At 38.2% G+C, this 135,491-nt stretch overlaps 1 protein-coding gene and 1 non-coding gene across 2 annotated transcripts; one reads left to right on the plus strand and one right to left on the minus strand.

The window, feature by feature from the left end:
• Window positions 1-8,187: 8,187 nt before the first annotated feature.
• On the minus strand, window positions 8,188-89,381 carry SLCO1B3 (solute carrier organic anion transporter family member 1B3). Its single transcript, XM_068971738.1, has 15 exons — window positions 89,340-89,381; window positions 86,440-86,591; window positions 54,956-55,097; window positions 41,566-41,698; window positions 37,143-37,264; window positions 35,905-36,051; window positions 35,612-35,710; window positions 32,395-32,640; window positions 29,169-29,333; window positions 25,164-25,359; window positions 21,258-21,423; window positions 18,644-18,828; window positions 15,724-15,788; window positions 11,247-11,364; window positions 8,188-10,202 (listed from the first exon to the last, which is right to left on the minus strand). The coding sequence occupies exons 2-15, from the start codon at window positions 86,527-86,529 to the stop codon at window positions 10,007-10,009; spliced, it is 2,070 nt and encodes a 689-aa protein (XP_068827839.1). The 5' UTR covers window positions 86,530-86,591; window positions 89,340-89,381; the 3' UTR covers window positions 8,188-10,006.
• LOC138079360 (U6 spliceosomal RNA) lies at window positions 67,562-67,668 on the plus strand. The gene has a single exon (XR_011144844.1). It is a non-coding gene; the product is annotated as a U6 spliceosomal RNA (small nuclear RNA).
• Window positions 89,382-135,491: the final 46,110 nt, after the last annotated feature.

Consider the following 135,491-nt stretch of genomic DNA (forward strand, 5'->3'; position numbering starts at 1 on the left):
CACTGTTCTCCATAGTGGCTGTACTAGTTTGCATTCCCACCAACAGTATAAGAGGGTTCCCTTTTCTCCACACCCTCTCCAGCATTTATTGCTTGTAGAACATAGGCAAAATACTCTCCGACATAAACCACAGCAGGATCCTCTATGACCCACCTCCCAGAATACTGGAAATAAAAGCAAAAATAAACAAATGGGACCTAATTAAAATTAAAAGCTTCTGCACAACAAAGGAAACTATAAGCAAGGTGAAAAGACAGCCTTTGGAATGGGAGAAAATAATAGCAAATAAAGCAACTGGCAAACAACTAATCTCAAAAATATACAAGCAACTCCTGCAGCTCAATTCCAGAAAAATGACCCAATCAAAAAATGGGCCAAAGAACTAAATAGACATTTCTCCAAAGAAGACATACAGATGGCTAACAAACACATGAAAAGATGCTCAACATCGCTCATTATCAGAGAAATGCAAATCAAAACCACAGTGAAGTACCATTTCATGCCAGTCAGAATAGCTGTGATCCAAATGTCTACAAGCATTTTCGTCTCTTTTATATTCTGATTTCTTTTCCGTGCGATCCACTTCCCTGGTGGCTCAGATGGTAAAGTGTCTGTCTACAATGCAGGAGACCTGGGTTTGATCCCTGGGTCAGGAAGGATTCCCTGGAGAAGGAAATGGCAACCTGCTCCAGTACTCTTGCCTAGAAAATCCCATGGACGGAGGAGCCTGGTGCAGGCTACTGTCCATGGGGTCGCAAAGAGTCGGACATGACTGAGCAACTTCACTTTCCCTGTGCATGTAAAATACAATGAAAATGTAATGTTTCACAGAGAACACATCAGCAAAAGCAATATGAAAGGAAGTAAGGCATTTTACAGAAAGGGAGGAAACTGAGTCCTCCAATTGTGAGAGCTTCAAAGGTTCTCCAGTGGCTGTTTATTGAACAATTTATTTTCTATACTTGGTTCTAGAGGGTATGCGTGTTGGTGCATGTATGTGAGGACATGGTAATAAACTAAGTTGTAGGCTGTAAAATTCAAGTTGGTGCCATTTTATCAGGTGAATACATATACTCAGAAAACAATGACAGAATGACAAACAGCACAAAGTAATTTCAAACCCTATGGACATGAGATGAGTCACAAAGTAATCAGAGGTTTTTTTTTTTTTTTTTCAAAAGCTTCTCATCCAGTCTTGAGGGTAATGATGACTTTGGGTTGATAAAAGAAGATTAACACTGTTTTTTGATTTACAGAAGGGTAGAAACAAATGTTAAGAACATCTCTTTTGCTGCTGGCTACAGATACAGAGACTCCAAGCTTTGATCAATGAGATACTGGCAGAGGCATAGATGGGAAGGGATTTCTTTCCAAAATAAGAAGACAAAGCTTCCTGGGAAGACGTTTTGCCCTTTTTCCTTCTTCCTTTGGGAAGTGAGGATGCTAGACTCAGGGAGTGACAAGAAGCACTAGGATGAAAGATGATGACACACGGTGTGGCAGGGAGACAGGAAGAGCCTGGCCACTAGCAGAAGCAGGGCTGAGTTTTATGGATTTTTAAGCTTACCAAATTTGAGAGAAAGGCCTATAAAAATATTCAAAATGGGAACTTCCCTGTGACCCAGTGGCTAAGACTCCATGCTATCGATGCAAGGGGCTCAGGATTTATCCCTGGCCAGGAAACTAGATCCTGCAGTTAAGACCTGGTGCAGCCAAATAAATAAATAAATAAATAAATATTTTTACTAAATTCAAGATGATGAATACAAAATAAAGTTAAAAGTGAATATTTATTTAGCATAGGAATCAAAAAAAGTCATAACAAATTCCATGTGCTATACTTTAAGAGGATCATGACTTAAAAAAAAAATCCCAATGCAAACATTAGAGTTAAATGGGAAATTTAATTTTAATAAAGGTTTCCTGCTGAGTCCCTTGGGCAGCAAGGAGATCAAACCAATCAATGCTAAAATAAATCAACCCTGAATATTCATTGGAAGGACTGATGCTGAAGTTCCAATATTTTGGCCACCTGATGTGAAGAGCTGAGTCATTGGAAAAGACCCTGATACTGGGAAAGATTGAAGGCAGGAGGAGAAGGGGATGATAGAGGATAAGATGATTGGATGGGATCACTGACTCAATGGACATGAATTTGCACAAACTCTGGGAGATGATGAAGAACAGGGAAGTCTGGTGTGCTGCAGTCCATGGGATCACAAAGAGTCAGACACAACTGAACAACTGAACAACAACTTCTAAGGAAGAGAAACTTTTCTCTTCCATGGGGATGGGCAACAAAAACTGTAGCTTGTGGTGCTGGTGAAAACTCCTGTGGCTGGGAAGGGCAGCAGGAAGAAAAGTTCCACTATCTAGGGAAGGACAGGTCACCCCCAAGATCCTGGTTCATCAAGCCTTCCTGTCTCCATAGCCATATCCACATGAGAAAAGAGATAAGCTCCAGGCTAAGAAGGTGGAATTGGTGCCCTGTGGATAGATACTCCAAAACAGCAGGAGTGAGAGAGGAGCTGAGTTCCGGTCAGATAAGAGATCAAAGACCTCATATTCCTCATTCTCAAAGTCAAGGAGACCTTCCTGACTACAAACATACAGAAAGGCTCCTTAGAAGTCAAAGGAGAGGGGGCATCACCTCATAGTGATATCAGCCTACTCATAGGCCTCTCTGCTAGAATTCATCTTGGCTAAGAGATGCGCATGCACACATGGGAGGATCCTATTGTTGTTGACTTCCTTTAGGATTGACTAGTTTGATCTCCTTGGTGTCCAAGGGACTCTCAAAAGTCTTCTCCAGCACCACAGTTCAAAACATCATTTCTTTGGTGCTCAGCTTTCTTTATAGTCCAACTCTCACTTTCATACATGACTACTGGGAAAGCCATAGCTTTGACTCTATGGACCCTGAGATCAACCAAATACAGATTCAGAACCAAGCAAAGCAAGATGATTTGCTGAAGAAAAAACCAGAAGAAATGCCCCATAAAAGGGACTCAATCTACCATGAGGGCTTGACTCTGAGCCTGCCTATGTGCCTGCTATCCACAGGGACTCTTTTTCCTCCTAATAAACAAACACTTTACTTGTTTTACTTCTTTCCATCTCTATGAGGAAATTCATTTCTATGCAGTTGATGGGCCAGAATCTTCTCTCTGGCCACTGGTGTCTGATGTTCTGGTGGTTGGGATTCAGTGCTCTCACTGACTTGGCCTGACCTCAGTCTCGGGCTGGGAACCAAAACCTTGCTTCAAGCTACTGCAGACTGAGGCCACCCGAGATCACACCCATGGCAACAAGGATCCAGTAAAAAGAAGAGTGGGATATATTTGGGTGAGTGGCAAGAGACAGATTTTTCATGGGTAGCATGGCAAATCCACAAAGGTAATAGATCCTAAATAAAGTTTTCCCAGAGGAATTTGAAGCTCTTGGTGCACTGAGGGTAACCACGCGTGTGTGCACGCATGCTCACTCACTCTGTGGAGTCTGACTCTTTTGTGACTCCATGCACTCTAGCCTGCCAGGCTCCTCTGTCTATGAAGTTTTCCAGGCAAGAATACTGGAGTGGGTTGCCATTTTCTACTCTGGGGGAATCTTCCCGATCCAGGGATCGAACCTGTGTCTCCTGCATTGGCAGGTGGATTCTTTACCACTGAGCCACCTGGGAAGTTTCTGAGGGTAACCAGTGCAACAACACACCTCAAACCCAGCCTCACTCTTGATACAGAGCCCACACTAAAGGTCTAGTAGAAGGAAAGATGTGCTCATCTCCAAGTTTGAAAAATACTTACTTCCATGTCAACTGTCGGCTACTACATTTATAGCCTTCAACAAAGAATTAGAAGACATAAAAAGGTAATAAAAAAACACAGAATAGACAAAGACAATCATCAACCCCAAACCTGGATATAAAACAGGTTAGTCAAATTAATAGAATTATTAAAAAAAAAACTTACAAAAAGTGAATGTGACTCAAAAGGACATTTTTACAGAGGGCTTAAATGTATACAATCATTATGGGAGGATCAGTCTTAAACATCACGGTGAATAGACAAAAGTTGTTTAGTGCTTATGATCTCACTTTTCTGTTACTTTTGCTCTTGCTTTCTGAATATCTTCATGTTATCTACTTCCACTCCTTTCAAAAATATATTGCTTAAAAATGATTTAAATTTCATGCCCACTGTGATTGGAATCTCACTCTGGATAAATATACGATCTCTTCCAACTGAACTAGAGATGAAGTCTTAATTCAAAGGGATAATGTTCTAAGGATACAAGTTGAAACAGCCTCAAGTTTAACAGTGGAGATTGGTTGAGACTCAGAGGTGTATCTGGGAGGGGGGGGTTTAGTGATAATTTTAAAATTTTATTGTTGACTTAAAAATGCACAATGTGGGAGCTGTAAGTTAAGTTTTATTTGGGGTAAAATGAGGACTATCACCCAGGAGACAGATTTCGAATAGCTCTGAGAAACTACTTCTAGGAGGCAGAGGGCAAGGTCAATATGCATGTGGTTTTGGTGAAGGGGGAATACATGCAATCAAGCTCATAACTTTTGCAGAAGATTTCTGCTAGTCATGAGGAGTAGGCATCACCATTTAGGATTTTAGAACTTTTCTAGGTAAGAAGAGGTACAAGAACTGGGTTCATAAAATTGGCTCCTGAAAATATCTGACTATCTGAAGCTCTATTATGCCATTTTTCCCAGAGCACAGAATGCCTCATTTCTGCTCTCCACCATGAACTCCTCTTAGAGGGTGTTGAAAGCAGCTGCAGCAGCGTACGATTTAATCCTTGTAGAGACAGATGGCAAGTGCCAATGTTTAGTTGACACCACTTTTCATCTACTTCTGAGGACATTCCCTTTACAAAAGCTTGTAGTCTTATAGACTACAGGTTTAGAGTTGGTGTTGCTGAAACCACACTGTTTATCTAATCATCTCATCAGGTTGGTTCTTTGTTTCCATGTGGTGAGCAAGCCTATTTAGGGTTTCCCAGGTGGTGCTAATGGTAAGGAACCTGCCTGCCAATGAAGAGACATGGGTTCGACCCTTGGGTCGGGAAGATCCCCTGGAGGAGGGTATGGCAATCCACTCCAGTATTCTTGCCTAGAGAATCCCATAGACAGGGGAGCCTGGTGGTCTTCATTCCATAGGGTTGCAGAGTCAGACACGACTGAAGCGACTTAGCACAGTGCACAAGTGCACCTTAGCGAAGGTGCACAAGAGGAAAGTGACAATGATCACTGCCAAATTTGTTGTGATTAATTCTCAATACTTTTTTCGGGGGGTACAGTCTCCACAAAGATGAATATTGAAATTGAGACAAGACTAGCATGGTCCCTATGAATGAGACACATGAACATCTTTATTCTAAATATTTATTACATTGTATATTATCATACATTTGTATTTTTAAGTCTTTAATACATTTGCTAGAATACTGCTTCTGCTTTGTGTTTTGGTTTTTTTAGCCAGAAGTCATGTGGGATCTTAGCTCCCCAATCAGGGATTGAACTCACACCTCCCACCCTCTAGTTTGGAAGTTGAAGTCTTAACCACTTGACCTCAAGAGAATATATTATAATACATTTGTGTGCCTATTCTCCACCTCATTTGTGGGCTTCCAAAGGGCCAAGATTCTGTTTCATAAATGTTTTAAATCTTTTGTGCTTAGCATCAGATGGCAGTCAAAAAATACTTTTTTGACATTTAGAATTTTATCTTTTCATTTAAAAACATTAAAGAAAATCTTCAAAATATCAGAAACCTTCATTACTTATCCAGTGACTTAATGCAGATATTTTTGCATGTTGTTTTTAGTTCTTATTTATAACATTCATATTTAATGTGACTGGCACTTTTGGAGTTCATTCACTCATTCATTCTTTCAAGAATAGTTGATAAAGCACCTATTTGTCAGACACCGACTAGATATTGGGGGCTTCCCTAGTGGCTCAGATGATAAAGAATCTGTCTGCAATACAGGAGACCTGGGTTCGATCCCTGGGTGGTGAAGATCCCTTGCAGAAGGAAATGGCAACCCGCCCCTATGTGGGGTCACAAAGAATTGGACATGACTGAGTAGAGACATTACTTTGCCAACAAAATGTCTGTCTAGTCAAGGCTATGGTTTTTCCTGTGGTCATGTATAGATGTGAGAGTTGGACTGAAGAAAGCTGAGTGCCAAAGAATTGATGCTTTTGAACTGTGGTGTTGGAGAAGACTCTTAAGAGTCCCTTGGTCTGCAAGGAGATCCAATCAGTCCATTCTGAAGGAGATCAGCCCTGGGTGTTCTTTGGAAGGACTGATGCTAAAGCTGAAACTCCAGTATTTTGGCCACCTCATATGAAGAGTTGACTCATTGGAAAAGACTCTGATGCTGGGAGGGATTGAGGGCAGGAGGAGAAGGGGACGACAGAGGATGAGTTGGCTGGATGGCATCACCGATTCGATGGATGTGAGTTTGAGTGAACTCCAGGATTTGGTGATGGAAAGGGAGGCCTGGCGTGCTGCGATTCATGGGGTTGCAAAGAGTCGGACACGACTAAGCGACTGAACTGATCTGAACTGAACTGAGCTACTTTCACTTTCAACTAGATAGAAGAAATAAAATAAATAGATAAAATGAGTTCAGTTTCTACCCTCCTAGAGCTTGTGACTAGTGGGGTACACAGACAGTTATCAAATAACCATAATGAGTATAAAATTACTATTTTGGTAAATGTGATACTGCTACAAATATATTGGAAGTTTTTTTTTAACAAATGAAGTCAGAGACATTGAAGGAACAATGACTGAACTTAGATTTGAAGGCTGAGAAGCAGTTACATGGAAAAAAGAGCATTTCAGGAAAAAACATCATAATCAAAGGCCCCATTTCATTAAGGAGAAAGAAAGTGTGAAGACACAGTGTAAACAAGGAGACCTCAGTCTGGATACTTAAGTCTTTCTTCAGAGCAGGAAGTCATTCTACCACTAAATTTCTGATTAATATTTCTTTTCCCACTCCATTTCTTCCTCAAAAATAGATTCCTTAGGTTGGTGCTTTGTTTGTCCTCTAAATAACTTACCTTTATTTCACAAATTGCTTCTTTATCTTTTTATTCTACATTTTCACTGATTTTTAAAATATCTACTCTTCTTTAGATTCGATTTCCACATGAAGTGAAGTGAAGTCGCTCAGTCATGTCTGACTCTGCGACCCCGTGGACTGCAGCCTACTACGCTCCTCCGTCCATGGGATTTTCCAGGTGAGAGTACTGGAGTGGGTTGCCATTTATAGGTCATTACAAATATTGAGACGAGTTCCCTGTACTATACAATAGGTTCTTACTAGTTATCTATGGTATATAAAGTAGGTGTGTATTTGTCATTCCCAGTCTTCCAGGTCGTCCCTCACCCTCCCATTACCCCTTGGTAACCGTAAGTTGTTCCTATGTCTATGACTCTATTTCTGTCTTATAAAAAGGTTCATTTGTACTTTTTTTTTTTTAAGATTCCACATATAAGTGGTATCATATGATATTTGTCTTTCTCTGTCTGCTTTACTTCACTCAGTGTGAATCTCTAGGTCCATCCATATTGCTGCAAGTGGCATTATTTATTTGTTTCCAAATGTATCTTCTTCATCATGGATTTAGGTTTTGGGCATTGCTTTCTTTCAATTTTGTCCAATGTATAGTTTAACTAGAGTCTTACATGATTTTGCTTCCTTGAAGACTTTTCTTATTATATTCTTATCTCTGTTGATTTTTCCCCCTAGAATCTGTATTTATGTTTAATAAATGCAATTGAATTAAAGATTAATATTTATTCTGGATTCTTGGATTCTGAAGTAGACCGAATAATCTGTTGTATATCTGTTAATGTTCCTTTCCTTCACTGTACATGTCACATATAAACACAAAATTATCTTTTAATTTATATAATTTTATAAAATTTTATAATTTAATCTTGTTAATGTTTTTCTTCCCCTTTAAAGTGCAACCTCCGTGAAGTAGTGTCCTTCTTTGTTTATTTTACAGTTATATCTCAGTTTGCCTAGCAGTTTCTTGACATTCAATAATTGTTGAAGAACTAAATATTCAAGATACTGCCTTTCTTTTCATGCAATGTTTTAAAAAACAGCTCTGTAATTTTCTCTCTTTATTTTTTAATGAGAAAAGGTCCCATTAGACCTGTCATATAGTAACCTTGCCTGTGGGTGATTTTTCCAGATTTCTGCTTTTTTGATTAATGAATCTTTCTTAGGTCTACAGTTTGACAACAGGTTAATATCTATAACTTCCAATGTAATCCTCAGATTCTAGCAAGCATTCATGCGGTGTGTCTTTGGTATACTCAGGGATATCATCTCCTATCATTTGGTTTGGTTTTTGTGTCTCTTTACCAAGAGTTCTATGTAAAATTTTAAAAATAATTTGTTTATTTATTTTTGGTTGTGCTTGGTCTTCGTTGCTGCACAGGCTTTTCTCTGGTTATGGAGAGTGGGGGCTATTCTCTGGGTGAGGTGTGCAGGCTTCTCGTTGCCGTGGCTTCTCTTGTTATGGAGCGTGGGTTCAAGGTGCACAGGCTTCAGTAGTTGTGGCACGTGGGCTCAGTAGTTGCAGCTCCTGGGCTCTAGAGCACAGGCCCAGTTAGTTGTGGCACAGGGGCTTCATTGCTCCACTGCATGTTAAGTCTTCCTGGTCAGGGGTAGAACCTGTGTCTCCACATTAGCAGGCAGATTCTTTACCACTGAGCCACAAGGGGAGCCCTATGTGGACTTTTCAAAAGGGGAGGTCCAGGCTTGTACCACAAGGTTTAGAATCAGAATCTTGGGTGGGTGTATGATTGTGATTTCTTTACTTTATTTTACTTTACAATACTGTATTGGTTTTGCCATACATTGACATGAATCCACCATGGGTGTACATGCGTTCCCAAACATGAACCCCCCTCCCACCTCCCTCCCCATAACATCTCTCTGGGTCATCCCCGTGCACCAGCCCCAAGCTAAAAACATGTTTCACAGGTGATTTTAATGACCTCTTTTTTTCATTTTAGCCTGAGAATAAAAACTACAGCTTTTAGCTTTCATTATAAAAAGCTGTCATCACTAGCAAATGCAGTGTTCAGATATTTGTTCTCATTCACTCCACTTCTTGTCCAACCTGTGGAGGTGTGAAAGATGTCTCTTTATGCGCTAAACACAAACACAAAAAGCCAGGCAATTTTGGGACAGTTGGTAAATGATTCAGTGCAGACTCCATTTCTTATAGAGAGCAGACAAAAAAAGTGAAGACACACCTTTAAATGGGCTTTGCTTTCTCAAGTTAATGTCAGTGTTTCTTAATCTACTTCCATGGACCTGAAGAAAACTTAATACAGCCTGTAATATGCTGACAACTGCAACTTGCAAATTTTTGATTAGCTCTATTTCTTCAGTAGTATTTTAATAAGAGGTTGGAAGAATATGCATCAGGGGTTGTGTGATAGTCAAACAGAATTTCAAATAATAAAGTAATAAGGTCTGAGAAGTATATGACTTAATTCACAAATGACAGATGTCATGCTAGCATAAGCCCTCCATTATAATAGACTTTAGGTTTGAATAAGATGGTCCAGACTGGTTTATTTGTAAGGTATCAGGCTTTTCTCCATGTTTAGACTATTAATTTCTCTCTTCCTTTTTCACCTATACCTATTTTCTAGTCATTGGTTTTATTGTACTACAATCATCTGAACAAATATTTTTTTTCTGTTACATATTAATTATAACTTTCACTTTAAATTTGTATGGATCATGCATTCTAATCTTAACCACAAATGCATAGTCATATGTTAACACTGAGGACTCTCATTTTTTCCCCTTTGGTTTTAGCTCCATCATTAGTACAGAATGTGGAAATTGTCAGGGAAAAGACCAGGAACTACTCAAAAGTAACATCCTACTCAATTAATACAATGTTAGTTGAAAACACAGCAGCAGAAAAAGAATTTTTTCTCCCCTAAATATGTGTTTCATGGTCCACTTTGGCATCATTAATTAATGGTCCTGAGTTTGCTTCATTCACGGCTTTTGTTTCATTTTCTGATGCCTTAATATCTTTCCCTTGGTATTTTTTCTTCATAGCAAAAATCAGTACAACAAATAAAACAAGGGCTGGGAATTTTAAGCCTGTAGTCAAGCCAAAGAAAGTATGTCTGTAAAAAGAGAAAAAAGAATCCATGCATAAAACACTTTACATTGTTGCTCTCCAGTATGCAGAAGACCTTAAAAAATGACGCTTGAAATCTTAGGTAGAAATACTGAAGTAGCGATTCCAGTGATTCTTTTGATAGGAGCAGAAGAAGCCTGTGATTATTTTTAAAGGATGTTAACCACAGAAGCCAAGATTGGTTCAAGATCTGCCCAAGTGCTATCCATAAAGTAAAGGTGTGTTTGGAATGTTTAACTTTCTCAAAGACTGATTAGCTCATGTGTAATGAGAACAGATTTTAAAGGAAATGAAGTGACTGTGAGATAATCAAATTGAATCCATTTAGATTGAACCAGGAGCCTATGTTTACCTTATGGGCTTATGGTCCACAAGATCCTTGTAGTCTACTGAACACTTTTTACAACAACCACATAAAATTACCTAGTGTACATGATCTATTGCTGTGATTTTCAACTGGTTGACCATTAGAATCACCTGAGGAGATTTTAAAACTCTCATCCCCCAGGCCATACCCCCCAGACCAATTAAATCAAAATTGCTGAAGATACGACACATACATTAACATTTTGAGGGGATTCCCTGGTGGTCCAGTGGTTGGGATTCTGTACTTTCACTGCTGAGGGTGTGGGTTCAATCCCTGTTTGGGGAGCTAAGACCCTAGCAAGCTGTGTGGTACAGCCAGAAAAAAAAGAAAAAAGAAAGAAATTAGTACTTTTAAAAGCTCCTCAGGTGATTATAATGAGCAAGAAAAATTGATGACCACTGACCTGGTAGGTTAGGAAGCTCTTGTCTCATAAAGTTGTTAACTAAATGTTGACAAACTTTATGCAAAAGATACTTTGAACAGTTATTAAGTTTAACTGAAAGTGAATGGAATCAATTCTATAACTTTGAACTATTTATAAAGTTTATTAAATGGTGGCTATACTTATTAATACTGTTACTACACTGAAAATGATATCTCATTCTTTAGGAATTAACAGAGTCAAAGGAAAAAAATTAATGAAGCATATTTATGACAACTTACCCATATAACAAGGAATTATATATCCTGCAAGACCCTTGCTTCCCATAGTTGTTGATGGACCACTTCATACAAGCTCTATCAATCAGAGCTCCAAAATATATAGGAGCTGGGATTCCTCCTGTAACATCAGATGAGAAGATGTCAATGGAGGAGAATGTTTTAAAGGAAACAGTGACATTCCACATTGATACATTTTGAATTATGTAGAAGTTGAAAATTTTGGAGGACTCAAAAGACGCTTTCTCCTTGGAAGGAAAGTTACGACCAACCTAGATAGCATATTCAAAAGCAGAGACATTACTTTGCCAACTAAGGTCCGTCTAGTCAAGGCTATGGTTTTTCCTGTGGTCATGTATGGATGTGAGAGTTGGACTGTGAATAAGGCTGAGCGCCAAAGAATTGATGCTTTTGAACTGTGGTGTTGGAGAAGACTCTTGAGAGTCCCTTGGACTGCAAGGAGATCCAACCAGTCCATTCTGAAGGAGATTAGCCCTGGGATTTCTTTGGAAGGAATGATGCTAAAGATGAAGCTCCAGTACTTTGGCCACCTCATGCGAAGAGTTGACTGACTGGAAAAGACTCTGATGCTGGGAGGGATTGGGGGCAGGAGGAGAGGGGGATGACAGAGGATGAGATGGCTGGATGGCATCACCGACTCCATGAACGTGAGTCTGAGTGAACTCCGGGAGTTGGCGATGGACAGGGAGGCCTGGCGTGCTGTGATTAATGGGTTTGCAAAGAGTCGGACACGACTGAGCGACTGAACTGAACTGAACTGAACTGATCTGTTGATTTGGTCTAACTCTACTTAAGAATCAAGATTATGGGGACTTTCCTGGTGCTCCAGTGGTTAGGACTTTGCCTTCCAATGCAAGGTGTGAGGGTTTGATCCCTAATCAGGGAGCTAAGATTTCACAGGCATTGTGGTCAAAAATTAAAACACAAAGTAGGAGAGATATTGTAACAAATTCAATAAAAACTTACAAAAAAAGCATAGCTATTTTTTAAAAAAGATTCAAAATTATTAGGAATCTCCAAAGCTCAAATCACATACAATAGCAAAGGCATCCTTTATCTACCTTTACCATGCCAACACACATAGGGAAAAAATGAGATTACATGTCTTTACATTGTTCTTCTTATAATACCAATTAACTTAAGCCTGGTTGGCAAAAAGCAGAAAACTGTCAGTAAAACACAGAAGTTATGTTGGTCATATGTAATTTTTTTCTTAGGCAAGGACAGCTGAAATAGAAAGAGTAGAGATATAACTTCACAGGGAAAGTAAAAAACTCTTTGCTCAAATGCAAAGACAGAAGATTTTTCAACTCAATTTTTAAGCAAAAGTTAAGGTGAATGCCAGGTTTTACCAGTGGGTCAATGGTAAAGAATGCACCTGCCAGTGCAGGAGATGCAGTTTCAATCCCTGGGTCTAGAAGATCCCCTGGAGAAGGACATGGCAACCCACCCTAGTATTCTTGCCTGGGAAATCCCATGGACAGAGGAGCCTGGCAGGCTACAGTCCAATGGGGTCACAAAAAGAGTTGGATATGACTTAGCAATTAAATAATAAACAACAGCGAGTCTCCTGGTTGTGCTTATTGCTTGCCTTAGGGCTCCACTCCCATCATCTTGGAGTCATTAGAACCCACAATCATGCATTTTCCCCTCTATTAATTGTGTTCATTTTTAATACCTCTTGAAGCAGCCTGGGCTGTCCAAGTTATAGACTCTGGTGCTGAATTTTGTTTCTGTTAATGTTCTGATCATAATGATGTCAAAGTCTTCAGTGGTCTGTCACCTAACCTAGTTTTTACCTGTAGTGTATGGTCTTGCAGTTTTCAAGGCTTTTCAGGAACACTTCTGTTGTCTTATAACAAAGTGCCCATCTGCTCTTGTTGTTATTGTTTAGTCACTAAACATGTCTGACTCTTTTGCAACCCCATGGACTGTACTCTGCCAGGCTCCTCTGTCCAGGGATTTCCCAGGCAAGAATACTGGAGTGGGTTGCCAATTCCTTCTCCAGGGGATCTTTCCAACCCAGGGACTGAATCCATGTCTCCTGCTTGGCAGGCAGATCTTTACCACTGAGCCACTTGTGAAGTCCATCTACTCTTACTGCTATTTTAATAATCTCTGAGATTGACCCCTAGTTCTAAGCATTGGTAATGTGACCAAAATTTTAGAGATATGCTGATTTTCAACTTCTATATTATTACATAAAATGATAGTGATTCATAGTTTACACTTTTGGAAATTCCATTTACTTATGAAGTGAAGTGAAATGAATGTCACTCAGTCGTGTCTGACTCTCTGCAACCTCATGGACTATAGAGTCCATGGAATTCTCCAGGCCAGAATGCTGGAGTGGGGAGCCTCTCCCTTCTCCAGGGGATCTTTCCAATCCAGGATCAAACCCAGGTCTCCTGCAATGCAGGCAGATTCTTTATCGACTGAGCCACAAGGGAAGCACATTTACTTATAGTCAGTCGCAATTTGAGACTTAAAATGAGAAACCTCAGAATGTCAAGAAACTGGTGTCCGAGACAAATATACCTGATGAAAATTGGTACCGAGAAACCAGGATTAGGAATTCTCAGGTTTTCACAAATCAAAGCCACCCTTTAATAAAGTAAAAATAAAAATTAAAAACAAACAAACAAACAAAACCACCCTTTGTAAAATGAAAAATCAATTCAGTTCAGTCATGTCCGATTCTTTGTGATCCTATGGACTGCAGCATGCCAGGCCTGCCTGTCCATCGCCAGCTCCCAGAGTTTACTCAAACTAATGTCCATTGAGTCAGTGATGCCATCCAATCATCTCATCCTCTGTCGTCCCCTTCTCCTCCTGCCTTCAATCTTTCCCAGCATCAGGGTCTTTTCCAATGAGCCAATTCTTCACATCAGGTGGCCAAAGTATTGGAATTTCAGCTTCATCATCAGTCCTTCCAATGAATATTCAGGACTGATTTCCTTTAGGATGGACTGGTTGGATCTCCTTGCAGTCCAAGGGACTCTCAAGAGGCTTCTCTAACACCACAGTTCAAAAGCATCAATTCTTCAGCACTCAGCTTTCTTTATAGTCCAACTCTCACATCCATACATGACTACTGGAAAAACCATGGCCTTGACTAAATGGAAATTTGTTGGCAAAGTAATATCTCTGCTTTTAAACATGCTGTCTAGGTTGGTCATAACTTTTCCTCCAAGGAGTAAGCATCTTTTAATTTCATGGCTGCAGTCACCATCTGCAGTAATTTTGGAGCCCAAGAAAATAAAGTCTGTCACTGTTTCCACTATTTCCCCATCTATTTGCCATGAAGTGATGGGACCAGATCCCATGATCTTAGTTTTCTGAATGTTGAGTTTTAAGCCAACTTTTTCACTCTCCTCTTTGATTTTCATCAAGAGCTTCTTTAGTTCTTCTTCGCTTTCTGCCATAAGGGTGGTGTCATCTGCATATCTGAGGTTATTGATATTTCCCCCTGCAGTCTTGATTCCATCTTGTGTTTCATCCAGCCCAGTGTTTCTCATGATGTACTCTACATATAAGTTAAATAAGCAGGGTGACGATATACAGCCTTGATATAGTCCTTTTCCTATTTGGAACCAGTCTGTTGTTCCATGTCCAATTCTAACTGTTGCTTCCTGACCTGCATACAGGTTTCTCAAGAGGCAGGTAAGGTGATCTGGTATTCCCATCTCTTTAAGAAAAATATATGCCAACAATTTATTTCCCCAATTTAATAAAGTCGCAAAATCTTTCAGTGTCTGATGCATACCCTGGAGTTGTTTTACAGATATCATAACTCCTCCCAAAGGGAAAAGCAGAATCTTGGAGTTGGTTTTGGGACATGCCTTCTGCCTTCTCCCCAGATTGCTGGTTTTTTTGATTAAAGCAACTTTCCTTTCTATCAACACTTGCCTCTGGAGTTTTGACTGGAGTATTGACTTTTGAGCAGGCAGCAGCCAAACCTGAGTTCAGTTAACATCCATTCCCTTTTGCATTTTAAATTTCTAATAAAGGTTAGCTGCTTCTGCTTTACAGAACTAGTCAGTGGGACTGTGAAAGTCTGCATTTGTTGTTTGGCACAATCTGTGGGCCTTTGGAGCTGTTTTGAGCATTAAACCCCTCAGTGTATAGGGACAGCCCTCCACTCTGCATATGGGAAGAAATATCCCTCCATCTTAAGTTAAAAATCTTTGGAGACCACTGATTCTTGTTTTAGAAGGGATATAATAGAAGTGCAATGATGCCTTATTCTTACAGATTGATTTTACATAGAATTGACAATCAGATTTTCTTTTAGGTCATTTAGTTTTCCTTTATCTCATTATTTTTCATTTACCACAAAGATACAAATAATTTTTACTTATACCTTAAAAAAACTTTCTTACAATTAGAAATCAATTACATTTTAGTCTTTGACATGAAAAATTGTATCTGGAATTTATCATCTACATATTTATCATACCTAGTGTTCGAATAGTTAGTGAATGGAAACCCATGGCAAGTGATTTCAGTTCAGGTTCAACATTTCTGAAATAAGATAAAGGCAAAGAAACATTAAACATCCCTAAAATACCAAACTGAGTTAATATTAAAGCATTTTTCAGTGTTTTTCTTTATGATTGAATAAAAACCTTGAAGCGAAGCATTGACATTATTTAAAGTTATGTTTTCAGTTGTCTTAGAAGGCAAACATCTGAATGATATTAATAGTTATTATTACTTTACTTATTCACTGTGTTACAAGTTCAAGACAGTTTTACAAACATTTTCATGTTTTATCTTCAGGAAATTCTGAGAGAGTGGTTGAAATAGAATTATGATATCTATGAAGACAATAATTTCATGTAATCTATTTAGTTGACATAGGCCATATGAGAAAGCAAATATGTTTATGCAGGTTTTTAGACCGAGTAGAATTCTTTTTTGTACCTTCTTCATATCATTGCTGTTAACAGAAAAGTTAACTAATATGTTTCATAGACAACAAATATAACCAGGAAGATCAAAAAAGTTATCTATATTCTAGTGTCTAGTGTATTTAAATGTCATTTTAAAGGTAGTTAAGTACATGTTTATCCTCTCTTAAAAATTAACTCAGTCTAGCATTTAGAAAGTTCTTTCCACAATTCCATTTTTCTATGTTCAGTTAGTCAATGACATGACCATCTCTGATATGGTGAGCAATTAAGGCTCAAAAATTCTGTTTTTACCAAAATATTGATTTAACTGATACAAAGTCTTATTTTTTTCTTGGTTTGAATGACTGTATTCATTCAGAGATAAGCTTTGTCATTCAACAAACCTTTGTCAAGTGCCTCCTATGAGATTCTATGCTAGTCTTTGTTCTTGATAATAAAGAGATAAATCATGTTTCATAGTAAATAGATAACTTTGTTATTGTTTAGCCAATAAGTCATGTCCGACACTTTGCAACTCCCTTGATTGTAGCCCACCAGACTTCTCTGACTTGAGATTTCCCAGGCAAGAAGACTGGAGTGGGTTACCATTTCCTTCAGCAGCGGATTTTCCGGACCCAGGGACTGAACCTATATCTCCTGCATTGGCAGGTAGGTTCTTTACCACTGAGCCACCAGTGAAGTCCAACTAGATGCCTTTGGTAAGTCATTTAGCCTCTCTTAGCCCTAGTCTCCTTATTTTTTTAGTAGACTTATCTTGTATGTTATGAGGATCCAATATAGTGAGCTAGCCTTCCAATCCTCCATGTTCTTTACACAAAATTGTCTGTTAAGTCTTTTAGGAGTGCTACTGTTGAGTGAGATTCTCAAAAATATCCAAGAAAGCTTATAAAAATAAACAATATAAAAATTAAATGAAGCACAGCATAATAAAAATTTAACACAGCAGAGTTATTTATTAAAAGAGAAAATGAATTGAAAGGGGTTTTTGTCTGCTTTTTCAGAAGACAGGGACACTTCCAACTAGCTGAACTGAGGACTCACAACAATATACTTGAGGGCAGTGAAGCCATGCTAGCACGTAGAGGATCTAATGTTATTCAAGGAGGTGGTTTCTTCCCTGAGGACACAAGCATGAGGGAACCAGCAGTGACAGTTAACTAGTGCATTTAGCTGTCTCTCTTGCATACCAGAATTTTTAAAAAGGGCTTTTGGAAAGAGAGAGAATGCAGTTTGTTCTTGGTTGAACTCTCTGTAACAAGTGCCTGAAGTGTTACTTTTCATTGCTGTTAGTTTCTTAAAGGGTGCTTTTGGCATGCATGCCAGATGCAATCGAGGCAAAACTGAGATATTTGTTATCAACTTGTATTTTTACCCAAGGAATGGGATAGTGGGCAGGAGAATTGAGGGGACTTGGAGATTGAGATAGTATCTTCCTGCAAGGGGGCATGAAATCTTAGACAGCTCTGTGGAAATGATAGATTTACGTGTTACAGTGACACACACACACACACACAATAATGATCACAGACATTCCTACATTCTCATGCACACACACTCACAGACCCCCATGCTCACACTTACACGCATGTTCTCATGCATAAACACATCATTGTCATGTAAAATATTGTTCACTGCAGTGTGCGTCCTACATCAATCTGTATGGGAACAGGTACTTTATGTATTTTATTCACCATGGATTATTCCTCATCAAATGTGGTTTAAATATTTGCCTGATCAATGAAGAAAGGAATAAATTCTGCTCATATATGTTTCTTTTCTCTATGAGGGTATTGGAGAGACTAGGTCAAAAGCCATTCTTTTGGCTGGGATTAAAAACTGGAATCTCATAGACTGTTTATATTAGTTTGTCTGCCTGGTTCCCACATTTTTAAAAATGAAATAAATAGGTGATTCACTCTGATAAGCATCTTAAAATTAGAAGTTCTTTTAGAATCACAACAGGATTCTTCCACATTGAGGCAGTTGTCAATCAGTCTCTGTCTTACAATTCTTATTAAGAGAAGAAATTTTGTAGTGGAGATCAAATTTTGTAGATTTTGTAGTGGAAGAATCCAAGGCAAAATTATTAATAACCATGGCAGTGAACTAGCACAGTAATTCTAAGAAAATACACTCAGAAAATTTAAATGTAACAAAATCTGAATTTGATTTCCAAATATATTATGGAAAAATATTTACATTATTAGGTATGTTTATTGGCTAATATACATAAGTGAAGTTGCTCAGTCATCTCCAACTCTTTGCGACCCTGTGGACTGTAACCCACCAGGCTCTTCTGTCCAAGGGATTCTCCAGGCAAGAACACTGGAGTGGGTTGCCATTTCCTTCTCCAGGGGATCCTCCCGACCCAGGGATCGAACCCGGGTCTCCTGCATTGCAGACAGAAGTTTTACCCTCTGAGCCACCAGGGAAGCCAAACCCCCTTTAAGAAGTCATACTCACTTAAAAGTCAGCATGATATTTGAGGTGCTTCCTAATGTAGCAGAAAAAAGTGTAAGTATTTGCACTACTATGTAAATATAAAATTTTCTTCTACAGTCATCACTTTTCGGGCATTCACCCAACTTCATCGAGTTATTTTTGCTCTGGAAACCATTCTCTTCCACACAACTACAGTTATGAAACACCTAAAAAATAGTTTTTGAAATATTACAGAATATATTTGCAAAATATGCCTGGGCTATAAATATATTCCTTTATATTTAAAGACATCTCACTCATTTAAGCTAAAATATTTACAGTTTTAAAGAAAACATCCTAACAATGTTAAGTATTGAAAGGCATAATAGTTTTCTGGATTCCTTTATAGATAAAAAGATATTTTATTAATTTTCAATCATCCTTAAATTAAAAATTAGGAAAGAGTATAAAAAAGTAATGTCTAGAACTCTGTAAATAATTTTCTTATTAATATGAAAGTTTAGAATATTTCTCTACTACTCACTTTTATTTTCTATAGCACACTTAACTTACTCTCTTTAGCAATTTCTATGATGTGGGACGATCCCTGGGTAGGAACTGTCTAGGGAATCCAGAAAATATGGTAGTTTGGGAGGAGCCAAACCCAGGACTAAGTCCACCCACCAGAACGTAGCAGAGGTCAAGGCAAAAGGAACCAGGCAGAGACGCTAGAATTATGCTTTGGCCAGCAAACACACTGTTCAATTGCATAGTGACAGATTATAGGATAAATAATGCCATTACCCAAGAGGTTCAGCACAGCAAAATACCCTAAAAGTTAGGGCTCAGCAGGAGAAAATTTAGGAACAAATGATTTTAGAGACTTACTTTAGCAGGCAATTTATGTGGCTAGATGGCTTTAATAAATTCTTTTCTGAGTCTAAGCTAAACCAACGTTTAAGGGAAGTTTGAACCCGTTAATGCCAAAGACAAAATACTGAGGGAGGAACTGAGGAAGAATTTGAATCCATACTTATTTGATGACCGAGTTTTACCTTTTTACTAAGTATAGTATGGAGAAGCTGTTTATATAGCAAGCCCATTGGTCAATAAAACCAAACTTAGGTACAAAGAACATTGTTTTGAATGATTAAGAAGGGATGAAGTATTACTAAGAATTTGGCAAAAGACCCTCCCCAGTGGTCCCCAAATGATAAAATCATTGCTAGTTTTAAGATGTGTTCATAGTAGACAGAGCTCTCTTTAGGATTCTAACATCATGTCGCTTCCAGCCCTTCACGCATGGACATGGTGGAACAATATATTAAAAGGGGGCACTCTATAGCCATAAATATGAGATGTGTTTTTTTTTTAACGTATAGTCTTTGGGGAATTTCTGTGCAAATTTATGTTTCAGCTTCAAAGAACCTAGGTTCTTCAAAGTTCTTGGTGCCATTCATTTATGCAATTAGCATAACTATGAGCAAGAAAAATGATGGAAAAAGTTTGAAAAGCAAAGACAAAAGGATGTGATAGAGAGCAATGATCATATTGGATGATATTGCAAACACTGGTGATAGGAAAAAAGGCCCAGGAAATGAGATATTCAATGGATTGGAAGTGGAATGGATAACACCATGGATGAGGCCCAGCTGTTGGAAGTTACCTAGAGGATTGGGAAGAACTCATAATTTGCATGGAAGGGGATATTTTTAGTGAAGAAGGCAGTGGCATTCCTATGGGAGATGTTAGCAATAGGTAAGCAGAATATTGTTACCTTGGATAAGAGAAGTGCCAATTTTGAAAAAAAATCAAAATTAAAAGTCAAAAATTGGACAGTCAAGTGAGTTGCTGCTGCTGCTAAGTCACTTCAGTTGTGTCTGACTCTGTGCAACCCCATAAACGGTAGCCCACCAGGCTCCCCTGTCCCTGGGTTTCTCCAAGCAAGAACACTGGAGTGGGTTGCCATTTCCTTCTCCAATGCATGAAAGTGAAAAGTGAAAGTGAAGTCGCTCAGTCGTGTCCGACTCTTAGCGACCCCATGGACTGCAGCCCACCAGGCTCCTCCGCCCATGGGATTTTCCAGGCAAGAGTACTAGAGTGGGGTGCCATTGCCTTCTCCGCCCAGGGAAACTAGTAGAGGGACAACACCACCTCACCACACTTTAATTTCTTGGGAAGTCAAAGGATATTGAGCTTAGAGATAAGCTCTCTAGAATCCATACGCAAGACTGCACATAAATGGCTGTTCATCTAGCTTGACAAGGGATTGGCTCAAGACTTCCGCTTAGCATCTGAAGGGTCAAGTACCTCCAACCTAATGGAAATCATATCGTTTAGTCAAATGAAGTGCTTCTTAAAGATCTAAGTGTTCTTAAATTTCAAAAGGCCATAGTCTTATAAGAAGAAAAAGTGGGAGTAGTCTCCTGAGAATTCAAGCCAAGAAAAACCTGTTGTGTCTCAGGCAGGATTTTATGTGACGTTTTGTTTACATATTACAGCCACCACAATGACAAGCAATAAGGGGAATCTTTTTCTATCTCTTTACTGGGGACCTTAGTTGTAAAAACATCTGGCACGTCATTATCAAAGTTTAGTAAGTTCCATCAAATCAGCAGCTTTGATTAAGGAGAAGAAAGTAAAAACTAATACTCACAATAGACTTTTTGCTGCCGGTTGAAGATGTGCATCCTGCTAAACAAGGTGATATGTAAGTTATTCCATTGCTCCCACAGAGTGGTTCCCATTGAGTTGGGTCACAATTGCAGTCTGAGTTGCAATAAGAAAGTGGTACATTTACATGCGATGCCACTGGAATATTTCTGGAAATATATGATAGACATTATTAGAGGGAGGAAAGAGAAAGAAGGGGAAAGAGGAAAGAAAGATGAGGAGGAGAAAAAGAGAAGGAAAGGCAAAGGATGAGAGAGGAAGAGGAGAGGAGGAGTAATGGAAAGTGTTGTCTTTAAATTAGAGAAATTTTGCTTTTGCTTTTCCGAAATGACAAAGTTTATTTTTGGTGCTTATTAACTTTCTCACCTTTTATTGCTACCCAGACACTATTTATTATGTAGAAAAAGTAAAACATGAAAAAGAGACCAAAGAGGGTAGGTCTTTACAAGGCTATTAAAAATTTACTTTAAAAAATCACTTCGTTTTTCTGAAAATGATTCTGTTCAGTAGTGTCACGGCATTAGGCTAAGTTTCTTTGCAGCTCACTGTAAAGTCCCATGAATCTGTGAATGTTACTCAACTACTTTGAATTTTAAAATCTAGACTTTAACTACAGAAGAAAATAATTCAACATGGACAAAGGAGAATACCTAAGGATCAATTTTTTAAAATCAAGAGCAATATAATCAATTGAGAGACACTAGAAAAGCTTCATAAGAAACTACAGCAAATTTTATAATAATTTACTGTAAAACATAGTTGTGTTTATGAAATATAATCTTATGGCTATATTTATAAAACAAACTATTTGCACAGCTAATTTTCTGACTACAGATTTAAAAAAAAAATCTTGTTTTTGGTAAAAATCTTGGTAAATTATCTTTGAGTGAGAAAATAATTTTCACAAAGGAAGAAAAAGGTAGACTCAGAAATTCTGTAATCGATAATTTTACTAAAAGCATCTAATGTCTAATCCTGCTTGGAGACACATAACAGATGGGGAGTAATTTAGCATAATGATTAATAACCCAGTCCAGACATTTCAATTAGACAGTCCTGCATTCCCATTAGGTCTGCCACCTCATAACAATGTGACTTCACTTTCTAAAATCAGTTTTGCATTTGTAGGTCATAATCGTTATCGAAATTTGTTTTGGAAAAGTATTAGTTTAGCTGTTCTCAAACTTTCTGTTCTCAGCAGTGTTTTCACTCTTGAAAAGTATTGAGGATCCTAAAGGTTTTTTCTTCAAGTGGGTTCTCTTTAGTGATATATATATATATATATCACATATATATACACTACTAGAGATTAATAGCAGTAAAAAATTAATACACGAGAATGCACAAGTGCATACATCCTTAGCCATCAGACTGATATTATTGTTGCATATCTTGTAACCTTAGAAAATATCACTATACATTCACTGGAAACTCTGTTCAGCACTCTGTAATATCCTAAATGGGAAAATAATTTTGAAAAGAATAAATACATGTATATGTATAGCTGAATCACTTTGCTGTACACCTGAAACTAACACAACATTGTTGATCAAGTATACTCCAATATAAGATTAAAAAAAAAGAAAATATCACTAGATACTCATGAGAAAAATGGAAAAGGAAAACACTATCTTGTATTAGTATAAAAATAGTTTAGAATTTGTTAGCCCTCTGATAAAGTCTATAGGTTCTCAGACCACATTCTGAGAACCTCTGCACTAAGTCATACTTTAAAAATTTACCCCAATGACTAATATTTCATAAATGCTGCACATATACATTCTGTTAATACTCATCACTAGAGGATGAGTTTCATGAGGGCACTGATATATCCTGTAAATCTTGATCTTTAAGGAGGCACTTAGTGCAATTTTACTGAATTAAAAGTCACATAGAAGCCTGGCTGCCTTCTTTGACTAGACAGCACTGTTATTGTACAGTTTTCAGGGAACTGACTTTAGGTTAAAACCTATATACTTGTGATATGTGAAGTAGCATCATCTGGAGTCACTGATTGTTTTCAAACAAGTCAAAGTTTCTCCAGGTCTCAACTAGAAAAGGAAGAGGATATAGGAGGGTTAAGGTGAGGTGAAGTCACTCAGTCGTGTCTGACTCTTTGCGACCCCGTGGGCTGTAACCTACTAGGCTTCTCCATCCATGGGATTCTCCAGGCAAGAATATTGGATTGGATTGCCATTTCCTTCTCCAGGGGATCTTCTCGACCCAGGGATCGAACCCGGGTCTCCCGCATTGGAGGCAGACGCTTTAACCTCTGAGAGGGTTGGGTTGTGTAATCTCCAGGGTTCTTTTCCCCCTAAAGTTCAATGTTCTAGGTACTCTGTATTTTGATTTACCAGAGTGAGTGATAATTGATAGGAATATTTCAACAACAAAGAGGATGAGGACAGAGTGGGGAGATAATTCAAGATTAAGTTGGCAAGCCTCTAAGAATAAGATGATGTTAAGTGAATGTGGGAAGATTCAACAGGTTCAAATGGACACCTTATAAGATTCAGAGTTTAAAAGCTCAAAGCCAACAATAAGCAGTGCTAAGAACCCTGGTTACTAAACTATGATCCAGGGATCTTTGCTTGTTACTTGATGTGAACTTTCCTAAACCAAAATTGTTGGTTATATTCATGAGATGACAATACATCTTCATAGAATCAGAAAATACATTGGTAGGGGCCAGAGGTTTGGGGTGGAGGGCATGGGGAAAGGCAATGGGGAACTAGTGTTTAATGGGGACAGCGTTTCAGTTTAGGAAGGTTAAAAATTCAGGAGATGGATTTTGGTGAGATTTGTACAGCAAGATGAATGTACTTAGTAGGCACTGAACTGTACAGCTAAATATGGTTAAAATAATGTGTTTTACACTATGTGATGTTTACCACAATAAACAAACAAAGAAAGCTGCACAGGAAGCTTGCCCTTGATTTGGGGTAGAGATCATAGTCCTGGTGGCTCAGATGGTAAAGAATCTACCTTCAAGTCACGAGACCCAGGTTTGATCCCTGGGTGGGAAGAGCCCTTGGAGAATGGAATGGCAATCCACTCCAGTATTCTTGCCTGGAGAATTCCATGGACAGAGGAGCTTGGTGGGTTAGAGTTCATGGGGTCACAAAGAGTTGGACACAACTAACATTTTCACTTTTCACTGTAGTACTAGCAATGCTGCACAATGTGTGATAATAATGAAAATTAGAAGTTTTCTAGGCCTAATATACTATTATATGTATAGAATATCAATTCTAGTGCTAATAAGGATAATACCAGAAAACATAATGGGTTCGCAGAAGAGGAGAACTCGGAACAATATAAGAGTTTTCTTATAAAGATAATTGTTAAACATCAAAATTAACTGCAGATAAAGATTGTTCAGTCACTTTTGGAAAATGTCATTTATGTTTCTCTCATGAGTCATCCAAGACCGTAGTGGTTAGGACAAAGAGTTTTGGAGTCAAAATTTTCAGATTTGAGTCAGAATCATATAATCTGTGTGTCTCTCTTAAGTTTTGCTCTTCTTATCTATAAAATATTGACAAAAGTACGTATCATTCATTGTAAACACCCCATAAGTAATAACTATTTCTATTACAGACTATGTAGATTTTCTTTTATGTATCTATTTGTTTAAAGAATTTTATTTTATATTGGAGTACAATTGATTAACAATGATTTGCTAGTTATAATTTTTCTTTAAGGAGGCAAAAAATGGATCTTAAGAAATGAATCTTTTGAGATCTTAAGAAATGTTTTAAGAATTTATGAGTTGACGGTCCTCTCAGCTTAAAGTTTAGTAAAGATTGGTATCTGCCTTGCTTTTCTTACATTCTCTTACATTAAATAGCCTACATGTTGTGCAATTGATATATTGATATATACAAACCCATCATAGGTCAGAGTTAGTCCGGCGACTGATTTGTTTTCACAGATTAGTGCAAAATTTAATAGATGAAATAGGAAGGACATCAAATGGGTACAAAGTGAAAATTTGGCAATTCCAACCAAGGTAAACTTGAACTTTTTAACAATAAATCCTCCTGTAAACATTCCAGCTGCCAAAGATGGTATGGTTATGAATCCTAGAAGAGAAAAAAAATGTAATTATGTAATTATATAAATATGGTTATGCTGAATGTCTTTATGTGTGAAATGCTATCTATTAACCAAATTAATCCAATCTTATTATTTCTTAAACAGAAGACTGACAGTCTAGGATGAAGGTAGAGGACTAGTGTACCATGTGGAAGAGACAAAAATAACTTCTCCCTGCCGATGCTAAAGGTTTAGCTTCCCAGTAGCAAAAGTCAGGAACTGAGAATATCTGTATATCTGAACATATTGTTTCTATAACGTACTTTTTGTTCTCTCCCTGGAAAACTACAACAAAGTATCATCTTCCTGACTCTGAGACTTTTTATCCTATCACATAAATACTATATATTTCTTTAAAATAAGGATTTCCTATCCTTAAAAACTTACTATAAATTTCCCAGTGCTTTAGATTTGAATACTTAATTTCTCTTCTTTATTCATCTAAACACACATATGCCCTGAGGTGATAAACAGGCCTGTATGTGGTGTCACGAATAATTGATTCCCCTTATAACTTTCATTTCATAGTCCTGCAAGATTTGTTAAAGATGAAGATTCTTTTAACAAAAAAAATTAGGCTGAGAACCTTATTAAGAGTTAAATTTATAGTTTTAAGTTCTCCAAAATCATTGCAGATGGTGACTGCAGCCATGAAATTAAAAGACACTTAGTCCTTGGAAGGAAAGTTATGACCAACCTAGACAGTATATTAAAAAGCAGAGACATTACTTTGCCAACAAAGGTCTGTCTAGTTAAGGCTATGGTTTTTCTAGTGGTCATGTATGGATGTGAGAGTTGGACTATGAAGAAAGCTGAATGCTGAAGAATTGATGCTTTTAAACTGTGGTGTTGGAGAAGACTTTTGAGAGTCCCTCGGACAGCAAGGAGATCCAACCAGTCCATCCTAAAGGAGATCAGTCCTGGGTGTTCATTGGAAGGACTGATGCTGAGGCTGAAACTCCAATACTTTGGCCAGCTGATGCAAAGAACTGACTCATTTGAAAAGACCCTGATGCTGGGAAAGATTGAGGGCAGGAGGAGAAGCGGATGACAGAGAATGAGATGATTGGATGGCATCACTGACTCGATGGACATGAGTTTGGGTGAACTCTGAGAGTTGGTGATGGACAGGGAGACCTGGCATGCTGCAGTTCATGGAGTCACAAAGAGTCGGACACGACCGAGTGACTGAAGTGAACTGAACTGAACTGAATTGAAGTTCAATAAGAACATTGTACACAATTATTATTTTCTTGTTTACTTATGACTTGTTTATATACCTCTTGATAAATATAACTTTGCTGTTGCTACTAAGTCGCTTCAGTTGTGTCCGACTCTGCGAAATCCCATAGACAGCAGCCCACCAGGCTCCCCTATCCCTGGGATTCTTCAGGCAAGAACACTGGAGTGGGTTGCCATTACCTTCTCCAAAATATAGCTTTAACTTATAAAATATTAAGTTTCTACAAATATCTGGGCTCTATACTGGGCATTCTACTGCTCTTCAGAATCTTATATTGGGGGTGTTGCTGTTTTAGTCACTAAGTCATGTCCTACTCTTACAGCCCCGTGAACTGTAGCTCACCAGGCTCCTCTGGGATTTTCCAAGCAAGAATGAAGGCATGAATTGCCATTTCCTTCTCCAGGGGATCTTCCTGAACCAGGGATTGAACCTGTGTCTCCTGCATTGGCAAGTGGATTCTTTGTTGCTGAGACACCAGCAAAGACTATATTGTGGGTAGGGAAAGAATAATATGAGGAAACCTTTCCTTCATAAACAAGCCTTCATATATCATTGGAAATAGATACTGTAGCTCCCCATGCCACAAAAAACCTCTCTAAAATATGATAATTTTGTTTTGAATTATGTAGATATCAACGATGTGTTTACATTTATTTTTCTCTTGGAAACAACAGTGCCCTATTTTCTATAAGTATTTGGATCCTAATTCAAAGTTAATGAATGATGGGAGTATAACAGTCACATTAGGAAAGGATTTGCCTCACGATCTCAGCACTAGATTGTAAGATCCAGTTATACAGATATTGTAGCTACATGGATATTCACATTCACATGTAACTTTTCCTTCAGGAATTCACTTCCTCCAAAATTACTTGAAGGCTTCCCTGGTGGCTCAGTGGTAAAGCATCCACCTGCCAGTGTAGGAGACAGAGGCTCAATCCCTGGCCCAGGGAAATTCCACATGCCATGGAACAACTACGATTGCCAACATCTGCTGGATCATGGAAAAAGGAAGAGTTTCAGAAAAACATCTTCTTCTGCTTTATTGACTATGCCAAAGCCTTTGACAGTGTGGATCACAAAAGACTGTGGAAAATTCTGAAAGAGATGGGAATACCAGACCACCTGACCTGCCTCTTGAGAAACCTGTATGCAGATCAGGAAGGAACAGTTAGAACTGGACATGGAACAACAGACTGGTTCCAAATAGGAAAAGGAGTACGTCAAGGCTGTGTATTGTCACCCTGCTTATTTAACTTATACGCAGAGTACATCATGAGAAAGGCTGGGCTGAAAGAAGTACAAGCTGGAATCAAGATTGCCGGGAGAAATAGCAATAACCTCAGATATGAAGATGACACCACTGTTATGGAAGAAAGTGAAGAGGAACTAAAAAGCCTCTTGATAAAAGTGAAAGAGGAGAGTGAAAAAGTTGGCTTAAAGCTCAACATTCAGAAAACAAAGATCATGGCATCTGGTCCCATCACTTCATGGGAAATAGATGCGGAAACAGTGGAAACAGTGTCAGACTTTATTATTTTGAGCTCCAAAATCACTGCAGATGGTGATTGCAGTCATGAAATTAAAAGACTCTTACTCCTTGGAAGAAAAGTTATGATCAACCTAAAAGCAGAGACATTACTTTGCCAACAAATGTCCATCTAGTCAAGGCTACCGTTTTCCCTGTGGTCATGCATGGATGTGAGAGTTGGACTGTGAAGAAAGCTGAGAGCTGAAGAATTGATGCTTTTGAACTGCGGTGTTGGAGAAGACTCTGGAGAGTCCCTTGGACTGCAAGGAGATCCAACCAGTCCATTCTAAAGGAGATCAGTCCTGGGTGTTCATTGGAAGGACTGACACTAAAGCTGAAACTCCAAAACTTTGGCCACCTCATGTGAAGAGTTGACTCGTTGGAAAAGACTCTGATGCTGGGAGGGATTGGGGGCAGGAGGAGAAGGGGACGACAGAGGATGAGACAGCTGGATGGCATCACCAACTTGATGGACGTGAGTTTGAGCAAACTCCGGGAGTTGGTAATCGACGGGGAGGCCTGACGTGCTGAGATTCATGGGGTCGCAAAGCGTCAGACATGACTGAGTGACTGAACTGAACTGACCCCACAACAATTGAGCCTGTGCTCTGGAGCCCAGGAACCACAGCTACTGAGCCTGTCTGCTGCCTCTACTGAAGCCTGCACTCCACAGAGCCTGTGCTCCACAAGAGACGTCACCACAATGAGAAGCCCACACACTGCAGTGAAGAGTAGCCCCTGCTCACCACAACTAGAGAAAGTCCTTGCAACAGTGAATAAATAAATTGGCTGTCCTTGCAAAGCCAATAAATAAAGGAATAATATTATAAAAAATAACATGAGATGCAACTTCAAAGGCAGAACAATGGTAATATCACAAAATGGATGGATATGATAAAATTTGAAAAAAAGAAAACTATGTTTAATAAAACAAGAAATTGCCTTCACAACAAAATATAACTTGGAACTCATTTACTCGGTAGTTTGTCGTTTATACAGCAAACATAAACAACGGGTCTTACCAAGCAAAATGCTCGTCTCAGATGCTGAATTGCCATACTGCTGCTCTACGTATTTGAACACATAAGTAACAGAACCAATGTGGCTGCTGGCTTGTAGCAGTGTCGAAAATAATATTAAAACATACAAGGGATTGGTAAGGATGCTTTTCAAGGACTGGAGGAAACCTATAAAAACATCAAAAGAAAGAAAATATAATGCAGCTTAAATATACATAAATATCTTAATCTGGTAAATATAATTTTTATGACTTAAAATTCCATAAATATATAGCACAAAAAGTCAGAGTACTCTGCAATTCTACTGCCAGCAGTTTTCTTAAAATATATTACTTCCATTCTTTCCTTATGTACATTCATATTTTTATGAATAAACTAAATAAAATGAACTATCTATTTTGTTCATTTTATTCCCAAATGGGATTAAGCATACATGCTGTTTGTTGTAGCAAGTTGCTTATTCACTTCATATTTGACTAATAGCACTCTACCATACAACTGCATACATGTTAGTTCATTTATTCATTTATTTAACAAATGTTTGGGTTTTGATTGGGTACCAGGTAATATGCTAGGCACTGAAGGAACAAAAGCTAATGAAATGTCTCATTTATTAGCATTTAATAATATAATGATTCTATTAATAAAATAATTAGTAAGTAGAAATTTACCTTAAAAATTGTATGAACCCAAAGCTCACAAAAATAGAATACTAAGGTTCAAAATGTAAGTTTAATTTAGTACCAGGACTCAAAACTCTTTTTCTGGTATATAGTTTCTACCATAAAATACTGCCTCAATAATTCTGGCAGTATTAGCAATCACCTTTATTAAAGGGATATTGTGTCTCAAATGGCCTTTTGACAACAGTAGGCAAAAACCCCATGCCTATAGACAGGAGTGTAACAAATCCATAATTTCTATAGCAAGAATTATGTGATTTCAGTCGATGATCACCAGGTTAACCAGCTGTAATGGGAGGTAAAGTGAAAAGAACTACTTAGGAAAACAGTGGGAAATATCAAAGTCTAGCAAGACTGAACGAGATATCATTCTGGAGGGATGGATGGCATGAGCTTTGAAAGATCTTGTGCCGTAGAACTCTAAAGGTTTCCATCAAGCATGGTCAGAATCAAACCTTCTATCCAATGGTAATTAAGAAATAGCTTCATCTGCTTATGACAATAAGAAAAAAGATTAGGGCAAAGGACTTAGAAGAGGGAAGAAGAAGATGTATGGAAATATATAGCAGGAATAAATAATATTTAAAATTATTAGGTCAAAATGCTAAACTTTGCTCATGGGACTCCCCCATCAGGAAGAACCATTGACTTGTGAGGCATTCTATGTGAGTTGTGATATTTGATCAAAAGAAATAAGACATATAGGTTCTCCAAATCATTGAATTTTTGAGGTGACTGAGAACTTGGACATCAATTGTACTTCTACATAATCATGATCCATTATGTAACCTCAATAACTTGATCAATAAATAACACAAGTGACATTAAGCTGATTATTTCAGAAAGAAATTGCTCCATTTTTGGTTGATTCTCCATGTTTACAAATTGTTTCTTTAATGAACTGAAAGCTTTATTTCTTTCTAATCAATTAGTCTTATTTCTGTTCAAATTAGGTATATAATTTTTCTGACTAAAACTTCTTAGTTATTTCACCTGTTCCTAGTAGCGCATATGAAGGACATCTTTGCTATCTCATATTGGTCAGTATCTTGCAAACACAGTTGATAATACAGATGATGTTAACAATTGTTCTAATTTTGTATTTTCATTATCCTCTCCATTCTTTCTGGGCTTACAGTCAACCACGTTCTTTACAGGTTTAAATAATCAACTACTTTTAATGGGTTTAATCTGCTGCAGTATGAAAATAGCATAAATTGGATGAAAATTCAATGGGATGCTATTTTTATTGTGCATATTAATTTCAAAAACCTCTTCAGTGGTGTGCTGGTAAATGTTTAGCAATGGATTCTTGGGAGCACAGTGCCTGATTTGAGTATTTCCCAATTTTGGTAGTAAGTGGTGGTAACTTCTCCCACTTGGCCAATTTCAAGTTACCAATGTAGTCGAAAAATTAAATCTCTCATGAGCCCATACAAGTAACACCACTGCTTTCAGATTAGAGCGATGGGGAGGAGAAAGTAACAATAAAAGGAGCAGGTGGAAGAACTAATGAGAGGGAGCACTTGGGCTCCACCAACCTCTAATGTCACTTCAGCTTTAAGTTGAAAGGTTGCCAAGGGCTCAGGTGTTGCTCTGCTTTGACTCTTCCTGCTCCACCATCGCTGTGTGATCTGAAAACTGCACTGTTAGCATCTCATTGTTTCAATCATCTTGCTCTGACTGCTGCTGGATCAATAACAGATTAGTGCTCCTAAATTGTTCTCTATTAGTCTTTGGCAGCTTATGTTGGAAAGGAAAGTCACTATCCTCTACTATGGAGGATTCTTCTTTATTTGACTGACTCCAATCCTCTTTGCTACTACTCGTTTCTACTTCATTTTTGAATATTTAGGTAAGCAATGTTTTCTATATAAGTACCAAGAAGACAATCTTATTCTAATTATCTAGAAAGAAACTTGATCTAATTTCCTTCTGCATACTCCATGTCTCCACCTAAGTATAAAGTTGCCCAATTTATAGGCACTCAGAATTCCTTATATAGGCACTATATGGCTGTTGCCTATATTCTTGTTACAACCTCACTGTATTCAAATACTTGAAAAACAGAGGCAATATTCTATTATCAGGGCATAATATGATTCCTGGTACCATTTGTGAAGCAAAAGAAAGGAAGGAAGGGAGGGAAATAAAGAAGGAAAAAAAAGGAAAAGAGAGAAAGGAAGGAAGGAAGCGAGAGAGAAAGCAAGAAAGAAAAAGAGAGTCCTTTTAACTCATAATTTGTACTATATAATTTGGAAATGACTACATACTTTTTGGTTTACTAATAATAGATAGTTTTTTAACCTTTCTGGTTTCTCCTTGCTAAAGACCACAGCCTAATCCTCTTCTCTACAGAGCTGATATGTGTTCAGAAAATATTATGAAGTTTCTTAGTAGGAATCTTAGAAGACTAATCCAGCCAAATTTAGTACAGAAGAACATTCACTTTAGATGGTTTGAGTGTGACATTATTTTTGAATATTTACCTCTCTCTTTCACTGGGATTAACAACTCCAAACTGACTATAAATGTGAAATACTTACCAGTTATAGTGTCAGCAACATTTTGCCCAGTCTTGGTCAAACTAGCCATTTGACTCTTTTCTTCATTTTTCATAGGCAAAGATATTGAGGATGCTGAAGCTTTTTTTTCCTTATTTGGTTTATCCAAAGTTTTGGGCAAGAAAAAGAATGGTATAGCAGAAATAATGGATATTAGTCCAGCTGCAAGGAAACCAAGCCACCAGGCACCAACCCAACGAGAGTCCTTAGGAGTTATTCTGATAGTGCCTAGAATAAAGAATTAGAAAAAGCCAGTCAAAAATCATTTTGAAGTGCAAGAATTTCTGGGAAATATTGGTAATAATTGCTGTACTTCATAGATGGAGAAAGTAAATGATGTTTCATCCATTCTGAGACAATGTTTTCTTTTTTTCACACATTTTCAATTTTGAAATAAGGATAAGTCTAACGTTTAAAGACATCTTACAATTGCTGTTGTTATCAGTCACGACACTGTTGTCATTGATGGAGACTGTGTGAACTTGGTGGTTTTGTGTTGACATGACTGAACATCTGTCCTTATGGAACAATTAAAGCCTGCAAACTATTTAAGGGCCAACTTTGGAATTCCTTGGTGGCTCAGTGGAAAGAATCCAACTGCCAGTGGAGGAGACACAAGAGATGGCAGGTTCCATTCCTGGGTTGGGAAGATCCCCTGGAGTAGAAAATGGCAGCCCACTCCAGTATTCCTACCTAGAAAATTTCATGGACACAGGAACTTGGTGGGCTGAAGTTTATGGGATCACAGAGTTGGACATGACTGAGCATCACAACGATAGCAATATGGAAGCAATATGTCTGAAAACTTATATTGGCATCATCTTCTGAGGTCAAGAAATCACCAGCAATGAAACTTACAGCAGTCTGCAAGAAAGTCCCAGAGCTAATAGTAAGGTTCCCGCCCCGCTACTAGAACCTGCATTTCCAACTCTTTGACAGCACAGAGGATGATAATAGTGAAGATATATACATACTGAAACTCCGAGTTCAAAATCTGAACTCAAAATTTTAGGGAAAATTTAACCATTTTATTTCAATAATATTTTCCCTTAAAGCTGTGTGAGTGATATGCATGTGCTATATTTGTGTGTGTCAGGCACTCAGCTGTGCCTGACTCTTTGTGACCCCATGGACTGTAGCCTGCCAGGCTGCTCTGTCCATGGAATTTTTCAGGCAACAATATCAGAGTGGGTTGCCTTCTCCAGGGGATCTTCCTGACCCAAAGATCAAACTAAAGAGACCCAAGGGTCTCTTGCATAGCCGGCAGATTCTTTACCTTCTGAGCACCAGGGAGGTCCATGTGCTATATCGAAACAAGTATAAATGAACTGTTTCAGTGAGTATAAAGTAAAAATTCTAATAAGGAAGTACCACACACACACAAACACACCCTAGAAATCTGAAGCACAGGAATGGTGGTGTTACTCTTTGATCTATAAGAAAAACTCTTTAACATGAGAAAACATTGAATTGATATAGAGAAGTAAATTATTCATTCTATTTATTGAAGCGGTTTTAAACTATACATAGATCTGAGGTTAAAATTGATTTGCATGTTCATATTATTTCATAATCAGCAACTCTGGTATACTTTAGAAATGATTGGTAAAATCAGAGACTCCATCTATATGCCAAGTACTTATTCATCATCTGTCAGAAATGTCCCTTTGGTAACATTTTTTTTTGTGTGCTCTATCCCTGGCCTACACAAAAGAACTAGAGATCATAACCTGTCTAGACATAGCCTTCTGAAGTGTTCTCCTTGGCTCACACACTATCATAAAAATTGGAAGATTCTACATGAAAGTCTGGATTTCTAGATTTTCTTAAAAACCAATCAGTAGATTTTGTCAATGCTGGATCCTGATTTCTGCATGAAAAGGATAGGTTGAGCCTGAGTAATAAATTCATTTTCAAGTGTGTTCAGAGGGTAGTTCACCACCACCAGTTCTCACAAGTTTAACCATCGTACTTAACATTCTTTATTCACTTGTTATCTTGCTGGCTCCTTTGGCATTGGAGCTCGCCAATGTGCACTTCATATTGTGTTTACATCACACCCATGACTGACTAAGAGAAGATGTAACGAAGTCTTGACATTCAGTGGTAGAAATGGGATTACCATGTATCTAAAACACTATGCGTAGTAATTTCTGACTATAGAGAAGAGGTTACAAAACTATAATTCCAAAGATTTTAATAACCATTTATTCCTAGGTTCCTGGTGGTAAAAACAATGATGAACCTGGAAGTGAATGAATAGAAACATAGAATATGATTCACACATCCAAAATCGAAGACATAACATATTCCATCAGGTCCACATTTTAGTTTTATATTAAAATACTTGCAAGACTGTGGTTATAATTGGACTGCTGTGAAGTCTACTCTGTGTAGCCCTGGTGCAAATCTGATTTGGAAATCTGATTTGCTTATTTCCAAATGCTGATTACTTATTATATGTCAATGCAGACACTATATTATTATGTTCTAAAAGAGATGGCATATTGGTGTATGAATATTTGTGGCTCATTGTGATAAAGACTACAGTAAAGACCTGCTCTTGGTGATTAACAGGGGTGTTTAACTTTTGGTGCCAGTAGAACATGGTGAAGTAAGGCTTCTCTGAAGAGGAGCCACATTTTAGAAGAGACTTTAAACTATGTAGATAGAGAGGGTTTTCTATGAAATGCAGGTAAGTGATATCAGAAAGCCTACTGAGAGACCAGCAATTAATTTGCAATGTGTTGGATGAAGTCATCTTAAGTTTCTTAAATTTTCTTATTTTGTGCTTAGCTGTAAAAGCCTGATTTAGATAGCTATGTGTGTGCTTAACTGTGTCAGACTCTGTGGCCCCATGGACTGTAGGTCCCCAGGCTCCTCTGTCTATGGAGTTTTCCAGGCAAGAACACTGGAGTGGGTTGCCATTTCTTACTCCAAGGGATCTTCTTGACCCAAGGATTGAACTAGCATCTCTTACATCTCCTGCACTGGCAGGCAGATTCCTTACTACTGGCACCACTTGATGTTGACAGGAGATGTATTTTATTTTTATTATAGATATTAACACATTTCCTGTTTGTAACTTTTGATGATTAGTCTACAAAAAGCCACTGAAAGAATGAATTCACTTATTTGGAAGAATGCTGTCATGTACTTCAAAAGCATTATCATGTCACCTTGTTCTGAGAGTACTTACTCAGATCCACGTATCCAATATCCACATACATTTTAGAAAACTGAGATACCAGTACAAAGCCAATGATTGGACCAATCATTGTTACTGCAAGCAAATTACCTAAAAACATTATAAAACATTTTTATTAAATGCCAATAATACATGGTTCTTATTAAATTTTTAAAAGTAATACTACTTAACATATTTATCCAAATAACTTTTACATTAACTGAAAGAATGAGTTGAGGAGCAGTGTTATTGCAAGTTACACCCAGGGAAAGTAACCATAAAATCTACTATTTTCTGTACATTACCTAAATACAAAGAAGAATGTCCTTCTTCAGCAAAATCATCGATGTAAGAAATCCCCAAGGGGCCAATAGGGGTTTCCCCAATTCCACGAAGCATATTACCCATGAGAACATATATCCACATATATGACCCAGAATCCTTTTCCCAACCTACATAGACAAGAAGATGCTTTATTTTAGACATTAATCTTAGCATTCCTATTAAAAACTCAACTAACGTAACTCTTTAATTATTCCATTTAAAGTGTTTTGTTCTTTTCTAATTATTAGAATGATTTATAGCCACATTACGGAATTTGACAATATAGAGAAACACAAAGAAAACAAGTAAAATGATCTGTAATCCCATCACACAGAGAGCCACTTCTGATGTTTGCTTATATCTTTCACATTTTTAGTGAACACAAAAATATGCATAATATTCTTCATATTCTTATAGCAGGATTTTAATGACTGCATCATAGTGCACTGAGTAAGTTTCATCATTTCCTTAATCAATCTCTTTCCTTGTTTGTTGTTTTTAGCTGCCGAGTCATGTCTGAGTCTTTTGCAACCCCATGGACTGTAGCCCACTAGGCTCTACTGTCATGGGATTTCCCAGGCAAGAGTAGTGGAGTGCCATGAGATGCCATGATTATAATGATAAATAAATCCTTCTGTATATTCCTGATTATTTCCTTTAAGATAAAGCAATAAAAGTACAATTGCTGATTTAAGCAGATATGCATATTTTTGCCCTTTACCATCTTAAAAATTAACCTCCATTAATTTATACACTCTCTATAATACATAAAATGTGGCTTTCCCCTCTACCTCATTTCTTTTTATTTTTAATCTTTTCCTATCTAATAGGTAGCAAAATCTTTAACTAGTACTATAATAAAAGCGATTTGTGTTTTAGTAGGTAAATAATCTTTAATTTGTGTAATAATTTGCATTTTTCATAAAGAGTAAAATTACACTTAAATATATTCATGCCACATCCTCTTCTTTTACATTAGTTGCCTATTTTCTTTGCCAATTTCATATCAAAATATTTCTTTTTTCTTATTGCTTCTAAAAGCTTTTTATATATTAACAGTGAATTTTGTCTTACATACATGAAAATATTTTCCCTGTTGTTTTTAAATAAACTTTGCTAATAGATAATATAATAGTTTTTTATAGATGTAATATAATTGTTAAATTTTAGAATATTTATTTGTGACAGTAATATTCAATAGTGTGAGTTCAATTCTTACCTTTTTCCACTACCTCCAATGATGTTCTATTGGGTAACAAACTTTGGTTAATCGAACAAGTTGGTAAATTTGACGTTGAATTATCTGATGGATTAAAAGTGGTGTCTTTAGAATACCTGTAACTGTAAGAACATCATTATATTTACTGAATAGTTTTACTTTTCCCAGAAATGCAGAGGAATTTCCCCCTTTAACTGTACCATTCTCTTCTTCAAATTATCAGGATACTCTTTATCAGTTTCCCAGCCTATATGTTAGGAGAAATGATAGGTAAAAGTAAAATAGAATTGTTCGCTAAGACATATCATGCAATACTCCCCAGGCAAGGTGGATTATCACATTACTGTCATCCTAAGAATTCTTATATTCTGGTCAATGCATGAAATATCTTGGTTTCAAGTTTTAAAAAAAATTGCTAAGTGCATTTATTCATCCCTTTGAATTATCTTCAAAGATGGTTACAATCTAAACTTTCAAATTTAATTTACAATCATACTGATTCACCTGCATTTTCTATCAATAATTTACCTGAATTTCTTTCATGGACACACACACACACACAGAGTCATATGCCTGACTCCTCAAAACTTAGTTTAAAAAGTTCTAGTCTATTTCAATTTGATAAGGAAGAACTTAATTAGAACAACAGAGATGGGCCTACTTTTGGACTCTGAGGGAGAGGGAGAGGGTGGGATGATTTGGGAGAATGGCATCAAAACATATATACTATCATGTAGAAATGAAGCGCCAGTCTATGTTCGATACAGGATACAGGATGCTTGGGGCTGGTGCACAGGGATGATGCAGAGAGATGATATGGGGTGGGAGGTGGGAGGGGGATTCAGGATTGGGAGCTCGTATACACCCGTGGCAGATCCATGCCAATGTATGGCGAAACCAATACAGTATTGTAAAGTAAACTAAAGTAAAATAAATTTAAAAAAATACATGAATGGATGTAAAGGTATTGTGCTTAGTAAAATAAGTCAGGCAGAGAAAGACAAAGATTGTATGTTTTCACTTATATGTGGAACCTAAAAAAATAAAGAGAACATATATAACAAAGCAGAAACAGACTCAAAGATACAGAGAACAAATTAACGGTTACAAGTGGGAAGAGGATTGGGGGAAGAGAGAGTAAATAGGTTAAAGGGATTAGAGGTACAAACAACTAGGTACAAAAGAAATAAGATATTAAGATGTGATGTACAGCGCAGGGAATATAGCCAGCATTTTATAACTATAAGTGGAGTATAATCTATAAAATAATAAATCTCCATGTTATGCACCTATTACTATTATAATTCATCCATTATACTTCAATAAACAACACAAATTAAAAATACTGAGGTACCCTGTGAGTTCCAAGGGCAACCTACTGTATGCCAGGCATTATGCGCAACTCCAAATCACTAGAAATAAAACACACAACTTTTGTTATCAAAATATCTTACATCCTCTAAGATAAACTTATATGATGAAAGATACAAAAATGTTAATATGTCAGGTCCTGAGTTGTTGTAAAGGAAAGAGAGATGATCAACTTTGCTTGGATATTCAGAAGGGTGTGGATTAGAGAAAACTTCAGATAGAAAGGAGTTTAACAAGTAGACAAAGAAGGAAAAACACTCAAAGCTGTAGAAACACTATGAACAAAAGTATGACCTATTATGGCACATGTGGAAAACTCCAGACCTATAATGCGGTCCTCAACCATGGGAAGCCATGTAAAATGAAACTGGGAAGACAGTCAAGGTCAAATCAATGAGTTATCTGTATATGCAAATGAACCTAGATATTAATTTTTAGGCAAGGAGACTTTCAATACTTTGACTATACCAACAGTGAGAAATATATTTTGCATCACAATCACAATACATACATATCCACACACACACACACACACACACACACACACACACACATTTATAAAACCAAAAAGAAAGTTTGACAGAATAACTGTTTTCTTCTATTCTGTTCTATTCTATTCTATACTATCATATTAAAAAAAATTGTCATTCTCAATAATCTGAATTGATTTATTGATTGACAAGTTTTTCAGGATCTGAATTTTGAAAAACACTGTTCTAGGATATTGGGAGTTTTAAGTAGGAGTAAAATAATAAGATTTTTGTTTTTAAGATGAACACCATAGTACTTGCTTGCTGGTCCAGTGGTTAAGACTCCAAGCTCTCAATGCAGGGGGCCTGGGTTTGATCTTTGGTCAAGGAACTGGATTTCACATATTGCAACTAAAGATCCTGCATACTGCAATGAATATTAAAGATCCCATGTGCTGCAATAAGACACACTGCAGCCAAATAAATAATTTTTTAAAATAAAAATTACAAACAGTAAAATGAATACTGTAGTATAGAATGTGAGTTACAATGAAGTTGGGATGGGATGCAGAAAGTCCAGGCCAGAGATGATGGGAAAGAAAAAAGGGACAACTTTGACATATAGGAGGTAGAAAAAGCAAGATTTGGTGACCACTGTCATGTGTACTGAAACAAAGAATAAGTCTAAGATGAGATCCTTGACTTTGGTTTGAATCTCTCTGTGGATAAATGAATCACTGCTGAAAGAGTGAATGTGAAAAATCTGAGCTGGTTTTGGCACAGAGATAAATTCAGTTCTGAATATATGGGTGGAAAATGTTTGTAGGATGTTAGGCTGGAGATACCCATGAGGTGATTGATTATATAACTCGAGTATAAGATAAACTCACTGTACAGTGATAGTTGCATTTAAGGCATGTACTCGACAGAAATCATGTAGAGTGTAAAGTGTAGAAGATTGGTAAGGGAACTTAGGCAAGACTGACCCTGTGGCATCAGAAGCAGAAGGAAAGGGTGGGTATGATAGAAAAGCCAAAAGGAGGAAACAAGTCAAGAGGGAATAAGATGATGGAAATAAGGAACAGTACCAGGAAGAAGAAAGACCTTATGAAAATCAAATATAGTAATTAATTAATAACAAAAAAACGTGGTTGTTGGCTTTGATAATGAGTAAGGTATTTATATCTTTAGCAGAAACTGCTCATTGGCTCTCAGTATCCATTATTCTCCCCTTTCTATGGTAACAGAATCTAGGATCTTTAGCTGGGAAATATATGCCTGAAATAAAGTCTATTTTTTCCCGAGAACTTTATATCTAGATGTGAACTGTAACAAAGTTCTGGCCAGCTTGAAGCCAGTAGAAGTGTTATGCTTCTGAAGATATTCCTTAAGCCTCAGCCTGTGTGAGTTCTGTTTCTTCTTCTTCCCTTCTTCTGTCCTGTTGTAAGGAACAACATCGCCACAACTTAACACCATGAAGCCAAGGCCAGTCAAAGCCTAGGTTGCTACATTAACTTTTTATGTAAAAAATAAGCTCCTATCTTATTTAAGCCATCACTATTTTTGTTTTTTTTGTCATCAGTATCTGACTCTAATTAAAACTACACAGAGACTTAGGTAGAAGACTGAGATGGTAGTGGGAAAATCCATACTGCAGTGAGTTGAGTGGGGAAGTTGTGAGAAGCTTTTGGCAGGAAAGAGATCTCTGCAGGAGGTCCCTTTGTCTCTTCACTTTAGCAAAACTACATTGTAACTAACTTTTAATCAGGCACCCCGTGTGCTCCTCAGTCTCTAGCCAAAGCACACCTTTCAAATGATTTGATCACACAATATCTTACCTAAACTGCCTATTCCTTCCGCAGATCAAAGAAGTAAAAATGAAGAAGTAATTAGTCAATCAATCAATTAAGTAATCATCTATTAAGTAATTAATAGATGACCAGATCTCTTTCCTAGCTTTCCCTTCAGTGAACAAACTGTGTGAACAATGTAGCGTCTAAAGAAAGATCACAAGAGGTTGACAAGCCTGCCCACTGTGGGGCATGGTAACAACTTTGACACTCTGTCTCAATCATTAACAGATCTCTCCTGTTTTCCCTTCAAAAACTTTTATGGCTAAACAGAATCATGGGAATTGATTTTGGGGGGATAGGAGTCCACCTTCTCCCCCAGATTGTTGACATTCTGATTAAAAGCAAAGTTTCCTTTCTACCGACAATCGTCTCTCAGGTATTAATTTTTGAGTGGTGAGCAGTTGGACCTGAGGTCAGTAAATAAAGTCTTATTAAACAGTATCAAAATCTTGTAGGCAAAGACATAAAATATATGTTATAGTAAAAAGTTACAAAAAGCTTGTTTATTTTCTATGAAACTGCATCTGATTTATTGCTATTCCTATTTCAATATCAATGAGAGCCACGGTAGATAAAACAATGAGTTAATTATTATATAGAAAATATAATCCATTTTTATACATGCTTAGTGGACATTCTTCTTAAGGGGAATACTTATTTAAACATAAAAAATAAAATTCTATGATTAATTTACAAGGAAATTATCATTGATAGCATAGAGCCACTTACTATCCCATGAAGAAATGTGGTAAAGCAGTCAAAATACTTCCAGTTCCCATAACAATGCAACCAATTCCAATTAGCTTCGGTCTGTGTAATTTGGCTCCAAAGTAACTCACAAATACAATCACAAGCAAATTTCCTACAAAGAGAACAAAAATTTTTTTTTTATGATTCATTATAGCAAACAGTAACTGAGTCCACATTTGTGTCCAAGAGAATAGAAAGCCCAGAATGGATACAAATAAAGCATAAGACATAGTATGTGTATGCTAAGTTGCTTCCCTCGTGTTGGTCTGTTTGCGATGCTATGAATTGTAGCCCATCAGGCTCTTGTCTCAATGGGATTCTCCAGGCAAGAATATTGGAGTGGGTTGCCATGCCCTCTTCCAGGGATCAAACCTGCATTTCTTAGGTCTCCTACATTGCCAGGTGAATTCTTTACTACTAGCACCACCTGGGAAGCCCATAAGATGCGGTACCTTTCCTCAAAGATCTGGTAATCTAATTAGGATAATACTCATTTACCTTAGGCCGCTCACTATACAGTTGTATGGTATTAATAATAAATAGACTTGACTTTAGATAAGAGTGAAAGGACTTGAATTACTTGGTGATATGAGTGAAGCAAAATTTTATGAAGAATTTGGAGTTGAGTCGGTTGTATTGGAATGGAGAAAAATGGACAAACTTACTTGAGGAAAGATATTTACTCAGTGCATTTTTCATTCACTTTTAGCATTCTTTAAATTCCTATTAAGTACCTTCCATGGTCCTAGAAGCCAGAAGTATAAGAAAAGAATAAACACTGTATGCTATCTGTTCTAAAAGAATGTACATACCATTGACAAGAGTAGATAAATGAACAGAGGGTTCAGTCCCTGGTTGAGGAATTGGGATCTCACATAGATCATGGCATGGCCAAAGGAAAAGAGCATACTTGTAAAAAATGTATGTAATTTATACAACAGACATAAATTTTGAGTCCTTTCAAATCATTAAAAAGTGGGGAAAAAAGGAAAATGGGCAAAGGCTTTCAGCAACCGGTTCATAAAATAAGAGAAATAATTCAATTCCTCAATAGTTCAATTGCTCAGTAATTATATAAAATCTTATGAGTATTGGAAAAATAAAAATCAAAATGAAGACAACAAAGCAATATACTCAATGTTCTTAAAAAACAAACAAACAAACAATTTTAACCCCCAGTTCTATATCTTGTTAAACAGTCTGCCCATTTTCCTTTTCCCCCACTTTTTAATGGTTTGAAGGGACTCAAAGTTTATGTCTGTTTTATAGACTTCATATTTTTTTTACAAGTATGCTCTTTTTCTTTGGCCATGCCGTACTCTGTCAGGGGACGTTCAACTTTAAGGGATTCAGTATGTCGTTTTCTTCCTTTGTGTGCCGTTTCTCAAGGACTCTCTTTTCCTTCTCAGTTCCTGGATAACAGGAATGAGCAGAGCTGCACGCAGTTCTCAGGACTGAGATCATGGGAAAGAGCACCTGCTTGGATTCCCTTCAGTGACTCCCTTCAGTGACCTTTTAGGACTATCCATTTTGTCACAACTGGTGGAATTTAATTCATTTTAATGGCTGAGTAATCATTTTATTGCAGATATATAAGCATGTGTTTCTGCAAATAAAGTACCCTTGTTGTTTCACTCGAGACTTGTGTCCCCTGCGTCCTTTTTCTCGTCGACTCCAGTCCTCAGGTCTACAAAGACCATGACAATTGGTGCCTGAACAGGGACCTGGTGAACACCCTTGGCAAGCAGACGGAATGACTGTTAGGACCTACGGAGGTTGGTAATTGAGGGCTTATGGGACAAACGGCTGGAAAGCCCCACCACTTTCCTACTTTACTTCAACATTTATTTAAGGTTCAAGGACTTTTGGTTTCACATCAACAGATAGAGGCTTGTCTCCAAACAGTGGTTGTATATAATCCCTGGTTCCCTGATGAAGACAGTTTCAATTTAAAAATTTGGAGCTGGGTTTAAAAAAAATGTTGAATGAGCCACAAGACTGGGAGAAAATATTCCAATAGATTTCTGGCCCTTGTCAGCCCTCATTAAAAGTCATGATCTTACCATTTCAAGACAATTCTAGCCCACCTGATATTCGTCAACAAGCAGAATGCTCACTATACGACTATAAATTAGATGATGAGGCGACAAAAGGCCCAATTAGAACAACATAAAATGTTTCAGAACTTTCCCACCAACCCTGTTCCGACTGTCCCAAGCGCTCCTCCTCTTGTAACAGGCATGAAACAGAAGCTCCCCTCGATTTGAGGACAAGATGAATCTGATGATGATTCTTCTGTTGCTCTCTTTGACACTAAAGTCAACAATGCTTTTTGTGATGACAATGATAAGCCCCTAACACACACTCATATTTATGAAAACAGACGATCTGCTCATTCTCCTTCACGATGAAGACTTTCTGATTTACTGGCTTTGCAATCTCGAGTCTATGAGGCTGATGATCTTTTTGCCTTTCCTGTGTTAAAAAATGTTAATGCTAAAAGACAACTAATACCTCAATATGAAGACATTGATTTTTCTCACATGCAACAAATGAAAAAGGCTGTAACTATATACGGCTCTCATTTGCTTTTTACTAAAAAACTTCTAAATGCTATGACATCTTCTATTAAAATTTTTATTCCTTATGATTGACAAATTTTGATAAAAGCTTTTCTTAAACCTAAAAAATATCTTCAATAGATAATGTGGTTTCATGATGTGGCCCGAGATTGTGTCAGTTCTAATGCTCAAGCTGGCACTCCCCCAAACCAAATTACTTTAAAAATGTTAACTGGTATGGGACAATTTGATCTGGTGGAAGCTCAGATACTATGCCCTCCTTTGTTATGTGAACAATCGAAAGAAGTTGCCCTTAAAGCTTGAGATCAAATTACTCCTCAAAGAGAACCTAAAGGTAGCTGCACAAAGATATTACAAGGGCCTAATGAAGCCTATGCTGATTTTTTAGCTAGACTGAGAGTTGCTGTCTCCCAGAGGTGTCGAAGAGGAAGCCAAAGTGCAAATAGAAAAGCTGCTTACTTACATATGAAAATGCAAATCAGAAATGTCAGAGAGCCATCACTCCAATTCATGAGACCAGAAATGTAATTGATTATTTAAAGGCTTATTGCAACTTAGGATCAAAAACTCAAAAAATGCAAATGTTAGCTGAAACAATGACTGCTACCTTTAAAAAGAAAAATGAAAGGTGTTTTGCTTGTGGGGATAAGAGCCATTTAAAAAAGGATTGCCCTAAAACACACACACACACACACACACACACACACACACACACACACACACACACACACAATTAAAACTATTAAAAAACCTCGAGGAGTCTGCCCTCGTCGTCATAAGGAGGTACATTGGGCTTAAAAATGGTGATCTAAATACGATATTGAAAAAAAAATCCTATTTCAAAAAACTCAAAGAAGGGGACTCCCCGGGTCCCCATCAACAAAAACCAGGGACAAACTCCATCTTTTCTCTCAAACCCTCAACATCTGACAGTGCTACCATCAATATACCAGCCCTAAACGATTTTCTTCTTTTTCCTCAAGCAGTCCCTTCTAGAATACCTACCGGACTTTATGGATCCCTACCCCCACAAAACTTCAGCCTTATATGGGGCCAAAGTAGTCTGATTTCTAAAGAAATTACTGTTCAACCTGAAATAATTGATTCAGATTATAAGGAAAAAAAATTAAATTATGATGTCATCTCAGATACTGTGACAATTCAAAAAGGGGGACAAAATTGCCCAATTACTTCTTTTACCTTACATTTCTATTAACTCCTCTAATGATATAGGGACAGATGGATTTGGTAATACAGATAAAAAGCAATCCTTATGGACATCAGTTCAGTTCAGTTCAGTTCAGTCACTCAGTCATGTCCGACTCTGCGACACCATGAATTGCAGCACACCAGGCCTCCCTGTCCATCACCAACTCCCGGAGTTCACTCAGACTCACATCCATCGAGTCCATGATGCCATCCAGTCATCTCATCCTCTGTTGTCCCCTTCTCCTCCTGCCCCCAATCTCTCCCAGCATCAGAGTCTTTTCCAATGAGTCAACTCTTCGCATGAGGTGGCCAAAATACTGGAGCTTCAGCTTTAGCATCAATCCTTCCAAAGAAATCCCAGGGCTGATCTCCTTTAGAATGGACTGGTTGGATCTCCTTGCCGTCCAAGGGACCCTCAGGAGTCTTCTCCAACACCACAGTACAAAAGCATCAATTCTTCAGTGGTCAGCCTTCTTCACAGTCCAACTCTCACATCCATACATTACCACAGGAAAAACCATAGCCTTGACTAGATGGACCGTAGTTGGCAAAGTGATGTCTCTGCTTTAAAATATACTATACAGGTTGGTCATAACTTTTCTTCCAAGGAGTAAGCGTCTTTTAATTTCATAGCTGCAATCACCATCTGCAGTGATTTTGGAGCCCAAAAAATTAAAGTCTGATACTGTTTCCGCATCTATTTCCCATGAAGTGATGGGACCGGATGCCATGATCTTCATTTTCTGAATGTTGAGCTTTAAGCTGACTTTTTCACTCTCCTCTTTCACTTTCATCAAGAGGCTTTTTAGCTCCTCTTCACTTTCTGCCATAAGGGTGGTGTCATCTGCGTATCTGAGATTATTGATATTTCTCCCAGCAATCTTGATTCCAGCTTGTGTTTCTTCCAGTCCAACGTTTCTCATGATGTACTCTGCATATAAGTTAAATAAGCAGGGTGACAATATACAGCCTTGACATACTCCTTTTCCTATTTGGAACCAGTCTGTTGTTCCATGTCCAGTTCTAACTGTTGCTTCCTGACCTGCATACAGGTTTCTCAAAAGGCAGGTCAGGTGGTCTGTTATTCCCATCTCTTTCAGAATTTTCCACAGTTTATTGTGATCCACACAGTCAAAGGCTTTGGCATAGTCAATAAAGCAGAAATAGATATTTTTCTGGAACTCTCTTGCTTTTTCCATGATCCAGCGGATGTTGGCAATTTGGTCTCTGGTTCCTCTGCCTTTTCTAAAACCAGCTTGAACATCAGGGAGTTCATGGTTTACGTATTGCTGAAGTCTGGCTTGGAGAATTTTGAGCATTACTATGCATGACCAAATATAAATATCAAAATTAATGACAAAATATTTTCTGGTCTTCTTGATACTGGATCCAATATTACCATTATTTCCAAACATTTATGGCCTAAATCTTGGCCTATACAGAGAATTTCTTGCCAAATTGCAGGAGTTCTCAAACCAAAGTACAAGAGGTTTATCAAAGTGTCCAAATATATCCATGTGAGGGACCAGAAGGCCAGCCTACAACATTAAAACCTTATGTGATAGATGCACCCCTTAATTTAATAGAAAGAGATTTACTCATACAATGACAAACTCAAATATATGTTCCACATTTCCCCTAGGAGCCACTGCTCATTTAACAAACAATACAATTATTAAAATAACTTAGAAAAATGACGAGCCTATTTAGACAGAGCAATGGCCCTTTACAAAAGAGAAATTAGAGGCACAGAAGAACTGTATAAAAAAGATCTTCACAACCTGGATAATCACGATGGTGTGATCACTCATCTAGAGCCAGACATCTTGGAATGTGAAGTCAAGTGGGCCTTAGAAAGCATCACTATGAACAAAGCTAGTGGAGGTGATGGAATTCCAGTTGAGCTATTTCAAATCCTGAAAAATGATGCTGCGAAAGTGCTGTACTCAATATGCCAGCACATTTGGAAAACTCAGCAGTGGCCACAGGACTGGAAAATGTCAGTTTTCATTCCAACCCCAAAGAAAGGCAATGCCAAAGAATGCTCAAACTACCTCAAAATTGCACTCATCTCACACGCTAGTAAAGTAATGCTCAAAATTCTCCAAGTCAGGCTTTAGCAATACGTGAACCATGAACTTCCAGATGTTCAAGCTGGTTTTAGAAAAGGCAGAGGAACCAGAGATCAAATTGCCAACATCCGCTGGATCATGGAAAAAGCAAGAGAGTTCCAGAAAAATATCTATTTCTGCTTTATTGACTATGCCAAAGCCTTTGACTGTGTGGACCACAATAAACTGTGGAAAATTCTGAAAGAGATGGGAATACCAGACCACCTGACCTGCCTCTTGAGAAATCTGTATGCAGATCAGGAAGCAATAGTTAGAACTGGACATGGAACAACAGACTGGTTCCAAATAGGAAAAGGAGTATGTCAAGGCTGTATATTGTCACCCTGCTTATCTAACTTATATGCAGAGTACATCATGAGAAACGCTGGACTGGAAGAAACACAAGCTGGAATCAAGATTGCTGGGAGATATATCAATAACCTCAGATATGCAGATGACACCACCCTTATGGCAGAAAGTGAAGAGGAACTAAAAAGCCTCTTGATGAAAGTGAAAGAGGAGAGTGAAAAAGTCAGCTTAAAGCTCAACATTCAGAAAATGAAGATCATGGCATCCGGTCCCATCACTTCATGGGAAATAGATGCGGAAACAGTGGAAACAGTATCAGACTTTAATTTTTTGGGCTCCAAAATCACTGCAGATGGTGACTGCAGCCATGAAATTGAAAGACGCTTACTCCTTGAAAGGAAAGTTATGACCAACCTGTATAGTATATTTTAAAGCAGAGACATTACTTTGCCGACTAAGGTCCGTCTAGTCAAGGCTATGGTTTTTCCTGTGGTAATGTATGGATGTGAGAGTTGGACTGTGAAGAAGGCTGACCACTGAAGAATTGATGCTTTTGAACTGTGGTGTTGGAGAAGACTCTTGAGGGTCCCTTGGACTTCAAGGAGATCCAACCAGTCCATTCTGAAGGAGATCAGCCCTGGGATTTCTTTGGAAGGAATGATGCTAAAGCTGAAGCTCCAGTACTTTGGCCACCTCATGCAAAGTGTTGACTCATTGGAAAAGACTCTGATGCTGGGAGAGATTGGGGGCAGGAGGAGAAGGGGACAACAGAGGATGAGATGTCTGGATGGCATCACTGACTCGATGGACGTGAGTCTGAGTGAACTCCGGAAGTTGGTGATGGACAGGGAGGCTTGGAGTGCTGCGATTCATGGGATCGCAAAGAGTCAGACACGACTGAGCAAGTGAACTGAACTGAACTGAAGAAACTTATAGATACACAATTGAAATCAAAGCATATTGATAAATCTTGTTCCCCTTGGAATTCTCCCACAATGTGTCAATATTATGTAAGCAAAGCCCTTAAACCTATGAGAAAACAATTTCCTAACTGTCTTGTTATTCATTATATAGATGATATATTGTTTTCAGCTCCATTTGTTTTAGAAACTCAACAGATGTTTGACATAACTCAACAATGCTTAAAAGCTTCTGGATTAATCATTGCCCCTAAAAAGATTCAAACATCTACATCTTACTATTAGTTAAGATTTGTTGTTAATAGACAATGTATTACTCTCCAACTAACACAGATTCATATTAATAAATTATCAACCTTGAATGATTTTCAAAAACTTTTAGGCTGTATAAATTGGATTAAACCCCCTTTAGACATTGCAAATTATCAACTGACTAATTTATTTAACACTTTAAAAAGAGATCCCAATTTAAATAGCCCTAATTCACTTTCACAAGAGATACAAGAAGAACTCTATTTAATATAAAATAAATTGCAAAAGCAATTTCTTACTTGCATTAGACTTGATTTACCTCTAGAGTTATTTATACTCTCCTCTCTCCATTCTCCCACAGGACTTCTTACCCAACAAAAATACCCAATAGAATGGATTTATACCCATGTTAGAGGGACAAGGTCACTTACACCCTATCTTGATTTGATTATTCTAATCATTATCAATGAAAAAAATAGAGCTAGGACTCTAATTGGCTCCAATCCTCATAAAATTGTAGTACCTATTAATAAATCTCAATTGGAGAACACATTACAAACTTCTACCAACTTCCAAATAGCCTTTCTGAAATATTTTGGCAAGTTTTCATTTCATTATCCTTCCAACAAACTTTAAAATTTCTTCAAAAATACCGAATTTATTATCTCTCACATTGCCACATCACAACCTATACCTCAAACTGATGTTTTCTATATAGATGGGACTAAACACACCAAAACCTCATTCTGGTCTCTCAAAAAATATAAAGTCTTTTGTACTAAATTTCACTCTGCTCAACAAAACGAATTATATGCTCTCATTCAGGTTGTTCACCTACATTCTTATCCTATTAGTATAGTTTCTAACTCCTTATATTCAGTTTTTGTATTAAAAAAAATAAAAACTTCTACCATAAATTCTAATCAACCTATTATCCAACAGCTTTTTCTTAATCTACAATCTATTATTAAAAACCACACTTCCCCCATTTATATTACCCATATTCGAACACATTCTTGTCTTCCTGGCCCGATGGCTCATGACAATAAATAAACTGATAAGCTTGTCTCTTTTGCTACTCCTGAAGAGCAACGTGCTCTATTACACAATAATGCTGGCTCATTACATCAAATTTGGACAATTCCATACCGATATGCTAAAAATAATCATTAATAATTGCTCTACTTGTAGGCCCCTACATCTTTGACCCATTGCACAAGATCTCAATCCTTGAGGATTACAACCCAATAAACTATGACAAATGGATGTAACTCATTGCCCTGAACTTTCTCCCTCTTCCTTCTTACATGTCTCACTTGATACAAATTCTTCGTTTATATGGGCCACACTTCTCCAAACTACATGATATGTTATAACCCACCTTTTAGCTCAGTTTACAGTAGTGAGAACACCTAGTTCTATAAAAACAGACACTGGCCCTGCCTGTATTTCTAGACAATTCAAACAATTTTTACATTCATTCTCTATTAAACATATTACAGACATTCCTTATAATTCACAAACACAGGACATAATTAAATGAGCACATCATACACTGAAACTACAGATAAAAAAATTTAAAAGGGGGGAATACACAGGAACACTTCTATCTTCCTTATCCAGAGCAGACTTTACTAGATTCCAACGCAATATATTCTTTAATCCTATAACTATTGTTAATACAGCTTTATTTGTTTTAAATTTTTTAAACTTACTGCAAGGAGATATTTTGACAAAAGCAGAAAAATATTTCGAGGCATTGAAGGATACCTCCCTTCCTCTGCCCATTTGGTATCAAGACAGGTTGACTAAACAATGAAAATCTGGAAAATTAATATCACAGGGGAAAGGGTATGCTTGTATTTCTCCAGATGTATCCAACGAAATCAGTTGGCTCCCTCTTTGGAAGATCTGCCCTAGGGGAGCCACCGGTGTTCAAGATAGAGAAGAAATGGCAAAACCCCCAGGAGGAGGAAATTCCAGTACAAGCCATGGTGGCTTTAAAAATTTTCCAAGAAACGCTGCACTCGACGTCATCAACCTTATGATCTCCATACTTGGGGACAGATAAAAACCCTTCAATCAAGATGAAAATCTGGTTTCTCAACAGGGAATGCCTTGGAATCCTGAAAATATTTTTGTTGCTATGCTTGCTTTGCTTGCTTTTGCATCCCCCGCTCAGGCTGACTTGATTAATCCCACTTATTGGGCTTATATACCTAATCCCCCTTTATTGCAGGTTGTAAAATGGACAGATATAGGATTGATCATATCCACTAATGACTCAGTACATATGCCTCCTCCTTGGAGCTTGGAGGGGCCCTCTCATCCTGAGGAAGAAGGAAGACTAATTAACATTTCTCTAGGCTATGAAATCCTTCCTTTATGCATGGGCCCAGCAGAATTATGTATTAATGTTAATCGACAAATGTGGTCTTTCCTCCTGCCTCCAAAAAAGAACTTCCACAAATTGCTTGGACTGTTCACTGCAATGTCCTTTCATGAGAACCATGTCAATACTACCAAAACTCTAGGAAAAGGACAAAAATTGGAATGTAAGGGGTTTACCTATAAGGACTTTAAATATACTCCTGTTTATTGGGATAGATGTTAAGCTAAACCAGGGAAATTAATGTTTATGGCTAATTACACCATTGTTGATTGGGGACCCCACGGTATGTGACTATCTAACTGCTCAGATGATATTAACAGTACTATGTGTGATTATGTTACTCAAGTAACATGGAAGATTACCAACAGTTCAATGGAACACTTCCATGACAAAGAACTCTTTGGCTGGCTTGATGGCGGAATGGCACCTCCTTGTCCTCAAATCATCCTCAACAAACGGATTGGGCCTAAACAATGGGACATCGGTAAACTTGCTGCAAGTACTGAAAAACTTGGAACTTGGACTGGATATTTCACAGGGACCAATCATAGTCATAGTAACTATTCCTTCCATTATAATCATTCATATTTTATACAAGCTTGTGCTCCCTTTCCTTTTGTTATAACCATAGGAAACTTACAATTTAGTAAGACTTTACGTTCTGTGACTTGTATAGATTATAAATTGTATGCTTGTCTTAATTCCTCTATTTTTCTAAAAAACGAATCCCTTTGGATTCTTTGATCTCGACATAGTCTGTGGTTGCCAGTAGATCTCCAACGACCCTGGAAAGAGGGTCCCATGGCAGGACTTGCCTCCTGGTTATTCACTAAATCACTCTGATGATCTAAGCGAATCACTGGATGGTAAATTCTCAGCATTTTGGGGTTATTAGCCATTTGCACCACTGCTGCTGTTGCAGATATTGCTTTACAAACTTCAATTCAAACACAAAACTTCATTCAAAATTGGAATAAAGATGCTCATACTATATGGGTCACTCAGGTTCAGATAGATGAAAAAGTTCAAGATAAATATCAGGAATTAGAAACAGCCATCCACTGGGTTGGAGATCAATTAATAGATTTACAAAAACAAGTATTATTAAATTGTGATTGTAATTCTACTCAATTTTGTATCACTCCTGTTCGGTTCAACAATAGTGCTTACAATTGGGAACAAATCAAATTTCATTTACAAGATATACATAATAATGCTTCCTGCAATGTACAATTATTGCAAAAGGAAATCTTTGAAACCTTCTCTAAGAGTCTACTCTCTTCCAACAATTTGAAAACCTTAGCTAAACAGCTAGCTGATCAATTATCTGGGCTAGACCCTCAAAGATGGTTTCAAAACATTACACATAGTATTGGATCTGGAACTATAGTGCTGACAATTATCCTGGTGATTATATTTGTAGTATACTGATGCTTTTCAACTAAAATTGTTCAAACTAAACAAACTCAATTGGTCAGGGCTGTTTTCACAAAAGTAGCTAGAGTCACCCCCAATTATGAAAAAATAAAAAAGGGGGAATTGTCAGGGGACACTCAACTTTAAGGGATCCAATATTTTGGTTTTTTCCTTTGTGTGGTGTTTCTTAAGGACTCTCTGTTTCTTATCAGTTCCTGGATAACAGGAACAAGCAGAGATGCACGCAGCAGTTCTCAGGCCTGAGATCATGGTAAAGAGCATCTGCTTGGATTCCCTTCAGTGACTCCCTTCAGTGATCTTTTAGGTCCATTTTGTCACAACTGGTGGAATTTAATTCATTTTAATGACTGAGTAATCATTTTATTGCAGATATATAAGCATGCATTTCTGCAAATACAGTACCCTTGTTTCACTTGAGACTTGTGTCCCCTGCGTCCTTCTTCTTTTCAACTCCAGTCCCCAGGTCCTGTTGTACAAAGACCGTGACAATGCTCCATGTGGGATCGCAATTCCTCAACCAGGGATTGAACCCTCTGTTCATTTATCTCTTTTGTCAGTGGTATGTACGTTCTTTTAGAGCAGATACCATACAGTGTTTATTCTTTTCTTATACTTCTGGCTTCTAGGACCATGAAAGGTACTTAATAAGAATTTAAAGAATGCTACTTCATGGGAAATAGATGGAGAAACAGTGTATACAGTGTCAGACTTTATTTTTTTTTGGGCTCTAAAATCACTGTAGATGGTGATTGCAGCCATGAAATTAAAGGATGCTTACTCCTTGGAAGGAAAGTTATGACCAACCTAGATAGTATATTCGAAAGCAGAGGCATTACTTTGCCAACTAAGGTCCGTCTAGTCAACGCTATGGTTTTCCCAGTGGTCATGTATGGATGTGAGAGTTGGACTGTGAAGAAAGCTGAGTGCCGAAGAATTGATGCTTTTGAACTGTGGTGTTGGAGAAGACTCTTGAGAGTCCCTTGGACTGCAAGGTGATCCAAACAGTCCATCCTAAAGGAGATTAGTCCTGGGTGTTCATTGGAAGGACTGATGCTGAAAGTCCAATACTTTGGCCACCTCATGTGGAGGGTTGACTCACTGAAAAAGATTCTGATGCTGGGGGGGATTGGGGGCAGGAGGAGAAGGGGCGACAGAGGATGAGATGACTGGATGGCATCACCGACTTGATGGACATGAGTTTGAGTGAACTGTGGGAGTTGGTGATGGACAGGGAGGCCTGGTATGCTGTGATTTATGGGGTCGCAAAGAGTCGGACACAACTGAGGGACTGAAGTGAACTGAACTGAAAGGTGAATGAAAAATGCATTGAGTAAATATCTTTCCTGAAGTGTTTTTGTCTTACAGCTAAATAGCTGTAGGAAAAACAGCTAAAGATTTCAACATTCACAGATAGTACGTTGTGTCCTAGGAATGTATTTAAACAGCTTTGAAACTGCAGGGGGACATGTGTTTGTGAACCTGGAATTGGGATATGATGGCTCAGATAGTAAAGAATCAGTCTGCAATGCAAGACACCTGGGTTTGATCCCTGGGTTGCAAAGATCCCCCTGGAGAAGGGAATGACTACCCACTCCAGTAATTTTGGAGAACTCCAGGGACAGAGGCACCTAGTGGGCTAAAGTCCATGGAGTCACAAAGAGTCAGACACAACTGACTAACACTTTTACTTTTTTCAAACAGTAGAACCTGACAAACATTGCTTCAAAACTGTTCCTTCCTCCCTAAATTATCAGAATCATAGTCCTCTCTCCAACCTTTTTTTGCACTAGTGAATCTTGAGAAAAGGAAGGTTAAAACCCTGCAAAATATTAGTTCACAGACCGTGAGCGTGTGTAAATCAGAGCTGTTTAACCTCTATGCTTTTGACATTTTGGACTAGGTAATTCTTTGTTTTAGAGCTGCCTTGGGCATTGCGGGATGTTTGAAGGCATCTCTGGCCTCCACCACTAGATGCCAGTACCATTCCCTAACCCTCGGTGATGACAACTGAAATGTCTGCAGATACTACCAAATTGCCATGGCAGGGGAGTGGGGATCCTTACCTCTGGTTAAGGATCAGTAGTGGAGAGCATATATGAACAGTTTTCACTCCTGCAATTCTGATTACTAAATAATCAAAATGCATATAAAACTTACCAATTTCAAAGCTTCCATCAATTAAGCCAACAGTAGAAGATGATATGTCAAATCTCCTTTCTATTTGAGTGATGGAACTTTTCATAATGATTGCACCCAGTGCCTTAGAAATAAAGCTGAGTGACAGGGCTGCCAAAAACATCTAAGGAAAAGCAGGAAAGGGAAAAATGATTAATCATAAGGTCCCATAGTGCTTACATATATATACAGAATTTGAAACGCTCTCTTCTTAGTATTGTATGTGTGTGCATGTGTGTGTTAAAAGAATACTCACTTTCTTCTATTTCAATTGGTACTTCTTAGTCCTTTTAACATTAACATAACTATATCCGTAAAGCATCATTTTCTAACTTGATTACAGCTTCAGATTATTAGAGTAGGACAAAGTTGAATTTTTCTTTAAGTTAATGTCATTAGTTGATTTCTCAGTTCAGTTCAGTCGCTAAGCCGTGTCCAACTCTTTGCGACCCCATGAACCGCAGCACGCCAGGCCTCCCTGGCCATCACCATCTCCCGGAGTTCACTCAGACTCACGTCCATCGAGTCCGTGATGCCATCCAGCCATCTCATCCTCTGTCATCCCCTTATCCTCCTGCCCTCAATCTTTCAGTGCATCAGGATCTTTTCAAGTGAGTCAGCTCTTCACATCAGGTGGCCAAAGTATCAGAGTTTCAGCTTAAACATCAGTCCTTTCAATGAATATTCAGGACTGATTTCATTTAGGATAGACTGTTTGGATCACCTTGCAGTCCAAGGGACTCTCAAGAGTCTGCTCCAACACCACAGTTCAAAAGCATCAATTCTTCAGTGCTCAGCTTTCTTCACAGCCCAGCTCTCACATCCATACATGACTACTGGAAAAACCATAGCCTTGACTAGATGGACCTTTGTTGACAAAGTAATGCCTCTGCTTTTTAAGATGCTATCTAGGTTGGTCATAACTTTCCTTCCAAGCAGTAAGCATCTTTTAATTTCATGGCTGCAATCACCACCTGCAGTGATTTTGGAGTCCCCCAAAATAAAGTCACCCACTGTTTCCCCGTCTATTTGCCATGAAGTGATGGGATTAGATGCCATGATCTTAGTTTTCTGACTGTTGAACTTTAAGCCAACTTTTTCACTCTCTTCTTTCACTTTTCGTTAAGAGACTCTTTAGTTTTTCTTCACTTTCTGCCATAAGGGTGGTGTCATCTGCATATGTGAGGTTATTGATATTTCTCCCGGCAATCTTGATTCTAGCTTGTGCTTCTTCCAGCCCAGCATTTCTCATGATCTACTCTGCATATAAGTTAAATAAGCAGGGTGACAATAAACAGCCTTGACGTATTCTTTTTCCTATTTGGAACTATTCTGTTGTTCCATGTCCAGTTCTAACTGTTGCTTCCTGACCTGCATACAGATTTCTCAAGAGGCAGGTCAGGTGGTCTGGTATTCCCATATCTTTCAGAATTTTCCACAGTTTATTGTGATCCACACAGTCAAAGGCTTTGGCATAGCCAATAAAGCAGAAATAGATGTTTCTCTGGAACTCTCTTGTTTTTTTTGATGATCCAGCAGATGTTGGCAATTTGATCTCTGATTCCTGGGCCTTTTTTCAAACCAGCTTGAACATCTAGAAGTTCATGGTTCACATATTGCTGAAGCCTGGCTTGGAGAATTTTGAGCATTACTTTACTAGCATGTGAGATGAGTGCAATTGTGCGGTAGTTTGAGTATTCTTTGGCGTTGCCTTTCTTTGGGATTGGAATGAAAACTGACCTTTTCTAATCCTGTGGCCACTGCTGAGTTTTCCAAACTTGGTGGCATATTGAGTGCAGCATTTTCACAGCATCATCTTTTAGGATTTGAAGTAGCTCAACAGAAATTCCATCATCTCCACTAACTTTGTTCATAGTAATGCTTCCCGAAGGCCCACTTGACTTCACATTCCAGGATGTCTGGCTCTAGGTGAGTGTGAGTGATCACACCATCATGATTATCTGGGTCATGAAGATATTTTTTGTACAGTTCTTCTGTGTATTCTTGCCACCTCTTCTTAATATCTTCTGCTTCTGTTAGGTCCATACCATTTCTGTCTTTTATTGAGCCCATCTTTCCATCAAATGTTCCTTGGTATCTCTAATTTTCTTGGAGAGATCTGTAGTCTTTCCCATTGTATTATTTTCCTCTATTTCTTTGCACTGATTACTAAGAAAGGCTTTCTTATCTCTCCTTGCTATTCTTTGGAATTCTGCATTCAAATGGGTATATCTTTCCTTTTCTCCTTTGCTTTTTGCCTCTTTTCTTTTCACAGTTATTTGTAAAGCCTAAGAAGCTAGATAATGTTATGAGATGGCCATGAGGACAAACTGTTCTTTAGCCCCAAGTGAATAGCAAAGGTCAACAGTGAGGGGAGTAACTAGACATTTTCAAAAGTCATTTCTAGGAAGCCAGCTGAAAATATTTTTCATTCATAAAACCTCACTAATATTGGAGCAAACCAAATTAACATCAAGACAACAAAGCAATATAGTCAGTATTTTTAGAAAACAGGACTTTTAACCCCACTGGTTATTGATGTTTTATTCTCAATTTGATTAAAAAAAAATTATGGACTCATATTTTTTATGGTCCACATTTATATCCATTAGCAAATTCCTCTTACATCTAGTATTAAAATATCATCCTGTTATCAGCTGCCTGTTAGTGTCTCCACAAAATCCATATGTTGAGACTCTAATCCCTAGTGATGATATTTCAAGATGGGGTGTTGGGGTGATACAAGTTTTCCCCACTATTCAAAAGCAAAGCATTCCTCTGAAATTTTCGTAAGCCAAAATGGGAAATAATCTATTTCCTTAGGACACACCTTGTTAACATGCACAAAACAAATCTAGATAAAGCACACATGCTTGCAAACACAGTTCAAACATACGGCAGCTTCATGCTGAAATGCTAAGTGTAGTTTTCAGGGAAGGAGATTAGAGATGCTGCTGGCATTATTCAAGGTGACCAAGGCTAAATGCTACTTTTGCTTTTCACCATTCCTTGTAAAAGCAAAACTTCTGTTTGAATTTCTTTCAGTTAGCACAAACAGGTGCTAATGAAGGTCTTTCATAAACATAAATGATGTGAAGCGAACTTTTGAAAAGTGGTATACCTATAATTAAGGGCTTCCCTGGTGGCTCAGAGGTTAAAGCATCTGCCTGGAATGAGGGAGACCCAGGTTCGATCCCTGGGTTGGGAAGACCCCCTGGAGAAGGAAATGGCAACCCACTCCAGTACTCTTGCCTGGAGAATCCCATGGAGGGAGGAGCCTGGTAGGCCACCGTCCATGGGGTCGCAAAGAGTCGGACACAACTGAACGACTTCACTTCACTTCTCTTCATACCTATAATTGAGCCATGAGAGTGGAGCCCTCATGATAGGATATGTTTCTCTCTCTGCCATGTGAGGACACAGCAAGAAGATAACCATCTGAAAACAAGAAGATGGTTCCCGACAGAACCCAATCATGCTGGTACCCTGATCGCAGATGCCTAGCCTCCAGAACTGTGAGAAATAAAATTTCTGCTTTTTAAAACATCTAGTCTATGGTATTCTGTTATAGCAGCCCAAGCTGATTAAGACAGCTCCTTCTCATTGCCTCCTACTCTGCAAAGTGGTGGGCAACATCATGTCTAGAATGGAGCACTGCAGCAGCCTCCTAGAAGACCTTTCTGCTTCTTTCTTTTCTTTCTTTTTTACCATTTCATTTATTTTTTAATTGGAGTATGTTCGTTGCTCAATTGTGTCCAACTCTTTGTGACTCCATGGACTGTAGCACGCCAGGCTCTTCTGTCCATTACCTTCTCCAGTGGATCTTCGTGACCCAGAAATTGAACCTGAGTCCCCTGTGTTGCAGACAGATTCTTTATAGTCTGAGCCACTAGACTATAATTTCTTTATAAAGTTGCTTTGGTTTCTGCTATCAGTCAGTTCAGTTCAGTTCAGTCGCTCAGTCGTGTCCGACTCTTTGCGATACAATGATGTTAATCAGCTATATGTATATGTGTACTTCATATATATATATAAAATATATAAAACCTCCTTCTTGAGGATCCCTTCTCTCTTCCATCCCACTCTTTCAGGTCATCACAGAGCAGTGCTGAGCTCGCTGTGCTACATACAGCAGCTTCCCACTAGCTATTTGTTTTACACTTGGTAGTGTATATATGTCAGTGCTACTCTCTAATTCATCTCACCCTCTTCTTCCCCTGCTGTGTCCGCAAGTCCGATCTCTATGTCTACGTCTCCATTCCTGTCCTGCATATAGGTCAATCAGTACCATTTTTCTAGATTCCATCTATATGCATTAATATACAATATTTGTTTTTCTGACTTCACTTTGGGTAACAGGCTCTAGGTTCATCCACATCACTATAAATGACCAAATTTCACTCATTTTTATGGTTGAGTAATATTCCAGTGTTTATAGGTACCATATCTTTATCCATGTAGACCTTTCTGCTTCCGCTCTTGTTTGCCTACTATTTCTTCTCAACACATTAGGTAGGAAGATTCTTTCAAAATGAAAAGCAGATCAGGCCAGCATTCTCTGTTTTTCCATCTCACTCATAGTAATATCTCATCTTCACAAAGTCCTCTAAAGTTTGGAATAATCTCTCCTCTCCCCTGCTCTCTTTTACTTTCAAATCTCATCTTCTGTAGCTTCAGTCCTTGCTTATTCCCCTACAGAAACCCTAGCCTTCTTGGTGTTTTTGGTGTATGTACCTCAAGCCTTTCATGTTTATTATACTGTCTCAGGTTCTTTGTTTTTGATTTTCTGTCTGCAGGGAAAGCTTTCATGTAGAATCATAGAATGTTCATATGATACAGCAATCCTACTTCTGGGTATACAGCCAAAAGACTTAAAAGAAGAATCTTGAAGAGGTATTTGTGCATCCATGTTTATTGCAGCATTATTCAAAATATCCAGGAGTTAGAAGGAATGCAAATGTCCATCGACAAATGAAGGGATGAGGAAAATGTGGCACATACATGTAATGGAATATTATGCAGCCTTCAGTTCAGTTCAGTTCAGTTCAGTTGCTCAGTCACATACAACTCTTTGCGACCCCATGAATTGCAGCACACCAGGCCTCTCTGTTCATCACCAACTCCCAGAATTCACTCAAACTCACGTCCATCGAGTCAGTGATGCCATCCAACCATCGCATCCTCTGTTGTACCCTGTTCCTCCTGCCCTCAATCTTTCCCAACATCAGGGTCTTTTCCAATGAGTCAACTCTTTGCATGAGGTGGCCAAAGTATTGGAGTTTCAGCTTTAGTATCAGTCCTTCCAATGAACACCCAGGACTGATCTCCTTTATGATGGACTGGTTGGATCTCTTTGCAATCTAAGGGACGCTCGAGAGTCTTCTCCAACACCACAGTTCAAAAACATCAGTTCTTCCATGCTCAGCTTTCTTTATAGTCCAACTATCACACCCATACATGACTACTGGAAAAACCAGAGTCTTGATGAGATGGATCTTTGTTGGCAAAGTAATGTCTCTGCTTTACAATATGCTAGGTTGGTCATAACTCTCCTTCCAAGGAGTAAGAGTCTTTTAATTTCATGGCTGCAGTCACCATCTGCAGTGATTTTGGAGCCCCCTCCAAAAAAAAGTCTGACATGGCTTCCACTGTTTCCCCATCTATTTGCCTTGAAGTAATGGGACCAGATGCCATGATCTTAGTTTTCTGAATGTTGAACTTTAAGTCAACTTTTTCACTCTCTTCTTTCACTTTCGTCAAGAGGCTCTTTAGTTTTTCTTCACTTTCTGCCATAAGGGTGGTATCATCTGCATATGTGAGGTTATTGATATTTCTCCCGGCAATCTTGATTCCAGCTTGGGCTTCTTCCAGCCCAGTGTTTCTCATGATGTACTCTGCATAGAAGTTAAATAAGCAGGGTGAAAATATGCAACCTTGATGTACTTCTTCTCCTATTTGGAACCAGTCTGTTGTTCCATGTCCAGTTCTAACTGTTGCTTCCTGATCTGCATACAGGTTTCTCAAGAGGCAGGTCAGGTGGTCTGGTATTCCCATCTCTTTCAGAATTTTCCACAGTTTATTGTGATCCACACAGTCAAAGGCTTTGACATAGGTAATAAAGCAGAAATAGATGTTTTTGTGGAACTCTCTTCCTTTTTCAATGATCCAGTGAATGTTGGCAATTTGATCTCTGGTTCCTCTGCTTTTTCTAAAACCAGCTTGAACATCTGGAAGTTCACAGTTCACATATTGCTGAAGCCTGGCTTGGAGAATTTTGAGCATTATTTTGCTAACGTGTGAGATGGGTGCAGTTGTGTGGTAGTTTGAGCATTCTTTGGTATTGGAGTGAAAACTGACCTTTTCGAGTCTTATAGCCACCAATGAGGTTTTCCAAATTTGCTGGCATATTGAGTGCAGCACTTTCACAGCGTCATCTTTTAGGATATGAAATAGTTCAACTGGAATTTCATCACCTCCACTAGCTTTGTTCATAGTGATGCTTCCCTAAGGCCCACTTGACTTCACATTCCAGGATTCTGGCTCTAAGTGAGTGATCACACCACTATGATTATCTGGGTTATGAAGATCTTTTTTGTAGAGTTCTTCTGTGTATTCTTGCCACCTCTTCTTAATATCTTCTGCTTCTATTAGGTCCATATCATTTCTGTCTTTTATTGAGCCCATCTTTGTATGAAATGTTCCCTTGGTATCTCTAATTTTCTTGAAGAGATCTCTAGTCTTTCCCGTTGTATTATTTTCCTCTATTTATTTGCACTGATCACTGAGGAAGGCTTTCTTATCTCTCCTTGCTATTCTTTGGAACTCCACATTCATATGGGTATATCTTTCTTTTTCTTATTTGCTTTTCGCTTCTCTTCTTTTCTTTTCTCTTTTTTTGCTACAAGGAAGGAAATCCTATCACATGCTGCAACATGGCTGAGCCTCAAAGACATGCTAAGTGAAGTCAGCCAGTCATAAAGGAACAAATACTGTATGATTTCACTCGTGTAAAGTATTTAAAGTAACCAAAATCATAAATGCAAAATATGGGTCCCCAAAACCAGGTGAAGACAACAGAATGTTAGTGTTTAGTAAGTATTTCAGTGTTGCAAGATGAAAAAATCTAGAGATTTGTTGTAAACAACACAAAGATACTTAACACCACTGAGCTGTACCTTTAAAAATTGGTTAAGACAATAAATTTATCATCATATGTTTTTAAAACTATAAAAAGTGTATTTTCCCATTTAAAAAATGTGGGTAGCTTTCTGCTGAGAGAAGTAACATGTACTACTGGATATATTCAAACTGTCACTGTGGCTGACAGATAGAGGCACATTACTACATAGATTCATTTTTCCCCCCTGTAACTTCTCTTCACTTTTGTCATCCCCTGATATATGAAATTTTATACAGATGTAGAACTTCCTGGTGAGCATTTCCTCCTCCATTCCTCTCCCCTACCCTTTACTAATTTTAAAGTTCTGTTCTTTTTATAAATATATATAACTATAAGTAAATAAATCTTATAGATATGTATATGTACATATACACAGTTATGTGTGTGTACCTGTGTGTGTGTGTGTGTGTATGTACAGTCAAGGGTGAATTTTTTAATTTATTGAGTTTGTTGCCTCTTTTCAAGAGTGGTGAAGTAGATAAAATATCTGGTGATTCTTGCCTGCCTGCTTTGTTTTGCATATGGAAGCTCCCTTTCCATGTCTTTGGATATTCAGTCCTTGTGAAGCCTTTCTGGGATGAAGAGGCAGCAGTCTTTGGCAGCAGGGTGGCTCAGTGGTAAAGAATCAGCCTGTAAATGCAGGAGACCCAGGTTTGATTCCTGGGTCAAAAAGATCTCCCCGAGAAAGAAATGGCAACCTGTTCCAGCATTGAATGGACAGAGAAGCCTGGCGGACTACAGTCCACAGGGTCGCAAAAGAGTCAGGCATGTTGTAGTGACTGAAACAACAAATCAATAGTTCATCTGCATGTTGGCCTTCACTTCTCCATGGGTGTCAGCAGCCGCTAGAGACACTGTTCAGCTCCATATGCCCAGGCATCCACCTACACTCACTTTTCCTGCTCAGGATAGTTGCCTCTGCAGCTTGCTGCTTGGACTAAGTTGGGGTGGGAGGGTAATTTGACAATCAGATGAAAGTTAAACAAGGAAAGAGGCATGTTTTCTCTGACTGAATGAGTGGAACACACTATACAGATGCCTGCTGCTTGTCTCTGGGACCTGTCTTGATCCCATGATCACTGGCTTTTGCGTTTGAAGCACCCTTGGAGTCACGTCCATATTTTTTCAGCTCTCTTCTCCTGCACTTATATTAGAATGTGATTTCTTTCTTTAGCCTAATTCTTTTTCCTTCTTAGTTTTTCAAAAACTCTTATAGTTTCTGATTTACACAATGTATCTCTTCTTGTTTTCTAGCACATCCACAAGTTGCTTTTAAAATCTTTTACATTTTTATTAAAATTGAAGGGAGGAGGACATGGCTTCAGCCTTATTATTCACAGTGTGCTGTATTGAACTGAAAGTCAAGTTATACCTTTCCTTCTCTAATAAATAGAAAAAAAAATGTTATCAGGCTTTTTATCAAACTCAGATGCCTGACACATTATGAGTATGTACTCCATAAACGGTTTTTGGTTGTTGAATAAATTGTATGGTATACAGTTTACATGCAGTGAAACCTCTCATATTTTAGATTTTCAGCTTTTAGATGGAGATAATTACAATAAAATTATTATGAAGATTAATTAAAATAATATACATAAAATTTTTAGCATGTAATAAGCATTGATAAATGTCTGATTTTATTATCACTGTGAGCTGTCATCACTCAGCTTTTGGCTGTAAATTCATTCAGTTAAAAATAGAACTCTGATCATTTAGCCAAACACATTTTTTGTCAGGCACTATTTGAGTTGCTGCAGAATCAGTAATGAGCACACTGACAAAATGATTTATTGATTATTAAAGAAATACTGAGGCAAACTCTTATCTAAGTCCTGATCATCAAAGCTCTAATTGGTACAATCAAAGAGAAGGGGTTTTAGAAAGTAACAGGACATTATCTCATTAAAGCAGATATAAGTGTGACCAGAAGTAAAACTTGTTCTATATAAGAGCAGCTTTCTAAAAGTTCTGAAAAAGGTTTTGCAATGTGCTTATTTTCAATCTTAAAAGGAAGATTAGCTCAAAACAAGAGATTCATAAAAATCAAAATTTGCATGATATAATTCTAAATTGGTTTTACAAAGAAGAAAATAATAACAGGTGCAAACACACGGGCTACAACAGGATTCTTCATAAACTGGATTTTAGAAGGATATGGAATGAGTTACTATAGATAGATTTATAAATGTGCTTTCTCTTATTCTAACTATAACCTGAGCCGTGAGCATTTTAGCCATGTTCTTAATGTGGGGCTGAAGTTCAGAGAAAGAACGGTATGGTGACATTCTTAGAACATAAATAATTACATAACAAAAAAACTAATTTCTTCAATGAAAAATATTAAAAGACTGATGCCATGAGGATAGAGAATTTAAGATTGAGAGATTTCAGAACAGAAATACAAATATTCACAATTATCAAATACATTTTAAAATATCACAGGCAGAAAGACACAACTAGTACTGAGATAAAAGGTAAAGTCAGCATTTACCTGAAATAAAGAATGCTCAAACTACAGCACAATTGCACTCATCTCACATGCCAGTAAAGTAATGCTCAAAATTCTCCAAGCCAGGCTTCAGCAATATGTGAACCATGAACTTCAGATGTTCAAGCTGGTTTTAGAAAAAGCAGAGGAATCAGAGATCAAATTGCCAACATACTGTGGATCATGGAAAAAGCAAGAGAGTTCCAGAAAAACATCTATTTCTGCTTTATTGACTATGCCAAAGCCTTTGACTGTGTGGATCACAATAAACTGTGGAAAATTCTGAGATAGATGGAAATATCAGACCACCTGACCTACCTCTTGAGAAACCTGTATGCAGGTCAGGAAGCAACAGTTAGAACTGGACATGGAACAACAGACTGGTTCCAAATAGGAAAAGGAGTATGTCAAGGCTGTATATTGTCACCCTGCTTATTTAACTTATATGCAGAGTACATCATGAGAAACACTGGGCTGGAGGAAGCACAAGCTGGAATCAAGATTGCTGGGAGAAATATCAATAATCTCAGATATGCAGATGACACCACCCTTATGGCAGAAAGTGAAGAGGAACTAAAAAGCCTCTTGATGAAAGTGAAAGAGGAGAATGAAAAAGTTGACTTAAAGCTCAACATTCAGAAAATGAAGATCATGGCATCCGGTCCCATCACTTCATGGGAAATAGATGGCAAAACGGTGGAAACAGTGTCAGACTTTATTTTTTGGGGCTCCAAAATCACTGCAGATGGTGATTGCAGCCATGAAATTAAAAGACTCTTACTCCTTGGAAGGAAGTTATGATCAACCTAGATAGCATATTGTAAAGCAGAGACATTACTTTGCCAACAAAGGTCTGTCTAGTCAAGGCTATGGTTTTTCCATTGGTCATGTATGGATGTGAGAGTTGGACTGTGAAGAAAGCTGAGCGCTGAAAATTGATGCGTTTGAACTGTGGTATTGGAGAAGACTCTTTTTAAAAATTTTTTAAAATAGAAATTTATTTATTTTAATTGGAGGCTAATTACTTTACAATATTGTATTGGTTTTGCCATACATCTGCATGAATCTTGAGAGTCCCTTGGACTGCAAGGAGATCCAACAAGTCCATTCTAAAGGAGATCAGTCCTGGGTATTCTTTGGAAGGACTGATGCTAAAGCTGAAACTGCAATACTTTGGCCACCTCATGAGAAGAGTTGACTGACTGGAAAAGACTCTGATTCTGGGAGGGATTGGGGGCAGGAGGAGAAGGGGACGACAGAGGATGAGATGGCTAGATGGTATCACCGACTTGATGGACATGAGTTTGGGTGAACTCCGGGAGTTGGTGATGGACAGGGAGGCCTGGTGTGCTGCAATTCATGGGGTTGCAAAGAGTTGGACACGACCGAGCGACTGAACTGAACTGAAGTGGCAGGACAGTCCTTTGTTTATTATGGCAAAAGCTCTAGAATTAAGGTCAGCGGCAGTTCCAAGTTTCCACATTGCCATGTGTACAGCCATAATCAACAACATAAACTCATTTGAACCTCAATTCATTTACTCAGCAAACATTTGTTGAGAAACTACAGTATGGTAATTAACTCCACTAAGCCTTGGAGTTGGAAAAAGACACAGGATAAGAGGGGAAGTAAAAACAATTAAGACATAATAATTGCCCCCAAAGAATTAACGTATTCCTCACCCAATAGACAAATAATGCCAGTATAATAATGTAATGAGTACTGCAATTGCTATACATGTATAAATTTATGAGTATACAGGACTGTAGTTAATTCTATCTGCAAGGATCAATGTTCCTATAAATGTGGTAACATTTGAAAGAATTCTTTAGGGAGTAAAAGAAGCTTAGAAACTGAAAAAGAAATAAACATTTTAAACAAAGCAAGAAACTCACAGAAAGCCCAGAGTAGTGGAAGAACACAGATCGTTTGCAAAACAAAAAGAATATCTGTGGGTGAAATATAAGGATAGAAATACGTCAACCGCTGGGAGATCAATCTGCATTTTTAAATGTGACCTAAGGAAATTAAATTTTAGAGGGCTAGTTCTGTAGTCATGAGGAAGATGAATTTATGGCAAAGAAATTAGTTCAGAAGCTGATTTCAGAAAGAAAGATGAACAGAGATGGGAAGAGGGGAACAGAAGGCTACAGACATGCTTGGGAGAAGTTTAAGAGGAGAACTAATAAAATGTGGAAATAACAGAATATAAGTATTCTAATTTTGTCTTATAGTTTGCTTCATTTTATGTAGTAATACTATTACTTGGGATGAGAAAAAGAGAAATCTTAGGGAAGACAATGAAACCATCTCTTCACAAAAAATTGAGATGTCTAAAAATAAACTTCTACCTGATAGACCCACAGGTAAGGCAGGTTTGGTGCTCAAGAGAGAGTTTTGTACGGACACAGTTTTGAGATTTACCAGTGGATAACTGTACAGTTAAATCCATATTCAGGCTTGTTACATTAACAACTTATTCCTGCTCCACAACTTTTCCATAACTCTCTCTTTTTTTTTTATTCCTCAATAAAGCCAAGATGTGTTTCCATTTCCATGAATCAAATCTTATTTTTCGCATTATTCTTCTTAAGTACCCTCAGCAGGCTGAGGGTGATTTTTAAACATTTAGTTCTCCAATGTAGCTGAATAAGTTCCCACTGGACTGATCCTGCAAAGTCTGAGGGGAAAACAAAAAAACACCCCCAAACATGGGAGAGCCAAAAAAGCTGTCAGATTCTGGAGAGGAGTTGACACTTATAAGGAGACACCTAAGATTAGTTTCTTTTTCTTATAGGCTTTAAGGTGAGGCCATAGTTAGCATTATTCAGAAAAGTCAAAATTCTTTCAAAAAACATCCCAGTACTTTTGACCTGAAGAATGAGAAAAAAGAGTTTAGATTAAAATTTAGGGAAGAGTGTTTGCTTTGGGAGCACATATGCTAAATTTGGAACAATACAGAGAAGATAAGTATGGTCCCTGTGCAAGGATGACATGCAGGTGTGTGAAGGGTTCCATATTTTTTATGATACTTCTCAAAGTCTATGAAATATATTAAAGTGTGGATAGACAAGAGGAAATGAACATTTTGCCTGCAATTAAAAAAAAGCCTGTAGGTCATCAGTGTAATGTTCTGATCAAAATGTATATGCAGGGGCTTCCCTGGTAGCTCAGTGGTAAAAGAATCTGCCTGCTAATGCAGGAGACACAGACTTGATCCTCTATGCAGGAAGATCCCACACGCTTTACAACAACTAAGTCCATGTGCCGTAACTACTGAGCTCATGATTTCGAGCTTAGGAGCCACGACTACTGAGCCCAAGCGGAGCAACTACTGAAGCCCGCGTGCCCCAGAGCCCGTGCTACACAACAAGAGAAGCTACTGTAATGAGGAGCCCATGAACACAACTAGAGAGTAGCCTCCACTCACTGCAACTAGAGAAAAACCCCTGCAGCAATGAAGACCCAGCATATAAACATAAATTTTAGAGATGTATATGTATACACATATGATTGGAATTGTATTATCTTAAACTCTCAATTTTTTATCCAAATACACCCTTGCATCAGAGGAGCCAAAGCACTTGGATCAGAAAACCTGCTTGTATTTTTGCAATAAATATTGGTCTAATCTGAAAAATAAATTCAGGGGAGAATCTCATAAAGGAGAGATCCAGAGAATGGGGGCCTTAAATTCTATATGTAAACACTCCAAATATTTGACCTCTGAACAATTTAAGCTAGTCAGCTAAGGATAAGGTAATTGAACTGAGATTTGAACTATTTCCTAAGAGATAGACATTGCAATTTCAGGTCAACAAACTTAATTGCCTTGTAACACAAACAAAAAATATCAACAGACCTTGGAAGAATATAACAATGTCCAAAATTACCAACACATGAAGAGCCAGGAAAATGTAGCCAATTCTCAAGAAAATTAACAATGAACCAAGTCCAGCACTTAGATTATGTTAGTAACTAACACATACGTTAGTATTGCTGGACAAGAATTTTAAAGCAACTAATCTCACTGGGCACTCTGATGTAGAGGAAAGTATCTCAGAATGAAGGAAAAGAAGCAGAACATTTCACACACCAAAAAAACTGAAAAGAAGCTATAAAAATGAGAAAAATGCACTATCCAAAATAATATGCATAATAAAGATGCTAATTTATACCACATCTTCTGAATAGATGTATATGTACTCTCTTTGTAATCTGTGCTTTCTTATGACATAGATATTAGTATACATCCAAATTTTCTTAAACAGAAACTGTAAAGAGTCAATATATCCTTTGAAAAATGTTTAATAGCAGAGATAAAGATGAAGGTTTGCATCTGACACCCTACAGAAAACTTAGTTTCTCCTCATTCACTAGATATTTCTTTTTCCAATTAATGCAGGAAGGACATGAAAACAATTTATGTTTTATTTATTATTTATTTATTTATTCCAGATAAAATAATAATATTTATATAATATAATAATATAATAATTATTTATTATTATCTGGAAGCTAATATTTGCTAGGATGTGTTCCAGGTATTCTACAAGTATTATTTATAATGCTCACAAAATCCTTGCCTGTCATGCATTTCTGTCTTCAGAATAAGAATAATAAACTTTAGACATGCAAAGTTATTTAACCAGAGGAGTAAAGCTAAAAATGTAGCAGTACTGTAATTGAAATGCAAGTATTTCACACATGAAAAGCAAAACAGTTCTTGGATCTGATATACTCACACACTTTTCCTTCATCTCTTTATCATCCTAAATCACATCCTTGTTATCTCTCATTTGGCTTATTTTTTTTCTTAATGATATAGATTCTGACAGGTGTAAGGTGATATATCTCCTTATGGTTTTGATTTGCATTGCCCAAATAATTAATGATGTTGAACATCTTTCAGTGTACCTTTCTGTATCTATGTATATATGGCCTTTCAAAGGCCATCATATGTCTTCTTTGGAAAAATGCATTTTGGCTCCTCTGCCTATTTTTTTTTTTTAATGAGATTGGTTGTATTGTTGTTGTTGTCTGTGAGTTTTAAAATATATTTTGGATATTAACCCCTTATCTGACATATGCTTTGCAAATATCTTCTCTCATTCGGTAGGTTGCCTTTTCTTTTCTTTCTTTCTTTCTTTTTTTTTTTTTGATGATGGTGTCTTTTACTGTGCAGAAGATCTTTTGTTTGTTTATTTTTGCTTTTGCTTCCCTTGTCTGAGAAGACATATCCAGAAAGTACTGCTAAGACCAATGCCAAAGAGTACATTGCCTATCTTTTCTTCTAGTTTTATGATTTCAGTTCTTACATTTAATTCTGATCCATTTTGAATTGCTTTTTAAAGCTGTCTGCTCCTGGATGTCTGTTTTTGGGACTTTCTTGATTACTATTTTAATCTCTTCACTAATGATCAGTCTGTTCACAATTAATATTTCTCCACAATTCAGTCACGGAAGGTTGCATGATTCTAAGAATTTATCCATATCTTTTCTAGATTGTCCAATTTGTTAGCAAATAGCTGTTCATAACATTCTCTCATAATTCTTTTTACTTCTGGGGTATCTGTTATTATTTCTCCTCTTCAGTTCTGAGTTTATGTCTTCCCTCCTTTTTCTGTAGTGAGTTAAGCTAAAGACTTGTCAATTTGTTTATCTTTTCAAAAAACAAGCATTTAGATTCATTAGTCTCTTCTATTGTCTTTTCTGGTCCGATTCATTTATTTCAGCTCTGATATTTATTATTTCATTCCTTCTACTGACTTTGGGCTTCATTTGGTTTTCATTTTCTAGTTCCTTTAGATGTGAGATTATATATGTATATATCTATATATATCTCTCTAGATATATATATCTTATTTGTTAAAATAGACCTCTATTGCTAAAAACTTCTCTCTTGATACAGCTTTTGTTGCATCCCATAAAGTTTAGTATGTTATATTTTTATTTTCATCTGTCTGAATTTTTTTCCTTTGAGGTATTCATTGAAGTTGTTCAGTAGCATATTGTTTACTCTCCAATATTTGTGATTTATCCAGCTTTGGTTTATAGTTTCATGCTATTGTAATTGGGAAAAAAATGTTTTATATGATTGCAGTCTTCTTAAATTTAGCGTTTTGTATCCCAACATGTGGTTCATCCTTGCGACTGTTCCATGTGCTCTTGATAAGAATGTGTATTCTGCTTCATTTTGGTGGAATGTTCCAAACAAATCTGTCAAATTCCCTGGCCTAATGTTCCATTTAAGACTGCTGTTTCTTTGTTGGTATTTTGTCTGGATGATGAATCCATTGATGTAAGCAGGGTGTTAAAGTCTCATTATTTTTGTGTTGCCCTCAAATTCTCTCTAAGTCTTTTTATAATTGCTTTTATATTTTGTTGCTCCTATTGTAAGTGCATATGTATTCATCACTATTATGTCTCCTTTATGAGTTGTCTCCTTTATCATTGTATAATGCCTATCTTAGTGTCTTGTTATTTTATTTAGCTTGAAATTCATGTTGTCTGATATGTGTATGGCTACACTTGCTTTTTCTATCTGCTATTTGCTTGAAGTATCATCTTTTATCCATTCATTTTAAGCCCATGTTTGTCTTTAGAGCTGAGATGAGTCTCCTGGAAGGAGCATATTGTTGGGATTTATTTTTAAATCCATCCAGACTATCTTAGACTACTGCCTCCTGAGAAATCTATATGCAGGTCAAGAAGCAACAGTTAAAACTGGACATGGAACAACAGACTGTTTCCAAATAGGGAAAGGAGTAAATCAAGGCTGTATATTGTCACCCTGCTTATTTAACTTATATGCAAAATACATCATGTAAAATATCGGGCTGGATGAAGCACAAGCTGGAATCAAGATTGCCAGGAGAAATATCAATAACCTCAGATATGCAGATGACACCACCCTTATGGCGGAAAATGAAGAGAAACTAAAGAGCCTCTTGATGAAAGTGAAAGAGGAGAGTGAAAAAGCTGGCTTAAAACTCAACATTAAAAAAACTAAGACCATGGCATCTGGTCCCATCACTTCATGGCAAATAGATGAGGAAACAATGAAAACAGTGACAGCCTATTTTCTTGGGCTCCAAAATCACTACAGATGGTGACTGTAGCCATGAAATTAAAAGACGCTTGCTGCTCGAAAGAAAAGCTATGACCAACCTAGTCAGCATATTGAAAAGCAGAGACATTACTTTGCTGACAAAGATCCATCTAGTCACAGCTATAATTTTCCCAGTAGTCATGTATGGACATGAGAGTTGGACTGTAAAGAAAGCTGAGCGCTGAAGAATTGATGCTTTTGAACTCTGGTGTTGGAGAAGACTCTTGAGAGTCCCTTGGACTGCCAGGAGATCCAACCAGTCAATCCTAAAGGAAATCAATCTTGAATATTCATTGGAAGGACTGATGATGAAGCTCCAATACTTTGGCCATCTGATGCGAAGAGCGGACTCATTAGAAAAGACCCTGATGCTGGGAAAGATTGAAGGCAGGAGGAGAATGCATGGAAGGGGATGAGACAGTTGGATGGCATCACTGACTCAATGGGCATGAGTTTGAAGAAGCTCCAGGAGATGGTGAAGGACAGGGAAGCCTGGCATGCCACAGTCCTTGAGGTCACAAAGAGTCGGACACGGTTGAGTGACCGAACAACTGACAACAAAGCCTCCCTGTGTTTTGTTGCATTGGTGAATTCAACCCATTTACCTTTAGGTGATTATAGATAAATGAGGACTCAGTACTGTCTGTTTGTCTTTTGTTTTCTGATTTGTCTATATCTCCATTTTTTTCTGTTTGTGTTTCTGTCAATCATTTTAGTTTGGTAGGTTTTTTTTTTTTTTAATCAGGTTTTTCTGTTTCTTCTTTTTTATGTTTTATGTCTCTGCTCTAGACTTATGTTTCATGGTTACCGTGAGCTTCATATAAAATATCTCATAGATAACATAATCCTTTTCTGCTGATAGCACCTTATCTTCATTTGCTTATATAAGTCCCATCTTTTCAACTTTTATATTTCTGTTATCTCAAATTATCCCTTTTTATGTTGTGAGTTTGTTACCAATTTAAGGAGCTATGGTCATTTGTATTACTTTTTTTCTTTAACCTTTATTCTATAATGAGGTGTTTAAAATTCTCTTCTGATATGTAGTTGCAATTTTCAGACTCTATTTATCACCTTATTCAGTGTTATGTACCTTTGACTTTTTGTTTTTGGTAAAAGACTTTTTCTTTCTCGTAAAAGAGTTTCAGTGTTTCTCATAAGGCAGGTCTAGTGTTGATGAAGTCCTTCAACCCTAGTTTGTCTTGAAAACTCTTAATTTCTCCATATCTGAATGATAACTTTCTAGAAGTTATCATTAGCTAGATAGGATATTTTTGGCTGACAGGCTTTCTTCATTTTGAAAATATCATTTCACTCTCTCCTGGCCTGTAACTTCTGTAATTTAAGAAACCTTCTTTCCTTTGTAGGTTGCCATCTAGTCTTTCTTAATTGCCTTTAAAAGTCTTTTTGTCACTGACTTTTGATAGTTTTAATATAATGTGTCTTAGAGAACATCTTTTAATGTTGAGATAGTTAGGTATTCTCTTAGCTTCATAGAGAATGAATATTTTTCATTGCATTTCCAATTTCTGCCCCATGTTTGGTGAGTTCTCAGCTGTTATTTCTTTAAATAAGCTCTGTTCCCTTTTCCCTCTCTTCTTCTGGGATACCCATCATGCTAATATTTCCTTTCATAAAAGAGTCAGATATTTCTCAAAGAATTTCCTCCTTTTGTTATGTCTTAATTATCTCACCTCTTTTATCTATATCATTTCTAGATTTTCACCTTTGAGCTTGCTAATTCTCTCTCATATTGTCTGCTCTATTTTTAGTGCTTACTAATGCATTTTTCATCTTGTTTATTGAGTTTTGAATTGCCTGCCCACCCCTCTCTCTCTTTTTATTTTTTTTGTTAAGAATTTTGCTCTTTTTTAGTAAAGTGTCCCTTCTGTTCATTAATTTTATTCCTGAGCTTATTGAATTGCCTTTCTGAGTTTTCTTGTAACTCATTCAGTTTCTTCATGACAGCTATTTTGGATTCTCTTTCAGTTAGATCACTATACTCCATCACTTTAAGAAAATTGTCACCTTCTTGTGACTCAGATTCTTGATGCCTTGCTGCTGTCAGTGTCACCACGTAGGTCACTGGAATGGCAGGATCTCCTTCACCACAAAGACTTCTTCACCACAGAGAGAGGGAAAGCATAGACTGGAAAGTAGGTTTACAAGTGCCTCGGCTGTGTTCAGAGTTATCAGATTCACGGGTGCACCTATTGTGAGTGGGAGGTGTGGCTCAGAGTTGTAGGCACCTCCCAGGCTAGAGAAAATCATCACAGACCTTATTGCCATTCCTGCCCAATTTCCTATGGATTTGAGCATTGCTGTGCCTGAGAGGCTGGAGCTATGTGCACTGTTTCCCCTGATGCAATTAGATTCTCTGAGGCTGTTGGCTCAGCAGCTATAAATGGGGGTCTGGGACAATAGGAACTGCTTCTGCTATCCCCTAGTTCCACCTCTTCTATGTATTCCAGTCCACTCAACTTTGGATGCACAGATGCATGGATTCTCTGGCATCCTGGTGTGTTGTGCAGAGTCAGCTTTGCTAGGCTGTGGGTGTTCTACTGGTTACAGATTTAAGGGGATGGAAAAAGGGAGACTCTGACTTTACCATGATTTTGATGTCACCCAATTAGTCTTACTGTCAGAATATTTGTAATCTAAAATTGGGCTTCCCCAATGGCTCAGGGGTAAAGAATCTGGCTGCAATGTGGGAGAAATAGGAGATGCAGGTTTGATCCCTGGGTCAGCAACTCCCCTAGAGGAGGAAATGGCAACTTGCTCCAGTATTCTTGCCTGGAGATTCCCATGGACAAAGGAGTCTGGTGGGCTTCGGTCCAAGGGTTGTGAAGAGTCGGACACAACTGAACAAATGAGTACACACATAATCTCAAATCACTGTGCTATTTGTATTATTGAGACAAGTCTATCGTTTTCTTCTCATCTTTAAATTGTATAATTTCTTAGAAGAATTCCTAGCTAGAATGCTTTGTGAATGGCATTATTATTAGATCTCAATTTCCATAAGGTTTAGTCTAATTTTTAAATGAATCTTGGACCTCAAGGAGATCAAACCAGTCAATCCTAAAGGAAATCAGTCTTGAATATTCATTGGAAGGATGCTGAAGCTGAAGCTCCATTACTTTGGCCACTTGACGCTGAAGGATGAAGATGCTGAAGCTGAAGCTCCATTACTTTGGCCACTTGATGCAAAGAACTGACTTATTAGAAAAGACCCTGAGGCTCAGAAAGATTGAAGGCAGGAGGAGAAGGGGATGACAGAAGACGAGATGATTGGATGGCATCACTGGCTCAATGGACATGAGTTTGAGCAAGCTTCAGGTGTTGGTAATGGACAGGGAAGCCTGGGGTGCTGCAATCCATGGGGTCACAGAGTCAGATGCAACTGTGCGACTGAACTGACCTGAAGTATTATTGATTAAATATGCTACTTCCAAACAAGACTGGAATACAATTTATTGGTATGTTTCAGAAAAAATAAGTTCTTGATATACTGTATCTCTTTGTTTTAACACTGACTTTATTTTGTATATGGACTTTATATCTCATAATTCCCTCTTCTTTCTTCTAATATCCCCTACCCACTACTTTGTTTCCTTCTTAGCAATGATAGAAAATTATTCATGGATTACCTGGTATGCATGTGATGAAAGAAAAAAGAATGTATTTTGCAATCAGAAGATCTAGATCCAGTTGTCTTGTTTTTAATTTCCTAACCCAACAAAGATGAAAAAATTACACAGTTCACTGAACTTCAGTTTCCTAATCCATTAAAAGGTAATACAAAATAGTTAGCTTATTTATTTTATAGGGTCATTGTAAGGTTCAAAGGAAATTATGTTCATGAGCTCATGGATGTGTTTGTGAATATTTGTCAATGCACCAAATATATGTAATTTGAAAGGCCACTGTAGATTTATCTTTTTTTCTTTTTATTAATATGACTTGTTTTTAAAACTTTGCTCCATTCACACTCTGCAAATATATATATATATTTTTTTTTTTCTTTGCACTAGTGGAAGAAGAGTGTTAAATCCCAAAGCCATTCCTACCACTTCTGTAAGACATATTATAACCAAGTTAGAATCATGTATATTATAGAGTGAAAAATATTATAAAGTGCTTATCTAATACCTGGGCTTCCCTCATAGCTCAGTTGGTAGAGAATCTGCCTGCAGTACAGGAGACCCCAGTTTGATTTCTGGGTCGGGAAGATCTGCTGGAGAAGGGATAGACTACCCACTCCAGTATTCTTGGGCTTCCCTTGTGGCTCAGCTGGTAAAGCATCTGCCTGCAGTGCGGGAGACCTGGGTTGGGAAGATCCCCTGGAGGAGTGAAAGGCCAGTATTCTGGCCTGCAGAATTCCATGGACTATAGTCCATGGGGTCACAAAGTGTCGGACACAACTGAGTGACTTTCACTTCACTATCTAATACTTAGCCCAAAGATTTAATTTTTATTAAATATTAAGCTTATGTTTTAATAACTATTTTGATGTCTTTCTAATGTGTTTGATGTCTCTGATTTTGATCTATTTGACTGAATTTTTCTTTATGTAATTTTAATAATTGCAAAAATCACTTAAAATTTTTTTGATATTTGATATATTTCTTCTCTTTTCTATTATGTACTAATTAGGCAATTGTATTGCCTTAAAATTCACTTTGGAAAACTATCTTGTGTTTAATTCCTTTCTATTTTTTTTAAACAGATTTTATCATTGTAAATTTCTTTTTTGTCCATACATTTTGATTTGATTAATTTCAGCCAAATTCTATGCGTTCATTGTCATAATCCAGAGTTTTTGGTAATATACTGGTTGTTGCCTAAGTGATTTGTTTCAGCTCTGCTTACCAATGTTAAAGAGCTTTATGAAAATTTGAACTTCTTTTGGCATAAGCTATTTCCTTAATTATTTAAATACATATGAATGCTGGGAGGAAAAAGTGATAAATAACTTAAGAATATCTCTGTAATGTGCCACACTAAGGCACTGTATGAAAAATTATAGATGGAGGTTCATGACATCATACAGGAGACAGTGATCAAGATCATCCCCAAGGAAAAAAATATGCAAAAAAGGCAAAATGGTTGCCTGAGGAGGCCTTACAAACAGCTGAGAAAAGAGAAGCAAGAGGCAAAGGAGAAAAGAAAAGATATACTCATTTGAATACAGGGTTCCAAAGAATAGCAAAGAGAGATAAGAAAGCCTTCCTCAGTGATCAATACAAAGAAATAGAGGAAAACAATAGAAAGGGAAAGACTAGAGATCACTTCAAGAAAATTAGGGATACCAAGGGAACACTTCATGCAAAGATGGGCTCAATAGAGGACAGAAATGTTATAGACCTAAGAGATTAAGAAGAGGTGGAAAGAATACACAAAAGAACTATACAAAAAGGATCTTCACGACCCAGATAACCACGATGGTGTGATCACTCACCTAGAGACAGACATCCTGGAATGTGAAGTTAAGTGGGCCTTAGGAAGAATCACTATGAACAAAGCAAGTGGAGGTGATGGAATTCCAATTAGGCTATTACAAATCCTAAAAGATGATGCTGTGAAAGTGCTGCACTCAATATGCCAGCAAATTTGGAAAACAGTGGTAGCCACAGGACTGGGAAAGCTCAGTTTTCATTCCATTCCCAAAAAAGGCAATGCCAAAGAATGCTCAAACTACCACACAACTGCACTCATCTCACATGCTATCAAAGTAATGCTCAAAATTCTCCAAGTCAGGCTTCAACAGTACGTGAACTGTGAAATTCCAGATGTTCAAGCTGCTTTTAGAAAAGGCGGAGGAACCAGAGATCAAATTGCCAACATCTGTTGGATCATCAAAAAAGCTAGAAAGTTCCAGAAAAGCATTTACTTCTGCTTTATTGACTACCCCAAAGCCTTTGACTGTGTGGGTAATACCAAACAGTGGAAAATTCTTCAAGAGATGGGAATACCAGACCACCTTACCTGCCTCCTGAGACATCTGTATGCAGGTAAGGAAGCAACAGTTAGAACTGGACATGGACCAACAAGCTGGTTCCAAATAGGGAAAAGAGTACATCAAGGCTGTATATTGTTACCCTGACTAATTTATATGCAGAGTATATCATGAAAAATGCCAGCCTGAATTAAGCACAAGCTGGAATCAAGATTGCCAGGAGAAATATCAATAACCTCAGATATGCAGATGACACCACTCTTATGGCAGAAAGTGAACAAGAACTAAAGAGCCTCTTGATGAAATTGAAAGAGGAGAGTGAAAAAGTTGGCTTAAAACTCAATATTCAGAAAACTAGGATCACAGCATCTGGTTCCATCACTTCATGGCAAATAGACGGGGAAACAATAGAAACAATGACAGACTTTACTTTCGTGGGCTCCAAAATCACTACAGATTGTGACTGCAGCTATGAAATTAAAAGACACTTGCTCCTTGGAAGAAAAGCTATGACCAAACTATACAACATATTAAAAAGCAAAGACATTATCCTGCTGACAAAGGTCCATCTAGTCAAGGCTATGGTTTTTCCAATAGTCATGTATGGATGTGAGAGTTGGACTATAAAGAAAGCTGAGTACCAAAGAACAGATGCTTTTGAACTGTGGTGTTGGAGAAGACTCTTGAGAGTCCCTTGTACTGCCAGGAGATCCAATCAGTCATCCTCAAGGAAATCAGTTCTGAATATTCATTGGAAGGATTGATGCTGAAGCTGAAACTTCAATACTTTGGCCACCTGATGTGAAAAACTGAAACCTTGGAAAAGACTCTGATGCTGGGAAAGAATGAAGGCAGAAGGAGAAGGGTACTCCAGAGGATGAGATGGTTGGACGGCATCACTGACTCAATGGACATGAATTTGAGCAAGCTTTGGGAGTTGGTGATGGACAGGGAAGCCTGGTGTGCTGCAGTCCATGGGGTCATGAAGAGTTGGACATGACTAAGTGACTGAACTGAACTGAAGGCACGGTATAATTAAAATAAAAAGAAAGACAAGAATCAAGAGGAGAGAAACTTGTCATAGAAAGAGGAACCCCCAGAAGACTAAGAGCAAGTTTTTCATCATAGGTCAGGAGAAATGGAATGATATGTTAACAGAACTCAGAAAAAAGCCAAAACAAACCATATCATCCAAGAATACTATACTGAGCAAAAGAAACCTTCCAAATGAAAGAGAGGTAAAAACTCTCCCAGACAAACCGAAGCTGAAGGAGATCATCAACACCAGACATCCCTTATAGGAAACACTAAAGGGAGACCTTCAAGTTGAAATAAAAGAATACTAGGCAGCAACATGATAGCAGCAGAAAGCAGGAAACTTGTTAGTAAGGCAGACATAGAGACAAAAACAGAATACTGTGTCACTATAATAGTAGTGGGCAAGCCAGTTTTGATTCTAGTGTAAAAGATTAATGACAATAATATTTAAAAATAATTATACAAATATTTTAAAAGTTAGTATATACAGATGTAAAATGTGATAATAGTAATGTAAAGTATATGAAACCGGAGAATTTAATATGTAGAGCTTTTCTGCTATCAAATTTGTTGTTATCAGCTTTATAACCGTCATAATTATAGATATGGAACCATAAAAGACCCTAATTTGCCAAAGCAGTCTTGAGGAAAAAAGATCAAAGCTGAATGTGTCACTCTCCCAGATTTTAGACAACTGTACAAAGATATAGTAACCAAAACAACCTGGTATTGCCACAAAAAACAGATATACACATCAACAGAACAGAATAGAGAGCCTGGGGAAAAACCTCACATACCTATGGTCAATTAATCTACAGTAAAGGATGTAAGAATATACAGTGGAAAAAAGACAAATCTCTCAACAAGTGGTGTTGGAAAAAATGTACACTTACATGTAAGACGAAATGCGTACATTTCCTCACATTGAATGTATGTGTGTATATATATAACTCAATATGGATATATAGATATATATACACACAACTCAATAAGGAATAAAGAGGTGAATAAAGACCTGAAACCATAAGACATCTAGCAGAGAACATAGGCAGAACACTGTTTAACATAAATTGCAATAATTTTTCTGGATCTGTCTCCTAAGCTAAAAAAATTCAAGCAAAAATAAACCAATGCGATCTAATTAAATCTAAGTCTTTGCACATCAAAAGAAACCATGGATAAAAAGAAAAGGTAGTCTATAGGATTTGAAAATAATATGACTGGCAAGGTGTTAATACCCAAAATACGTAAATAGCCCATACAACTCAATATTAAAAAAATAATAGTTAAATAATTGGCAGAAGATCTGAATAGACATTGTCCAAAGAAGACATACAAATGGCCAACAGACACACGCGCAGATACTCATCATCACTAACAGTTAAATGCACATCAAACAACAAGTGTAAGATATAACCTCGCAGTTGTCAGAATGGCTATCATCAAAACAACTACAAATAATAAGTGTTGGTGATGACGTAGAGAAAAGAGAGCACTTGTACGCTGTTGATGGGAATGTAAATTGGTGCAGACACTTACAGTATGGAGGTTCCTAAAAAAAACTAAAAATAGAACTAATATATGATCCAGCAATTCCACTCCTGAGTATATATCTAGAAAAATCAAAGACACTAATTAAAAAAGATATATGCACCCCAATGTTTATAGTAGGACTATTACTCAACTATAAAAAAGAATGAAAATCTCCCATTTATAGTGATGTGAATGGACCTAGAAATATGATTTGATAAAAACAAATATTGTATGATATCACTTACATGTGGCATCTAAAAATTAATACAAACAAAGGCTTTTTCTGTATAGCAAAACAGAAAAAGACACAGATATAGAAAACGAACTAGTGGTTTCCAGTGGTGAAGGGGAAAAGAGGAAGGACACAATTAGGGGTATGAAATTAGGAGATACCAGCTGCTCAAATAGATAAGCACTAAGTCTTCCCTGATGGCTCAGATGATATAGAATTTGACCTTATTTCAATCCCTGGGTCAGGAAGATCCCCTGGAGAAGGGAATGGTGACCCACTCCAGTATTCTTGCCTGGAGAATTCCATGGACAGAGGAGCCTGGTGGGCTACAGTCCATGGGATTGCAAAGAGTCAGACATGACTGAGTAACTAAACACTTTCACTTTCAAGGATATAAGATATAGTACAGGGAATTATATCCATTATCTTGTAATAAGTTCTAGCGTAGTATAGTCTGTCAAAATACTAAGTTTCTATGCTATACACCTGAAACTAATATAATATTGTGAGTCAGCTACACTTCAATTAAAAAACTAAAAATTAAAAAGAAGTAAGACTCAACTATTCCCTATGTATAAGACTCTCAGTTTCTCACTTTAGAACTAAAGACACACAAAGACTGAAAGTGAAGTGACAGGAAAAGATTTTCCATGACATAGGTAACCAAAAGTGGCTGTACTTACTTCAGACAAAATAGATTTTAAGTAAAAATGTCACAAGAGACAAAAGAAGACATTAATATTAAAAATGAAAGAGTCAATTGACCAGGAAGATTTAATAAATATCTCTATCTTTCTATCCCCAACATCAGAGTACCTAAATATATAAACACTGAATGGAGAAATAAACAGTAATACAATAATAGTAGAAATTTGAATACCTCATTTTAAATAGTAAGTAGAAATAATAAAGCAATGGATAACTTGAAGAACATTATAGACCAAATTGACCTAAAAGATATACACAAAACATCCCACCCAACACTAGCAAAATACATATTGCTTTCAAGTGTACACATATCTTTGCATGTTTCACCACAAAATAAATTGTAACAAATCTAAGAAGATTGATCTCATCCCAAGTATCTTTTCTATCCACAATGGAATGAAACTAAAAATCAATAGCAGGGTAAAAACTGGAGAATTCACAAATACATGAAAATTTGCAACACCCTTTTAAACGACAGTAGATCAAAGAATGCTAAAAAGAATTTAGAAAATATCTCAAGACAAGCAAAACTGAAATCACAACATACCAAAACATATGGGATGTACATATACAGTACTAAGAAGGAATTTCATAGTGATTAGTGCCTATATATAAAAGGAAGGAAAGTCTCAAATCAGCCACCCAGCTTTACATTTCAGTGTGCTGGAGGGACAGTGGCTTCATTCTCACATGCACAACAACGTGATGACAACCTGGCCAAAGCACGTATAGTTGCCTGCATGGTCTGATGCAGCATATTTGGAGAGGAGTTTTGAGTTAGCAAGATGGCCTTGTGTATAAAGCATGTTAATTGCTGTCCAATAATAAAGCTCAGAGAAGCAATAAAAATAAAGGTAGCTAGCTACTGATAGTACTATACACCAGATATTGTTTTACTGTTGCCCTTCCATTAGTGGATTTATTTCTTAGCATAATTCCGTCACTCAGATGCTATTATTTCCCTTTCACAGATGAAAAATCTTAGATACAGAGAGGGTAAATGACTTCCTCCAAGGAAAGAATTATATTTACAGGTTTTGGAGATGAGGACTTGGGCATCTTTGCATGCCATTTCTCTGTCTAACTATGAATATATTAGGTAACATGGTAAGGGGATATTAAGTTTGCAAATGGAGTTGAGGTTGCTAATCAGATGACCTTGAAGAGATTGTCATATGCTGTCTTTGTTAACTCAGTGTAATCCCAAGCATCCTTTAAGCATGGATGAGAGAGCAGAAAATTCAACAACAATGTGATGCAATGTAACAAATATTTGATTGACCATCACTAGCTTTGAATATGGAAGAGAGTTATTAGTCAAGAACTTTGGACAGTTTCTAGAAACTGGAAAAGACAAGGAAATAAACTTTTCTCTAGAGTCTCCAGAAAAGAACACAACCCTACCAAATCCTTGGTTTTAGCCCAGTGAGAACTATTTCAGACTTCTTGACTTTAGAATGGTATAATTATTACACAGCTGTAATAAATTTGTGTTGTTTTATTCCATTAAGGACATAGATACGCACACACACCTATACATATGTGTACATTTGCATGTCAGTGTCAAGTGGCGATAAATGCTATGGAAAATCAGTTTGGTTGAAGAGTTATGGATAGGAACTGCTATCCATATATATGGGTGATATATGGTGTGTGTATATATATATATATTTTTTTTTTCACCACCGTTTATATGGGGTGGTCAGGGATGAGGTAATATTTAAACAGAGATTTGAGTGAGATGAAAGTGCAAGATATGGGAGTAGAACATTTCAGATGAGGAAACAGTAAGTACAAGTTTCTCCAAGTCAGAATTGCACTGTGCATCTTGAGAAATAGCAATAGGACAGAGGCAATGAGCCAGAGGAAAGCTGTGGGATAGTGATTCTGTTGGTGGATAAAAATGGGATAGTTATCCTAATGATTTCTGGAAAAGGAATAAGAATGAAGGTGGACTGAGACAACTTTTACCTTTGCCCTGTTATTTATATTTTTTGATGATGATGCATTACTTTTATATTTTTAAAGAATTTTCATTATAACACAGCAGTACAAGAAATCTGAAGCACAGAAACAAGTATAAAGATGAGCAGTGTACTGGCAGGGTTTTCATAACTTACTTGGTTCTGCTCAAAAATTGAGGGAAAGGGGTAAGAAAGAATCAAACCATGCTGTTGTTATTCAAGATTATTTGCTATCTATTTGCACTTTTACACATTCTACATGCGGAATCTATATACACTCCTCAGAAACAACATGTACATTTGTATGTGTGTGGGGACATATGTTTGCTTGAAGCTGAATTGTTTGGTATGAAGGGGAATATTTGGAAGTATAGAAATAAAAAGATTATTTATAAATCCATGCTTACCAGAACATCTTGAAGATACTAATATTATGGAAACTCACTTATACATTAGCAACATGGAGTACAGTTGAGATCATGGGATTTCAGGCTGCCTGAGTTCAGACCTTGGGTCCACCACTTACCAGCTTAGGGACCTACAGAAGGTCATTTAACCTCCTAAATTTTTTTTTTTTCCATCTGAAAAGGGAGATAATAGCACATGACTGACTGAATTGTGATAATTAATACACCCACTAGTAGAACTAAAAGAGGCTTCCCTGGTGGCTCCATGATAACAAATCCACTTGCAATGCAGGAAATGCTGGTTCAGTCCCTGGGTTGGGAAGATCCCCTGGAGGAGGGCGTGGCAACGCACTCCAATATTCTTGCCTGGAGAGTTCCATGGATAGAGGAACCTGGCAGTCTACAGTCACAAAGAGTCTAGGGTCACATAGAGTCAGATACAATTGAAGCAACTGAGTACACAGGCACGCAGAACTGAAACACTAGAAGAGGGCTTCCCCGGTGGTACAGTGGATAAGAATCCTGCCAGTGCAGGGCTCACAGTTTCCGTCCCTGGTCTGGGAATGTTCCACATGCCATGCAGCAACTAAGCCCATGCACCACAACTGCTGAAGCCCATACACCTAGAGCTCTGCAACAAGGGGAGCCACCACATTGAGAAGCTCCATTGGCCATAACTAGAGAAAGCCTGCACAGCCAGCGTTCGGTTCAGTTCAGTCGCTCAGTGGTGTCTGACTCTTTGCAGCCCCAAGGACTGCAGCACACCAGGCCTCCCTATCCATCACCAACTCCCAGAGTTTACTCAAACTCATGTCCATTGAGTTGGTGATGCTATCCAATCATCTCATCCTCTGTCGTCCCCTTTTCCCACCATCAATCTTTCCCAGCATCAGGGTCTTTTCCAATGAGTCAGTTCTTCGCATCAGGTGGCCAAAGTGTTGGAGCTTCAGCTTCAGCATCAGTCCTCCCAGTGAATATTCAGACTGATTTCCTTTAGGATGGACTGGTTGGATCATTACACATTCAGTGTAACCAAAATAAAAACAAAAAATAAAACACTGGAATAGTGTCTTGCATAACAGTAAGTGCTCAATATACTATTATTGTGATTGTTTCTCTGTTCTTTATTATTGGACTGCAATTAACATACTTTATACACACTGATGACTTGCTAACTTGAAACTTTTCTACAAATATGCTTCAAGAGACTACACAGGCAACTTTATTTGCTTTAGCTAGTTTGTCGTCATCTTGAATACATGTGCAAATGAAATCACTATAACTGCCCATGTTTAAAAGCAAAATAATCCAGCACATCATACTGACATCAACAGACAGTAGACCTGTTCCAAATGCATTAGCCAGTAGCTTCTCCTGGTGACTGCTTCCTGGCTTAAATATTACTTAAATATTTCATCAGAATAGACTTTACCAGTAATCTCTGAAAAACAAACAGACCTTATGTTCCCTGGACAAAGTTAAAAAAGACCTTATATAACACGATTGCAATTGAGTTTAATCTTTATTCAGCTAGACAAAACTATAAATTTCAGGAAAACATTTTAAATAATGATCAGCGTCAGCTCTGGTTGAGTTTTTGATTTCTTCTAGTCTTCTCTGCATGTGTGTGTGCTCAGTCATGTCTGACTCTGCGACACTTGGACCATAGCCTACTAGGCTCCTCTCTCATGTGATTCTCTAGACAGGAATACTGGAGTGGGTTGCCATGCTCTCCTCCAGAGGATCTTCCTGACCCAGGGATCAAACCCTCATCTCTTATTATGTCTCCTACATTGGCAGGCAGGTTCTGTATTACCACTAGCATCACCTGGGAATCCCTATGGGGGTTTAAGGCTTTAATACCATATATAAAGTAGATAACCAACAGGAATTTGCTGTATGGCTCAGGAAACTCAAACAGGGGCTCTGTATCAACCTAGAGGGGTGGGGGGGGGGAGGGAGATGGGAGGGAGGTTCAAAAGGGAGGGGATATGTATACCTGTGGCTGATTCATTTGAAGTTTGACAGAAAACAACAAAATTCTGTAAGGCAATTATTTTTCACTAAAAAAAATAAATTAAAAAAAGGCTTTGATTCAAGAGTTTTCCATTTACAGTCTAGATGGCTTCATGCAAACTTCTCAATTTCCATTTGTCTTAGTTCTCTTAATACTGTGCTCAAGGATTGCTTTTCCCTGTCTGTGAAAATCCCAATACAGCCTATATCATTCAGTGTTTCATGGTTTTATGACAGAAGCAAGAGACAGGATTACCACTTTTAACCGTTGCATACGGAAAAATTAACTGACTATCCCAAGTCATCAACTAGGCTTTGGGGCCAGGTCTTTTAGTTATAACAGATCTCTTTTCCATCAGACTATATTATTTAAATTAATAGAACAAAAATGCTATTTTCTTTTTTAAAAATTAAATAGGTCAAGACCACAAAGTGATTCACATGACTGATAAATCTTCTCTGTCAATAGGTCAAATGCAAGATTTTTTAAAAAAACATATTATCCATTATACAAAGATTACTTTTATTTGAATCATAATTTTTGTAAGTACCTTTTGTTCCATCAAGAATGAAGAGAGGATACCAAAATCTTTCTAAATTTTCAACATTAATAAATTCTAAGCCAAAAATGTCACCAAAGAAATACTTTTTCTGATTGAAAGACTGACGTATACCAAGATAAGTATCATTCTATATTTTAATGTATGCTTCTTTCAAAAACTCCAATTTGAAATATAAATGTTCTTTTAAAAAGACTGGCTGCCTTTTCCTGAAATAAAAATTACCCCTTTACTTATTTTAGTTTGAAAATATAAAACTTATTCCACCTTGAATCCATTGCAGCAGTTTCTAGTTTTCCTTTTCTCAGAAGGTTGTGCCTCTGCCGTCTTATCTGAATGATGATTTTGGTCCATCATTGAACTGCATATATCATGCGAATGTTTCCAGTTGTTGTTGATGTTTAGTTCAAAATGATCACCTTTTGAGAGAGAAAAAGTAGGTTTTATTTCACATTAACAATTCAGAAATGAGAAAAACCTCAAGGTCAACATCCATCAATCAATAATTCCACAAATATTCATGTAGGATTTATTATGTCCTGATGAGGCAGAAATTGCTAGACAGTCTAAGACTCTGAGACCTTGGTTCTTTTTAATTTCTTTTTTTTTTTTCTCTTCCCAAGTAAGCATCTCACTCTTTCTTCCAATTACCACGCATCAGAGGAATACCTCCCTAGTCTGGAGGGTCATAAAACATTCAGACCAAGGATAAGACAATCATTACCTGCTGTCCAGTTTATTAAGGGGGAAAAAAAAACCCCAAAACTTCAAGAAGACCATTAGCTCTTAAACATACCTTTGGTTCCTAAATAATGGTCTGGGGTCTTAAGAAGGGGTTGAGGGATGGCATCACAATGTCTAGAGAAATTGAGAAATGGGGGATCCAAAAAAGCTATAAAAATGACAATCTGGACTTTGCGATAGTCAAACTGATTGGTCAAAAATGATGTATATTAAAGTCACCAGCCAACCAAAGATATACAGTTTGATACTAGTAAAGATATAAAACTGCTGTAATCCCTGCCTTCTGGGGGCTCTTCACCCTCTCTCAGTGTCTATGCTGTGAGCTTTGTATCTCTACCCTTTAAGATAAACTTTGCCTGTTTGAGTGTTTGCAAGTTTGCAGATTTCATTCTTCAGCTCCATGAACAGAGCTCGGGTTTCACGTTTCACTGAGCACTGAAACACAAAATGAAGGGGAAACACACACACACACACACACACACACTCACACACACACATTTCTAGTTTTAGTGAGATTATAATTTAGGAAGATAAATTTATAGAGGGAAACTTGAATTAACAAATAAGGTAACAGAGTCACACACTAGATTAGATTAAATAAATTATTAGCAACATCTATTAGAAATAAAATCTGGGGATTTTCCTAATGGTACAGTGGATAGGAATCTGCCTGCCACTGCAGAGGACATGGGATCGATCCCTGGTCCAGGAAGAGGAACTAAGCCCACACCACAGCTAATTGAGCCTGTATGTTCTAGAGCCCTCCAGCTGCAACTACTGAGCCCCTAGGAAGAGTAGTCCCTACTTACCACAACTAGAGAAAATCTGTTCACAGCGCAACCAAATAAATAAATAAATATTTTTTTAAAAGAGAAAGAAAATTTTGTTACATTTTCTGCATATCAACATTACAAGATCTAGAAAGACAAACGTTTAATTCATCTTTGCGTACTCAGTTGTGTCCGACTCTTCACAATCCTGTAGACTGTAGCCCACCAGGCTCCTCTGTCCGTGGAATTGTCTGTGAAGAATACTGGAGTGGGTTGCCATTTCCTTCTCCAGGGGATCTTCCCAATCTGGGAATCAAACCCGCATCTCTTTGCCTCTTCTGCACTGGCAGGCAGACTCTTTACCACTGAGCCACCTGAGAAGCCCTTAATTCATCTTTATGTCTTTACAAAGTGTCAAACACTGCCTTCCACATAGTAGACAGCCAAAATGAGCAGAAAAAACAATGTTATGAATTATAATTAGAATGCCCTAAAAAGGTTTCATAGAGAAAATACCCCTGAACCAAGCTCAAAAAGCAGGTAGAGTTTGGACTTGTTAAAAAGAGCTTAGTGTACTCTAAGCACCTCTCAAAGAGGTGCTTAGGTCATGCCTGACCTCACCATAACCACAATTCCACTTTATTTTAATTAATTAAACAGAATCATTCCTTTTCTTTGTATTTCTACTACTTTCCCAGACAGACTACTTGTTGTCACCTCTCTCCTACATATAGGGAAAAATATCCAGATAAGAAGTTGGAAAAGTAGGCACTTTTACCTTATTTCTGGAAAAAGATTAAATTGTAATAACTCACTACAAATTAATTAAAAGAGTGGACTATCAATTCAGAGTTGACTCTAAACATCATGACATTTTAGCCTGACCTGTACTGGTGGTACTGAGAGGGGGGAGCGGGGGGAAGGGAAAACAGCATTCACTAACTTCTTAGATCTTTTACAAGTCTGTAAATAACTTAATAATTTTTAATTAAATAACCTTAACAATAATTATTAGGCTAGCCATCTTCCTGAATTGGAGAAGGAACTGATATTTTTGAGTCCATAGTTTGCTCCAGGAACTGGGCTGAGCGGAATTTTTTCTCATTGAATCAGAGATAAAAGAATCTTGAAGACCTATTTCCTCCCCCTGAGTCAAACTTGACTTGAAACAAGTAATATCGAGGTGGGTAAGTAGTTTTGAGACACATCTCATTTCTCAATGCTTGCCAGCTAACACTTCAACCCACATTATCCAGTTGGAATCAAAGAAATTAAGAGCAAGTTTAATAATTTTATGTAGTCAGTGATAATAATTGCCTTGGAGCATATTTTGAGAAGATAACTGGGGGTTCATTTTTTCAGACTTGAAGTTCCACTTGGATAGAAAGTAATAGGAATGGGATTTCAGACTTTATTGTTAAATTATCAATATCTGATTTCCCGTCTTTTATTTTCAAAAACACAAGCCTGAGGCTCAGCTACCTCTAGAAGATAGGTTTTAAGGGCTTAGACTATAAGCATGTAGAAGACACACAGCATAAAATGTGTAATATTTATCATGTCCATAAAAACAATTTTTATCCTTGAAAATTGTGGAAGTTTCTCACATAAGAGAAACACTGAAGTTTGAGAATTTCAAAGGTTCTTTCTTACCTGGACTTAGGATCCCACAGCAACAACCACAGGTCTATCCCTTTATCTGTTGTCAGAGTCTCTTGCTAAATAGTTAGCTGGGTTATTTCTTTTTTCAGTCCAATGATGATTAACTATCTTATTAGGTCATTGTCCTAGGCAAATAGAAGAAAACTGACCACTTATTATAAGAATCTCCACTACACACTTATATTTTAAAAACTGTGTTAATAATATCTCAGAACTTACAAAATATTTGTATATAAAAGTTCAAAAATTAAGCTTTATTTCTGAGAATAATTTATATTTTCTTAGTTTGCATATTTTTCTTTAAAAATACAAATACAACAGATTATTAAAACTCTTCCATATAAAGAAGACTACAAGGCAATTTTTAAAACTTGTCTATAGATTGCTTTAATATTCAAAGGATCAAATACACTATTTTGTTTGATTCTTTTTGTTGTGAAGTTGCTCAGTTGTGTCCGACTATCTGCAGCCTCATGGACTGTAGCCTGCCAGGCTCCTCTGTTCATGGAATTCTCCAGGCAAGACTACTGGAGTGGGTTGCCACTCCCTTCTCCAGGGTATGTTCCTGACGTATGTATCAAACTCAGGTTTCCTGCACTGTAGGCAGATTCTTTACCAACTGAGCCTCCAGGAAGCCCCCTTTTGTTTGGTACTTGGGTGCAATTCTAACATGATGTGTCTGGATACCAGATGTCCCATATGGAATAGTAAAAGTGCCAATTTATTACAAGATAGATTTTCTAAACAACAAAAATTTTTAAAGATGATGGAAGTCAAGACTACTTTGCATGATAGATTTCTTATATCAATGTCTGCAGAAAGATAGATCACGTGATTTCTATTAACCTGGTTTTTAGAGAAGGGGAGAGCTTGATCCAGTTGCGAGTTTTCTTGAGGAGGTATGACGTTTCATGCTCTCATGATTTCATTCACTCACTCAAACACTTTTGAATCGCTATTATACCTCTTTACCCCAGTCATTGGACTCTGTTCTGGAGGTGTACAGAAGTTAAGTAAAAGTGAAAGTGTTAGTCACTCAATTGTGTCCAACTCTTTGAGACTTCATAGGCTCCTCTGTCCATGGAATTTCCCAGGCAAGAATACTGAAGTGGTTATCCATTCCCTTCTCCAGGGGATCTTCCTAATCTAGGGATCAGACCCAGGTCTCCTTCACACATAATGATGTCAGTGTCTTAAAAAAATTGTCACAGTCTAAAAGTTGAGTGTTAGGCTTTATTTGGTGGGAATTTTTAGGACTTCAAACATGAGACGGTGACTGTAGCCATGAAATTAAAAGACATTTGCTCCTTGGAAGAAAAGCGGTGACAAACCTAGACAGCATATTAAAAAGCAGAACATCACTTTGCTGACAAAGGTCCATTTAGTCAAAGCTATTATTTTTCCAGTAGTCATGTATGAATGTGAGAGCTGTACCATAAAGAAGGTTGAGTGCTGAAGAACTGATGCTTCCAAACTGTGGTGGTGGAGAAGACTCTTGAGAGTTCCTTGGACTGCAAGAAGATCAAACTTGTCAGCCTTGAATAGTCATGGGAAGGACTGAAGGTCCAATACTTTGGCCACCTGATACAGATAGCAGATTCATTGGAAAAGACCCTGATGCTGTGAAAGACTGAGGGCAAGAGGAGAAGGGGCGACAGAGGATGAGATGGTTGGATGGCTTCACTGACTCAGTGGACATGAGTTTGAGCAAACTCTGGGAGACAGTGAAGGTCAGAGAACCCTGGAGTGCTTTAGTTTATGGTGTCACAGAGAGTTGGGCATGACTTAGCTTCTGAACAACAACAACAAGCCCAGGAGACAGCACCTCAAATAACCCTGAGAGAATTGCTCTGAGGAGGCAGAGGGAGGAGTCAGGTTATAGAGAGGTTTGCAAGAAAGGGCAGGTAGTCTGAACATCAAAAGATTATTGATAATAAAGGAAAAGCAGATATCTCAAGGAATTTAGCGCTTTTCTGTGTGTGGGAAGATACAAGAGTTTGGGCTCACTGAAATCATTCCTTTCATATGCATCTCAGCTATCTGGGGCCAGTATCTGGCTTTTTCCATCCCTCCCCCCAGCTCCTCAGTGCTCACCTTAGGGAGTGACTAATGGCTGCCTGATAGCAGGTATTGTTCTTCCTGGGCACCCTTGGGGTTCAGAAATTCACATTTGGAGTGCCAGATTCATGGATGGCTGTGAAATCCCTACTTGTTGATATGACAGAAATACTCTATTTCTTATAAGTAAGATTAGTATCTTTCTTCTATCACATGAATAAATAATGTATATTATATATGTTTTATACATGTATGTTATTTATTATGCAGCATACTTAATATCATATATGTATAGAGATATGTGCATATATATATATAGCTATTATATAGAGATAGCAACTTGAATGTATACATATATACATAGGTATGCGCATACACATGTGAATATATATATGCACATACTTATGTTGTAATGTGAAGATGCATATGTGAAAATAATGTTATCCCTTATCACTTTTGCAGGGTAATCTTTGATACTGCTGCAACAATATTTATTTAAGCCCTGTATCTCAGTTATTTGATCGATTAGTTCTATCCTGGCTTATTCTTGGAACTGTTGGAACCACGGGAAGAACAAGTGCAGAGGGGAAAGGTTTAGGAAATCTCTATTTTCTCAATTAAAGGTACCTGAGAAAAGAAGATCTGGGGCTGAGAAGATTAGGGTTCAGCCTCCCAAATATTCCTCAGCAGAGTCAACATCTATAGCAGTCTCGTCCCCACACCCAGGAGATTCTGATTCAGTTGACCAAAGATTACTATTTCTTAATAAGCACTTAAGTGACCTTTTGTGTGACACCCGATTTTGAGAACCAGTGTAGCAGAGCTGGAGGAATTGATTTTGTGTGCTTCCCTTTCATTCAGAGTCGTGATACAGTTTAGATGTTCCTATGCTAATGATTTTCTCTCTAAATTTCTATTCTACTCTAGTCGCACCACCTTGTTTTGAGACACCGTAGAAGGAATGAAGGTAAAACAGTACAAGTTAACTAGACCCTTTCTAATCTAATCCAATCTCTGGTGAAATTCTGGAGTGTTTCCAGAGATCAAAGAACATTTGCTCTTTTTCTTGTGTGACTGTTTAAGCACTTAGACCGTTTTATTTGTGTGGCTTGTGGAAGAATAAAAGTGGTCAGAGGAAAGACATTGCAACAGTTCTTTCAAGATCAATGCTATGCTAACCTCCATAGGTCAATAGAATTGCAAAATTTCCTAAAAATAACCTTATTGATATTTACTACAGACGTAATCACCCCAGTTCTGATATGTTATGGTCTTTGAAATCTGATAGACTTTGATGCCAATGTGTCTCTGCCACTTGCTAGCAGTATGAACTCAAGTAGGTTATCTAAACTTTTCTGAGCAATAATACCACATCTACAAAGTAGGAAGACAATACTTGGATTAAGGGTTAAATAATATACATAAAGTGCTTTGCACAGTACTTGACAAATTATTGATTCAATACTTAAGATTCATTGTACTACATTAGTGTATTATAAATATTTAAAGCAATTGATTCATATGAAATGAATAAAAGTAAAATCTCTAAGACACACACCCAGCAGTCTTTTTTTTTTTTTTTCATTTTTCCAGAAGCTTTTTATTTCCAAAGTGCTCAGATGTGTCCACAGGGATTACTGAGTGGGGAGCCTTCAGGCTCAAAGCCAACATGCAGTTGCTTACTCCAAACTTCTCTTGGCAATGGTCAAGAGGTTGTTCTGTAACACATTATAAATCAATTATACTCCAATAAAAGTTAATTTTAAAAAAGAGGTGGGGACTTCTTTGGCAGTCCAGTGGCTAGGGCTCTGTTCTCCCAATGCAGGGGGCATAGGTTTGATCCCTTGTCAGGGAACTAAGATTGGGCATGCTGCCCCAAATTCTGAAAGCTTTTCAGCATGACCAAAAAAAAAAGGAAAATAGTGGAAAAAATATTTTAGAAAAAAGTGGGAAGCACTAGGAGGCTGCAGACTCCTGGACAGAACTCACATCTTTCTACCCACGAAAGTCCTGGCATCATCATGATTGATATTACTTGTGGCCATCTTCTCTCGTGTTGATCACCACCATGGGAAGCAAGCGATTCCCTGATCATGCTTGTCAGCGCCATTCTAATTTCCATATGGCTCTGCATGCTCCTGTATTTTGACCCTGATCTCCTGTCTCTCTCTCAGTCCTGAAATGAGATCTTTCTCTTGAGATTTTTTTGGAACTTATGAGTAATCGCAAGTATGATTCCCTTTACTTTCAGCTTCTTTCTTGACACATTTTGCCTCACATTCTTGCTCTCACTTAAACTTGGCCTTTCCCTGAAGACACTGCCTCTCTGGCTGCTGTGATCAATGCTAGATGCATTGTTGTCTATTTTATACCACATAGGAAGCACTGGTTTCCAATTTGCCTTACTTTGCTTTTTTTTTTTTTAAAGGAATTTTTGGATGTGGACTATTTTAAAATTCTTTATTGGATTTGTTACAATATTGCCTTTGTTTTATATTTTCATTTTTTGGTGGGGCTGTGAGGCATGTGGGATCTTATCTCTCCAATGAGGGATTGAACCTACACCCCCTGTATTGGAAGGTGAAGTCTTAACCACTGGACTTTGCGGGAAGGCCCTCCTTTCTGTTTTTAAACCTTCTCCTTTCTGAACCCACTGTTATGAATCTCATATTTAAAGACCATCACTTCTTCATGGTGGAATCATCCACTAGACCTTGAGTCGCTCCTACCTCTTCCATGAGTTTCAGCTCTTGGTTCAAAGCCAATCTCTCAAAGTATCCCTGCTGTCATAATTATTGGTAATGTCAATGGTTGTCAGGGAATGTTTAACAGTAGGATTCCTGTGTGCTGTTTCCTATCTCTCTTGAGCCCTCTGTTCCTTATCAGTTCCTGATAGGAGCAAGCAGAGTGGCAAGCCACTCCCAGGACTGAGATTTAAAAAAAATGGGATTTTTGCATAGGATTTCCTTCATTAGCTTTTCCATATGGTGAAAGGGATTATTTATAACCCTCTTGATATAGATTGCCTTTTGGCCTTATGGCCTCTATTGCTCCTCGTTTCCTTGGTAACTTGTAAAGTCTGGTCTTTTGATCTTTATCTGAAGAAGCTACCTTGTAATATGGTATATATTACTCACACAGAATTCAATAAAGCACCCTTGTTCCACCAGAGACTTGAGTCCCTGTGTCCTTCCTTCTCTCTCTCTATTTTTTTTTTTTCTTTCTTTCACTTTCTTATTGTCGACTCTGGACCACCAGATTCCAGTCCATTAAAGGACCCCAACAAATGGTCATGAAGAGAATCCTTCTAATCCTTCCACTTCGCAGTTTTTCAACTTTCTCTTCTCTAATGGTCTTTCTTCTATCCACCCCAATGGACATATCCTAGGCTTTGTCACATCAAAACGGCAACTTCTGCCTACTGCCAGCTACAAGGACTGGATCTCCTCTATCTATGTTGCCAGCTCACAAACTGTAGCACTCTGGATGCAACAATGCTTTCTAATGACCAGGACCTATCTCACTATTGATGGATTCTACCAGAGATTTCACTGTGCCTTATTTCATGTCACCATTTCCCTCCATATCTGGGTTAAATTTAATAGTCACGGTAATCACTTTCATCCATATATCTTCAAGTTATTTATGATCTTGGTATCATTTTAACTGCTTGACAAAACCACAACCTTGATTAAATACAACTCTCAGACAACTCTGTCCATTCATCCATGTTGCTGAACATGACTAAAGGAAAATTCTCAACCATGTTGGATTTAAATTTATAATCATGAAATTCAAGGGGCATCTTTCTTGGGCTTAGGTATTATGCTACCTTTTCCCAATCCACATTTTGCCTTCTCAGTAACTATTTTGTGCTTTCATCTCTCTTCAAAACTCTAACACATCCTTTCCTATCTCCACCTTCAAATGATGATGATTTCACTAACAAAAATGAAGAACAACTTGGGAGTTGGTGATGGACAGGGAAACCAGGCGTGCTGCAGTCCAGGGGGTTGCAAACAAACAGTCGGACACAACTGAGTGACTAAACTGATTGAATGAAGAACAAGATTTCCCAGATCTCCTTTCAATGCATCTATTAACCTGTAGCATCAGTACCACATATTCTGTCTTGATGAACTCTCTATGCTCTAGCTAAGACCAACCTCCACTTGTCCACTTGTGCTTCCTCTGGTGTTTTCAAGGATACCAATTTTTCCTTTCTAAGAATTTTTTCCTTCAGCATATATACACGCCATCACTTTTTCATCTTCAAAAATCCCTCTTTTGATCCCATTCCCCTTCCAGGTATCACTTTATTTTTGTGCTATTATAACATTTAAAAAAACTTCTCAAAAGCTTATCTATAATCACTGTCTTTTATTCCTTCCCTGACATTCTCCCTTGAGTACACTTGCATCATGTTTTTACCCCCAAATCTTCACTCAATTATTCTTGCCTAAGTTATAAATTACCTAAATGCTACATGTAATGGTCTTCAGCTGACTAGACCTATTAGCAGCATTTTTTTCAGAGCTGATTATTTCCTTCTCCTGAAATTATTTTCAGGATACTATCTTTTGTGATTTTCCTCTTAACTTACTAGCTACTGACTCTTTTTATTTACTGACTCTTTTATATACTTTGGCTTCTTAAAGTATTTCAGGGGACCTCCCTGGTAATCAAGTGGTTAACTTTGCCTTCCAATGTGGTGGGGAGCAGGTTCAATTCCTGGTCAGAGATCTAGGATTCCACATGCCTTGGGGGCAAAAAACCAAAACGTAAAAAAGAGCAGTATTGTACTAAATTCTATAAAGACCTTAATCGTCCACATGAAAAACTTTTTAAAAAAACAATTGAAGTGCCTCAGGATTTAACTGTTCTATTTCAGTGCTCTCATTTTTCTCATGTCTTTAATGGTATCTCAGTTCAGTTCAGACACTCAGCCGTGTCCGACTCTTTGTGACCCCATGAACTGCAGCATGGCAGGACTCCCTGTCCATTACCAACTCCCGGAGTTTACCCAAGCTCATGTCCATCGAGTTGGTGATGCTATGCAGCCATCTCATCCTCTCTTGTCCCCTTATCCTCCTGCCCCAATTCCTCCCAGCACCAGAGTCTTTTCCAATGAGTCAACTCTTCCCATGAGGTGGCCAAAAAATTGGAGTTTCACCTTCAGCATCAGTCCTTCCAATGAACACTCAGGACTGGTTGGATCTCCGTGCAGTCCAAGGGACTCTCAATAGTCTCCAACACCACAGTTCAAAAGCATCAATTCTTTGGCGCTCAGCTTTCTTCACAGTCCAGCTTTCACATCCATACACGACCACTGGAAAAACCATAGCCTTGACTAACTGAATCTTTGTTGGCAAAGTAATATCTCTGCTTTTTAATATGCTATCTAGGTTGGTCATAACTTTCCTTCCAAGGAGTAAGCATCTTTTAATTTCATGGCTGCAGTCACCATCTGCAGTGATTTTGAGTTCAGTTCAGTTCGGTTCAGTTTAGTCACTCACTCATGTACGACTCTTTGCGACCCGATGAATCGCAGCATGCCAGGCCTCCCTGTCCATCACCAACTCCCGGAATTCACTCAGACTCATGTCCATCGAGTCAATGATGCCATCCAACCATCTCATCCTCTGCCGTCCCCTTCTCCTCCTGCCCCCAATCCCTCCCAGCATCAGAGTCTTTTCCAATGAGTCAACACTTCGCATGAGGTGGCCAAAGTACTGGAGTTTCAGCTTTAGCATCATTCCTTCCAAAGAAATCCCAGGGTTGATCTCCTTCAGAATGGACTGGTTGGATCTCCTTGCAGTCCAAGGGACTCTCAAGAGTCTCCTTCAACACCATAGTTCAAAATCATCAATTCTTCGGCACTCAGCCTTCTTCCCAGTTCAACTCTCACATCCATACATGACCAATGGAAAAACCATAGCCTTGATTAGAAGGACCTTAGTTGGCAAAGTAATGTCTCTGCTTTTGAATATGCTATTTAGGTTGGTCATAACTTTTCTTCCAAGGAGTAAGCGTCTTTTAATTTCATGGCTGAAATCACCATCTGCAGTGATTTTGGAGCCCCCCAAAATAAAGTCTAACACTGTTTCCACTGTTTCCCCGTCTATTTCCCATGAAGTGATGGGACTGGATGCCATGATCTTCGTTTTCTGAATGTTGAGCTTTAAGCCAACAGTTCACTCTCCTCTTTCACTTTCATCAAGAGGCTTTTTAGCTCCTCTTCACTTTCTGCCATAAGGGTGGTGTCATCTGCATATCTGAGGTTATTGATATTTCTTCTGGCAATCTTGATTCCAGCTTGTGCTTCCTCCAGCCCAGCATTTCTCATGATGTACTCTGCATATAAGTTAAATAAGCATGGTGACAACATACAGCCTTGACAGACTCCTTTTCCTATTTGGAACCAGTCTGTTGTTCCATGTCCAGTTCTAACTGCTGCTTCCTGGCCTGCATATAGGTTTCTCAAGAGGCAGGTCAGGTGGTCTGTTATTCCCATCTCTTTCAGAATTTTCTACAGTTTATAGTGATCCACACAGTCAAAGGCTTTGGCATAGTCAATAAAGCAGAGATAGATGTTTCTCTGGAACTCTCTTGTTTTTTTTGATGATCCAGCAGATGTTGGCAATTTGATCTCTGGTTCCTCTGCCTTTCCTAAAACCAGCTTGAACATCTGGAAGTTCATGGTTCATGTATTGCTGAAGCCTGGCTTCAAGAATTTTGAGCATTACTTTACTAGTGTGTGAGATGAGTGCAATTGTGCGGTAGTTCGAGCATTCCTCGGCATTGTCTTTCTTTGGGATTGGAATGAAAACTGACCTTTTCCCGTCTTGTAGTCATTGCTGAGTTTTCCAAATTTGCTGGCATATTGAGTACAGCACTTTCGCAGCATCATTTTTCAGGATTTGAAATAGCTCAACTGGAATTCCATCACCTCCACTAGCTTTGTTCGTAGTGATGCTTTCTAAGGCCCACTTGACTTCACATTCCAGGATGTCTGGTATGTTGCTAATTACCAACTTTTCATCTCTGATCAAGACTTCACTTCTGAGCTGTAGATATTTCCATTGCCTGCTCACCATCCCTTTTTAGCTGTCATAGACATCTTACATTTAGCATTTTCCAAGTTGTTCTCATCATTTTCCATTCCCAAACCTCATCTCCAGTATTATTCCCAATTCCAGGTGGCTCAGTGGTAAAGAATCCACCTGCCAATGCGGGAGATGCAGGGGACACAAGTTCAATCCCTGAGTCAGGAAGATTCCCCTGGAGAAAGAAATGGAAACTCACTCCATTATTCTTATCTGGAGAATCCCATGGACAAATGAGGGTGGTGGGCTATAGTCCATAGCATCGCTGAGTGACTGAGCACACACTCATCTTTCTAGTTGCACACACACACATCCTGGAATCATTCTTGACTCCTCTCTGACACCATATCAGGCTCTAATTTAAAAATATATCCTGAATCTGACTTTTTTTTTTTTTTTGTTACCATCAGCAGTTATCACTTTGGTCCTGAACCAACACCCTTTAACTTTTATCAAAAAGTTACCTTCTTTACACTCATCCTCCTCCCCACTCTTACCCAACCTCACTTCCCAGGGTAAACTTTAATACACAGCCTGAACCCTCATGCCAAAACAGGTCATCTTATGACACTGCTGTACTGAAATCCTCCAATGGCTTCTTACCTTACTCAGCATAAAAATCCGAAGACTAGCCTCAAGGCTGTATAAGATAGAGATCCTACACCCAGGATCTTTGTACTTGCTGTTGCCGGGAGCCAGCGTGAGGAACTCCGCTCTTGGCAAAGGTCATGAGGAAGGAGGCTCGGCATACGCAAAGGCAGGATTGAGCCTCAGGAAACCCCCTGTTCCTGAGCATTTACCCCCAAAACCAGAGTCTGTTTTATGCTCTCACCTGTACCTCTGACTTTACAGGGGGCTCTCCCCCATCACCATTTCTCTCGGAGAAGGAGTTAACTTGCAGCTCCAGTTAATAAAAATTCCTGGGCGTGACAAGAGTGTTCCAACTTATAAATTCCTCTGAAGTTTCTCTAGCCTGCCTGAGTGGGTTCTCCGGTCACATGTGATTGTTCACAGCCTCCCAACCATGAGAGGCATGAGATGCTTTAAAACTTTCTAAATACAGACTCTTTTGTAAAGTTAGAAAATTATTAGTATACTATAGTATAGTGGGTTGATTAGGAATTATATTGGTGAAGGGTTTTTCATTTATTGTGCCAATAATTACAGCTAATTCCATGCCCTGGGTGTGATAAGGGTGTCTCAGGTCAAACCTCTCTGCTGACAGACTAGCTTGTGTGACAACCTCTCAACCATAAACAGCACAGAGAGTTTGGAGTATTTAAAAAGTCTTAATTAGCATAGGGCTTTTCTCATTGTTGAGTCAATGATTGCCGCCAGGCCTCCATATCCTTAGGCACCTGGGAATATATTAATCAATGTATTTGGAATATAGAAAAGGAAATATAGTAGTTTAAGATGATAGCAATACTAGACTTTTTGAGTTAATGAATTTTCTCTTTTGTTATAGATCACTGTACTTTGTTATAAATCACTGTGTCCTTGCTGTGCAAAAATGTAAGTTTATCACTATCTTAAGACTAAATAGATCTTAAGGGGAACATTGGTGAAGGGTTTTCATTTGTTGGGCTGATGTTTGCTGCTAAATCTCCATATTCCCTGCCCTTATAATGAATATAACTAGCATATAAGAGAAATAAGTATTAACCTTTAAGATTAATCATGTTAAACTTTAGGCTAAGTAAGTTCCTTTCTTGATTGTAACCCGCTACACCCTCACCCTATAGGAATGCAACTTTATCTGCTACCTTCAGAGGGTGGCGCCTGGTTTAAGAAAAAACACCCTTGGAAAAAATAAGTTTTTTGGTTATCAGAAAAGAAAGGATCATAAAATGTCAGCAGGCCTCATGGCCATAAGATGATGTAAAACCCATAAGACCTTTGTGTAATTTTATATGAAGCACCTGATTGTGACAAGCGTCAGGTCTGCTGACCCCCGCGTGACTCTGTATTCATCTCGTGTGTAACAAAAGGTATATAAACAAACCTAAACAATAAAGAAATCGGATCAGTTTCTGGAAAGACTGATTCCCCTGTGTCGTTTTCTTCCCTTCTGGCTGAATTCCCATCTGGTACGTGGGTACTCACCAAGCCTACTAATTTTACCTGGGCTTCTAAGATCGGACCAGGGAGGCCTCAGTGCCTCCTCTCCTTCAGGAGAACGGAAAGACGCCTGTGGCCTACGTAGGTGGTGATTGGTATTCCATGTAAACCAAGTTATTCAGCCTCTTTCCTCCACTAATTTTCCTACTACACTATCCATTTCTAATCTCTCTATATATCTTTAATTAAATAAGTTTTTTCCTAGGATGCCTACTCCGTCTCCCCTTTGAATTGCCCTGGATCCACCGGGGCTGGACCCCAGCATGCTGTTGCTTTTGTCTAGAATGTTCTTCTCCAGATATCTGCCTCATCATCTTTCATCATCATCATCATGTTTCAATACCCATCTGAATGATACTTTCTCAGTGAAGTGTTCTCTGAAAATTATTTTAAATATTATCCCCTCTGACCTCAATATAGCACCTCACTAATTTATTTTCTCTTATAATTCATCGTATTATGAATTTTAGTCTTTAGAGGTCTTAAGTCTAGGATACATATTCTCTTGGAGAAATGAGAAGGCTTTTGAAAGGTTATGTAAGCATAGATAATGTTTTAGAGAAAAATTAACAGCTTTACTGAAGGATATTGGATACACAGTATACTGTTTGCTCAGTCGTGTCTGACTCTTTGCGATCCCGTGGACTGTAGCCCACCAGGCTCCTCTGTCCATAAAATTTTCCTGGCAAAATACTGGAATGGCTTGCTATTTCTTCCCCCAGGGGATCTTCCAACCCCAGGATCGAACTTGAGTTTGTTTTGTCTCCTGCATTGGCAGGTGGCTTCTTTATGATTGCACCACCCAGGAAGCCCACATAGTACACTATACATTTGCAAATATAATTTAATATTTTGACATATGTTTTCAATGATGAGACCAAAATAATGAACATAAAGTCACTCCCAGAAATTTTCTTCTACCTCCTCTAGTATTTCCAAGCCTAGACCAAGCCACTGATGCTCCTCCAGCTCTACGGATTAATTTATATTTTATAGAATTTTATACTAATGTAGTCAAATTGTATGTACTGCTTTTTGACTGACTTCTTTCATTCAGCAAAATTATTGTGAAATTCAACCATGTTATGTATATCAGTAGTCTCATTCTTTTCAATGCTAATTGGTAGTCTAATATATGGGTATGTCACAATTTGTCTACTCACCTGGTTATAAAAATTTGAGTTGTTTTCAGTTTTTGGCTAGTACAAATTAAAGTCTTATGAATATTCATTTACATGCATTATTGTGTACATATGCTTTCATTTCTCCTAAAAAATACCTAGCTGTGGAATGCCTGGCTCATATGGAAGATTTGTGCTTAAGGTTTTAAGAAATTGTTAAACTGCTTTCTAACACAGTTGTATCATTTCACATTCCCATCAGCACTGTATAAGAGTTTCAGTTCCTCAATATCCTCACTCATGTTGGTATGAACAGTCTTTTTAATTTTAGTCCTTTTAGTAGATGTGTAGTGGCATCTAATAGTGGTTTTAATTTACATTTCCCTAAAATTAAAAGACACTTACTCCTTGGAAGAAAATTTATGACCAACCTAGATAGTATATTCAAAAGCAGAGACATTACTTTGCCAACTAAGGTCCGTCTCGTCAAGGCTATGGTTTTTCCTGTGGTCATGTATGGATGTGAGAGTTGGACTATGAAGAAGGCTGAGCGCCGAAGAATTGATGCTTTTGAACTGTGGTGTTGGAGAAGACTCTTGAGAGTCCCTTGGACTGCAAGGAGATCCAACCAGTCCATTCTGAAGATCAACCCTGGGATTTCTTTGAAAGGAATGATGCTAAAGCTGAAACTGCAGTACTTTGGCCACCTCATACGAAGAGTTGACTCATTGGAAAAGACTCTGATTCTGGGAGTGATTGGGGGCAGGAGGAGAAGGGGACAGAGGATGAGATGGCTGGATGGCATCACTGACTCGATGGACGTGAGTCTGAGTGAACTCTGGGAGTTGGTGATGGACAGGGAGGCCTGGCATGCTGCGATTCATGAGGTCACAAAGAGTCAGACATGACTGAGCGACTGAAGTGAACTGAATATTAAATGATGCTGAATGTCTTATCATGTATTTACTTCCTGTCCATCTCCCTAAATATATTTTCACTTTTTCTTTTACTTTTGTAAAATGTCTGCTCAAATCTTTCACCCAGTTTTGACTGGCGTGTTTGTCCTCTTATCATTGAATTGTAAGAGTTCTTTACATGTTTTCAAAGAAGGCCTTTCTTGGAAAATTGTTTGCAAAGACTTACAAGAGCAAAAATTTAAAATTTGATAGAGTCCAATTTATTTTTTCTTTTCAGTTTGTGCTTTTGTGGTCTACATGAGAAATCTTTACCAAAATCAAGGCCAATGAAATTGTCTCATTTTGTTCTAGAGATTTTATATTTTTAGCATTACATTTATGTCTACATTCCATTTTGCATTAATTTTAGTATAAGGTGTGAGGCAAGGGTTAAGATTAATTAATTTGTCTATTATTATCTAATTTATTTAGCATTGTTTGTTAAAAAGATTATTTTCTCCTATTGACTTAGAATGCTTGCAAAATATCAGTTAAATATAAATATGTTGGTCTAGATCCAGACTCTTTATTCTATTCCACTAATTAATATGTCTATCTACACAGCAATGACATAGTATCTTATTTACTGTAGCTTCATAATAAGTCCTGAAATGAAATAGTTTAAATCTTCCCACTTTGTTCTTCTTCAACAGTGTTGTGGTTATTCTAGGTCCTTGGCAGGTCCATATGAAATTTTTAATCTGCTTGTCAATTTCTGAAAAAACAGCCTCTGCTGGAATTTTGGGATTGCAGTCATGCTACAGATCAGTTTTGGTATAAGTGGTATCTTAACAATATTGAGTCATACAATTCATGAACATGGTACATCTCTCCTTTGTTTAAATTTTGTTTAATTTCTGCTCAGATTGTAGTTTTCAGTGTATTGGTCTGTCATGTTTGGTCAAAATTGTTAAGCATTTCATATTTATACTATTTTTGTTTTATTTTAATTTCAATTTCTGACTCTTCAGTACCAGTATATAGAAATAAAATTGATTTCTGTATATTGGAATTGTATCCTGCAACCCTATACAACTCATTTTATAGTTCTAGTGGATTTTTAAAAAAAATATGTTTCTTAGGATTTTAAATATAGGTTACCATTGGAAAAGACTCTGATGCTGGGAGGGATTGGGGGCAGGAGGAGAAGGGGATAACAGAGGATGAGATGGCTGGATGGCATCACTGATGCGATGGATGGGAGTCTGAGTGAACTCCGGAAGTTGGTGATTGACAGGGAGGCCTTGTGTGCTGCGATCCACGGGGTCACAGAGTCGGGCACGACTGAGTGACTGAACTGAACCATGGTCTGTGCAAATAAAGACAATTGTACTTCTTTTTTCCTTTCCAATTTGATCCTTTTCCTCCTCTTCCTTAGTGTACTGATTAGGACTTCCAGTCCCCTCTCTAGGCTAATCTATCACAAAATAAAAGTGGCGAGAGCAAGCATCCTTGCTTTGTTCCCGACATTATGGGATAGTGTTTTTCACAATTAAGTATGATTCTAGCGTAGGTTTGGTGTAGATGTTGGTTTAAAAAGTTTTCTGTTATTTCTATTTTTTCTGAATTAAATCATTAATAAATGGCTTAACATTCAATCAAGGTAATTCACTGCATCAGTAGGCTAAAGAGAAAAAAAAAAGCTCTTAAACATATATTATTTCAAAAGATGCAGAAAAAGCATTTGATGAAATTCTTCACTCATTTATGATAAAAAATCTTAGCAAACTATGACTAGAATTTTCTTAAGATAACATAGGGCATCTACCAGAATACCTACCTACTTCCTTACTCTTTTATTGGTACTGATGGATAGGGAGAAAATAGGGGATCCAACAAATTGGAAGTTCAATGAGTTAGGAGAAAAAAATACCTGAGAGAATTTGAGGGAATAAGATGAAGGTAAAATGTGGAAATCTAAATATATCATTTTAGAGCATTTCCAGATGATGACAAATACCAAAAAATGGCTACAGGATGGGTTTACTGAAGTGGAATAGAGGTGTGCATTTTCTCACTGACCAAAAAAGTATAGAAAGTCTACTTAAAACAACACGGATATCATTTTTACCTATTATATTGGCAAAAATCTGAAAGATCGAATGTAACCAATATTGATGAAGATGTGGGAAAACAGGTATTTGCCCACATTCCAGCTGAAGTGCAAATCATATACTGCCCTTTTGGAAAGCAAACTGTCAGTATTTATTAAAATTTTAAATGTTTAAAAACAAAAGAAATTCTACTCAAGGCTGTGTTGTGCCTTCAAAGTAGCACTGAACAAATTTCCTTCTGTGATGATGAAAATGTTCATAAGTGGATTCTCAAAAGCAGCAGCATTAGCTACACATGGCTATTTAGCACTTCAAAGATGACTAGTGAGAACAAGACACTGAATTTTTAATTTTATTTAATTCAGATTTAAATCGCCACATATATCTAGTAGCTACTTTATTGGATAGCATAATTTCAGGGTGTCAGTCTGTATCCTTTTGGAGCAGAGTAAGAATGACCTTTTCCTGAGAATATCACAAAATCTCACTTAAAACATTACCTTTAACTTAATTCTTTCCAAGGATTGAACTGTCAAATCATAAGGCTATTAAGAAACAGAAGATACGCAATACTCTATTACTTCTATTTCCATGTATGATTTACCTCTTTCTCCTCTTTTCTCTCCTTCTCATATCCTGCTATCTCAAGATTAAGGATCAAGCACAATATCAGATATTGTAATCATTCAATACATGACAGCTATTATGATAGTCTTTTTCTATTTATAAACAATACTATAATGAACATCTTTAATGTAAATATTTGAATATGTCTATGATTATTTCTATAGGGTACAATCTTACTACCAAAATTACTGATTCAGAGAGTGTAAGCTTTTAAAAACTCACTTTTCAAATTGCTTTCCAGATAGATTCTATCAATAGTGCACCTCTCATTTCATATCCATCAGTCATATATAGTTTCAGTCTTAGAGTATAGATGCTAAATGGAAACTCACTGTTTTTTCATTTTGCATTTTCTGATCGTGGACCATATTTATGCTAATTCCATAGGATCTTATAATCAAGTCCTCTAACGTATTTTATATGACACAGATATTACTTCCTTTGTCTCTTTTTAGTTTACTCCAGCTTAAACTCAGAAAAATATTTTTTCATTCTCAAATGGCAAAAAAGTGTCCTTTTGAACTCCACCAGTGTAGCATTTCGTTCACTGTAATAGGAATCCTAGTCATAAAATAAACATTTTTTTTTTCTGGAAATTCTAACTTTTCTAGATAATTCTCAGTTTGTTTGCTCTCCTGCAATATATTGTAAAAAAGACCAGGCACAATTCCCAACCGTGTCTCTGCAACGACAGGATTCTCCTATTCTTAACTCCTGCTAATCCTGAAATTCCAGTTATGACCTGACTTCCTTGAATCATCTTGTCCATTTCCTTCAGGCCTCTCTAAGTATGTTGTGTTCCATGGACTTCCTGGTGGCTTCCAACGTCCTCTTAGATATTTGTAGCCGTCTAACAATATTCATAACACAACACGCTGAAATATTTAATCAATCACTCCAGAAGCTTGTACTAGAGACAACTGGTAGGTTTTGGAGTAAGAAGCGCTAGGTAGATAGGAGCTGACATGGCTACAAGTCAGAAGCAAATACAAAAATCCAATTGGAAATTACCTGTGCAGTACTGATGTTTGTGAAATTCTCCCGCCAGTAGGTGGAAGCAGACTTCTGTCTGTAAAAAGTGATCCTATGACCAACTCTCATATCTGAGCCGTTGTTTACCACTTTGCAGTAAAAGCAGCTTTCCTTCTCCAAGAATCTGCCCTTTCTTGGGTAATATTTATGCAGTCAGTAGTCCTTATTCAAAGGAGATTAGGAGCCTTCATGAATTTAACCCATGCCTAGTATAATAAAATATTTTCCCATGCAAGTTCAGGTTAGGCAAAGCAAACATAACAAAAGAGTAAAATTTCATCTGTTGTTGTTGTTTAGCTGCTCAATCGTGTCTGACTGTTTAGCAACCCCATGGGTCTTCTGTTCATGGGATTTCCCAGACAATAACACTGGAGTGGGTTGCCATTTCCATCTCCAGGGGATCTTCCTGACCCAGGGGTCCTGCACTGGCAGGCGAATTCTTTATCACTGAGCCACCTGGGAAGCCCCACATATCATCTGAGTAGGTTTTAAATGCTAATAAATTGATCATGGGACATCCAAAATAAATTCTGTTCTTACCTCGTTCTCCTAAGAAGACAATGCTTCTTGGCTTATCCTCAGGAAGGGAGGATTGGACTCAAAAGGGCAAATCCACAGAGAAGGAAGTAAGTGGGAGGGCAAACATGATTTAGTAATGGGGATAATGTGACCCGAGCTCCATGAGGGCAAGGATGTATCTACAATGTCAGCTTCAAAGGCTAACAAGTTCCAAATACCTAGTGGACACACATGAAATATTTGTTAGTAAAGTGGTGAATGACTATAGAGAAGTTTGTACGGTGTCTCTTCTTAGGATTTGTTATCCCAGCAGAATCCCTTGTTAAATGTATGTAATGCATGAAAGAACATTGAAGGCCATTGGAGAATGATGACGTGGGAGGCTGAAGAATAGTCCTGAAAGATGTCTACACCCTAATCCCTCACCACTGGGAGTATTAGTTTACATGACAAAAGATGTTTTATTAGTGTAATTAAGGATCTTAACATGAGGAAGGCATTCTGAAAATCCAGATGGGTCCTAAATGTAGTCAAAAGTGTCCCTTAAGAGGCAGATAGGGCTTCCCTGGTGCTCGGGTGGTTAAGAATCCACCTGCCAATGCAGGGCACAGGGGTTCAAGCCCTAGCCCGGGAACATTCCACATGCCATGGGGTAACTAAGCCTGTGGACCACAACTACGGAAGCCCACAGGCCCTATGCCCATGATCTGTAATAAGAGAAGCCGCCACAGTGAGAAAGCCCGTGCATCACAACTAGAGAGTAGCCCCTGCTTGCCATAAGTAGAGAAAGCCCTTTCACAGCAATGAAGACCCCATCAGGCAAAAATAAGTCAATGAATAAATAAAATTAAAGAAAAAATAAGAGGCAGGTAGAGGAAATTTGAACATGGAGGAAGAGACCGTGTGTCAAGGAATCCAAGAGGCCACTACAACTTGAAAAGGCAGGAAACAGGTTCTATCCTCTCAGAGATTCCAGAAGAAACCAGCCCAACTGACACTTTGACATCAGCACAGTGAAACTGGTTTCAGACTTGTGACTTCAGAGCCGTAGGGGAAAATGTTTGAGTGTGTTAAGACACTAAGTTTGTGATACTTTGTATTGTAATAATGGGAAATAATACAGGTGGTAGCTGCCTTTTTCACCCCTCATTTCTCCTTCTCTATGGGCTTCCAAGTTGCATATAACCAATAGAATATGACATTAAAGCCATCTAGTCAACATTATCTATCCTAGGAGGAAAGTTAGGCACTGAGATAGGCAATGGGACTCTGAAATTGGAGTCCCAGCCAGGCCAGTCTCAGGGTAAAGGAATAGAGTCCTTCAACACAGAACTCAATTTTAGAACATCATTACAAATATATTAGTGATTCAAAGTCAGGAAAGTCGACTTCATTTCCATATTTTGAGAAATATAGGCTTGAGCTGACCTCTATTTGTGTCATCTATATATCTTAGGAATTTTTCATCAGTCTTAGGATTGTGGAAATTTGCTGAATGCTAGTCCCTTGGACTGCAAGGAGATCCAACCAGTCCATTCTGAAGGAGATCAACCCTGGAATTTCTTTGGAAGGAATGATGCTAAAGCTGAAGCTCCAGTACTTTGGCCACCTCATGCGAAGAGTTGACTCATTGGAAAAGACTGTGATGCTGGGAGGGGTTGGGGGCAGGAGGAGAAGGGGACGACTGAGGATGAGATGGCTGGATGGCATCACGGACTCGATGGACGTGAGTCTGAGTGAACTCCGGGAGATGGTGCTGGACAGGGAGGCCTGTGTGCTGCAATTCACGGGGTCGCAGAGAGTCAGACATGACTGAGCGACTGAACCGAACTGAACTGAGAGCCTGAGTACAACACACTAGTGCTGAAGACTCAGCTCATTCAATTGACACAAGTTTATTGAGTGATAGTAACATGCTGAGAGGTGGGCATCTACACAAACAAATATGTTCACGTCCTCAGGAAGCTCCCAGACTGATTGTAAATAAAATGAATGACCTAAGGGTGTGCTGCTCCCTAAGTAATACGCTACTTGGCCTGTGGTCAAGCTATCAAATCCTTAAATTTCTTTGAATAAGTTCAAGAATCAGTAAAATGTTCAAACTAGATGTTAGGAGATTAAGAAAAGCAGGGGCTGGAGTTGGTTTTATGGTAATAGCTTATTGCTAATTATTTTCTTTTCAAAAATTTTTTATTTTATATTGGAGTATAGCCAATTAACAATATTGAGATAGTTTCAGGTGGACAGTAAAGGGGCTCAGCCATTCATATACATGCATCCATTCTCCCCTAAACTCCCATCCAGGTGCCACATAACATGGAGTAGAGTTCCCTGTGTTATACACTAGGTCCCTGTTGGTTATCCATTCTAAATATGATCATTAGTTCTTGTTCCTCTAAATCAATGGTGGGAAAATTACACACTGAGGACCAAAAATAACTGCTTGAAGCTTTTCTCAGAAAAAAATGCTTCATTGAAACATAGCCATGCTCATTCATTTATGTATTGTCTTCAGCTGCACTCATGCTACAGTTCAGTTCAGTTCAGTCCCTCAGTCTTGTCCGACTCTTTGAGACCTCATGGACTGCAGCAAGCTAGGCCTCCCTGTCCATCACCAACTCCCAGAGTTTACTCAAACTCATGCCCATTGAGTCAGTGATGCCATCCAACCATCTCATCCTCTGTTGTCCCCTTCTCCTCCTGCCCTCAGTCTTTCCCAGCATCAGGGTCTTTTCAAATGAGTTAGCTCTTTGCATCAGGTGGCCAAAGTATTGGAGTTTTGGCTTCAATTCATGCTACAATGGGCAGCATTAAGGGCAGAGTTAAGTGGTTGTAACAGAGATCATATGGCTTATCGTGAATGTATAGTCTGTCCCCTTTTGGGAAAAAGTTTGCTAATATCTGCCTTTGTAAATTTCATCCCTTTCTAGCTATTAGTCTTACTCTCTATGTCAGGCTTCATATCAAAACCTATGATGAACAAAGACCTATAATATCAATTATTTGATGACTAGAATCAGAGTGGAGCCTGAATCTTCTCTCTCACTGGCCTATATTCCACTTTCTTAGTTAATTTTTCTACAGACTCCCTCTTTCCCAGGTTAATAACACTAAAATCTATCTTATTCTTCCATGACCCCATATAATAACAAGCACATAAGTCTTTTCCATATAGGTCTTCCCAAACTTGCAAAAACCACACATACACTGGTAACATCAGGGTAATTTCCTCACAGGCAAATTAAGTTTGAGATATCTGTGATTGATTAAAAATGTGTCCAACAGACAGCTCTAGATAAGAAATGTCACTTTTAGGAGACACGGTAGAAAAATAATTTTGAATACAAAAGAAATCACTTAGGGGAGGGTGCAAGCATGAGTCTAAAAAACATAAGCTCAGAAGAAATAGAAATGAAGAAGGGGGCTTCCCTGGTGGTCCAGTGCTTAAGATTTCACCTTCAATGCAGGAAATGTGGGTTTGCTGTTCAGGGAACTAGGAGGCTTCCCAAGTGACACAGTGGTAAAGAATCTGCATGCCAGTGCAGGAGATGCAAGAGAGGTGGTTTCAATCCCTGCATCAGGAAGATCCCCCGGAGGAGGAAACTGCAACCCACTCCAGTATCTGTGCCTGGAAAATTCCATGGACAGAGGAGCCTGGTGGGTTCCTCTACAGTCCATAGGGCCTCGAAGAGTTGGACACAACTTAGCGACTAAACAACAGCAAAGTACAGATGTGGCACTTAGTCAACTCACAGGTGATCTTGACCCAGATTTAGAATGGCAAAAATGCTATTTCAGAATGACAGTAAACTATACACTTTCAAAATGGCCAGGTTTCTGGCAGGCTTTTTTAAAAATATGTATTTCTTAATAAGTCAAAAACAGATGCATTTGTTCACCTCCTGAATACTTTTCTGTCTTGGAATTGGAATCTTTCACTACTTTGGATTTTACTTATGAAGCATGGAGTATGTTCCAATCACATTGGCCTTAGGCATGAAATAAATCAATGCCTGGATTTTTAAAATATGGGTTTAATCCAAGCCAGACCTGGCCTAAAGCACTGTATAATCTAAGAATTGGTTGTACTGATGTTGGAGACTGAATGTTAGAAAATGCGTCTATTAAAGGGTCTTATGTGTAGATGCACCTAAGTAACCTCAGTTGTAAAGTCTAGCTAATTGTAAATAATACCTTAATAAAGCCTTTCTGTAAAGAGTAACTCCTGGAAAACTTTGGGTAAAAAGTTTGTTAGCTTCCAGTATGTGACATCTATTTACAAACTTTTCATGGGCAAATTCATTATTTTTTAATGAAGAAGACATCTTCTACATCTCTAGATTTTTCTCTGTTGTCTTTCCTATTTATTTCAAATCTGGGATGTTTTATTCATTCAGTCACTGGGTGCTCTGTTCTATGTTCTTTATAGTGGAGAATAACAACTATTCTTTGACACTTTATGGAGCTTGAAGACAATAAATAAATGAGCAAGAGGATCTATATTAAGGAATGATAACTACCATAAGGAGAAACAAGTAAGGTTAAGAGTGTACAGAGAGCCCCAAGAATACTGGAGTATTTAGCTTATCCCTTCTCCAGATCATCTTCTGGATCCAGGAATTGAACCAGGGTCTCCTGCATTGCAGGCAGATTCTTTACCATCTGAGCTATCAGGGAAGCCCAGAGAGGGCCAGCACATGCTGTTTTCGAGAAGGTGGCCAGGAAAGGCCTTCAAAAAGCTAATATACTGGAAGAAAGGAGTGAAGGATCAAGTCCTAGGGGGCACTTCCCTGGATTCCAGTGGTTAAGAATCTGCCTGCCATTGCAAGGGACATGGGGTAAATCCCTGGTCCAAGAAGATTTTATGGGCTTCAGGACAACAAAGCCCGTGCACCACAACTTCTGAGCCCATGTTCTGTAGCAAAAGAAGCCACTGCAATGAGAAATCCATGCACCACAACTAGAGAGCAGCCCTTGCTCATTGTAACTAGAGAAACCCTGTGGGCAAGCCACAAAGACACAGTGCAGCCAATATATATATATATATATATATATTTTTTTTTTTTTGAAGTCTTACAGGGCAAAATATTGCAGGCAGAGAACTCAGGAATGTTGCAGGAAGTACAAACACCCATGACTTAGCGGCTGCTTGATTTTTGGCCCAACAGAGAGGGCGACTGAGTGGAACAGAATGAGTGTGGGTAGAATGAGAGGAAATGATATTTGAAAGACAGCTATGTTTGCTGATGGAAAGCCATGAAAACATTAAATCTATCTAATCAACAATTATATGCTATATTGGGTTTCCCAGGTGGCTCAGTTAAGAATTTGCCAGAGACCCGGGTTCTGTCTCTGAATGTGGAAGTTCCCTTGGAGAAAGGCATGGCAACCCACTCCAGTATTCTTGTCTGGAGAATCCCATAGACAGAGGAGCCTAGGGGGTTATAGTCCATGGAGTCACAAAGAGTTGGACAAGACTGAGTGATTAACACACACACGCACACGATATATTAGTGTGAGTGTTTTATATACAAAGTTATCTGAGTTTCTCAGTTTTTAATTCCAGGCTTGTCTACCTCAAATTTCAAAGTCTTTGATTTTCAGCTCAGATTGATTAATAGCAGGTCTGGGTGAGAGATCACTGGATGTCAGGCATCCAGTCAACAAGCTCAGCACAGCCAGTAAGTAACTGGATGTGTTTGGACTATGAGACCTTTCACCTGGGGACTCTGACTTTCCTGTCTGCTCACTGAACAGTTTCCAAGATGACCTCCAATGCTGCGTGCTGATATTCAGTTTGCCATGGCTGTAGGTTCTCTGTGTTTATTAGCAGGCCCTACTGCTGTTATGGGGTTCTTTGCAAGGTGTGTGCTAGTCGCTAAGTTGGGTCTGATCTTTTCCACCCCATGGACTGTAGCCCCCCAGGCTTTTCTGTCCATGGGGTTTTCCAGGCCAGAATGCTGGAGTGGATTGCCATTTCCTCCTCCAGGGGATCTTCTTAACACAGGGATCAAACCTATGTCTCCTGCATCTACTGTACTGCAGGCAGATTCTTTACTCCTGAGCCACTGGGGAAGCCCTATTCTAGACTAGTCTTAATTCGTTCTTGCCAAATTCTTCCTGCAGTGAATTCAATAAAAATATGGAAATTCTATGAAGAATTAGGTAAGGAAGGTGTGATTTTATTAAGCCTTTTCTCAATTCCTAAAGGAAGTTTATTTTTCCTATATCACCAGCTCATTCATTTATTCAACATTTAGTTTGTAGCATGTATCTGGTAATGTACAAGATAGAAGAGTTTCTACCGCTAGTCCGTACTGGACCACTATCAGGTACTTTGGCAGTGCTGTGAGGCTGAGGTCCAGGGAAAGCTGACTAGAGGGGACTGAACTAAACTGTCACAGAGGAGGAATTAGCCAGGTCCTTGCTAAGGACATGATGCTGCTCGTCTGTGGGGCTGGTTAGAATTGTAGAATCTCAGGCCTCACCCCAGAACCACTGAATCATCTGCTATTCAAACAAGATCTCCAGGTGATTCACAGACACATAACAAAGTTTGAGGAGCCCTGAGGTGGGTGAAAAGGTGAAAAAAGAGAAAGTGTTTTTTAGGCAAAGAAAGTAGTAGGTCTGAACAGCACATTTAGGAAATTTTATTTGGTACAAGGGACCAGAGGATCTAGTCAAGAATTTGATTCAGGGGTTTTGTGGGATATGGAATGAGGAGGTCATCATGGATCAGAACTTGAAAGGTCATGTTTTACCAGGATGATTGATGTTTCCCCAAAATGCTGGAAAGCTACTGGTTGATTTTGAATAGCAGATTTAAATCATAAACACATGTAAAATTTAGATGTATGATATACATAAATATCATTGAGTTTCCCATCAGACAAGAAGTATCAGCTTTGAAAAGGAGTCAAAATAACACTCTTTCCTAGATTCTTTGATCACTTCCCAAGATATACCAAGAGAATCAATTGAGCAAACTAAACTAGTAGTGGACTTTGGTAAAGAATACCAGTTACAAAATTAACATGATGCGCCTAATAGCTTTGCTAAATCTGGTACATATAAAATATAATAAAAGATCTTAAGTAATCTGGAGCAGCAGCTGCATGGTGCTCGAGCAGCTGTGAGGAGATAACCCATGTCCAGGGGCAAAGCAGAAGCCCCAGCAAGGTGGTAGGAGGGACAAAATCAGGTTTAGAATCAAACCCCATACACCCCAGAGATGCTCAGAGGGCTCAAACAAACCTTGTGCATACCCAGGACCCAGAGCCCCACAGAGACTGAGACAGAACTGAGTTTGAGTGTCTCCTGTGGAGGTGCAGGTCAGCAGTGGCCTGCCACAGGGGCAGGGGCTCTGGGTGCAGCAGACTTGGGTATAGCATAAGCCCTCTTGAAGGAGGCCACCATTAACCTCACCATAGAGCCACTAGAACTTACACTGGACTGAGAAACTGACACTTGGAGGGCACAAACGGAAACTTGTGTGCATCAGGATCCAGGAGAAAGGAGCAGTGACCCCACAAGAGACTGACCCAGACTTGCCTGTGAGTGTCCAGGAGTCTCTGGCAGAGGCGTAGGTTGGCGGTGGCCTGCTGCAGGGTTGGGGGCACTGAGTGTAGCCGTGCTTTCATGGGATCTTTTGAAGGAGGTCACCATTATCTTCATTACCTCCACCATAGTTTGGCCACAGGTAAATAACAGGGAGGGAGCACAGTCCCAGCCATCAACAGAAAATTGGATTAAAGATTTACTGAGCATGGCCCAGCCCATCAGAACAAGACCCAATTTCCACCTCAGTCAGTCTCTCCCATCAGAAAGCTTCCATAAATCTCTTATCCTTCGCCATTAGAGGGCAGACAGACTGCAAACCACAATCACAGAAAGCTAGCAATCTGATCACATGGACCACAGCCTCATCTAACTCAATGAAACCACGAGCCAAGCCGTGTAGGGCCACCCAAGATGAACAGGTCATGGTGGAGAGTTCTGACAAAACATGGTCCACTGGAGAAGGAAATGACAAACCATTTCAGTAGTCTTGCCTTGAGAACCCCATGAACAGTATGAAAAGTCAAAAAGATAGGACACTGAAAGATGAACCCCCAGGTTGGTAGATGCCCAATATGCTACTGGAGACCAGTGGAGAAATAACTCCAGAAAGAATGAAGGAACAGAGCCATGCAAAAACAACTCAGTTGTGGATGTGAATGGTGTTGGAAGTAAAGTCTGATGCTGTAAAGAGCAATATTGCATAGGAACCTGGAAGGTTAGGTCCATGAATCTAGGTAAACTGGAAGTGGTCAAACAAGAGATGGCAAGAATGAACGTCAATATTTTAGGAATCAGCAAACTAAAATGGACTGGAATGGGTGTATTTAACTCAGAACCATTATATCTACTACTGTGGGCAAGAATACCTTAGAAGAAATGGAGTAGCCATCACAGTCAACAAGAGTCCGAAATGCAGTACATGAATGCAATCTCAAAAATGATAGAATGATCTCTGTTTGTTTCCAAGGCAAACCATTCATTATCACAGTAATCCAAGTCTATGCCCTGACAAGTAATGCTGAAGAAGCTGAAGTTGAATGGTTCTATGAAGACCTACAGGACCTTCTAGAACTAACACTCAAACAAGATGTCCTTTTCATTTTGGGGACTTAAGTGCAACAGTAGAAAGTCAAGAAACACCTGGAGTAACAGGCAAATTTGGCCTTGGAGTACAGAATGAAGCAGGGCAAAGGCTAATAGAGTTTTGCCAAGAGAACACACTGGTCATAGCAAACACCCTCTTCCAAAAACACAAGAGAAGACTACACATGGGCATCATGAGATGGTCAATACCAAAATCAGATTGATTATATTCTTTGCAGTCAAAGATGGAGAAGCTCTATACAGTCAGCAAAAACAAGACCGGGAACTGACTGTGGCTCAGATCATGAGCTCCTTATTGCCAAATTCAGACTGAAATTGAAGAAAGTAGGGAAAATCACTAGACCATTCAGGTATGACCTAAATCAAATCCCTTACGACTATACAGTGGAAGTGACAAATAGATTCAAGGGATTAGATAAGAGACAGAGTGCCTGAAGAACTATGGATGGAGGTTCATGACATTATACAAGAGGCAGGGGTCAAGACCATCCCCAAGAAAAAGAAATGCAAAAAGGTCAAATGGTTGTCTGAGGAGGCCTTACAGATAGTTGTGAAAAGAAGAGAAGCAAAAGGCAAAGGAGAAAAGGAAAGATACACATATTTGAATGCAGAGTTCCAAAGAACAGCAAGGAGAGATAAGAAAGCCTTCCTCAGTGATCAGTGCAAATAAATAGTGGAAAACAATAGAAGGGGAAAGACTAGAGGTCTCTTCAAGAAAATGAGAGCTACCAAGGGAACATTTCATGCAAAGATGGGCAAAATAAGGGACAGAAATGATAGGGACCTAACAGAAGCAGAAGATATTAAGAAGAGGTGGCAAGAAAATACAGAAGAACTATACAAAAAAGATATTCACAACACAGAAAATCACAGTGGTGTGATCACTCACCTAGAGCAAGACATCCTGGAGTGAGAAATCAAGTGGGCCTTAGGAGGCATCACTTCGAACAAACCTAGTGAAGGTGATGGAATTCCAGTTGAGCTATTTCAAATCCTGAAAGATGATGCTGTGAAAGTGCTGCACTCAATATGCCAGCATATTTGGAAAACTCAGCAGTGCCACAGGACTGGAAAAGGTCAGTTTTCATTCCAATCCCAAAGAAAGGCAATGCCAAAGAATGTTCAAACTACCACACAATTGCATTCATCTCACATGTTATCAAAGTAATGCTCAAAATTCTCTAAGCCAGGCTTCAACAATACGTGAACTGTGACCTTCCAGATGTTCAAGCTGGTTTTAGAAAAGGGAGAGGAACCAGAGATCAAAATGCCAACATCTGCTGGATCATTGAAAAAGCAAGAGAGTTCCAGAAAAGCATCTAATTCTGCTTTATTGACCATGCCAAAGCCTTTGACTGTGTAGATCACAGAAAACTGTGGAAAATTCTGAAAGAGATGGGAATACCAGACCACCTGACCTGCCTCTTGAGAAATCTGGACATGGAACAACAGGCTGGTTCCAAATAGGGAAAAGAGTACATCAAGGCTGTATTGTCACCCTGACTAACTTATATGCAGAGTATATCATGCAAAATTCCAGGCTGAATTAAGCAGAAGCTGGAATCAAGATTGCCGGAAGAAATATCAATAACCTCAGATATGCAGATGACACCACCCTTATGGCAGAAAGTGAAGAGGACCTAAAGAGCCTCTTGATGAAAGTGAAAGTAGAGAGTGAAAAAGTTGGCTTAAAGCTCAACATTCAGAAAACGAAGATCATGGCATCTGGTCCCATCACTTCATGGGAAATAGATGGGGAAACAGTGGAAACAGTGTCAGACTTTATTTTGGGAGGCTCCAAAATCACTGCAGATGGTGATTGCAGCCATGAAATTAAAAGACACTTACTCCTTGGAAGAAAAGTTATTAACAACCTAGATAGCTTATTGAAAAGCAGAGACATTACTTTGCCAACAAAGTTCCATCTAGTCAAGGCTATGGTTTTTCCATTGGTCATGTATGCATTTGAGAGTTGGACTGTGAAGAAGGCTGAGCACCAAAGAATTGATGCTTTTGAACTGTGATGTTGGAGAAGACTCTTGAGAGTCCCTTGGACTGCAAGGAGATCCAACCAGTCCTTCTGAAGGAGATCAACCCTGGGATTTCTTTGGAGGGAATGATGCTGAAGCTGAAACTCCAGTACTTTGGCCACCTCATGCAAAGAGTTGACTCATTGGAAAAGACTCTGATGCTTGGAGGGATTGGGGGCAGGAGGAGAAGGGGACGACAGAGGATGAGATGGCTGGATGGCATCACTGACTCGATGGACATGAGTCTGAATGAACTCCGGGAGTTGGTGATGGACAGGGAGGCCCTATGTGCTGCGATTCATGGGGTTGCAGAGAGTCGGACACGACTGAGTGACTGAACTGAACTGATCTAACACCCAGTATCTCAGAATATGAGTGTATTTTGTTTTAAATATGTAATTAAGTTAAAATGAGGCCACTCAATGGCCCTGAACCGAAACTCTCTGGTTCTTATAACTAGAGGAGATTATGATATAAAAAGAGACATCAAGGATACATCTTTACAGAGAAAATACCATGTGAGCATGTTGAGAAGGCAGTCATCTGCAAGCCAAGATGAAAGTCCTCGAAAGAAACAAAATCTGCCATCCCTTGACTTTCAACTTGTAGCCTCTAGACTGTGAGAGAATATATTTGTGTTGTTTGAGCTTTACCCAGGGTGGTGTTCTGTTGTGGTAACTCTAGCACACCAATACAGCTCCCAAATTAGAAAATGATTGTTATAAGTGGTACACAGTAATGGTTAATATATTAATAACTACCACAAAAAACATACAAGCAAAGCTATGAACACAATCTATAAGCTAAGAGATATGACCAATACACATAAAATTTTTAATTCACTAGCAAAGACATGAAAATAAAAACAATGGGATGCTATTTTTTTTTACAAAATTAATAAATCAGTAAAGTTTAAGGAAAGCTAATTCCCAGGTGCCTCAGTGGTAAAGAATCCCCCTGCCAATCCAGGAGACCCAGGAGACTCAGGTTCATTATCTTTGGGTTGGGAAGATCCCCTGAAGGAGGAAACAGCAACCCACTCCAGTATTCTTGCATGGAAAATTCTATGGACAGAGGAACCTGGCAGGCTACAGTCCATGAGGTCAAAAAGAGTTGGACATGACTGAGCGACTAAACACACACACATATTTGTTTGAAGTAGAAAATATTACTGTGAAACATAAACCATGCTCCTGATGGGAAGACTCAAGATCATAAAAATAAGTTACTAAGACTGGTACTGGGAGATTACATGATATTGTGAAACTATGATTTATAATGAGAATAGAGCTCCTAAGACCACTGGAATTTTCTAAGTGATAAAGTTGAAAAGAGCATCTTTGTTCTTCCTAACAAGCCCCTTTCAACCATCTGAGTTTATGTTTATGCAGTAATTTTAGAAAAGTCTCTAAGGAGGTGGGAGCTGGTTGCCAGGGAAACCAACGACCTGAACCATTGCAACTTTCAGCCCCCTTTCCTACCACCTCCAGGGATGAGAGAGAGGCTGGAGGTTGAGCTAATCACTAAGGGTCAATGATTTAATATTGCTTACTTAATGAAACCTCCATTTCATTAAAAACAAACAAAAACAAACAAACAAACCCTAAAGGATGTGTGGTTTCAGCAAACTTCAAATTTGGTAAACGCTTGCAAGAATTGGCAGGGCGCTGTGCCTGGAGAGGATGTGAAAGCTTCCTACTCTTCCACATACCTTGCCCCATGCATTTCTTCCATCTGCCTATTCCTGTTGTCCTTTATCATAATAAATCAGTAATCTAGTAAGTTTTTCTGAGTTCTGAGAGCTGTCTAGGGCATACCTTGTTTTATTGTGTGTGTGGTCAGGCCACTCACTATGGCTGTTCTTTTGCTCTCTGTACATCCCCTGCCCGATCAGTGAGCACTTGCTTCACCTACACCCTACTCATTTACCTGACCTTCTTACATGCTTGTCCCAGACCCCAGCCACTGATTGCTCGTATTGAAGGGTGGTAAGGTGCTGTTGTCCCTCTACTAGTTTCCCTGGGCAGAGAAGGCAATGGCACCCACTCCAGTGCTCTTGCCTGGAAAATCCCATGGACGGCAGAGCCTGGTGGGCTGCCATCTATGGGGTTGCACAGAGTCGGACACAACTGAAGTGACTTAGCAGCAGCAGCAGTTTTCCTGGGAACTGATAAACCAATCTGAGGTCAATTCCCCCTATAAATGGCAGTCTTACCCTCCCCCCTCCACCCCAGAAGCAAGACTGTCACCATGTCCTGCTCTTCATCTGCCTTACATGGTGTGGTATCACTCCAGAACCTTGTTTCAGAGAGAGAACATCCCCTTATCTGTCAGACCAGCAGTCCCTAACCTCTTAGGCACCAGGGACCGGTTTTTTGGAAGATAATCATTCCACAGGCAAGGCTGGGGGCAGTCAGGTGGTGGTGGTGGTTTCAGTTTCTCCTGTAGCTCCTCTCCTGCTGCGTGGCCTCGTATCTAAGAGGCCACGGACAGGCACTGGGGGTTGAGGACCCCTGCATTTAAACCATTATTGTCTCTGTTGCTGATTCCCGGCCTTTCTCTGGTCTTAAAGTTGATCAAGTACAGGTCTCCTAGGACTGTGGGGTGCAGTTGAACTTGTGCTTCACAGATAATCTAGTTTTTATTTATTTATTTTTAGTATAAATTTAATTTTAATTAGAGGCTAATTACTTTACAATATTGTATTGGTTTTGCCATACATCAGCATGAATCCACCACGGGTGTACACATGTTCCCCATCCTGAACCCCACTCCCACCTCCCTCCCCGTACCATCCCTCTGGGTCATCCCAGTGCACCAGCCCCAAGCATCCTGTATCATGCATCGAACCAGGACTGGCGATTCGTTTCATATATGATATTATACATGTTTCAATAGTTTTTATTTTTAATTGATGGTTTGTGGCCACCCTGTATCAAGCAAGTCCGTTGGCTCTGTTTTTCCATTAGTATTTGCTCATTTTATGTATTTTTTTACATTTTGATAATTCTCAGAATATTTCAAATGTTTTCATTGTTTGTTACGGTGAACTGTGACAAGTGATCTATAATGTTACTACCATGTATGATTTGCTGAAGGCTGAAATGATGGTTAGCACTTTTCCTTTTAGCAATATAAAGTATTATTGAATTAAGGTAAGTACATGATTTTATGAGACATAATGCTGGGAATACCTGGTGGTCTGGTGGCTTAGGACTCTGATGTCTCATTGTGGAGGGCCTAGGTTCAATCCTTGCCAAATGCCTGGGAGCTAAGGTCGCACATGTGGCATGGCAGCCGTGTGGCATGGGTGAAAAAAAATATATATATAATGCTATTGCACATTTAATTGATTCTGTTCACTTCATTGCAGTGGTCTGGAACAGAACCTGCAGAATTTCTGAGCTTTGCCTGTATCGAACCTGAAGAGGTCGTTGTGGTCACCTTTAACTTACAGCCAGATGGTCAGAAACCCAGGTGATAATCTGCGTTTGTGATTGGCCTCTGAAGGGGACGGCCAGTCCTGTGGGATGAGCACTTAATCTGTGGCATCTGACAATTCCTCTAAATAGAATTGGGTTAAACTGTAGGACACACAGCTGGGGTTGGCAAAATGTTTGGTGTGGGGGAAGAACAAACTCTGCTTGAGAAAAATGGCCATTTTCTTTTTCTTTCAATGTTACATATGATACAGATAGCAAGCAGATAGGGGTTTTTTGATTTTTGTTTTTGTCTTTTAAATTAATAGTCTCAGTTGGACACTTTTGGAACTTGACATGATTCTAAAGTTATTCAGGAAAAATGAAGTGAACTTATTTAAGAAAAATTTTTTCAATATTTTTCGGCTGCTCTGGTCTTTGTTGTTGTGCCTAGGCTTCCTTTAGTTGTGGGGAGTGGGGGCTTCTCTCCAATTGCAGTGTACAGGCTTGTCATTGTGGTAGGTTCCCTTGTTGTGGCTTGAAGGTCCTAGGGTACTGGCTCAATAGTTGTGGTACAGGAGCTTAGTTTCCAACATGCCTGTGGAATCTTCCTGGACCAGTGATTGAAACCATGTTCCCTGCCTTGGCAGGTGGATTATTAACCACCGGATCACCAGGGAAGTCCAAGAAATTTTGAAAATGAATCTTCTGCAGGAAGATGTGAATTTTTAGAAACGAAAACGTACTTTACATTACATTGTAATTTTTATATAGAGTGACCTTAGGCAGAAATAGGCATATTAATGAGATTAGAAAGTCCCCAGACACCCATAATTTAATAAGTTTTAAAGGTACAGAATCAGGATTAAAAAAAAAAAAAACTTTTTGTATTGGGGTATATTCATTTAACAATGTTGTGATAGTTTCGGGTGAACTGCAAAGGGACTCAACCATACATAAACATGTATCCATTCTCCCCCAAACTCCACTCCCATCCAGGCTGCTATAACATTGAGCAGAGTTCCATGTGCTATACTGTAAGTCCTTGTTAGTTATCTATTTTAAACATAGCAATGTGTACATAAACATAGCAATCTGAAATAAGTATTATTATATTAATAGTATTGGGACAAGTGTCTATAATTGGTCAAAACAATGAGGCTGTTTGTCTCAAAATTTTACATCAAAAGATATATTTTAAATATCTTTAGAAATGAAATTATAAATATAGGTAATTGTATCATCTTAAGGTAAACAAATTATTTTAAGCACATATGAAAATGTAGAATCTATAGAGAAAGGAGATATTTTATTATACACATTTTCAAAAAATTTTCAACTTTAAAAATCAGTTACAAAAATTTAAAATTTAGTCCCTGTTAACAAGTTGAATTATGTTTCCCCCAAATTCATATTTTAAAGCCCTAACAGCCAGAACCACAGAATATGAGTGCATTTGGCGATAAGGCTTTATATATGTAATTAAGCTAAGATGACCATTAAAATGGCCCTAACCCAATCTCTCTGGTTCTTAAAACAAGAGATCAGGACAGAAAAAGAGACCGCAAGGATACATACATACAGAGAAAAGACCATGTCAGCACAGTGAGAAGGCAGCCATCTGCAAGCCAAGATGAGAGTCCTCAAAAGGGAAAAAAGCTTGCCAAACGTTAACCTTGGACTTCTAGCCTCCAGACAGTGAGAAAATACATTTCTGTCGTTTGAACTTTACCCAGGGTGGTATTTTGTTGTGACATCTTTAGCAAACTAATACAGCTCCCAAATTAGAAAAATGATTATTATATTGGGACACAGTAATGGTTAACATTATCAATAAGATAACTACCACTATAAACATATAAGCAAGGCTGTGAACACAATCTATAAAATGAGAGATTTGACCAATACACATATAAAATTTTAATGCACTAGCAAAGACTTGAAATTCAAAACTTTAAGATGCCATTTTTTATTTATAAAATTGATAAAGTAGTGAAGTTTGAGGAGAGCTAATTTCCAAGTTAGCTCAGTGGTAAAAGAATCCGCCTGCCAACGTAGGAGACCTAGGAGACTCAGGTTCGATCCCTGGGTAAGGAAGATCCCCTAGAAGAGGAAATGGCAACCCACTCCATTCTTGCCTGGAGAATCCCATGGACAGAGGAGTCTGGCAGGCTACAGTCCATGGGGTTGCAAATAATCAGACACAACTGAAGCAACTTAGCACACAAGGTTGGTTCTAGTAGATTACATGATTATTGTGAAAATATGATTTATAAGAACAGAGCTCCTAAAACCACTGGAATTCTCTAAGTGATAAAGTTGAAAAGAGCATCTTTGTTCTTCCTAACAAGCCCCTTTCAACCACCTGAGTTTATGTATAAGCAGTAATTTTAGGAAAGTCCCAAAGGTGGTGGGGCTGGTTGCCAGGGAAACCAACTACTTGAACCACTGCAACTTTCAGCCCCCTTCCTTACCACCTCCAGGGATGGGAGAGAGGCTGGAGGTTGATCTAATCACTAATGGTCAATGACTTAATTGCTTATCCATTAAAACCTCCATTAAAACAACAACAACAAAAAACATAATGGGCTGTGTGGGTTCAGACAAATTCCAGCTTGGTAAACAAGTGCAAGAGTTAGGAGGGTGATGCACCTGGAGAGGATGTGAAAACTTCCTACTCTCCTACACACCTTGCCCCATGCATTTCCTCCATCTGCCTCTTCCTGAGTTGTACCTTGTCATAGTAAATCAGTAATCTAGTAAGTCTTTCTGAGATCTATGAACTGTGTGGGGATTACCTTCTTTTATTGTGTGTGTGGTCAGGCCACACCTGGCGGCTCTTCTGTTCTCTGTACATCCCCTGCCCAACCAGTGAGAGCCTGCTTCACCTACGCCCTACTCACTTACCTGGCCTTCTTACATACTTGCCTCAGACCCCAGCCACTGATTGCTCTTATTAAAGGGCAGTGAGGGGGCATTTCCATGGGAACAGATAAATAAACCTGAGCTCAATTCCTCTTGTGACTGGCAACATACCCCTCCCCCTGGAAGCCAGACTGCGGCCATGTCCTGCTCACCATCTGCCTCACAAGGTGGGGTGTTGCTCCAGGACCTTGCTTCAGAGTGGTAAGCTCCCCTCATCCGTTAGACCAGCAGTCCCTAACCTCTTAGGCAGCAGGGACTTGTTTGGTGGAAGACAGTTTTTCTGCAGACAAGCCTGGGGGTGATGGGGTGGTGATGGTTTCAGTTTCTCCCCCATCTCCTCTCCTGCTGTGTGACCTGGTTTCTAAGAAGTCATGGATGGGCACAAGGGTTTGCAGAGCCCTGCCTTAAACCATTGTCTCTGTTGCTGACTCCTGTCCTTTCTTCTGTCTTAAATTTGGACAAGTACAGGTCTCCTACGACTGCGGGATGCAGCCCAACTCCTGCTTCACAGATAATTGCATTTTTTTTTTTCTGATTGATGGTTTGTGACCACCCTGTGTCAAACAAGTCTGTTGGCTCTGGTTTTCCAATAGTATCTGCTCATGCTTGTGTCTGTCTGTGTCATATTTTAGCAATTTTCAGAATATTTTAAATGTTTTCATTATTATGGTGAACTGTAATCAATGGTCTATAAAGGTACTACTGTGTATGAATTGGTAAAGGCTGAGATGATGGTTAGCATTTTTTAGCAATATAAAGTATTATTTAAGGTATGTACATTGTTTTATTAGATATAGTGCTGGGAATTCCCTGTTGATCCTGTGGTAAGGACCCTGAGCTCTCATTGCTGAGGGTCTGGGTTCAATCCCTTTTGAGGGCCCAGGGAACTTAGATCCCACAAGTGGCATGGTGGTTGTCTGGCGAAAGCAGCAACAACAAAAAAGATATAATGCTATTCACACTTAATTGATTCTATTCACTTTATTGAGGTGGCCTGAAAGTGAACCAGCAGTATTTCTGAGGTTTGCCTGTTATGAACCTGAGCGTGTGGTCATCTTTTATTTATGGCCAGATGGTCAGAAGCCCAGGTGATAACCTGTACTTGTGATTGGCCTCTGAAGGGGATGCCCAGTCCTGTGGAATGAGCACTTAATCTGTGGCATCTGACAATTACTCTAAATAGATAGAACTGAGTTAAAGTTTAGGACACTTAGGGCTTCCCTGGTAGATCAGCTGGTAAAGAATCCACCTGCAATGTGGAAGACCTGGGTTCAATCCCTGGGTTGGGAATCCCCTGGAGAAGGGAACGGCTACCCATTCCAGTATTCTGGTCTGGAGAATTCCATGGACGGTATAGTCCATGGGGTTGTAAAGCGTTGGACATAACTGAGCACTTTTATTTTCACTTTAGGACACCCAGCTGGGGTTGGTGAAATGGTTGGTGGTGGGTGTGGGGAGATGCCCTGCTTGAGAAAGTGGGTATTTTCTTTTACTTTAAATGTCATGTATAGTACAGAGAGGAAGCAGGTAGTTTTTTTTTTTTTCTTCCTCTTTCAGATTAATAGTTTCAATTGGGTATTTTTGGAACTTGACATAATAATCCTGAATTTATCCAGGGGGGAAAAAAGAGTGAGCATATTTAAGAAGTTTTTCAACATTTATTTGTTTCTGGCTGTGCCGGGTCTTCGCTGTTGCTCAGGCTTTCTCTTGTGCTGAGTCGGGGCTGCTCTCTAGTTGTGGCGCTTAGCCTCTCACTGAGGTGGCTTCTCTTGTTGTAGAGCCTGGGCTTTAGAGCACACTGGCTTCAGTGGTCATGGCACATGGCTCAGGAGTTGCAACCAGGAACTTAGTTGCTCCATGACTCATGGAATCTTTCAGGACCAGGGATGTAACCCATGTCCTGCATTGGCAGATGGATTCTTAACCACTGGACTGCAAGGGAGTCCAAAAACTTTTGAAAATGAATCATATGAAAGAAGACATCAGTTGTTAGAAACTGAGATGTGTTTTTACATTTTACAGTTATAATTTTTATATAGAGTGACCCTAGACAGAAATAGGTATATTAATGAAACTAGAAAGTCCCCAAACACCCATAATTTAAGAAGTTTTAAAGTGGAGAATAAGGATTATTAAATTAACAGTATTGGATTGTGTCTAACCATTTGTCAAAATAATGGGATTCCTTATCTCAAAATACTTCATCAAAATAAACTGAGATATTTTAAATATCTTAGCTTTAGAAATTATAAAACAGGTAGATGTAAGTAATCATCATCTTACGGTAAGAAAATTCTTTTAAGCACATATGCAAATATAGAATCTATAGAGAAAGATATTTGACTACCTTTTTCAAATGTATAAATTTAAAAAATCACATTAAAAAATTAAAATTTAGCCCCTGTTATGTGTTGAATGTCTTTCTCCCCAAATGTGTATGTTAAAGACCTAGCATGTAGTACCTCAGAATATGAGTGTATCTGGTGATAGAGTCTTTAAAGATGTGATTAAGCTAGTGATAAAGAATCCACCTGCCAATGCAGGAGATGCAAGAGACGCAGGTTCAGTCCCTGGGCTGGGAAGATTCCCTGGAGTAGGAATACCCATTCCAATATTCTTGCCTGGAAATCTCATGGACAGAGGAGCCTGGAGGGCTATAGTCCAAGGGATCACAGAGAGTCAGATAAGACTAAGCATGCAAGCCTAAGTTAAGATGAGGCCATTAGAATGGGCCTGCCTGAGTCCAGTCATTCTGATTCCTATAAAAAGAAATTAAGACAGAAAAAGAGACACTGAGGACTCATATGCACAGAGAAAAGACTGTGTGAGCACAGTGAGAAAGCATCCATCTGCAAACCAAGACTAGAATCCACACACAAAAAACAACATAACTTGCCAAGCATTGACCTTGGACTTCTAGTCTCTAGACCGTGAGAAAACACATCTTCTGTTGTTTGACCTTTATCCAGGATGGTATTTTGTTGTGGCAGCTTTAGGAAACTAATATAGACCCCACATTTTTCTAAAAAATGGTTATTATACATGGGATACAATAATGATTAGATCTACAACCATAAACATATAAGCAAGGCTGTGAACAAATATGATCAATACACATATAAAAGTTTTAAGTCACTAGTAAAGACATGAAAATCAAAATATTGAGATGCCATTTCCACTTATGCAGTTGATTGATTAGTGAAGCTTGAGGAGAGCTTATCTTTTAAGTGCTGTTTGTGTCAGGCTCTACTATCTTTGTTTTTTGGAATGCTGTTGATTCATATGTTTGAAATATTCTATCCCTAGGAATCTATTTTAAATAAAGATAAGGAGAGGATGCATGCACAAAAGTTTCCTTGTAGATTTGTTTATATAGCAAAAAGATTTAGAAAGTAAAATTAATTTATTAATAACTTTAAAGTAAATCCTTGATTATATTAGTAAAAAAAAATCTTGGATTTGTGGGTAGGAGTGGAGGTTGGAAGTAAAAATTTTTTAGTTAAAATTTTTAAAGTTTTAGCTTTATTGAGCAATAACTGATGTATATCCATTCATCTGTTGACAAACGTGTAGTTTTCATACAAGATCTTGTCTATTGTGAATAATGATGCAATGAACATAGAAGGGTGGGTATATCTTTGAGATTCTGCTTTTATTTCCTTTAGATATATTCCCAGAAGTGAAATTGTTGGATTGTATGGTAATTCTATTTTTAATTTTTTGAGGAATCTCCTCGCTGTTTTCAATAGTGGCTGCACAAATGGATTAATAATTCCTACCAATAGTGTACATGTGTTCTCTTTTTTCCACATCTTTCCTGACACTTGTGTCTGGTCTTTTTGATGGTAGCCATTCTAACAGGTATGAAGTGGTATCTTGTGGTTTTGATTTACATTTCCCTGATGATTAGTGATATTGAGCACCTTTTCACATATCTGTTAGCCATTTGTATATTTTCTTTGGAAAATGCTTATTCATTCACAGCATTAAAAGGCTGTGCCCATTTTAAAATCAGTGTTGTTTGTCTTTTACCATTGAGCTCTATGAGTTGTTTATTTTGGATATTTACTGCTTACATGATTTGTAATTATTTTCTTCCACTCCATAGGCTGCATTCTCATTTTGTTGAGGGTCTCCTTTGCTGTGCAGTAGCTTTTTAGTTTTATGTAGTCCCACAAATTTACTTTTGCTATTGTTGTGCTTGTTTTTGGTGCGAATCTAGAAAACCGTGCCATGATAATGTCAAGGAGCTGATCCCTATTTTTCTTCTAAGAGCTTTATGGTTTCAGGTCTTACATTTAAGTCTTTTAAACTTAACATTTTGAATATTTAATCTTACATGAAGAAAGTCAATAGACAACATTTATTGTCTGATTCTTGGTATTTTTAAAAGAGGGGAATGATATCAATGTATATTTTTATAATTTTGGGTTAACCAATTGCAGAATATTTTCCAGACTGCTAAAAAAGTGGCTGTAACTTCTATATTGCTGAGAAATAAAAGCAAAAATATAATGCATATAGCATATGAAAGAATGTAAGGAAAGCATAAGGGACAATTTAATGAATAATATAATGAAACTAAAACCAAACAAATGTGATAATTAAATGACTTGTTGATAGGAAAAAAATTTAAGTGAAAATAAAATTCAATTTGGAACTGTTAACAAATGTCTAATGTTAAACAAAATACAGAAAACTTTTAAAAATAAAGGAAGGACCAAAGATATATCAAGTAAACATAATAAAGCAGAAATGGCAATATTAATTCATGAAGATAATTATTTAAAAATAAAAGTCAAAGTATTAACTATGGCAAAGTTTTAATAATCAAATATATATATTATAATAGTTCTGAAACATAATGTTCAATTCTATGAATAAAGCCTTTTTAAAAGTAGAAGTAATTCACAAAAAGTCATTCAATCATAATTGGGAGATTTTGACATATTGTAACTCTAAATTTTTGAAGAGAAAACAGGAAAGAAAATAAGTATCAAAAGATGTGAGTAGTGAAATTGTTTGGTTTGGTAAATATATATGTAGTAGTATCCTCTATAATCAATAAACATACTTTATTTTCAAAATCTGAACATTTTCAAATATTGATGACGGCCTTAAATCCTCAAATTTCCAAAATAATAAATTGAGTGGGCTACATTCCCTAATTGGAGAAGGCAATGGCACCCCACTGCAGTACTCTTGCCTGGAAAATTCTATGGATGGAGGAGCCTGGTAGGTGCAGTCCATGGGGTCGCTACAAGTTGGACACGACTGAACGACTTCACTTTCAAGTTTCACTTTCATGCATTGGAGAAGGAAATGGCAACCCATTCCAGTGTTCTCACCTGGAGAATACCAGGGACAGGTGAGCCTGGTGGGCTGCCATCTATGGGGTCGCACAGAGTCGGACACGACTGAAGTGACTTAGCAGCAGTAGCAGCATTCCCTAATTATAAATGTAGTTAGTTAATCTAAAATCTTAAATTTAAACTGAAATAGTCAAACACAGGGAAACTTTAAATCATTCTACTTTTAGAGAAAATAGGAACTCTGAATCGAATAGAAAATCAAGAATGCATTTGTAAACAGGATAATATTCTGGGTACTGCAGTATGGCAAAACTTTCTATTATGAACAAAACTGAAGATTCAGTTCAGTTCAGTCGCTCAGTCGTGTCAGACTCTTTGTGACCCCATGAATTGCAGCACGCCAGGCCTCCCTGTCCATCACCAACTCCTGCAGTTCACTCAGATTCACTTCCATCAAGTCAGTGATGCCATCCAGCCATCTCATCCTCTGTCGTCCCCTTCTCCTCCTGCCCCCAATCCCTCCCAGCATCAGAGTCTTTTCCAATGAGTCAACTCTTCACATGAGGTGGCCAAAGTACTGGAGTTTCAGCTTTAGCATCATTCCCTCCAAAGAAATCCCAGGGCTGATCTCCGTCAGAATCGGCTAGTTGGATCTCCTTGCAGTCCAAGGGACTCTCAAGAGTCTTCTCCAACACCACAGTTCAGAAGCATCAATTCTTTGGCACTCAGCTTTCTCCATAGTCCAACTCTCACATCCATACATGACCACAGGAAAAACCATGGCCTTGACTAGAAGGACCTTAGTCAGCAAAGCAATGTCTTTGCTTTTGAATATACTATCTAGGTTGGTCATAACTTTTCTTCCAAGGAGTAAGCGTCTTTTAATTTCATGGCTGCAGTCACCGTTGCAGCGATTTTGGAGCCCCCCAAAATAAAGTCTGACACTGTTTCCACTGTTCCCCCATCTATTTCCCATGAAGTGATGGGACCTGATGCCATGATCTTTGTTTTCTGAAAATTGAGCTTTAAGCCAATTTTTTCACTCTCCACTTTCACTTTCATCGAGGCTTTTTAGTTCCTCTTCACTTTCTGCCATAAGGGTGATGTCATCTGCATATCTGAGGTTATTGATATTTCTCCCAGCAATCTTGATTCCAGCTTGTGTTTCTTCCAGCCCAGCGTTTCTCATGATGTACTCTGCATAGAAGTTAAATAAGCAGGGTGACAATATACAGCCTTGATGTACTCCTTTTCCTATTTGGAACCAGTCTATTGTTCCATGTCCAGTTCTAACTGTTGCTTCCTGACCTGCATACAGATTTCTCAAGAGGCAGGTCAGGTGGTCTGGTATTCCCATCTCTCTCAGAATTTTCCACAGTTTATTGTGATCCACACAGTCAAAGGCTTTGGCATAGTCAATAAAACAGAAACAGATGTTTTTTTGGAATTCTCTTGCTTTTTCCATGATCTAGCGGATGTTGGCAATTTGATCTCTGGTTCCTCTAGCTTAGAAAATTTAACATGCCTTAAAACTGAAGATTAAGGCATGTTAAATTTTCAAAGCTAGATCATACAGTTATATGGCTACTCATCAAGTATTTAGGTAAGTAAATTTTTTTTAGGTAAATAGTTGTGTGTGTTTTTGTTAAGCATGCATAAACAAAGTAGAAGGAAAAAAAATTAATTAAGTAGCAGGGAGACAGAATCCAAATGCTCTTTCTTTGAAAAGTCCAGTGAAACAAGTTCCTGGCAAGCACAATATGCAAAAAAGACAAATCCAAATATACAAAATTAAGAATAGGAAAAGCATAATAATTATCTTAATTTCCCTAAGCTTACAATGTTAAAAATGCCTTTTGAAAACCTAGAAGATTTTTCTAGAAAAATTATAAATGTTGAAAGTTGAAATCAGTAAATAATTTTTTTAGGAAAAGCTACAATAACCAATACACAACTTTTCAAGGTATTATTTCTCAGAAAAGCCTAAAATGTAAGAGCAGCAGATAGTTCCTGTACTACAAAATCTTTTCCAGGCATTTAAAAACAAGGTAGTTCTCTAGTTAATTTTATAAAACTGCATAATTTGATACCAGAAGCTGACAAAGATAGCAACATTTTTAATAAAGAGGGGGATAAAGTGTTTTCCAAATATATTGTATGGAAGATTAGTCAGGTCCAAGACTTGTTAATAAAGCTGTGGATTTAATGCCAAATAAATTTGAAATGCACACTCCCTTTAGAGATTGGCAATCTATAGCATCACATCAAAGAATCCGAGATTCTGCAAACATAAGAGAGCTAACATAAAACAGTTTTCAAACATGAAACAGTTTTAAACATCACACTTAATAATATTTAAATATGCTACCATTAGGCCGGTTCATAGTAGGTCCTCATTAAATATGTTTTTCCTTCTTTTTAATTTTTTTCTTAATGGTAGATTTCATGACTTCAACAGTAGATAATGTTGACATTGATCGTGATTGTAAACTTCAAGCCTTTCCTATGTGTAACAGTTGCAGAGTTGACATTTTAACAATGTGAAAATAGAGGTAGAGCTAACAGAAAGATATACCAGAGTTTGCAGATATAAAGGGAAGGGAGGGGATCTCTAAGGTCTTCATTTTGTAGAATGGGGAAAATTATAATACTCAATGTTTATTAAATAAGAAATGATGGTATCAATGTGATATTTGAGGAAACTAAAATAGTGACCTCACTATGTAGAGATTACTGAGGGATGAGTAAGTGAAATTAGTTCTAATCTAATAGAACACTGACATAATCAGTCAATAAACATTGCCTGCAATAATAACTCAAGAAAGTGGTGTATGCATACTATTTAAAGATAATGGAAGTCACCATCAGGAAAACCAACAAACCAAACTAGTTGGAAGTAATTCTCTTGAGGAACAGAAGTGAAGGTGGTGTGGAGGACTGTTTACTTCTCATTTTAAATCATTTGATTTTTTTAACTATGTACATGATTTAGTATGCTAAAACTTCTCTAACGTCCATGTGCAAAATTGACTTTCAGCAAAGTTCAGTTCAGTTCAGTCACTCAGTCATGTCCGACTCTTTGCGACCCTATGAATCACAGCACACCAGGCCTCCCTGTCCATCACCAACTCCCGCAGTTCATTCAGACTCACGTCCATCGAGTCAGTGACGCCATCCAGCCATCTCATTCTCTGTCGTCCCCTTCTCCTCCTGCCCGCAATCCCTCCCAGCATCAGAGTCTTTTCCAATGAGTCAACTCTTCGCATGAGGTGGCCAAAGTACTGGAGTTTCAGCTTTAGCATCATTCCCTCCAAAGAAATCCCAGGGCTGATCTCTTTCAGAACGGACTGGTTGGATCTGCTTGCAGTCCAAGGGACTCTCAAGAGTCTTCTCCAACACCACAGTTCAAAAGCATCAATTCTTCAGTGCTCAGCCTTCTTCACAGTCCAACTCTCACATCCATACATGACCACAGGAAAAACCATAGCCTTGACGAGACGGACCTTAGTCGGCAAAGTAATGTCTCTGCTTTTGAATATGCTATCTAGGTTGGTCATAACTTTTCTTCCCAGGAGTAAGCGTCTTTTAATTTCATGGCCGCAGTCACCATCTGCAGTGATTTTGGAAGTTAGTGGAAGACAACAATTTAGGAGCTGAGAGAGTCAGTTCCTAGGCAGATTGATAAGAAGTCCAGGGTCCCCAAGGAGGATAAAGGGGTCTCAGGCTCTCGAAATGGAGATAGGGGTGTGGAATTCTAAAGAGAGAGGAAAGGATAAACTTTTTTTTGTCTACATTCTTTGAAAGTGAAAGTGAAATCGCTTAGTCGTGTCTGACTCTTTGCGACCCCATGGACTGTAGCCCACCAGGCTCCTCCGTCCATGGGATTCTCTAGGCAAGAATATTGGAATGGATTTCCAGTTCCTTCTCAGTTCAGTTCAGTTCAGTCGCTCAGTCATGTCCAACTCTTTGCGACCCCATGAATTGCAGCACGCCAGGCCTCCCTGTCCATCACCAACTCCCAGAGTTCACTCAGACTCACATCCATTGAGTCTGTGATGACATCCAGCCATCTCATCCCCTGTCGTCCCCTTCTCCTCCTGCCCCCAATCCCTCCCAGCATCAGAGTCTTTTCTAATGAGTCAGCTCTTCGCATGAGGTGGCCAAAGTACTGGAGTTTCAGCTTTAGCCAGGGCCAGTTCCTTCTAGTCTTATTCAGTTACACAACTCAGTTTAAATTCTGTACTAGGGATTATACAACAACAATGTATCCTGCTTGAGGACAGTTTCTCTTTCCTGAAAACCTTCTGGCTAATCCTGCTATCTTAAAATGTAAATTATGGAAATGGGTCTAGTTAGATCTTTACAACCTCCAGACATTCTTTTGATTCATTGTAATAACTAATTAAGAGGTATATAACTCCGTTGCTAATACTAGCAAGGGGGTGTACTCTTTCTGCCTCCTTCTGATGTCTATGTCAGAAGCTTTCTCTATCCCTTTTATACTTTAATAAAACTCTATTGCACAAAAGCTCTGAACGATCAAGCCTCGTCTCTGGCCCCGGATTGAATTCTTCTCCTCTGGAGGTCAAGAATCCCGGCATCTATTCGTGGTTCAGCAGTCTATTTGGGCTGCAGTCCATGGGGTCGCTACAAGTTGGACACGACTGAGCGACTTCACTTTCACTTTTCACTTTCATGCATTGGAGAAGGAAATGGCAACCCACTCCAGTGTTCTTGCCTGGAGAATCCCAGGGACGGGGGAGCCGGTGGGCTGCCGTCTATGGGGTTGCACAGAGTTGGACACAACTGAAGCGACTTAGTAGCAGCAGCAGCAGCAACATAGCTGTTTGAATTTGATCAACCTCAGATTTAATCTTGGCTTTACCATCTATGAGAACACCTTGCCCTTGGAAGAGTCACTAAAACTCTCTAAGCTTCCTCTGAAACTTCATATCAGTACTCACACCTAACACATAAGTTATTTTGACCTTTGAAATTGAGATAATGTGTCTAAAGCATTTAGCACAGGTAAAGAGAGTGCTTAATTAATTAATATTAATTGTTACACTTAAAATTGTTATAACAATTATAGCCAGATATGTTACAGTCAATTTACTCTTTCAGTCTCCTTTTATGTCTACAAATTTACAGTAAGTGAAGATTTCTTAAATTTGCATGGTCACAACATTCTTCCAGCTATTTTTAGGTGTTTTATATTTTTTGCTTTTATTACTTGCTCTAGAGGTATTGTAATATAATGGAAGAAGCCAGCATTATTGTGACTGCCTCCACCTTGAGCAAATTATTTAATTCAATTTAATTCACTCCATTTATAAAGTTATACTGCTGGAACATTACCTGTCTGAAGGTTAGAGTGAATCAGATGTTCTTTTGAGGTACTGGTGACCTCCAGGGATCACGAATGTACAGTAAATGAATAAAGTGGTGCAATTGTGGGATTCCACACATCTGTCAAGGCCTTACCTCTAATATTTGGCCCTGGGGCTGAAAGAATTTTTTTGATCTCTGAAATGGGGTTTGATTTGTCAAAAAAAAAATCATTTATTTTCTGAGCCATAAAAAAATCTCTTTACTTCTGTCAGATGAATTTACTCATCTAAAACATCAAGGTTCCTTTTACTAAATTTACTTTGACCCTAAATGATACCTTCCTATACCATACAGCTAAATTTAGTATGTATAATTCTACTGTTCAAGTAATGGGTATGCATAAAACTATGCTTTTTGTTGACAGTTGGTGTTTTTATGAAAAAGTCATTATAAGTATCCTTTATGCTAATTTTTATTTTTCAAGTCATTCAAGAGTACATTGGATAGGATCCTGTTTAGAAATTTACTTGCAAAGAAGTTATTTTTCAGGATATTGCTACAAAGGCTTTGAAAAATAAAGAGGATGTGGGAGACAGGATGAGGAACTTGAATTTTAATTACATCTCTACAAAGAAAACTCTTGACAAGTGTACCTACTCACCCATTCAGTAAATATTTGTTATGGGTAAGACTGATACTGAGACAACAAAAGGGATTTTTGCTCACAAATTAGTGCAGCAGCAGCAGAAGTAGGCCTTCTAGAAACAAAACCAGTCTATGTTCATTTTAAAAAATAGCAAAATAGGAAATAATCTTGTACCACCAATTCAAATAAAAGGGAAAAAATAATATATATTTAAAGAAGTTT

The sequence above is a fragment of the Capricornis sumatraensis genome, chromosome 4 (genome assembly GCF_032405125.1).
Source record: "Capricornis sumatraensis isolate serow.1 chromosome 4, serow.2, whole genome shotgun sequence".
Taxonomy (NCBI): domain Eukaryota; kingdom Metazoa; phylum Chordata; class Mammalia; order Artiodactyla; family Bovidae; genus Capricornis; species Capricornis sumatraensis.

Excerpts from the sequence above, each read along its gene's own strand:
- SLCO1B3 (XM_068971738.1), bottom strand. The coding sequence starts at position 86,529 with ATGATGGACCAAAATCATCATTCAGATAAGACGGCAGAGGCACAACCT. Across the intron at positions 32,641-35,611 it reads TATTGGATACGTGGATCTGA|GCACTATCAGAATAACTCCT; the intron begins GTAAGTACTCTC and ends TCTTTATTCTAG. Across the intron at positions 18,829-21,257 it reads CCGGCAGCAAAAAGTCTATT|GTGTTTCATAACTGTAGTTG; the intron begins GTGAGTATTAGT and ends ACTATTTTTTAG.